General features: G+C 34.0%; 4 protein-coding genes and 1 long non-coding RNA gene across 13 annotated transcripts; 3 read left to right on the plus strand and 2 right to left on the minus strand.

Moving 5' to 3' along the window:
- Positions 1-987: 987 nt before the first annotated feature.
- Positions 988-27,545, plus strand: LOC123563930 (scavenger receptor class F member 2-like). Of its 6 annotated transcripts, none has more exons than XR_006688904.2 (6): positions 999-1,145; positions 10,415-10,600; positions 23,100-23,271; positions 25,362-25,567; positions 26,074-26,448; positions 26,891-27,545. XR_006688904.2 is itself a non-coding variant. In XM_045357101.2 (5 exons), exons 1-5 carry the CDS (start codon positions 1,058-1,060, stop codon positions 27,010-27,012), a joined length of 960 nt encoding a protein of 319 aa, XP_045213036.2. In that variant the 5' UTR covers positions 988-1,057; the 3' UTR covers positions 27,013-27,545. The 6 variants fall into 6 exon arrangements, 4 of the variants coding, with proteins under 4 accessions (XP_045213036.2, XP_045213034.2, XP_045213037.2 ...); XR_006688905.2 differs by having other exon boundaries at positions 23,103-23,271; XM_045357101.2 differs by lacking the exon at positions 10,415-10,600 and having other exon boundaries at positions 988-1,145; positions 23,103-23,271.
- Positions 27,546-29,903: 2,358 nt separating this feature from the next.
- Positions 29,904-38,367, minus strand: LOC123563929 (proprotein convertase subtilisin/kexin type 4-like). 2 transcript variants are annotated; one of them, XM_053536522.1, is made up of 8 exons: positions 38,279-38,367; positions 37,540-37,729; positions 36,603-36,794; positions 35,777-35,877; positions 35,277-35,383; positions 34,377-34,491; positions 33,160-33,467; positions 29,904-31,225 (listed from the first exon to the last, which is right to left on the minus strand). In XM_053536522.1, the coding sequence occupies exons 2-8, from the start codon at positions 37,663-37,665 to the stop codon at positions 31,038-31,040; spliced, it is 1,137 nt and encodes a 378-aa protein (XP_053392497.1). In that variant the 5' UTR covers positions 37,666-37,729; positions 38,279-38,367; the 3' UTR covers positions 29,904-31,037. The 2 variants fall into 2 exon arrangements, with proteins under 2 accessions (XP_053392497.1, XP_053392496.1); XM_053536521.1 differs by lacking the exon at positions 38,279-38,367 and having other exon boundaries at positions 37,540-37,848.
- On the minus strand, positions 38,040-65,614 carry LOC123563928 (extracellular subtilisin-like protease). Of its 3 annotated transcripts, XM_053536523.1 has the most exons (9): positions 65,203-65,614; positions 64,668-64,943; positions 63,287-63,464; positions 48,066-55,207; positions 42,794-42,889; positions 40,536-40,625; positions 39,726-39,863; positions 39,202-39,290; positions 38,040-38,367 (listed from the first exon to the last, which is right to left on the minus strand). In XM_053536523.1, the coding sequence occupies exons 4-9, from the start codon at positions 48,231-48,233 to the stop codon at positions 38,232-38,234; spliced, it is 717 nt and encodes a 238-aa protein (XP_053392498.1). In that variant the 5' UTR covers positions 48,234-55,207; positions 63,287-63,464; positions 64,668-64,943; positions 65,203-65,614; the 3' UTR covers positions 38,040-38,231. The 3 variants fall into 3 exon arrangements, with proteins under 3 accessions (XP_053392498.1, XP_045213031.2, XP_045213032.2); XM_045357096.2 differs by lacking the exons at positions 38,040-38,367; positions 39,202-39,290; positions 39,726-39,863; positions 40,536-40,625; positions 42,794-42,889 and having other exon boundaries at positions 53,831-55,207; positions 65,203-65,352; XM_045357097.2 differs by lacking the exons at positions 38,040-38,367; positions 39,202-39,290; positions 39,726-39,863; positions 40,536-40,625; positions 42,794-42,889 and having other exon boundaries at positions 53,831-55,207; positions 64,668-64,931; positions 65,203-65,327.
- A 43,547-nt stretch (positions 65,615-109,161) lies between these two features.
- LOC123562189 (mucin-2-like) lies at positions 109,162-120,260 on the plus strand. The gene is made up of 2 exons (XM_053525729.1): positions 109,162-111,019; positions 120,175-120,260. The coding sequence occupies exons 1-2, from the start codon at positions 109,162-109,164 to the stop codon at positions 120,258-120,260; spliced, it is 1,944 nt and encodes a 647-aa protein (XP_053381704.1).
- Positions 120,261-134,584: 14,324 nt separating this feature from the next.
- Positions 134,585-141,963, plus strand: LOC123562741 (uncharacterized). Its single transcript, XR_008369790.1, has 2 exons — positions 134,585-134,801; positions 136,114-141,963. It is a non-coding gene; the product is annotated as an uncharacterized LOC123562741 (long non-coding RNA).
- Positions 141,964-144,179: the final 2,216 nt, after the last annotated feature.

Raw genomic sequence — 144,179 nt, forward strand, 5'->3', positions numbered from 1 at the left:
CTTTTCCATCTGGTCTGAAAGTTATTGGATGATTCTACAAGAAATCTGTATTGAAAAAGGTGAAAAAAGTTTTACAATAAGAAACGTCTAAGCAAAAGATGGATATGAGTTTATCTTATAAACAACAACACCTCATCTCACAAGTGCGAGGTTATCAAGACTTTTTTGGCTTCTGAAAATGTTGAAGTTGTAAACAATCTGCCTTATTCACCTGAGGTCCTGTGACATTTTTATTTATTTCTAAGGCTTAAGAAAATGCTTTCTTGAAAGAAACACAAGTCAAGAAGTTCGTTTGGCTGTGCCATTTATCACTGTGTCTCCAACATATATCAAAAGAAGACTATTCATCTGCTTTTCGTGATTGGATAAAAAGGTTGTAAAAATGTGCTTCGGTGAAGGAGGAACACTTTGAAGGTGTGTAATAAAATGATTCTGATAAAACGTAGCACTTAAGATATCCGAACACAAAAACAAAACCTTTGCAGGGTCCTAGTATTTTTTTTTCTCACATACGTCAGAAAGTTATGCATGAATTATATTTCATTAAGACGTTACATTCGTCTTTTTATGATAAATCCAAAAGCTTTAAATCATTTAAATAACAACAATGCGTGTCAAATGTAACAGTTACAGATAATGAAAGAAGAATTCGGGCACGTTTCTATGATATTACTTTAACTGGAATCAAATTTCAGTCCAAATATATCCTTCTGAAAACAAGAACTGGCTTTTAAAACAAAACAGACACCTGATATTTTTTCATGTTTATATCATGCATCCTTTGTCATTTACTGAACTAATGTTTTTGTACTTCGAACAAAGAAAACATATGACGTACATTGGATGAAATTCTTTAACATTAGTTTTTCTGCGTCGTTAGAATTCTGATTGTGGAATCCCAATAACAGGAGTGTTTTGGGTTTATTTGATTGTGTAATCCCAATAACATGAGTGTTTGAGAAAAATCATTTAATTAATCATAATGTTGTTTTGGGATCATTGTTCCGTAACACTTCGGTCTCATATATATATCTTCCTTTCAAATCTTGAAAACAGTATGTTAACCTTACGGATCAATATGGACATTAACAAATACAAGTTCGGCGTTTTCTGCCTTACTTTGATGCTGCACTTTTATGTGTCTGGTAAATATTTATTTACATCTAATTTATTAATAAATTTACTTGTTTAATACTTAAAACTTAAAAATTTTGTGCAAGGGGACTCCGTCGGCGAGTGGTTAGGGTCGCTGACTTCAAATCACTTGCCCCCCTCATTGTTGTGGGTTCAAGCATCACTGGGGGCGTTAAATATTTCATTTGAAGAAGCCACCCAGCTGGCTTACAGAATATGGGCGGTTCTACCCAGGTTCCCGCTCGTGACGAAATAATGTACGGAGGGGCACCTGAGGTTTTCCTTTACCATCAAAGATGGAAAGTCGCCATCTGACCTTTGATTTTGTCGGTGCGACGTTAAATCCAACGAAATGAATGAATAAATAAATAAATAAATAATTGTGTGCAATTGACCACAATCCTCTTAAACCTGATTGTATTGCCTAAAAAGATTAAAGATCGCGCATAAATTCAAAAAGTTGTACATTTGTTACTTTAAATGTTTTATAATTGATCATTTCATACACTGCCCATAATTGAAATCTACTAATAGCCCGTTAAACGACGATGGACGATTAATATGTTGAATCATGGACAGTCACCTGTCAATATGTGAATTGTGAAAAAGGTTGTTTATTATTACAACGAAAACTCAGTTATTCTATTTTGATGACAGTGGGGAAATTATATGATCCTATCGGCTATTGATTGTAAACAAAACAAATAACCAAGTATTTTGTACCACAGTATGACAACTGAACAATAAATAAAGGTTAATATACAGTACGCCTTCGGTGTACCTATAGGCCATAATAGTACACGTAGTGATCGAGTTTATGTAAAGCCCTACTTATTGAGTCATTATAGCCACAAGGTACATCCGATCCGTTTACTGAGTTTTTATTATGAAGTTATATGACGCAGACATTTGAACGCCAAGACGTCTTACTAGGAACTAAAAGTGTGAAAGTAACACTTACTTAGCACAGTGTGCCAAAACTGTTCAATAAGTGAACGGCTAGTTGTGTATTTTAACGTAAATTTCTAATATTAATAGTTACGTATATTATTAAGTCGTTTAACTGAAATAATACACGGAGGGGTACCTTAATTCATCCTCTATCATCAAAAGTTAAAAGGGGGCCAAATGACCTATAAATAAGTCTATTATGCGATGTTAAACAAAACAAAAATATCTAAAAATATATTGCTCTTTAAATAGTGCACATGTCATACAAAATATGTCATGACTTCTATTTAAAAACTACATTTTGCTTTTTATGAAGTAAGCTATATTAAAGTTATTGATCAGAAGTCTTTTAATGGATTAAAACGTAGTAAATATAAATCAATACAAATACGTTTTGCAATGTAGCATGAAAACATTAGATAATAACTTCATGATATTTAATGCCACCAAGGCAAAATAATAAAGGCAATGAGAAATTACCTGATCGATTAATTTTAAATAATAAACTCTGTAACATTTATTTCGTCTTTCATTTTTAAATTGTGGTGTGAACTACAAAAGAGAAGAAATACATATTATCAAATCTAGTATGATTCTTGATACATTAATATGTAAACTTCGTCATGATTTGTAGTTATGCTTACTTTCAAAGAAGAAAAAGTAAATTCGACTTACCTTAATGTTGAGTTTGTCTGATAGAAAACATGCTACCATTGCGGGACAAAAGAAGAGTCGCAATGCGGATACTCTTCCCCAAACAAGTAAACGTAAAATCTGGTTAAGTTGCACAATTTGAGTCGGAAATGGACGTACTTTTATTCAATCTGCTAGGACAATGTGAATTCATCAACAATTCCTCATAAACCCAAATTCAATAATAAAATATACAAGAAACTAATTTCAAAATAAAAAGATTGTAAATTATAATTTTAATATTATATTAAAAAGATTGTAAATACAAAGACACAGTACTTGAAATCAGGCCCTAATTGTGTTTATCTGAGCAGCAAATATCCATTAGCATTGAAAATAAGTTTTATTATTTATTACACGTTTATTCATTGTCATACAGTATCCATGCGCTTGTAATAACTAGTTGTTAATTGTATCTTATTCAGGTTTGTTTTCTTTACAACGCTTATTGATATATATTTGTCCTTAGGCATTATATTATATATCGCTAGAATCAGAAATATGTTTATTATATACCTATATAAATTCTGTCAAAGTACGGCTATTTTACAAGTAAATACAAACAAAGCAGGTTGAGACTGGAGTACATTTCCGCTCGAAACTCCTTCGATAAATTACTACGTAAATCTGAACGCGCATATAGACGCTCACAAGCATTAGATATTGAACAAATGAATACCAGTAGTCCGACCGAGTTTTGGCTGAAAATTCAACGTCTTGGCCCGCGGAAGGATATGTCGATACCCATTGAAATTGTAGACAGTAGAGGTAGAATTGTGCGCGACGAAAAATCAGTTTTTGATCGCTGGAAAACAGACTTTATGAACTTATATAGCCAGGACGATAATAATGACTTTGATGATGTGCATTACAATAGGGCGAAAATACATAAACAACTTCTGGAACAAAATATGTCGGATATACTGTATAATACAAACGAACAGTTGAATTGTATTATAACTTTTGATGAAATCTGTAACATTGTCAATCGCGCTAAGACCGGATCAGTCTGCGGTGTGGATAAAATCCCATACGATGTACTGAAATACACCCTATCATTCTTTGCATACAAAAACTTTTTCAGTTAGTGTTTGACACAAGTATTATACCGCCAGTTTGGAGAAAGGCGATTATTTGCCCAATATTAAAGGACTCTAATTCGGATAAACGCATGCCTCTCAATTATCGGGGGATAAGCCTATTATCTTGCATAAGCAAACTGTATAGTTCCTTCTTAAATAAACGGTTAACAACTATTTGGAAGGTAACGGGTCGCTTGCTGAAGAACAAAATGGTTTCCGGGCAAATCGGTCTTGTGAAGATCATGTGTTCACGTTGAACAGTATCATTAGAAACAATAGAGCAGTGTTCACCTCATTTATCGATTTGAAGAAGTGTTTTGATTTCATAGACAGAGACATGCTATTATACAAACTTCTTCTTAATAATATTGACGGAAAATTGTACCACTCTATACGTAATATATACGCAAGCTCGACTTCCTGTGTTCGAATTAATAACACGATGACTTAGTGGTTTGACTGCTCGACAGGCTTGAAGCAGGGCTGCAATCTATACTGTATACATTACAGAAAATGTTCTTTGTTCCATGAAAAATTTTGACTGTGTGAGTTTTCTGCTGTAAACCATTATAAATATTGAAGTATGACATTTCTTTTTAGAATGAGTGCTAAAACATTGTCTTATTTTACACTGGCTGCACTAAAATGTTTCATATATTTTGCCACACGGTTTTTTCGAAACAATATTTTCATTGCCGTACTGACAGTATATAAGTACACATCGATGTTTGAAGCAGAACAATACAACTGTACAAGGTGCATATTGTTTCATAGCCGGTCTCTGCAACTTCTTTGGTAGAATCAACTTTTCTTTATTTTCTTTATGAGATCTAGTTTATTCTCAGAACATCTTAAATAGCATAGATTTCAGGACAGAATCAGTCTTTGTACAACAATACCTTGAACAAGCCACTGAAGATATATAAACCGAATCTAAATAGATATGGCACAAAATATGAATAACTGTCATCTCAGCAAACTCTCTATATAGTCAATCCCTTACACAGCCATCTAGAATAGAAAATAAGCAAATCAAGATGATATGCTTGGGTCTGTCTTTTTCATTTTTTGTCATTTATTGACCAAATGAAAATTAACAATATTTTTTTTACAAAACACAACCATACTATAAATAATAAAATCCAAAAGATACGAAAAACTACAACCTCTGTATTGTTTCTTCTAAACATATTTTCTTATTGAAGGTATATCAGAACTTTTGTAGGCAAAATGCAATCCATTTAAGGAAACAAATCAGAACTTTACCGTCTTTATTTTCAATATATACTATCTCAATTTGTCACTGATCTTGATCACACTTGTAAATAATCACTGTTTGCAAAGAGAAAATAATAAATATCGATATAGCTATTTAATGACCGAATTAAAATAAACTTTACATTCGCATTTTTTTTAAGAAAACAGAGGTAATATATCTTGAAAGGTTCGAATGAAATTGCTTGCCCAAAGTTTGAATCAAATTATTGCGCAATTTTCTTTTGAGAGAGTCAGACGATGAACTGATGTATTTGAAGATTTAGGTGACACCGTAATATTTTTTTAATAGAATAGTCGATAACGGTAAAATTGGTCAATCAGTTTCGCGCAATTATTCAAAAGCGTTTTTATACGTAAAAGCAATAGTTTCTTACACACAACATATACATGCAAGACCATGACAAATATATTTACAACAATCATAGTACATGTAAAAGTGCAAAACAAGTGCATTTTCGTTTTCTGTTTACGTAATAGTTACAATACAACCAACAACAGCACCAAAATGAATAATGTTTCTTTTTCCATTTCCTGTGATCAGTCAAACCGAGTCTGCTATTATTTCGCTTGGCTGAATTCTATGCTTCAAAAGGGACGATCTTCTTATAGACTTTTTAGTTCACTTATTCCTGAGTTAAAGATAAGTGGTCAGGCGGACAGATTGATGCTTTATTCGCCAAAATGTATAAAATACAAAATGGAGGATGCAAGTTCAAGGCCAAGGACTCCGACGAAGCAACATAATGTTTCAATAGGATTAAACAGAATAGAAAATAATAAAATAAGCATCTTTAATGCGCTAAATTCACTAAATTATGTGGAGATTTAAGACTTTACAGAGATACTTTTAAAAATGAGCTAATTCAACTTAAATTTATATGTAAATTTAATACGCGTTTTAAATCCACATTAGTTTTATAAAACTTTGTTTGAAAGAAAGGGTTATGATATAACATATCACTTTTAAATGTATTACCATCCTTTGTAATGATAATTGTCAGTAATAAGTACACAGTGTAACTTTCTCACTCAGTTATAACAACCGGGACTTTGCGTGATGTTAGAAAACTTACTGAAAGGAGTTGAATTGTCCAATGAGTAGGGGTTAAAATTTCTTGGGATGGAATTGTCTCTTTGGGTTGAAATTTGTTGGGGTAGAAACGTTCGATTGTATTGATTGATGTCACCTATCTATTTGTTTATTTTTACAGTTCTTACAGTTCCTCTTTGTACTGAATTGTAAATGACAAAGTTGGTGTATATTTAATGTATATTTTATATAGAAAATAAGTTACTGTCTTTCCGTACTTCTAAACAAATAATCTGAACATTCATAGCTTTATTTTTTTAAACCACGTTTAAGACCCGTTTATTACATAAAAACATCAATACATCATATATACATATTTATACAATATTATAATTTTAAATGCACTATAGCTAGAAAAAAGGAAAAAATAACAAGAAGAGTAGATGAAAAGAACAATGTAAAGAAAAACGGTAACGGCTTTGGTAGTAAACATCGTTTGTACATATATTACATATTCAACCCTGGTATGAAATATCTGTAGTCATTTTTGAAACTGTCATGAGAAGCCCTATACTTTTCCATTTTTTTGATCTGTTGGACAGTTTTTGTATACAGATAAGTATGTTTAGTTTTCTTCGTTTACAATAATAAATGTAATATTTGAAAAACAAGAGAATGAATGATATTATTTTATTTCTTGAATGAAAAAGGAATAAAAATTTATCTTGAGTAACATCTATACAAATTTCAATAAGCCATTAAATCAATTCGTTCCAAAAAGTTTGTGTCTTTGGCAACTCCAAAACATGTTCTTGACTTTCTATTTTCATATTACAAAAGTCACAGAGACTTGACTCATTTAACCTGCAGTTAAAAAGAAACTTGTTTGTTGCAATATTTCTGTGCAAAAAATATAATGCATATTTTGTAGAGTGTTATCTTGACAGATAGCAAACACATTTTTATATATTTCGTGCTAGTCAAAAGACCTGTCTGGGAAGTGTTTCTCCCATTTTACTTGGGGCTTTGGTTTTACATTTCGAATTATTCGCCATTTCTGTTTCTGTATTTGTGTTAATTTATTGTTTAACGGGTATGACTCAGTTTTTTCTAGAATTTGATATATATTTATTTTGTCAGGTATTATAGGGAGTATTTTGTTTTTACTTTTCGTTTCCATTCTTTTGGGATTGATAAGTCTATGATAGTTTAAGAAATTGTTATTAGGAATGTTGTATTCTATCTGTAACTGATTAAAAAATTTGAAATTATTTGTGCCTGTATTATAAATGTCTTTAATACGATCTATGTTTTTACTTTTCAATAGCGGGAACAAATGTGGAGAGTTATTATTCTTCACATATGAATTTTGCCAACAATTCGTTCTAATATCTCATTTATTTTTAAGCTTGATTTTTGATATGTCTTTTGTATTCATATTGCATTTGAATAAAGATATTCCTCCTAAATGTTGCATGTGTTTCTTTATCATTTCTTTCCACGGTCCATTATTTGAGTCACTTAATTTCTTTTAATCAAGCTTGATTCTAATGAGTTTAAAACAATTGGTATGTCAATCATATTTAGGCCCCCGTTTTCAAATTCTTGTATTATTACACCCCTTTTAACTTTATCCCTTTTTGAGTTCCATATGAATTCATAACAACCTTGAGTAATTCGTTTAATAATTTCTTCCGAAGGATTGGATAGAACAGAAAACAAAAAGGTCAACTTTGGAAGAATTAGTGATTTCAATACTGAAATATTACCTATAGTTGTAAGATGTCTAGCTTTCCATCTATTTATGTCCGATTGATTGAAATTGTGATAATCTATTATCATAATTAAGTCTAGGTATTTCATCATTCCTTGGATGAAAATTTACACCCAGGGGTTTTACACTTTCTGAAGTCAATGTAATGTTTTCATACTTTTTTCTGCAGTTTACTAGGTCATTTTTTGTTTCGGAGCGAGCCTGTTCTAAGACCTGTCGTTTATTATAGTTGGTTTAAGTCCTGAGATATACGAAAATTGTTCAAACGTATTTATCGTTTCTTTTAAACTGTTTTCAAAACGTGTAATAGCAGAGTTGCATCGTCTGCAAACCTTTAATATTATTATCTTCTCTAATGGCTATAGAGAGAAGTTTAATAGCTGAAATAAATATACAAATAAATAATGTATAAGGAGACAAAAGACAGCCTTGTCTAACTCCTCGTTGAATATCAAAGGAATCGGACAAAAAACAATGTACAACCTGTCGGTTTTTTATAAAGTACATTTACTTTTATTGGACCAAAATTAAAAATATTCATGTTTTAGCAATAAAGATGTGATTTAAACTATAAAAGAAAATTTTCAAAGTCAGCGAAAAAAATATCCGCTTATCATTTTTTCTGCATTCTCTATTATGTCATATGTCAGTCTTATGTTTTCACAAAATTGAATGTATCTTCCTTTGATATGACCTGTTTGACTGTTATCAATTTAATTACTTAACACTGATTTTAGTCTGTAAGCAATTACTTTAGTCAATATTTTGTAGTCAATATTTAACAAACTTACAGGTCTCCAGTTTGACAACAGTGATAAATCTTTATTTGGATTTGGAATTAATGTTATCTTTGTGCTTGAAACTGGGTTATTTTAGAAAGAGTAGTAGAAAGAATTAATGACATCTTTTTTTATTTCATTCCAAAATATTTAACTCAACGTTTTTACCATCTGATCCTGGACTTTTCCCATTTTTCATGTCTTTAATTTTCTCTGCGCATTCTTTTCCGTCATAATTCCTTCGCAAATCATTTGTTCATCTTGGCTCAACCTTGGTATTTTTGTTTTGTCATAAAATTATATTTTCAGTTACTTTGTTTTTCTTCTTCATAGAGATGTATTAATAATAAAGTATTTTTTTTAATTTGTTCCATTAAGATTTCTTTTGGTGTATATTTTATATAGAAAATAAGTTACTGTCTTTCCATATTTAAAACAAATAATCTGAACATTCATAGTGTTTAATATTTTCACTTGTGATAAATAGATGTTCAAATTGTCTAGATAGCCTTAGGGTATAATGCAAAGTGAATTTCCGTCCAAAGTATTCAGTTCTTACGCATAAGCATCATTAAAACACTTAAATATCGACTGAATACAAAAATAATGTACCAGTAAACATATTTTTTCCTAAATATCATTTTATTAACATGTCAGATAAAACTGAAAAGTTACTGTCTAAGAAACCATCCGAATAAGTCAAATTTACTTTTCATTCTTGGACGTTATCATTCAATTATTAATTTGCCTTTGAATTCATAACCCATGATTCAGTCCATATATAAATTAAACAATATATACATAACTAGCATCATTTATTTTGCGACCAATATTTTTCACATCTAACATTTTGTTACAAATTAAGGTAGCGGACCCGTAATGCCACTCGTCAACTTCCGTGTCATTACGTTTTCTCTGTATTTTACTTCAGCAAGTCTTCAATGATCACAAATATTTGCTATTCGGTAGCTGTCAGAAAATGCCGAAATCCTATACTGAGAAAACGTTATCGAATGGAAATTATTTAACAATTATCATTTACGAGGACTCACAGATTAAGTATCAATATTGATCAGAACTTTAGATTTGTTAGATTTCAGGATATAGATCTATAGTTCAGTTATCTATAATTAAAAGCAAACGCTAATAGCCCTGACACCTGTCAGATACAAATATTCCAAAGTAACTTCTCTCTTATTGTGTATTACTGTTTCTCTAATATTCTATAATGTCCAGAAACAACTTATGATTTCTCCGACAATTAATATGTAAATTTTGTTGCAAATTGTTCATTTGAAACGAATAACACGTTTTCATCTCTTATGCACATTAAAACTTATTTCCAAGCATACATTTTAAAGTAAATTCACTTCTGTCTACTATCTACACCCTATAAAATGGACTGGAACAGTGTAAACATACTTATCGAAAGACGGAGCTTAAGTTTGAAGAAAAACATAGGTTTCGGAAATTTCGTGTTAATCTTATGTTACTTTTTTAATTAACGTAATTTCCTTGAACTGAATAGCTAACTTTCCAAAAAGCTTTTTAAAGATGATTATATATTACACAATCACGAAGACGTCATATCATACACACGCTGTCATTAATTTACCGAACCTTCTTAAAGTTTAATATAAAGGCCCGTTATTCATTGTTTTAGATCTTTCGTCTTTGTCAATTTTCTTTTAAGTAACTGCAACCAGAAAAGCCAGACTGAGAGAAATAAGTACAGCGGCGACGGAATGACCTTGACTTGGAGCAGTTGGAACAGGTTGTTGCGAACAATGTATCTTTTACCATTGCTTTAACTGAAGTTATGTCCACTGCAATTCCAATCAACGTTAAGGAAACGTTTCCTTTTACTTCAGTTTTACCGGTAAATAGAATTTAAATTTGCTTTACATTATACCACGGTGTATACCCATATCGGATCCCTCTCTGTGGAAAATGAGAAAACGGATCCCTCTCTGTTCGCGCACAGGACACTCTCTGTGCTAAACAATGAACTCCAACGTCAGTCAGCTAGGAAAATCAAATGTTTTGTCCTAAACACATTTTTGTGCATAAAAACATATGGCCCACGGAATGACGTAGCTATATACCATAGCTTTTTTATCGTTACATTTGTTTTATCAGTTCACGCAAGTCCAAACGAAGATGTAATGTAGACGGAGGGCACTGGCTTGGATGAACATCGTGCGATGTCTATGAAACTTAAATACGATTTTCTTAAATACAGCAAATATCTGGTGCCTTAAATGTGAAGTCGTTGATCCCATCTTACTTGTAAACTCACTTTATGTGGATATTTTCATCATGTTTCCTTACAAACGCCCTACTTTTGATTTCGTTGATGCACGGGATCCCTCTCAGTCGGTGCAATTTTGCCTCACAGGATCCCTCTTGACTCTCTGTGCACCCGGCGAGGGAACCCTCTTCGACAAATTTTCTATCGGCATTGGCACCCTCAACTTCAGTGTTAGAATTTTGAGATGGTATTCTTATTGAAAACAACATCTATTTCTAAGGGTTTTTACTTCCATTAATATGCTTTTAAATTGAAAATAAATCAGCAATTTCACATAACATTCATATTTAAATTTTATTATCAAATTTACTGATACCGACGGAAGAGCATTAGTGTCAGGTGTATGCCATTAATAAACTCGAAATTTCGAGTTATTAAGTTGAAATTTCGAGTTACTTTGTTGAGATTTCGAGTTACTAAGTCGAAATTTAATATCTTGAAATTTCGAGTTACTTATCGTGAAATTCCGAGTTACTAACTACAATTGTTTACATTGATGTATAGGTCCTGGCCAAGATTAGGTACCTGATGTAGTCATTGGGTAGCCCTACCGGGTCATATTGCAGCGTTTGCTCATAGAAAATATCTCTATTTAAACAATGTTTCTTTACTAATTTATTGATTTTGTTGGGTGTAACGTCGCACCGACACAGGCGACTTCTCAGCTTTTATGTTGGAGGAAGACCTCAGGTGCCTAAACCATGCTTAAGTCTGGAAGGTTTCCGACCTAGTTTGAGCCCATATGTCAATGAAATATAGACATACCTAAATGAAAGTGTAATTATGAGTCTAACCAAGATTGGGTACCTTGGCAGAGCTTGATTTTGAGGAGAGGTCATAGAAGTTTACCGGGAAGTATTCAAACTTATTTCACTATTTTGACCATGTCTGGAAAGTTTTCGACCTAGTTCGAGCCCCTAACACATGAATATACTATACATGTAAATGAGGGTATATATCCTGTGTACAGTTTGAAATCTGGAGTAGCTTTAAATGCTATAGTAGGTCATACAATCAATTTGATGTATTGTAGTATATGTTCAAGTCCCTACATGTTTGGTACAATATATATATGTGTATATAGATAATTCCACTTTGAGCAGTCAAAAGTCGTCCATTACATTTTTGGCATTTGACTGACGGACGGACATTCACATTTTGCTGATAAAAGGGCAAGATAGTAACTCGAAATTCGAAATTTCGAGCTACTAACTCAAAATTTCGAGTTAATAAAAAAAAACACTTGGCACTAATGCTCTTCCGTAGATATCTTAGTGATACAAAAATAACTTTTAAACGCGAATTTGTATAATTTGATTTGATACAAAGAGGGGCCATTCATGCATAGCTAGTCTGAAAAGCTTCAGCGACACATCTGTACTTATCATAACAAACCCCCGTCCGCCCGGGCACACAAGTCTGTACCGAAAACATCGGTACATACACTGACGCCTGACTTTCATATCGGATGCGTGGCGTAATTGAATGTGTTTCGTTGCATTAACTTTTTTTTTAGTTCAGTTTTGTCAATCTTATTCAGACAATTGAAAAAAAAATATACTGCAGTTACATTACATTATATGTGTATGTAATAAAAAGGTTATCATCTTTGCATCGGTAAATATGCACTCGATCGTTCTTTAGCGGAAGAATATTGCGCTCCTAAAGTCGTACTATCTATTTCCACTGCAAAACTTAGGCATAGCTTATAACCTATAATTATTGTTTTGCTTTAAAATATGAACACCATTTCATAACTCTAACACTGAAGTTAAAATGAGAGGGCACCTGTGCCGATAGAAAAAAAATTGTGTCCGAGAGGGTTCCCGAGTCAAGAGGGATTCTGTGAGGCAAAATTGAGCCGACCGAGAGGGATCCCGTGCATTAACGAAATTGAAAGTAGAGTGTTTTTAAGGAAATATAATGAAAATATCCACATATTGTGTATTTACAAATAAGATAGGATCAACGGCTTCACACCTAAGGTACTAGATATTTGCTATATTCAAGGAAAGTCGTATATAAGTTTCATAAACATAAAGCGATGTTCATCCAAGCCAGTACCTCCGGCTATATTCCATTTTCGTTTGGACTTGTGTCAACTGATAAAACAAATGTAACAATAAAAAAGCAAAGTGCGCGAACAGAGAGGGATCCGTCTTCTCATTTTCTACAGACAGGGATCCGATATGGGTATACACCGTGTATACAGCACCAGTTTGTACTTTTGATTAATCTTATTGTACAATTCACATAAACCTGAAAGCATTTAATTAATTGAAGGGGTCCGTGCTAAAAGGTACCTTTTTTTGGTAAAAATGGAGTTAGGGCATTTGTGGCATAGAAAAGAACATTCCGCACCTGATTAACTCCCCCAACATTTTTGGATAATTTTCATAACAGTTCTACGACAGAATTGATGCTATCAAAAATGTCTTTCTTGAAATCACAATTGTCAACAGCAAAGAACATATGGCAACTATTCACAAAGTTTCTCGGAAAATAGGCAACCTAATCAGAGAACGGTTGCCGTATATTATTATTAGCTACCTGATACTAATGGACTGTGAGTAGTCTACTTAAATACATAACCCGTGTATTTTAGTTCTATATTTCTTGATGTTTAATGTATATACACCGGCTGCAACCTGTAAATGTTATTAGTTATTACCACGAATAATTGCAGTAGGTTTGTGGATGTATACGTACATGTAAGGGTCGAGCACATAAGATTCTGTGACGAGTTGGGAACGTGACTGTCCTTGAAATGTTGAAATTGGCATTCTTGCTTTCCGTGGAAGACCCAGAATCAACCAAGTTAGTTAACGTGCACTGAAATAGTTATGGACTCCCTAAAAAATCTTGATTATCAACAGAAACTGTTACTAGTCCTGTAAGAACCAACCTGAGGGATGAGTATCATTTCTCCCTAAATAATTTAGCTGCAGAGGAAAGCTTTTGTTTGTTAACATTTCCGTCCAAAAACTGAATTGATATGTATTCGTTTCATCGACACTAGCTTGGCATATTTTGTATTTATTGCCGAATTTAGACATATGTGAAATTTTGTAAGACTTTTTGATTGTCGTTTCATTTTTTCACCTACAGAGCATTGGCCTCTTTAAAGAACTAACATTTGCGATTGCCAGTCTTGACAGAAAACAGACAGGCTTTTTATATGTCCGAAGGGGGCATATTATGTTATGACGCCAGTGTCCGTCTGTCTGCGCGACCGTAAGCAATTTCGTGTCCGCTCTATGACTTTTGAGCCCCTTGAAGGATTTCAGAGAAACTTGACACAAATGTTCACCATATCGAGACAAAATGCAGAACGCATGTTTTGGATGACACGATTCAATGTCTATGTCACACTTAGGGTTCAAATGCCATATAAATCTCTTGAACTGATTTTAAAGACACTTGGCACAAAAGTTCACCACATCGAGCCGACATGCAGAGCGCATGTTTCGGATGCCTGGCTTTAAGGTCTAGGTCACACTTAAGGTCAAATGTCATACCTTCGGGCGTATATTGCATCGCATTGTAGTGTTCTTGTTTCCTAAAAGAATCGTTAGTACTATAGGGTGTTTGTTTATTTTCAGTAACATTCGACTTTATTGCTTTAGCAACAACAATTGGTTTTATATCTAATTTTAGCGCGATCCATCTTGTCCCTGTTTGAGCGGCTCTATCACAATCTCTTTACAAAGATGCAAAGTCAGTCTATGTTAGAGAAATCACGATCGTCATATTAAATGCGTTTTCGAATGGCAGCAAAGACAGTTGCATAAGCGCTAGGGCACATTTCACCACCGTACGTTTAACATATCATACCCGTTTATAGTTTCAATATCCTGTAAAGTTGTGCTTCTAGAAATTAGTACTGTTGTGATCAGACAGTTTGATACATATTTACAGGTATAAAACAATAATATTTATAATAATACAGAGAAGATATTAACGAACAGATGTTAAAAATATTGTCAAGAAAATGTTAGAAACAATTTTGTTTTGATGTTTTCATACAGCAGCCGAAACAATTCTGAAATGATTGTAAATGCTCCACAGACATCATGTCAGTTTTGACTAAATGTTGTGTATATTTTACGGATGAGCGATATTTCACGGTTAAAGGGTTTCGCGACGACACATTGAGTTGAATGGGTCAATAGCGAAGATATATGAATGTCATAACAACAGCAAAACAACACTCATTCAGAAAGGTACGTTAAAAAGTCCAAATGCAGAATTATATTACAGAATATAAGTATACAATATTTGAAGGGTTGTGAGTACAAGTCCCTGCGAGGTGATGGTGCTTTTGGTTATAGGTTTGTCTAATCTATTATTACTGTTTTCAATTATGTAAGAGTATTACTATTAGATAATTATCAACAGGTTTCTATTTTTTATTTACGTTTAATTACGATGCAGCATAGGAATTACTTCATCAAAGGTTTACTTTATTTCACGTCCATTTAAAGATGTACTATGCTCACCTTTTACATAAATATTTCATCACTGCATATTGATCTAAATCTAGAAAATCCTCATTAAACATCTTTACCTTGGCTAAATATATAAACTAACTGTGTAAACTACAATCACAATTAAATGTCTGTAAAGTAACAACTTTTTGTTTCAAACAAACTTCCAGAGTTTTAGTAGCGAAATATATTCATACCGTGTTTACTTACACATTAATTAGTATATAGTATTTAAACCTTACACACTACCTTTCATACTCGCAAAAATGTTTTTTTTTTTATAATTCCATTTTATAATTCCATAAATGATACGAGATAATTGTTCATATATTCAAATATGAAATTTGGACATAGTATATCTTTAATATTGTATAAATGACGTTACTTTTATTCAAAATAATATAATGCTAAATAATTATGTATGTGTACTATGTAAACGACAACAAACTTCACTTTCAGCACCAAAAGCAAACAGCTCCTTCAGTCGTTTGAAGACGATGATAGATTGAATTTTCATAAAATGGCCGCCATTTTGATGACATCATAACTCGGTCCAGTCGCAGAATTCAGGCTGGCGACATTGCTCAAAATAAACTTCAGACATTACGGAGCAATCTGGTATATGTCGCCATTAATCTTTTTTCCAATCGCACGGGACCCAAAATATGGCTCTGAGCGAATTGTTCAAGAAACTAAAGGTGTAGGTACTTCCTTGGGTTATATAACTCGTATCCTGGCAGTGGTCTTTACATTGTATACTCGGGATCTCCTTGGTCGGGTGGTTAAGTTCACTGACTTCGAATCACTTGCTCCTCACCGATATGGGTTCGAGCCTCACTTGGGGCATTAAATTCTTCATGTGAGGATTCATGGATAACGTCATCATTATATCATGTCCATTGAATATTTTTGCGTATCCGATAGGAGTTGAACACTGGGTTTTGTGTTCGTTAGTGAAGTGCATGCAGTATAAAATACAGAATCATCGTATGTATATAATGAAAAGACTAAAGAATAGTCTCGAGCTTCACTAGAAAACAAAAACAGGGTTGGGTACTCGGCGCTTGAAACCAGTGTCTCATATGTTGGATACAATATTAATGATGATCTATTTATTTATTTATTTATTCATTCATTTATGTTTCTCAAATCTTCATCAATTATCATGCATTTTATGTCGTATAGGGTAGCTTTTAAATCTTATGATATTGATGGATGAATGTACATGTATGCAAAATGAATTACACTGATTTATTCTCCTGGTAAAATCATTTCAAATCGAGTTTGTTTTTAAAGTGTGTTTGTCGTTAAAATTTTGCTACTGATACTCTTATTGTTGTAGATACTGTGTTTTAACATTTATGCAGAAGGCCATATTGGAAATAAGTTGTATGTATACTATGTACTCTTAATATGTCACCTTCTTGAAATAAAGTTATTATTATTATTATTATTATTATTATTATTATAAAGCATTCCTTTGACATACAGTGTGGAAAAGATATGAAAAAAGTCAACCGCTAAAACGTTGATTGTTTCTTGTGTTAAACCGGCAATTAGTTATATTAAAAATAAACAATAAGGATTTGTTATTGAATTATATCTGTGTATAAGACATCCATTAGAGAAATGACAATATTGAAAATTTAAGGTATGTTGTCAATGATTAACACACGATTAAGTTCCCTTTCTTTTATGAATAATGCATGTTTCGTGTCTCAATACAATTACGAGTCATTACCTTTATGGCTGTGACTATACTGCGTGATCAAATGCTATTTTAGGGAGCAGAAATTAATTTCATAATACTTGATGGAATTTCATGAAAAGCGTCCTTAAAGAATTACACCGATCCTTTTATTTGTCAAGAAGTGAAGTATGTACTATCTAAATTATTAACCTATAGACTAAAACGTAGTAAACCTATAAATAAATATAATCAAGTTAGGTGGTGTAATATTGTGCACGCATGTAGAGAACCATGTCTTCTATTTATTCAATAAAAACTTAATGCCAATGGCAATGCCACCAATTATCATTTTAGTGATAAATATTTTATAGATATGAACCAAATCAAACCAAACAACTTCTAAAGTACATTATTCTGTAAACAAACACATTTCACGCGACAATTTATTCTGTATTTAGAACAGATCTTGTTTCAACTCTTTTTAAATAGATTTGATATTTTTAGATCTTAGTGAACGACCCAAACCACTTCTAAAGTATATTTTTAAACGCACACATTTTACGACGATTTATTTTATATTTAGAATAGATCTTGTTTCAAACTCTTTTTTTTAAATTTAAAGTAAAGGCAAACAAATTTTTGTACAGGAGGTGAAAATATTGAGAAAATAATCTTATTCGAAAACTATGCCCTACACGGAACTATCAAATTATCCTTCGTTTGCAGACTTTTTGGGCACAGTGTCGTATTGAAAAAAAAACACCACAATATCCCTTTGTAATCATGCCTCGAGGAGGGGCCGACCATTTCATATTCTGGGAGGTGGAGGGGGGGGGGAGTGACTTATATTCCTGTGTGGGGAGAGGGCTGGTTTTGCCTGAAAACAGAGCAGCATTTCTAACACTGAACGTTTAGATATTGGACGCTGCTTATTGGTTTTGTATAGTGTAATTATGACTGCAATATGCTATACTGATAACTTTAGTATATGAACAGTAATCAATAGTATATGAAAAGGCCTAAAAGCAGGGAGATAGCGGAGGGGAGCACCATCTTTTGAACATTATATATATATTTCGTTCTTATTTAAGACCATACTGATATATATATATATATCCTAAAAGCTCACTAGAAATCAGCATTTGGCTGTTGAAATATTAAAAACCCATATGCAGTACTATTTCCTACAAGAATCGTGCTCCCTAGTACAGATTTCTACTTATAATACATATTTTTCCAAGTTTTGTTGACATTATACAACTTAAACCTAACGTAAAAGACTACCATCATTTTCAGTGATGAAATCCCCTTAGAATTCCGGATTATTTGGCATGCACATATTGCAAGATTTTACGGGGGAGGACCCCGCACCCCCTCATAATGAAATGATATACTTTCTCAAAAACAGATAACCATTTTATCAAGAATAGCTCTCAAACACATAGACCAAAAAATGTAAATAAAAATATTTATGATTTTATCTCTATGATAAAATTTTTATCAGAGAAAAACTATCTTGTGAAATTTCAGTTAATGATAGATTCTGAAATGAACTCAGCAGAATGCAGGATTTGGTATTTAAAATGCAAAAACACTGCAGAATGCGGTTCCCCCTCTAGCAGTCTCCCTCATCCTCCTACACCTTAGTAAACATACACACTTATATAGTACTGTGTATACAATATCCGAATAAGGGAGCGCCAAACCATTGTTCCTCAATCCTGCAAGCATACATTTTTTTAAATCTAGAATTCAGATCTCAGAACATTTAAAAGAACTTTAATGCAGCTTAAATCGTCAGAACATTCACTGCGCTCGCAAATCCTGTATCAATAGTATTGTATTTAAGCTGAAGTCCAGGAGAGACAGTCTTCTAGTTGTACAAGATATTTTGCTTAATAATATTCTCCCTTTCGCTATCCATCAGACTGCTTGTACCTTGTATATAGTCTAGACAGTCATCTCCTTTTAAAATTATTAAAGAAGCAATTATTATTCAAATAATATTTGTGAACTATATCAGACAATTTTGCTTGAATTTTCACCAGATAAGGCCAATGTATGCTCATGGTGTCGTTGTCAGGTATAGTTTTTATATAAACAATTCCAAACGTGGGGAAAGTATATTTCCAAATATACATCGAAATGCTCCAGAGCTGTTCTTCAATTCAATTTTCCCATAGGAGCATGCACCCTACTCCTCCCGATCAACATCCAGTTTTAGCCGGCTTTGCCCATTTGGAAACATTTATCTTTTAGGAATCAATCATATAATTAATGAATATTAACATTAAAAGCCATTAATTTACAATTTCTTATTAGAGAAGTTACTTAGGTAAATTGTTCATAACAGAATGTATGTCTATATCGCGCTAATTATGTTTTAAGAACGTAAGTATAATAAAAATATTTTGAGAAAAAAAATATCTTTGGTTTACTCTGAAAAAAGGTTCGGTTTTTTAAGTCCTGAAAAAAAATTCTGACTTCCATAGAAAGCAAAAAAAAAATTCTTAGCTCCAGGTAGCAGTCTACGAGCTTCTCAAACATTCGTCTTTTATGCGTTCAATCTGTAAAATAACAACAGGACATGTCAAAGTCTTACAGATAATGAAAATTTAATTCGGCACATATTTCTTGACCCCATAAATTGAATCAACATGCAGTCTAAACATTTACTTCTAAACAAGGATTGGCTGTAAAACTAAAACAAACATGAAATAGATGGAATTCCATAACATTAGTTTGTCTGCGTCAATAAATATATTAGAATTTTGAGGGTGGAATCCCACTAACAGGATAGGCTAATTATGATCTTACAAATAATATTCGTTTGAGATCATTGCTTTATGACACACGTCGGTGCCTTAATACTATTTATACTCTAAGGTTTTACAACTTTTAAGTCATACAACTATTTTGTTAGCTTAGCGTATCAATATGGACTTTACTGAATACAAATTTGTCGTTTTCTGCCTGATTTTGATGCTGCATTTTTATGTGTCTGGTAAATATTTATTAACATCTAATTTATTAACAAATTTACCTGTTTAATACACCCCGTATAAGAAACTCGCACAAATTCGAAAATAGACTAACAATTTCCTAAAAATAAATATTCTAAAATGTTCATATGTGATTAAAATATCAATATTCGTACATTTGTAAAATTAATTTTTATATTATGAATTATTTCATACACTGTCAATAATTGAAATCTACTCGTAGCCCGGTACATGACGATGGGCGATATGATGAACCATGGACAGTCCATTTGAAAAATTATTAATCGAAAAAGGCGGTATATTATTACAATGAAAACCCAATTATTCTATTTTGATGGCAATCTGAAAATTATATGAGCATATCGGCTATTGAGTGTAAACAAATCAAATTACAAAGTGTTTATGTACCGTAGTGTGTAAATTGAACAATAAATATAGGTCAATATACCGTATAGCGGGTTAATTCTGCGGGTTTTTATCTCCGCTTATTCTGCGGGTCGAGACTGTTACGCAGAAATAAATTCCGCACATTTAAACTATCAGCAGAATTTTCTGACGCAGAAATAAACTTTGATATTTCGCTTAACATAATCACCCATTATCTTTATCTCACGAGTGTTTTCGTCTGCTGTCAAGTCATTCATACTGTATCGATTGTTGTTGATTGCTTTTGTTATTGTATCAATCGTTCGCCAATGAATGGTTACCGTTTCGGGCGTGTAATCTTTACAAGGGTATATCACGAAACACGATACGTTTATGAAAGGTTTGACAAACGTTATATTTTGGGAAAATAAAATTTACTCACATGAACTCGTGAGTAATCAATTATTCACTTATCCCTTGTTACTATAACTACAAATACAACATAAAAAAGAATAGGATACGGGCAATTGTATTTGACACCATTTCTATATACAAAGCAAATGAATAGTTTATTTCAATGTATTCTGTATCTTTTTCTGGAGCCAGGGAATCTTTGATTTACCTAAAAAAATACTAAAATACTGTAAAGCAACAGCAAGAAAAAAGACACCAGAAGGTGCCAATGTTAACAGAAAAGGGAGTTAATTTTGTATACCATTGTACAATAACGGGCGGTTTGGTGGAATAAATTGTTGTAAGTATGAACTTTCTGGTGTCAAATTCTTGCCTCGAGTAACTAGAACACTTGAAATGCAAGTTTTAAATACTATACTAAACACTGACGCTTAATCACGAAAAAATCGTGCAAAGCAAGACTAATAATAAATGCATAAACAAAAATATGTTTAAGACTTTTGAGACAAGAGAGAAAGCATGGACTGAAATATAGTAACGACGGGAAACGTGAATAATTTCATTTACTCACTTGAACAAAGAAGGCTTTTAAATTAATACACACAAAATCGAAGAGAATGCGAATACATAGAAATTGATTTTGCTTAACCTATGTACACAAGTGATAACAGAGTCATATCTAAAACTTAACCGAGTTAAAGTAAAGAAGAAGAATAAAACATTACTCATAAACTGTACTGTATATAAACTCCATGGAATTCTGATTGGCAATCCCGTTGCTGAAGTTTTAAAACGAAGACGTCTCTGTGAAGGAGACTGAAATTTTGTTTATGACACCAGTGATTAAACAAATAAAATAATGACATAAGAAAAGAACAAATGTAATAAATATAGAGAAGTCATAAAAATGAGCTTTAACAGCGTCGAATCCAACATAACAAATTAGCTTTCCGAACTAAAATAACAAGTGAGCTTTCACAGCGGCACCAAACATAATAAGTGAGCTTTAGAGCTTCACATCAAACAAAAAAAGTGAGCTATCATATCTTCGCTCAAAACATATCAAATGAGCTTTCACGGCGACATATCAAAAATAACAAGTGAGCTTTCACATTATCACATCAAACATAACAAGTGAGCTATCACAGCTTCACACATAACATATCAAGTGAGCTTTCACAGCGTCACATCAAAAATAACATGTGAGCCTTCACAGCATCACATCAAACATATCAAGTGAGCTATCACAGCTTCACACAAGACATATCAAGTGAGCTTTTACAGCGTCACATCAAAAATAACATGTGAGCCTTCACAGCATCACATCAAACATAACAAGTGAACTTTCACAGCTTCGCACAAACCACATCACGTGAGCTTTCACAGCGTCTCATCAAAATAAAAAGTGAGCTTTCACAGCGTCACATCAACATAACAAGTGAGCTTTCACAGCGTCACATCAAAATAACAAGTGAGCTTTCACAGCGTCAAACCAACATAACAAGTGAGCTTCCACAGCGTCACATCAAAATAAAAAGTGAGCTTTCACAGCGTCACATAAACATAACAAGTGAGCTTTCACAGCGTCACATCAACATAACAAGTGAGCTTTCACAGCTTCACAAAAATGGCTAATTCGCAACATCGTGCAAATTGCCATCTCGTAACTAAATGAAGAAATGAACTTCGAAAATCGCTTACCTTATTAATGAATAACTCACTTACACTAATACAGTACAATACGTCTTCGGTGTATCTACAGACTATAATGGTACTAGTACACGTAATGAGTTTATGTAAAGCCCTCCCGCAATTGTGGAACTTGTTGAGTAATTATGGCCACAGGGCACATCGATCCGTCTTTTTTTTTATTGAGATTTTATTATAATCATTCAAAGTTATATGACGCCGACATTGGAACGCAAAGACGTCTTGCTAGGAACTAAAAGTGTGAAAATATCATTTATTTGGCACAGTGTGCCAATACAAATTTTTACAATAAACAAGTCAACGGCTAATTGTGTATTTTGACGTAAATTTCTAATATTAATAGTTATGTATTTAATTAACCCTTTAGCATATGTCTAGTAATACCTCCTCTCTTTAAGAAGCAAAGGCCGATGTAGAATGTAGTGGCAACTGTCTAGAAACGGACGACGAGAAGCTGGCATGTGACCTAGTTACACATACATGTTTGCATGGTTGTAAAGATGGCTTCGGTGGATCAGACTGCTCCCTAGAATGTTGCTTCAGTTGCAAGACGTGTACAGCAAATGAAAGGTGATTTAACATGTATTAAAGATGTAATTTTCTTTTCCTTAGGGCGACTAGATCTATGTCCATGAAATATGTAACAAGGTGCTGTAAAAGAATAAATGAGGTTATAGTTAAGTCAGATTTAGTCCATCATATTAGTACATGTCTAGTAAATAAGTTTGAATAGTTTGGTTGGACTTTACTGGGAATAACGTGATTCAGGATTTAGTACTAGTCGTATTCAAACCGGCGATCATGTTTAGTGTGAAACCAGAATCCAATAATTACAAGTGATATTGAATTAAAAACAAAACAAAATGAAGTTCCAGTTATAAAGTTTATCTAACATTTGCCATGTAGAACTAAATTAATTAGATTTTTTTTTAAAAGCATTAACAATCTTAATTGGTTAACTATCGCGTAAACATCTAGGCGTCAATATATGGTTCCTAAAATTTCTCTAGGGCATCAGTGAACAAGTAGTTCAGGTCACAGACTTCAGAACACCTACTACCCACGGCTTACGTATGGTCGGTGGTTCTACCAAGGTGCCCGCTCGTGATGAAATAATGCACGGAGGGTATCCTGGATTCTTTCTCAACCATCAAAAGCTGTAAAAGGATCATATGGCCTATAAATATGTCTGATATGCGATGTTAAACAACACAAAAAAATAGCTAAAAATATATTTCTCTATAAATAGTGCAGATATCATACAAAATGTGGCGTTACTTCTATTGTAGCATGAAAACATTAGATAATAACTTCATGGTATTCAATGCCACCAAGGCCAATTAATAAAGGCAATGAAGAATTAACTGATCGGTGAATTTTAAATTATAAATTTTGTAACATTTATTTCGTCTTTCATTTTTAAATTGTGATGTGAACTACAAACGAGCAGAAATACACATTATCATTTTAGTATGGTTCCTGATATATTTAATATGTAAACTTCACCATGATTTATAGTCATGATTACTTTCAAAGAAGAAAAAGTAATTTCGACTTACCTTAATGTTGAGTTTGACTGATAGAAAAATCGCTTCCAATTCAGGACAAAAGGAGAGTCGCGATTCGGATACTCTTCCCCAAACAAGTAAACGTTAATCCTGGTTTAGTTTTAAATGGCAGGGCGCAATTTGAGTCGGAAATGAACGTACGTTTATTCAGTCTGCTAGGACACTGTGACTTCATCAACAATTCCTCTTAAATCCAAATGCAATAAAAAAATCACAAGAAACTAATTTATATCAAAATAAATGTGAATACAAAGAAACAGTACTTGATATCAAACACTAATTGTGTTCATCTGAGCAACAAATATCCATTAGCATTGAAAATGAGTTTTATTGTTTATTACACGTTTATTTATTGTCATACTGTATCCATGTGCTTGTAACTATGATATTATTAAAACTAGTATTTAAACTGCTATACCTCTAAATGTATCTTAATAGTATTTTATTCAGGTTTGTTTTCTTTACTATGCTTATTGATATATAGTTACACTTAACTGTTTGTATATAAATATGTATTTGGGCATTGTATTATATATTGCTAAAGTCAGAAATAGGTTTATTATATTCCTGTATAAGTTCTGTCAAAATACGGCTAGTATTTTACAAGTAAATACTGAATTAATATGTGTATTGTACTTTTTATATTGCATGTTGCCGGACTATTTTCATTTATTAGGCATGAGTTCACAAAGGCCTATAAATAGCGCACAAAAAACTAAGTTCTATTTTAACATCGATAAACTGATAATGATTTCGATCGATAACCAAACAACAAACAACAAATTAGAAGAATATCATAAAAGGGTCATTATAACAGTAGCTAGTTTGGGATTTTGCATTCGGCTTTCGTTAATTTTGTCAGGTCGGGTCACACTCGGCGCTTCGAGCCATCCAACCCGGCATAATTATTATGAGCCGAATACAACATCCACTATCAAGCTACTGTTGTTATAATAACCCTTTTTATGTATTTCATGTTGTTTGCTTTTATACTTGATTATGGTTAACTTTGGTATCTTGCAGGCGGAAGTATAATGAATAATATTTAGAGAATATTTTGTAAAATATACAATTTACGTCTTGCTATTTCAGCATGTCAGTGGTTTGTATTGAATGCATAGGTGATTTCTTCCTTGATAGAGGCATGTGCATGCCATGTAGCAGATCATGTGCAAATGGTACATGTAGAGCTAGTGACGGATATTGTGAGCTTGGTTGTCAAGCTGGTTACTATGGAAACACATGTGCAGAAAAATGTAGCAACAATTGCAAAGACAGAATATGCAGAGCTGATAATGGTTATTGTTTTTAAAATACTTTGTTAAAAATATTGAAAAAAAAATCTAAATGTTAATAGTTGAGAAAAAAAGAAGAACGGGGCACATTTTGTACAATGTTGCATATATTTGAATGCAATCGTTCAAATAAAAATGTTCTACATATTCACTGAGATGATTAAGAAAACACAACGCAAAAGTCTTTAGTAGTGAACTAACAAAGCCCGAACATTTTCAAGAAATTGATTTCTATATATATAACTACTACTTTTTGAAATGACGAATGCACTCCTAAACTTACAACTTAATTAATATTACCTTAGAAAATATGCAATTTCGACTCTCACCTTACAGCACTTTATAATATGGTACATTTGTCGGTTCATCCTAAGACTTGACGATGTAATGAAATAAAGTTATGTTTAATTGTTGATTAGTGCTTTTTAATGCTTAAGGTTAATTAAACCGTCTTCTTGCTTCCATAGTATAATTCTATTTATTTACATAATTCAATTTATCTTCACTAGGTACATGTATCAGTGGATGTTCACTATCAGTTTTACATGGACCGCACTGTTCAAAGGCCTGTAATCAAGATTGTATAAACAGAGAATGTGACCAAAATGGTGTTTGTGTACGCGGTTGTTACAATCACGCATGGAAACCTGATTGCAGTATGAGATGTAGTGGCTACTGTATGGAGCCGCCTGACCACTATACACGTGTTTGTGATCTGACTTCTGGTCAGTGTTTATACGGATGCGTCAACGGCACATATTGGGGCGAAAATTGTACAAGTATTTGCAACACAGAATGCCAAGGTCAGAAATGTGACTTCAAGAGTGGAGAATGTACACATGGTTGCACTGAAGGATATAAAGGACGTAACTGTACAGAAAAAAGTAAGCGATTAAATAATAGATTTGATCATTTGATCGGAATTCAATTACATGTATATCAATTCATCCAAAAGGAGAAACTTCAAATTATTATCATACAAAACTGCTTGCCAGAATTGAAAATGTTCATTTTAAGGTTTTTGGCTGATCCTTTACCTTTGTTTCAAATCATTTTGTTCTGTGAAAATATAGCCACCAGGGCTTTGGGCTAGTTATTCCTTTATGGCTACGAACGTAAATCGGCTATGAAACAATATGCACCTTGTACAATTGTATTGTTCTGCTTCAGTCATTGGTGTGTATGTGTCTAATGTCAGTACAGTAATAACTGCAATGAACATAATCCAAAATATTGATTCAATACAACTGTGCGGCAAAATACATAATACATTTTCAAGAGATTAGTTCAATTCGATACATAATAAACAATGTAGTATTTATTTAGTTTCAGAAGATTCTGGTCTTGCCGCTTGGAAAATTGCTTTGATAGTCATTGGAATTGTCGTCGGATTAGCCATCCTGATTTGCCTCATTGTATGGTGCATGTGTGGTATGAGACAACAGTGATGTGTTTATTCTAGAAAAAATGCATATTTGATACGTTCTTGTCAGATATTGTCCTTTCTGCCCAAACGTTATTGTCCGTTTTGAACAGAAGAAATGAAACTTGAACATTGATCCTTTACGAGTGGCGCAAAGAACAATTCTGAAGCTCTCAAAGAGCAGCCAGTGTAGAATAAGACAATGTTTTAGCATTCATTCTAAAAAGTGTCATATTTCAATATTTTTAATTCTTTATAGCAGAAAACTCATACAGTCGAGCTTATTTCTTGGAATCAAAGAACATTTTCTGTATTGTATAAAGCATTTGTATAAGACTGGACAGCACGTCTCTGCAAATTTCTTGGTAGAATCAACTTTTCTGTTAGTGTTACTTCACGTACAAGCATTCACTCTACGAAGTACAATGAAGCATTCTTCATGTAATCTAGATTAACCTCAGAACATATTACATAGCACAGTTTTCTGAACAGAATCAGTCTTTGTACAACAATACCTTGAACAAGTTACTGAAGATATACAAACCGAATCTAAATAGATATTTTTATTATTATTTATTTTGGATTTAACGTCACACCGACACATGATAGGTCATATGGCGACTTTCCAGCTTTAATGGTGGATGAAGACCCCAGGTGCCCCTCCGTGCATTATTTTATCACGAGCGGGCACCTGGGTAGAACCACCGACCTTCCGTATGCCAGCTAGATGCCTTCCTCACATGAAGAATTCAACGCCCAAGGCGTTTTTTATCTAGAATATAACAGTCATATTCTTATCACGTTAAATACACGGAACACTTTAAACGACAAAATAGTGATGATACATTTTCAAAGCATTCCCTTTCCAACTGAATGCATTTTATATTTATGAAAAGGTATATACTCGTATACCGGGTCGAGATACACATAAACACCATTGTTCAGACATGATTTCGTGCTGGTCAGCATAGACAAAAGGGTTGTACTACGCATTGTGGATAAATATTTAAACGCACATTCTATAAGAAAGACTGTTTCATCAACATGTCCCCGTTTTGCTGCTTTTGGTGAAAATTAAAATTAATATAAGTATCCGTGCTAGTCAGTGTCATTCCATTTTGAGCACAAAATCTAATAAAGCACGTTGCTTCGTGCATTTTGACGTCAGTTTGTTTTAGATAAGATCTTGTTGTCATCTCTTATTACAGTTTTTCCGAATATATTTAATCACAACTAATGGCTCGAGAAAAATTAGACAGCAAAGAATGACTGTTTGAAGTCGTTTAAATAAAATAAGTCCTCAAATTCGCCTTCTTTGAAGATACCAGCTACTAGTATTGATATATCAAGGTTACTGTCACGTAACCTCATGAGTGTCTGCTGTAGTTATTCACTATTTTGGCATTATTGAACAATCTTAAGTATCACATCAGAGACAGGTTTACGTAATAGTCCGTAATAGTGTATGAACATTAAAATCTGTAAAACAAATTCAGTTGTTGACAGTCTTTAAAACACCACGTTCCGTTTCTGGAATAAGTTCTTATTACATATTACACACTTAACTCGATCGCATGATACCAGAAGATTTGTTATCTATTTATAGGCATCGTCGTCTAAACTAGTTTGAACGATTTTATAAGAATAACATTCATGACTATATTCAATTATGATAATAAAAAGAAATAACAAATATATGACGATAATATTCGCCAAACACGACGACTTTGTTAAACGAGTAACAAATGTTTTTAATAAAAACTCCAATTGGAACTTTTTCCAGTTTTTTAGGTTGAAAAAAATCCCAAATGGAAATTTTTCCAATCGGAAATTCTTCCGGGCGGATATTTTTGCATTAAAAATTGTTGGAAAAATCCCATTGGATTTTTCAAAGTTTATCAGGAGACTGCTACTTGATACAAATTACGTTCTTATAAACAAAATATACAATGACTAATTGTTTTTACACACATCGTTGAAAATTATTTTTTCCGCCCGGAAAAATATCCAGTACGCCAAAATATGGGGGGGAAAATCCGATTGGATTTTCATAAATTCAAATTGGACGCCATATATCCGATTGGAAATTGGAAAAAACCAATTGGACACATTTTTTTAATCATCTTTTTTGTACATATTAAGAAAACTTAAATTAATGCAAAACTAAATCATTTATTGCTCATTGGCCCCTAAACTACCATCCAAGCTAAAACAGAAGTTTCTAAGTCACTTAGAAATGGTAGCGAAGTTTGCCAAAATCCTGGTTTTGCAAAGATATCCTGGTGGCTGTTAAATGTGCAATTTTTTAAGAAAACAGAAAACAGAGGAAAAATATCTTGAAAGGTTTGAATGAAATTGCTCGCCCAAAGTTTAAATCAAAGTATTGCGTTATTAGAGTGATTGAGTAAAATTTTAAAAATGGAATGATCAATATCAGGTATTCTGACAAAACAAAATTCTTTGGTGAAAGCTCTACGATGAACTGATGGATTTGAAGATTTAGGTGACACCGTAATATTTTGTGAAAAGAATTGTCGATAACCGTAAAAATGGGTCAATCGGTTTCGCGCAATAATTCAAAAGCGTTTTAATACGTAAAGGCAATTGTGTGCAAACAACAGCACCAAAACATTTGGACTTGAATTCCTCTTAAGCCGGTATTTGAGGGTGCGAGTGGTGTTGCTTTTTTCATTTCCTCTGGTGAAAGGACTCAGCCAAACTCAGTCTGCTATTATTTCGCTTGGCTGAATTCTATGCTTCCAAACGGTCTTCTTATAGATTTGTTTTGTTTTGTATGTATGTATGTATTGCTGAGTAACATAAAGAGAGATAAGTGGTTGGGCGGGCAGATTGATACTTTATTCGCCAAAATGTATTAAATACAAAATTGAGAATGCAAGTTCTTGACAAGGCCAAAGACTCTGACGAAGCAACATAATACTCCAATAGAAATAAACAGAATAGAAATAATAAAATAAGCATCTTTAATGCGTTTTATTCACTAAATTATGTGGAGATATAAGGCTTTACAGGAATATCTTTCAAAACATCAGCAAGTTCAACTTTAATTTATACGTAAATTTAATACGGGTTTTAAATCCACATTTATAAAACTTCACTTGAAATAAAGGGTTATGATATAACATATCACTTTTAACTATATTAACATGCTTTATATTGATAATTGTCAACGGGACTTTGTTTGATGTTAGAAAACTTACTGTAAGGAGTCGAATAGTCCAAAGAGTAGGGGTCGAAATTTCTTGGGATGGAATTGTCTCTTTGGGTAGAAACGTCTCGACTGCATTGATCTTACGTAATGATTACATACCACAGTATTGATAAATGTCACCTATCTATTTGTTTATTTTTACAGTTCCTCTTTGTACTGAATTGTAAATGAGAAAGTTGGTGTATATTTCATATAGAAAATAAGTATTTGCCTTTCCGTATTTGAAAAGAAATAATTTGAATATTCATAGTTTTTAATATTTCGATTTGTAATAAATAGATAATCAAATTATCTTGATAACCTCTCTAAGAAACCATCCGAATAAGTCAAATTTACTTTCATTCTTGAACGTTATTATTCAATTATTGATTTGCCTTTAAATTCATGGACCATGATTCAATCCATCATGTTTCATTGAAATATAAATCAAACATTATATACATAACTAGCCATAATTCCGCTCGTCAATTTCGTGGCAGTATGTATTCTCTGTATTTTACTTAGGCAATCGTCATCGGTCACAAATATTTGCAATTCGGTATCTCTCGGGAAATGCCAAAATCCTATACTGAGAGAAGGTAATCAAATGGAAATTATTTAACAATTATCATTTACGGGGACTCACAGATTTAGGTAGTAATTCACGTATTGTCCTTGAATATGTTCTCAAAACTGAAAAGCGAACTTTCCAAAAAGCTTTTAAAAGAATGTTGAATATTACACAATCACGAAGAAATTATATCATACACACACTGCCATTGAATTACCGAACCTTCTTTAATTTCAAGGTTTAGAGTCCTCTCTTTGTCAATTTCCTTTTACATAACTGCGACCAGGAAAGCCAGAGTGAGAGAAATAAGAATAGTGACGCAGGAAAGACCTTGACTTGGAGCAGTGGAACAGGTTGTAGCGCAAAATGTGTCTTTTACCATTGCTTTATCTTGGGTTATCTCAACTGCTATTCCAATCAGCGTTAATGCAACGTTTCCTTTTACTTCAGTTTTACCTGTAAATAGAATTTAATTTTATTTTAAGTGTCGTGTGGCGACTGTAAAATGTTTCCCCGCACTTGGATTCAGTGTTGTTACATTTTCTGGTCTTTTGGGATCATGAAGTCAATATAGTTCCGCTTAAGCCGGTGCTACGGGGCATGAGGGGTGTTGCACTTTCCATTACCTGAACAGACTCAACCAAACCAAGTCTGCTATTATTTTGCTTTGTTGCACTCTATACTTCCAAAGGGTCTTCTTACAGATTTTATTACATAACTCAGTATCAGAATTTACTTTTAATTGATTCTATTGTACAATTTACACAAACCTGAAAGTATTTAATTACATAACATTTCAAGGATTATGTAAAAGAGTCATACAAACAACGATTAAACACAAATATACAATTCATATAGATTTAACTTTTGAAAGCATTTAATGGAAGATCCTTTGCTGAAGTTGGGAGAACACGTAGACTGATCATTTTGCCCAGGTGTACAAATGTGTGCAAATCTACATGTATATATTTGCAATGAAGTACACATTTTATGACATGATATACAATGTACCCCACTTAAGTAAGAAAGACATCATTTCAGAATAGCCCACAACTGTAAATCGTATGTACACATCACGCAAACCAGATATAGGCTGGTTGTTTTAACTTTTGGGGTTGAACTAATTCCAATATAAACTTGTTGGTATGGAATAAGTATGTAAGGAAATAAAACACAGGAAAAAAAAAACCTCAACTGTGTCATGTTACATTTTTGCGATATTTCATCTGGGATTCTGAAGTAACGTCTGGTACAGTCCGGGCATTGTGGCCCTTTCTGCCGACAATATGCTTTATTGTGCTACCACTGGTATACTACTATAGCATAAATGTTTGCATGAAATATCAGAATAAAGAAATAGTTTGAGATTTCTAGCAAGTACTGGTACGCTACGTTTAGTATTTTACCATCTTGTCAGAAAGCTCGACATGTCGAAATTCAGAGCATAAGTGTCAAAATTCAGAACATGGAATTTTTAAACAGAATTCTAAAACGAATTTGTTAGCATTGGGGTTAAAAGGGGTTGTCAGAAACAAGAAAAAGAAACAGCCATAGGGGATTCGTAAATCTTTAAACAAAAATATATTCACAATGTCACTGCAGATGGGTTGGGCACTTAATAATATAAATTTTGCTTAAAATACATAAACAGTTACGGCAATAATTTATAAAATGCTTATACTTCTTTAACTGCTTTATTATGTATTGCGTGCAATCCATGTGAATAAAGAAATGATAAAAATATTTCGTTAAGTTGATTTTATTTTAAATAAACCTGCAGTAACTTCTTCGTTATTAAAATCTAAAGGAAACTGCCCTTAAAGATCACTTAATTTTCAGAATTGGGCTTGGATTTCTATTAAACATTTATTCCTGTTTCGCATAAGTAACTAAAGGTTATATATCAGCAAAAAACTTTATGTTGGAACTAGTTTAATGTTTTGACATTTCTAGTAATATAACCTGCCTATTAAAAGTGTACCGTTTGTGTACAGCTGAACCGAAAGTACATGCATACGTCCTCACAACAATAGTTATGTTTCACATCCTTTCCTAAAGGTATTGGAACCGTAATGGCAATCGGCATATTCCGTTTGTTCACGTGATACACATTTCGGCATTCTCAGGTTGTTAAGAAAAGGCAATTTTCTATCATGGCCGAAGGATGCCGAAATAGAAAACAAGAGTACGTAACTGCACGGACATTGCCGAATGACATATCGGGTTCACAATTTCAAGTAAATATTATAAAAAAGGCATTATATCTTCTGATAAGATTCCGAACATCAAAGTGTCAGGTTTAATGTAATAAATTTACAAAATTCCTCATTTGCCAAAGCATCAGTGAGAAAAATTGAAACTTTTTACAAAGATTGCAGTTCGTTGCTTACCATCAGACTGGATACTAAATCGCCATATTCCACTCGGTGCTTCATCCCAAAAATGAACTGAGGTCAAAATTTGTTTTCTTTCCTTTGAAATTGTAGACATATATTTTGATTCCAGCTCTTGCAGAACTGAAACTGTTCCACTTGGAGAGATCAACGTCATCCGCATGTAATCAGCAGATGTTGTATATTTGACTTGAACTTTTGCCGTCTTTACCTTCTGTAAACATTCTTGTACAAGTAGAAAACTATCCTCATTTTGAGTACAGCTGTAGCAGAAACTGGCCGTGAAGCCTTCCCTTTCGTCAAAGCTGAAAAAAAATGAAGCGTTATCTATGGTAGCATTCGTATGGTTTTCGAGAAAATTTAAAAATCTTTCACGAAAAGAAACTCCTGTTCTAAGTGAAAAAAATTCACGATTGTGCCAAATCATGCTTGTTTTCGTGAAAAATGAATTATATTGAAAAGAATGTTGTTTTTTTTTCTGCATACGAAAATCTTCAAAATATCATGAAAATCAACTTTCAAGAAAAAAAACAATATCGTGAGTAATTTAAATTTTACCCGAACATTACTTGCTTAAGAGTATGCAGAAATATGGCAACAGAACGTTTGTTTTCAGGGAAATAAAAGGTTTTCGTGAAAACAAAAGTACTGGGCGCTATTTTGACATATAGTATCGATAATCAGATAATATTTTCACGAAAATGTTCTCCTAAATTCACGAAAGTATGTTCAATTTTTCGCGCAAAGTATTGTTTTTTTCTGGAAGGTTCATAAAATTTTCATGAAAATTTTATGATTATCGTATGCAGAAATATGACAGAGACGGAAGCAGTAGAACTCGTCATTTTTTTTTATATGAAGAAACAACTCCCCACTTCCGCCTCTCGAAACGCTTGTTTAGATAACAAACCATTCAAAACAAGTTTGTTTCAAGTTTGAGAACATCTGTTGCATTGAAACAATCGTGAAAATGTCAACCGTTGATAAGACAATATAGAGTACTATAATATTTTTGGCAGTCTTTATATTCAACTACTTTGAATAATTCATTTGTTCTTGCAGTAAATAGTTTATACTGACGTCTCTAAAACTAAGCCTACAATAATACAAAACATTCGTACCTGATAAGTAACTTTAAGAATATACACGAATATGTCTGTTTTCTATATTGAAAATATATCAAAGTATACTTTGGAAGATAAAGAATGCATTACCATGACGTTATCTGACGCAAAGTGTGAGGATGAAATTCAGCACCCTCTTCCTTTTTCTCTGCCTTATCTACAAGCTTTAATGCGTTTAAAAGTCCAAAACCGAATACTGAATGAACTACAAATAAGATATCAACAGTTCAAATGAGCACTGCTAACAAACGTAATGGTTTTGAGACCGGCAAGGATCCAAATCAGCCTGCACATCCACACTGTTCGTTTAGCAGTTTCAACACTTGTATCAAACTGATAAGCGAACAGTATGGATCCAGATCGGCCTGCACATACATACTAATTGTATATACCCACATTCATACTGTTCGATTATCAGTTTCAACACTAAGCGAACAATATGGATCACGATCATCCTGCACATCGATACTGTTTGTATATACACACATCCACACTGTTTGTTAGGCAGTTTAAATATTTGTATACAAAGGGTAAGTGAAAAGTATGGATCAAGATCAGACTGCACAGATGTGCACGTTTATCTGGATCCATGCTTGAAGCAAAGCCCTGACGTTGTTTTCCTTACAGCAGTGCTCAAATACATGTACAGTGTGAAATTATGACAAGCATGTCTTAGGTTTTATACAACAGTATGCCAAATGCGAAGAACTGCGGTTATTTTATTAAACTATTGGTTTTCAGTTCATTTCATATGCCACTAAACAAACATAAATCTTCACCATTATTTATATTTAATGTCATTTAAGCTTTTAAATTAATATGTGAAATACTACTTGTTTTAACAATTATACAAATGTACTAAGTAAATAAATATGTAGATAATAATGGCTTTAATTCCAAAGTCATATTAATTGGCTTTTCTATTACTTTTTATATTACTGAAACTGAAAGCATGTATTATCAAATTTGTAACTATGGCAGAAACTCAACACTTATGTCCTGCAGCATTTGTCATGTGTTTACTAGATTTCTTCAGGCAGTGAACTTCTGAAGAATAAACGATCAAGTCCTGCATATCGGATAACGTCAGTAGTGGGCTGAAATAATATGTGTGTACTTGATATCTCGGAATTGTTGTATATATTATTATTATTATCATCATCATCATCATTACCATTATTTAATTTATTTGTTTACAATTTGAAGAATATATTGGTATTAAATAATACAGAAATGGTTTCCTCTGAACTTACATATAGAATCTTATTATTTGTTGGGTTTGACGTCACACAAACATAGGTGGAGACGTTTCAGTTTTTAATGAGGAAGACAATAGGTGGCCTCCGAGCATTACTTCAAGTGAAAGTTCGGCACCAATAGCCAGGTGATGGGCGAGTTTGAATCTTATGAAAAGCTGTGCCAAAATCAAGCTAAAACGTAAGCTCTTTTTGTAAACTGAATGTGAATATTAGGTAAGAAAGCGTTCTAACTTTGCTTCCAGGGCTAAGGCTATCATTCCCGAAACCTGTGCAGTGGCAGCAGAAACTCCAGCAAAACTAGTAATACATTTGTTTCCTTGTGATGTAGTCACCTGAAATGATGATTATTAAAAATCAATTTTTATTTTAGACAATCTGATTGTTAACATTTTTACTATTTTTAGCCAGTCCATTTCCATTTATTTGATAAACAGTGTTCTGCTTAAGCCAATGTTAGTCATTGCTAGGTGTTGCAAATTCCATTACCTCTCATTCACAGGTTCATTTAAGCCGGATCTGCTATTATTCTGCTTACCTGCGCTCTATTCTTCCGAAGAATTATTATTAAGGTAACAAGAGGAAAGGACGTACGTTCAGAGACTAAACAACTACCTACATTCACAATAGAAGCATGGCTTTGCAATTCGTTTTAATCATTGCAAAACAATAACGAAACAATTTGTTTTAACAAATAAACATAGTTATGCAGCATGAGCAAATATCTTAAAATTGTACATATGGATAAAACAGACAAACAGCTTGTTTTATGTCTTAAGACCGCAATGACCGTTTGTTTAAAAACAGTAAATGGTTTATCAGGAAGGGGCCCCCGAAGGGTAAATGAATCCATTTTTTTAGGTTTGCTTTGTCGGACAGGGCATTAACTGCTATTTCCTTCAAAGAGTATGTTAGATGGTACACTGTTATACAATTTAACTGCTTTAAATTGCAAAAAACAACATATGCATGAAAACACATATTAAATACATAAAAAATTATATGATTATTAAGATATCTCAAAAAAGTTTTATATATAATAACAGAGAAAAGAAATCACCATGAAATCTGCAGTTAGGTTGTTTCCATTTCGAAGACCTGAAGTTATTACACTTGAACTTATGACTGAATCACTCGGAACTGTTCCATTTTGTCCAACTGCAACGACTGTGATTGTATACTCGTTGTTAGCCAACTCGTTTCCAGAGGCACCAACCGGAAAAATGTGCGCAGCACCTTGACCGCCTCGACCCTGACAATACTATACTTTTTATCACAAATTAATTTTGCATTCGTTAAAATAAGCACTTGTCTACTTGACTTGATATATTTTAAAAGTAATAAGAACAAAGACAATGTAAATGAATCTTTGTAAAACAATTTACTGTGCAATCTATTTCATAAATTATTTAAACATCAATTTTTCTGTTGAACAAATATATACATTACTTTTGTAAATTCTTTGTCCCTGAAAAAAGCCAGTAAAAATATTTCATATGACACAAGTCATATGTGATGACTCTGTGAACAAGTGAATCAATCACTTTTTTCTGTAGGTTCGAGCCCACAGTGTGTTTCCTTCTACATGAAATAATAATGGTATCTTTAAATCACTTGCCCCTCACTGGTGTGGGTTCGATTTCCACTTGGGGCGTAGAATTCTTTAAGAGAGGAAACCATAAGGCTGGCTTGCGGAAGGTCGCTAGTTCTAGTGCCTCCGTGAAGATATAATGCTCAGAGAGGTACCTGGCGTCTACTTCATTCGTCAAAGATGGGACGTAGCCATAGATCTATAATTGTGTCGGCGTGACGTTATATCGGCAAAGTGGTGTCTTCCGTCACAATTAAGATTGGATATAAATTATGCCCGTTTGACTGAATTTGTAAACAAATGTCTGATCTTCTGCAATTAACATACGGCAAAGTGTCAATGAAGTATTAGGTTTTGAATATATATACATCATTACAAAATATATATACATCATTACAAAACTTACTTTCTTTGCACTGGTCTTAATTGCTTCTCTCTGATCTAGATTCATTTTGTAAAATGGCTTATCTGCTCCCCATGAGTTGGAATAAATATCAATATTGTCATCGCCATAAACATGAGATCTGGCCATTGCTTCTGGCTTGAATCGGTACAAAATTCGCCGTATACATGATCAATTAGAAAAATCTTGAGAGCTTAAAGAGAATTAAAGTATACAGTTTTTCATGGAATTAAATATTACAAACAGAGGTCTCGTATATGGATGTTTTACAACTGGCACTCTGTATTTTGCACTAACTTCCCACTTAATTCACTAATTGTCTTTTGGAGTAGCCGCCCATCGGACTCACTGGTGGCGACCATATTTATACCATAATACAAATAAACAAGGGTATGAAGTCCTCAACATTTGTAATAAAAATTAAGATGCCAAAACTGAAAAGGTTGATTTAAAAAATAATTCTTCCATTTTTAGGTGGCAAACAAAGTAATATTTCACATGACAAGCAGATATAATTATTTTATGCTGAATATATCACAGTCTGACATTTGAAATTACAAAATAATCCTGTCAGTAAAGGAAAATACTATATAGATTAGCAGAATAATGGATTTACTTCCACTTTAATAGTAAAAACAAATTTCTCTTACATGTACGTACTATACAATCAAACCTTTTAAAACTTTATTTGAAATTCATTTTATAATCATTCTAGGTATGACAGGCAAAGAAAATACTTTACGTGCAATAGTGGCATTAAAAGCAATTCCAGCACTACACACGCCATTTCCTTTTACTGCAGCAATGAGGCTGGCACACCTGTTTCCGTGGCTAAAAGATTTTATTGAAAACGACTTGTTATATACTAAATATCCATCAACAAATCAGGACTTAAGTATCTCTTGCAGCCTAATACATACGTTAACACAACAGAATATGTCTTTAAACCATATAATTTTTATGTAATAATGCATACATTATATGAAATGTCATAATCGTTGCTCTGTTTAATCCATCGTCAGAAGAAACAAAATTGATATCACATATTAATGGAATAAACGCAAAATGATATGACAAATGAATTTTCCACCAGATAAACTAGAACAATGTAAAGTGCTGACTGCAATCATCCCACACATAGTTTTAACTTTACTACATTAGATTATTTATCTATTATTTATTATACTAAATTTATATAGCGCCCTTTTCATGATAAACACGTTTAAAGCTGCTTTACATATATAGCAAACGCACCCATACGGGGTGCGAAATTCATCCTCTACTAGTACACAGAGCGATCTAACCAGAGGGACAGAGTGAGATAAAGCACCCAAACAGATAGAGAGAATCCCTTTTTCAAATACAGGCCTATCCGACTACCTTAGCCTAGCTCTATGCGGATAGACAGTCTGGTTCTTTAACGTGCTCGGTGTATAGCACTGATACACGCGAAGCCGTCTTTACTGGGAAGATCCAGTACAGGCCTCTTAGTTAGCTTGGAGACACTCAAGAGCATCTCAGAAATTTCCAGTACCTGGACCTGGATTCGAACCCGGACCTCTGGATTGACAGTCAATGGTGTTACCACTAGACCACAGGCCCACCGGTTATTCTTAATAATTATAAGAAATCAAAAATGAAATACAAAAGCTAATTAAAAGTTACTCTGTCTCAGATCGATCTGCATAAAAAGGAAAACTTTCTGGTGTAACGTCTTTTGTATTCTTCATGAAATTGAAGCTTAATTCATCTTCCTATAAAAGAAACATACTGAATTAATACTTTACATCTCTTTTAATAATACCCCATAAGAGAACAAAATTAAAGATGCAACGATTATTACCGGTATTATCATTAAAGCAGTTTCTGTTGCACGGAAGGACAAAACAAGTAGATGTGTTCGTGAAGTGGACTGGTTTATTTTTATGTTTCGTCCCTTCAATATTCTTTAGTAAATCGAAGAAACAGTGCATCGGTATTACGTCAGTTTATGATCTCGATTTGTTCATACAGTTAAGGCAATTGGGAATTTCAGACATGGTGTTTCAAAAGTCAAATTTAAATTTGTATATTTATTACTAAGCTTTACATTTTGTACCTACGCAATCTAAGCGCATATATTTTCATGATTTCTGCTACTGTATGTATATAAGTATAAGATAATAATATCTAGATCATTATATACTCACTATATTTGGCTCGAGATCATCAAGATTTGTATTTATGCCTACATCAGTAACCGCAACAACTACGCCTTTGCCGGTAAAGCCACGTGACCATGCATTTTCGATGCCCATTCCATAGTATTTATCGCACACCTGATTTGGCTATTTAAGGGATAGTGAATACAATTCTAAGCACTCTTTTTATATTTATGATAAGCTAATATCAGAAAATCATTGATAAATTGAATGTATTCACATCATTACAGCATTGCCATTATACGCACTTGAAACTTGACAATAATATATTCAAGTCATACCAGCACTAGCTGACCAACATCCATCGTTATAACTCAATGTCAAGTTTATAGCATAGCAACAGGCGATTTACAATATTAAACACGCTTTAGAAAATTGACAATAATACATTCATGTCATGACAGCATGCGCACTAGCTGATAAGCACCAATCATTAACTCGATGTCAAGTTTATAGCAACAGGTGACTTTTAGAAACTTAAAGACACTTTAGAAAATTAACAATGGAATATTCAAGTCATGCAAGCACTAGCCGATATGCACCTATCGTAAAATCGAGCAACATGTGATTAAACTGTTAAAAAGCAATTTGCGTGCTTTTCACCTGACTGATAAAGCCGTATGTAAAAACTGCAGGTTAACAGCGTCGTTATAAATAAATAACATTTCCGAATATCATTAAGTTCTAGCTAAACAGTATACAAATAAGCATTTTAGATTTTGGGATGGTTATGCTTCAGCGTTTACACATTTAGTCATAAATTTAAAGAACAGCCTGATTTAAAGTTTACAGACTTACCTTGTTATAGCTTTTGTCTGGTTCTGTATAAGCAGACGTATGGGACATAAAAACATCATCGTAGTGTTTGACTGTCTCGATTTCAATAATCTAAAATATTTGATTAATGAATTATTTTTAGAATTCTGTATGAGAGATCTATATGATCTGTGTTGAATTCTTTGTTGGGAATGTCTGTACCAATTGAGCTTTCATAGATCTTCGTGATAAAATGTATCTTTGTCATCATCACTATGTTCGTTGGGCAAATTGTGTATGAATTGTTTCAGCATCAATGTCTGTGTTAAATGAAAATCAAAATTAGATGTTGTTTCTTCGATAAAAAAAATGTTAAAGTTCCAAATTATTGAGTTAATTCCATATGTTTAGTCAAATACGGCCAATCTAAAGTTGCAGAGAAGTCACAAGTGTCTGGGCCAAATGTTCATTTTCTATTCTTTTTATTTATGAATATGAACCACAATTTTATAATCTTATATAGGTAAACAAATTCGCATGTATCATTATCAGCAAAACAAATTTCAAGATGATTAACTATTCCGCAAGTTCACTACAAAAAGAAAAAAAGGCTGATTCATGAATTTAATGAGATTTTGCATGATAACATTTAGAAGCTTAATAAGCGTAAAGCAAAGGATTTGCTTAATTTTAACGTTACTCTGCATTTTGTTGCAGAAACAATAATTATTAATCTTTTTGAAAAACAGATTATCAACAGGAAAACGGATGAAAGCAAAACTTTCACGACACTTCTGATACCCGATTAGTTCATAAACGACGGAACATTAACGTTTCAGTTATTGAATATAACAAACCAGCTCATAACCTGTATAACTGGAATTTTTGTGTTTTATCATTCAGGCATTATACATCTTCTTGAGCATTTCATGACTGATGTTAATCAACTATTAACAAGACGTGAGGTCAAACAAATTATCATTTCAAAATTTCAGTCTGTACTGTAAGTAGCTAGGTTACTTTACAATAAAATCTATAACGTCACGATCACGTTTATTTATCATTGTGCGATTTCTTATCAGTGCGATTTATTCAGTACACACAAGAAAGACTTAAGTTTGTTGAAAACTGCCTTGAATTAGACCGGGTTCTGAAAACCCGAAAGTCGAAGGGTAAGACTGCATATCTATGTTACATCAATTGGTATATAAAGGGATTAAATTAAGGGACACTATTGTCAGAAAGAATTTGGTAAATCCTTGATAAATGTATGGAGAGTGTTAAGTTAGTCATCGACTAACCGACTGAATTCGGTGCATCCTTAATAATAACGGTTATGCTAGATTTGTCACCAATGTCCAACTGAATTATGTTAATCAATGATTAGTGTATAGATCGTGATAGGTTAGACACGATTGTCAGGTTAGACACCATTGTCCGACTGAATGTGGTAAACCAATGATAAATGTATCGATTGTGCTAAGTTTGACACCATTGTCCGACTGAATTTGGTAAATCAATAATAGATATATGAGACTTGTGTTTGGTAAGAAATCATTGTCCATCTGAATTCGGTACACCTACACCACTGTGCGACTGAATTTTGTAAAACCGCTGAACAAGGCAGAATCTAAGACAAGCAATTAAACCATTTTACCGCGATTCCTGGTGTTTGTTGGTTAAAGAAGGACTGCAAGACATAGTCATTTCTGGTGTAAGGTTTATAGTGAAAATGACTATTAAAGAAGACCTTATCAGCAAACTTGCTAGGACTGAAGAAATACTTATAGTCACTGTGATAATTAAAGTAAACTTACTAGGAGTGAATAGATACTTCATAGTGATTATACTGTAATCTTACTAGGAGTGAAAAAATACTTCATAGTGATGATACAGTAAACTTATTAGGACTGAATAAATGCTTCATAGTGATGATACAGTAAACTTATTAGGACATAGTGATGATATATTTATTTAATTTATTTAGTTCAATTAATTCAAACTACTTCTGTAAAATTGCGTAAAGGGATCATTATCTAAATTTTTCAATACAAGTAAAAAGAAAAAAGAATCCGCATAACAACAATTTAAATGGGTGGTGGATGTACACAAAAAGAAACGACTACGGACAATGTAATTCAAATATGTGCCTTCTAAAAGGAGAAAGGTTAATATATGTGTATTGTTAGGAAAGGTCATGTACTGTACTCAATGTCGGATATAACGTATTTTGTGTAACTTCTACTACAACTTTGAACAAGAATTTTAAGTGGCAATAGTATATAGGTAACTTTACTCACCGTATCTTTGAATATCTTTTTCATATGTATTATATCGTCATAAATACAAGTTGGACCACCTTTCTGATGTTGAAATATAAATGTTCTTGGTGTTATCTACAAATACATACAGTTTTATTATCTCTCTTTGTGTTTTCCGCCTTACTAAACAAGTTGATACAATAAAGTTAATATAACAGTAGCTTGATCTTGCTGGAGTTTATTTTGACAGGTTACATTAGTGGCAAAAGCGCCGAGTGTGATCCGGACTGGCAAAATCAAAGATGACCGAATACTAAATTCCAGATCAAGCTACTGTCATGATAACCCTTTTATTAAATTTCTCCACGTTATGCACATCGAACGAAATATTCAATGTATAGAACAGAGAATGTTTCGTTTCTTGACGTGTGCATTATATAGAAGGCAGATTAAGCCGGCGCTAGGGGGCGTGAAAGGTGTTGCACATTTCATAACGTTTATGAATAGGTAGATGGATCACAGAGAATTCGTTCTGCATCCAGCAATTGTAGACACAACGAGGATTCAACTAAAAATTTATCCCAGTACCTTGATGAGGAAGTTATTGCAACTACATTGTCAGGGCGGATAATTTATTAGAAAGATGTTTGAAGTTCATAGACTAAAGAAGAGTTGCAGAATTTCAACAAGGTTTCGAGCTATATGGCCAACGCATAGGAGTTTTACCTTGCTATAGACGATAGCAAAAAGGATTGAACATCGGCAAGCTGAGGCAGAGACATAGTGTTTGGTAATCTACTGAGATAGTAGGAGAGTTCCAGATTATAGACGAAGTTTAGCGTTATTGACGAAGTACAGCCAAGGCATCGGGGTTATACCTATATGGTAGTTGAATGCTATATGTGATAGCATATAGGCGCTGAGCATCCAGGAGTCAGGGCAAACATTTGAGCTGCAGCTTCAAAAAAGAGGACATAGGCTGAGCATCTATGCGATACGACTCGTATGTTGTTGATTCAAAGACTTTTTTGAAGTCTGACGGGAACTTCAACAAAAAGACCAGTCAAGTATAACATCACCAGCCTATAGGAGTTTAAGCTGATTATCATTAATTGAAGATTGTAACTATGAAACATTTAGTGATTTGCCTGATCCCTGAAATTATTTAACTCCAAATTGAAATAATTTACGAATCACTGGTACACGAAACATTTAGGCAAGGTAGCTAGAGAAAAAGTTAAATACGAGACATTTGGGCTCACTAGGTATACGTTTTAACAAAGGACATTCTACATCGTTTGTCAGCTAGCCTAAGACATAGTCACCTAAGCGATTGGACCCATTTCATTTTTCAAGATACTAAAGGCGTAGGTACTTTCCTGGGTCTCGTATTCTGATAAATTACATTCTATTTATTATATAGAACCGGGTCAGGTCATAAATATTGATTAATGAAATTAGCAATAACTCGTATCCTGATAAATTGCATTCTTTGCTTCAATCGGATCTTTTTACAGATTTTATTATATAGAACTTGGTCAGGTCATAAATATTGATTAATGAAAGTTGTCCGGCAACATGCATAATATAGGATTTATAGTACTCTATTGAATTTATTTTCTGCCTGTTCATATTTAATTGTGAAATACAAACCTATGTTAGCAGAATTTAGACAAGTATACAAAATGACAGTACATTCCCAATTACGCTACGCTTAGGATCTGAGACGTGCAATGCTTCCAAGATTGAATGAACTAGTTTGATGTTTTTATAGCGTGCACTTAACTGATTATATAATGACCATACATGTTACTGAGAAGTTGTTAGAAAAGTTATTGCTTTGAGGATTCACTTACTGATTTTTACAATCATAAGGTGGATATTAAGGACCCACATTTTGCCTTTAATCTTAAAAAATAGTATAAGAATCTGTTTTAGAGCACTCTTGTTATTTGAGCAATGACATGAAAGCCACAATACTGTTATATTAATTTATATCATCGCACTATTGTTTAAGTTTTTGATGTATGTAAATACTATATACTCCTATCAATTATCCACTACCGAAAGAAAAAAAAACACGCTGTTCATAAGAGTTTCGATGTTGATCTCGTTCCTGCAAATACGTCTGAGCTGGTGTTTCTGTCGATTACACATAAAAAACATCTTTTGTATTATGTGGCAATTATAGCCGTCTCAATCTCATTGTTACTGCAAATGGTTTGTGGACTTTGTCTGTTAGCAGGAAAGAGAATCGACAAGAACATTGGTAACCACGTCACTCAAGACTCGGTCGAAGAGTATCCTAATGATAACAAAAGACGCAAGACATTCGATATACTTAATCATGCTGCAACTGGTTTTCTGTGTTTCATAGTGTTGTTGAACGTTTTTGTAGCATCTATTGGGTTTACTTTGAATAACAATAGGATACATTAAATAACAATAGGATACTTTAAATAACAATAGGAACCATATAATTGACCAGTATGTGCAAAAATAGATCAGCTTTGCTCTTTTTTGCTGTGGATGCTTATAGATGAAGAACATACAAAGATCCTCTTTATTTTTTAATAATGTTTCCACGTCAATTTTAATATGTTTTGCTAGCAGTAACAACAAACATGAATACTGGTAAATATTTTACTGAAGACTCGAATGAAGCCATTTCTATGACATACCAGACGCATGGACACCTTAGCATATATAGGAAAAACAAGATCAGTTTGTAACAAGAAATTTTGAGTATTCTCTCTCTTGTTTATCAATTGTTTTGATTGGATGCTCACCTTTACACTAGTCCAAGCCGTGTCATTTACGACCATTTACAATTTTTACACATTGAAATAAGGTTCGCACATTATTCTGTAGAAAGCATCATAATCGCATGCATTTGAGTTTGTTGAAAATATTGTCTATTGGCCGTTTTCATGATAATTCATAAAGACATATTATTTCTGTTATATAAAACATTATGTAAGTTAGTTAGTAATTCATAATTTGTGTCTAAATTCTCTTTAATCATTCTTAATTATTTACCATTGTTACCGCATTGATTTGAAAATGTTTTACTTCGCGTCAGTAGATAGTCTGGAGTTCATTATAGTATTACTTTTTAAATTTAAAACTTGAATGTGACGTAATCCTTTGTTAGTTTTGTCTATTATATAGGATATTGTACCGATACCCCTCTATACACGCGATTATTTTATTATAATAATCCTTTATTAACCTGTAACTGTCCCAGTCTGACTAAAGTACATCTCCAATTATGCTACGCTTAGGATCGGAAGACGTGCTATTGATAGCATCGTTCTAACTTCCCTTCTGCTAGCCAATCAGAGCCTTGCTTGAACAATTTGTAAGTGAAAGTAGAAGTTTAAAAAATCCATATTTAGCCTGGGTTTTGCATATTTACAATTTTTATGACGACTACATGACGACTACGCCCTCGTGTTTTGAGAGAAATCATATGTCACGGTATGAACTTGGTCACGTAAGGCGTCAGAAAGCCGGTTAGCTCAGTCGGTAGAATACTCGCCCTGTAAGCGAGGAGTCCCGGGTTCGAGCCCGGGAACTACTGCACATTTTTCTCACCCTTTGACATTCGACGCTATTTTGATGGTTCAGCCAAATGCTTGTTGAAACGAGTCGTCTGATTGGTTCAAATAAATATAGCAATTTCGGTAATCCAAATATAGCCTACAGAAAGATGAATGTGAATAGGTCATCCTCAGATCTTCGTTTAGAAGATCAAGTACTTTAGTCAGAATGACAGGTATATAATGACATGTTTTATATCATCACCGCCTCGGTATTTTCTTAACCCGTATCACTCTACTTGGTGGATTTGGTGGACTTCTTTGTGTTCTGCCGTCTTTTTCCGTGATTTCCATAAAGACACCATATAATTATCCTGTTACTGGTATTGTTTATTGTAAAGAAAATGCTACGAAACTAGAATTATACCAGGCGCATTTGTATCTCGACGATTTGGATGTATTCCATTTCGCCGTACAAAAAAATAAATAGAAAACAACGCCCGAGACGTAGTACAAAACGCTCACATAGGCTACCAAAGTATGACCTCTTAAAATGCATTATACTTGAAGCATTTGGGAAAATGTCCTTAATTCGTCTTTTTGGAAAAACTATGTTATTGTATTCTGTTTCGGCTGAATATTTGAATAGATAAAATGAATCGTCTATAAGTGGTGTTCGCGAATCGCCTTACATCTAAGTCCAAGCAGACCTAGTTGATGGGCCCACAGATTAACACATTGATATAATACTACCAATTACTGAAACAATAATTGTAATTTTGAATAAATAAACCAAAGTGCATAATTTATGACTTCATTAAAGTGAAAATCAAGTTTTAAATTCAATTTAGTGTTTTAAATGACAACAATGACAATGATGAACTTGTACCGATGCGTATGAAATTATGTTAAGATTTTTCATTATATAATTAGTTTTAAGTTGTGCATATTTAAGTGTAACGAGGGAATCGATTCTTTGATAGCTCAAATCTGTTCGATATGCTCAAATCACTGTATATGCTGTGGTTTCCTACATGTATTCACACTTTTAAAAATTCACAAGTCATTTAATGTCTGCCAAATAAATTTATCTGTAAAATATTAATGGATAATACTTGTAAAATGAGCCGTGCCATGGGAAAACCAACATAGTGGGTTTGCGACCAGCATGGATCCAGACCAGCCTGCGCATCCGCGCAGTCTGGTCAGGATCCATGCTGTTCGCTAACAGTTTCTCTAATTCCAATAGGCTTTAAAAGCGAACAGCATGGAGCCTGACCAGACTGCGTGGATGCGCAGGCTGGTCTGGATCCATGCTGGTCGCAAACCCTCTATGTTGGTTTTCTCATGGCACGGCTCAAATGTCTTTATTGAACGTAAATAAATTACACCACTTTATCGATATTATCCTCATGTAAACACGCTTATTACTTAAAAGTTGCAAATTTGAACTTCATACGTTTAGCTTCCATCAACAGAGTTTATAGTGTTAAGTGTGTTAATATAAAACTGAGACACATTCATTATTTGTATAATCAAGAGACTGAGAATACAAAGCGATGCGTCCTTTTGATAAAAACGTAACTCGAAAAATTCAATAAGATAGATAATTAGGTGAAAAAAAACTATTTTAAGAACAGATGAGTATATAGAACATTAGCGAAGAAATATTTTATTTGAGAAAATTGACAAAGAAATCGGCACGCCTTGAAAACGCAGCTCACTAAACAGTTCAACTAATGCTTATTATTAAGTATTGTTAAATATACCTCATGGATCTTTTTCCAGTGATAGCTCTCAAGCTTCTTAAATACCGCATCGTCTAGTAAATCCGAAAACAAGAAAACGGCTTTCTCAGTAGATTCCCCAGCAGACGCATTTGAACATAAGATGACAATTACATATGTAATTACTTCTACGAAGGCGTAAAAGTTCATCGTGACTTTCAGTTAAGTTAAGTTATTTATTGATTATTATTATTTGAACGGTTCATTCAGTAATACATCCAACTAGCCACTTTGTTACTAAATGAACTTCCTAAATCAAATATCACTATGTCATGTACTATTTCCATAACTTGGTATGACGCATCTTTGAATATTATTAATAGTTTCGTTTGTTTATTTTTGTGATAAATGATAAATTAAATAGTATCATATCATATCATACATACATTTGATAGAAGATACAAAATTAGGTTTGTATAAAATTATCTGATTAAACTCGTGACAGTGCAAATATAATAAAAAGGGAAAATTTGACTGAACATTCATAACTCGTCATCGTTTGCGACATCAGTGCCCATAGATTGATAAAAGACAGACATAGATAAAAAATGAAGAAAGATGAAGTGCGTGTCCATGGGTGTGTGCGTGATTTCGTGCGTGCGTGCGTGTCTGTGTGCGGTGGTGGTGATAGGATACAGGAGCAAGAAACTGAATGATTTTATTTTGGGAGGGTGGGGTACGAATAGAGAATTGGGGCGAGCTGTAATGTTCCTTTTTGCAGTCTGAAAATTATCTTATTATCACCTGCCTGTACTACAAGTTTCAAGTCAATATTTTCAATATTTTTAAGTTATGCTCTTAACACGATATATGATTGGTAGAATTGACTTTCAGCTCTGACCTAACACCCTGGTCTATGCACTCTGCACATTGTCTCATCACCACGTACCTACATCCTAAGTTTGAAGTCATTGACAATATTTTAATGGTTATGAAGTTATGCTCCGAACACTAAATATGACGGACAGACTTAATTTTCGAGCTCAACACTTGACCTTAACCTTTGACCTGCAGACCAGGTTTATGTTTTCTGCACAACGTTTTATCACTACTTACATACATGCCAAGTTTTAAGTCAATACTTTGAATGATTGGTTAATAACTTATGCTGCAGCCACGAAATATAACAGATAAATTTGAAATTTAAGCCGAATTTGTGGTCTTAACCGTTGATCTACATACCAGGTTAATGTGCTCTGTAATTCTTTTATCGAAACCTACCTACATACCAAGTTTGAAGTCAGTACTTTTCATCATTATTTAGACCCCGGACACAAATTATGGTTGACAGTTTCGATTGTTTAGCTCAATTTGTAACCTTGACCTTTGACCTAAAGGGCCGATTTGCACGCTCCGCACATCGTCTCATCTCAATCTACCTATACGCCAGGTTTAAAGTCAATACCTTTAATGGTTATAAAGTTATTCTCCGGACACGAGGTATGACGGACAGACGCACGCACGTTGGTACGTCCGGACGGACCCACGTGTTTTTCAAAACGGGCGTATAACAATAAATCAAACTAAAACTTCCTGCCCCGGTTTATGGCTTGTACCTAAGTGGTTGCGCGGAAAATAATATCTTGAATGTTTTGAAATATATTTAAAATGTAATAATTTGATTTTATACCATTATGTACATTCCGATTAGACGAGATAAAGTAATTAACTACTAGCTGATATTATATATTGTATGAACAAAGTATTAATCAGATTGTGTTATCTGTCCTATATCAGTTCAGGCTGAACACCCACTTTTTATTTAAATCAAAATATAAAATGAATTATTTATGTGTTATAATCGACAAACAAAATATAAAAACGCGAATCTCTTTTGAAGTTGAAGAATAACACTATTGGCGTTTGCCATGTTTTTCTGTAAAGCTTACATCAAATGACTGTGTAGACATTACGCAAAAATGAAGTATAAAACATTAAAAAAAATGTTCGAAACTTAAACTTGTGTTAATCAACAGAATTGTAATCGACTTAAAGTATGTTTTTGAGTGATTGTAGTCACCATATTACCTTAATTGTGCTGGTGTGACTCTAAACTGAACGAATACAGAAGTATCAGTCTTTATGTATAGTTACTGCGTTAATTCTAGACTAAGTGATGAATATGACAGACGTCAGATACACAAATAAAGTAAAAATGCTTTTTATGGGCTTCAGTAAGTATACACGGTCTCGGTTAAATCTTTTAATTTTCAGAAGGTGAAGGGCAAGGATAAGTCTTCATTAGGGGTAAAGTAACTCGATATTACTTAGAATTTATGATGCGTTATGATAGAAAAGTAAGGACATTACAAGTATCTAGGACAGCTATCTGTTGTGAGCTGTATTAATTATTTACGAATTTGCCGCTTTAGGCTGATTACTAAAATCAAATGTATGCCTACGCTATCACAAGTAGTCCAAATATAAATAGTAATAATCTTTCTTCCTTTTCTCGTGCCCTTTCTCAAAAGTATCGCGTTTTCGATTACTCTATCGTGTTTTAGTATGTATGTGTAACATTCTATCAAACTCAGCCTAAAGTTTCCCTTCGAGAAGTGAAAGCCGACACACATAGACATTCATACCGTGTTAATGGAACAATTATCCTAAAACAAAAAATATGCAGTGTTGAACCGTTATTTTTACACATACGAATTCGTCTCATGTGAGAAAAATTCGTTCGAATTCCTCACACATTGTGTGACAAAAGCGTGCGAATATGTCACACATTTGTGAAAAATTAATTCTGTATCTATATACCCCTCAAAGCAGAAACGTGTACTTCACGAGTAAAAAATAGTAGAAAAAACATATGTAAAAAATATTGTTCATATGAAACTTTCACACATTCCAAACAACATTTTATCTCACTTATTATAATAAACAGATCAGGGGTGGGGGCATATTGTTTTTGATATGCTTGGAAGAGTCTCATTTTTCACAGGATGACCGAACATACTGAGGAGATGACCCTTGCAGATGAATAGATTTATAAGTGTTTTAAAGTACACTAGATCTAAGGTCAAGGGCACAAGGTAATGACGATCAAATCTAGGTCAAAGTTCAGCTAAGAATAGTTGATTAATATCTTTAAATTTTATGGCATGCTTTTAGTGGTTTATGTATTAAAAGGTCATATCACTACCTGCTATAAATAATTAAATACGCACTGTTTGTGTGCGGGGATTGGTGTGGGGTGGTTGAGGGCTTCACTTTCATAAACACATCTTGCATTACTCAAACCGCTATTTTGAAAAAGAGTGGCCACAGCAAGAGACGAGTGGAATTCGTTCGAATTCCTCACACATGTATAAATTTCGTTGGTGCTAAGAGGTAGTCGAAAAATAGGGCTACTTGTGACATATTTGTACGTATTTGCCACGCAATGTGTGAGGAATTCCTATGAAATTTTCACATGTGTGACGAATTCGTTTGTGTGATAATTACGGTTCAACAGTGCAGTACAGAAAGCCTAAGGCGTAGGCTAGTGCATATGGCATGGAATGCTAATCCGATATTATCTACAGACTAAATTCCGACGTTCCATGTATAACAAGTTACATGCAAATATTTCTTCCCTTTCGTATCAAACAATCGAAAATGCGTGTCTTTAGTGAATTCGTAACAAGATTATGGTATATATGCATTGTATACTTTAAAGTAAATTCAGTTGAAGGAATGTAGATAAGCTTATCATTTGTCATAATAACATAAGTAGAGTAGTTCCACTACCGTCCATGAACAGGCTCAATCAAACCGAGCCTGCAGCATTTTCGTTTTTGTCGTATTGAGCGACCTGTGAAGTTTCCACTTTTCACTATTTTAACTAAAGTCGAAGCTGTCGCAGTTTTTACAAAGATTTATTTCCCTTACACCGTATAATTCATCTATTAGTAAACATATTAATTTCATTACCCAATTACAAACGATTGATCAATGTCCGCTATATTTTGAACCATTTTTGTGTTGCAACGCAATGTCATTTTTTGTAGTTATATATTATAATATATAATTAATTTACAGAATTTACAGGTAATCAAGTGTCTTTGAAACATCATATGTATAACTGGAAGTTATGCATTGCGTCTGACATGTGTTTTGTTAAAACCTCATTATAACGTTTTGCAGCCCGACGACAAATGCATATCATTGTTCCAGCCTAAGATTGATATAATTATTTAATATCATGAGAACAACCGAATGGTGAATACTACAGGTCATATTATTGTTCCCGCCTGATATCAATACACTATGGGTACACGCGAACAGAGAGTACTACAAGCCATATTATTGCTCCCGCCTAAGATTAGATAATGAGAAAAGCTAAACAGTGAATATTAAAAGTTCAATTATTGTTCCCAAATCAGAACCGAAGAGTAAATACTACAAAGAGGAGACAGTGTGTGACATATAATCTAACACAAAGGAGTGATTGGGTGCCGTGCTTAAACATATTTTTTTCCATATTTCCAAAGAAAAGACATGTTATGTAACATAACAAAATGAAGGGGAAAGATTAAGCTATACCATGATACTTTTCATATAAGATTTTGTGCAATGCCATCACGATTATGTTTAGATAACAAAATATGTAACAATAGCGCCGCCATGCGGGGCAATATACGCCCGAATTCTTACATCATAGGATTGGAGCAAAATTTTAAGAACTTGACTGTTGTAGCCCCAAAGGACTGGAACAACGAAAGGAAAACTTCAAAAAACAAATCTAAGTCCACAAAAAAAAAATCAAAGTCTACAAAAAAATCCTTATCAGGTATAGGTATGTAAAAATACACCTTAAAATTGGAGGTACCATCCATGTTGTACCACAGAAAAGTGGTCTCGGTTTTTCCCTATGGCCAATAATAAAAAAGTTTCAAAAATAAGCTATTTATAGTAACATAAAAGGGAAGTAATTAAAAAAAAATTATTGTAAGTCAAAAAAAGAGATCTGCCAAATAAAAACAAGACCACTGCAATGCAGAGCAATATACACAAAGCAAAGTCATATATGACCTTTGACCCTTAAGTGTGACCTTGACCTTGAAGCGAGTCATCCGGAACATGCGCTCTGCCAACGTTACAATGTGGTGAACGTTTCTGCAAAGTTTCTTTGAAATCCTTCCAGCAGTTCAAGAGTTACAGAGCGGACACGAAACAAACTGATATGACTTTTGACCCCTAAGTGTGACCTTGACCTTGAAGCAAGTCATCCGGAACATGCGCTCTGCACGTCGTCTTGGTGTGGTGAACATTTGTGTCAAGTTTCTTTGAAATCCTTCAAGGGGTTCAAGAGTTACAGAGCGGACACGAAACTAACTGATATAACCTTTGACTCCTAAGTGTGGCCTTGACCTTGAAGTGAGACATCCAAAACATGCGGTCTGCACATCGTCTCGGTGTGGTGAACATTTGTGTAAAGTTTCCTTGAAATCCTTCAAGGGGTTCAAGAGTTACAGAGCGGACACGAAATTGCTAACGGACAGACGGACGGACGGACGGACAGACGGACAGACGAACACCAGCGTCATAACATAATACGTCCCTTCGGGCGTATAAAAACTCTATTGTTATCTTCAAACAGATTCAACTATCTTATCTGTACGTCAAATGAGCCAAACTTTGTGTGGGTGTCCAAACTACCAACGTGCATCACAAATTGTCCCTAAATTGTCAGAAAAAAGAGTTACACTGAACAAAATTATTTTTGGGTCTCTGATTCCTTCCAAAGTCAATTAAAAGTGATATGATTCAAGAATGGATTAGTTTATTACAAAACTGTGATACTCTTTTATAGACCACCCTTTAAAGAAATAGATTGTCAATCTTAATGCAATGTCCTTCATAAATTGAATCACTTCAAACACTTCATCAAGTTGTGAATTTCTGTTCTGAGAAAAAGACGGAAATGTGTTATATGAACTTTATCCTTGGGCTCCGCCTTCATCAAAAACTAAACTTCCTTTTTTCTACCAATGAATTAGACTGTTTGAACATTATTACAACACTTATTTCCTCTTGACCAAGACAGCCAGTCAAAATCCGTGACAAAAATCACCCATATAATATGTGTTACATCAAAGCAACATATCTTCAATTAACACTCCCTCTAGAGCATTAGATGACCATAAAATCAAATGCTAAGATGATGGTCGAAAAATACAGTGACTAAATTTATAGCCTTGTTCTTCTTTTCAGTAAGGTGTGTGATAAACATATGTCAAATGTTTACTGTTTATCATGCAGTTTCATCAAATAAATGTTTTATATTTGAACTTTTAAATTAATCTTTTTGGCATTTGATAGAGGAAAGTATAACTAGTTTAATATATAAAATAAAAAACAAAAGATGATCAAAAAAAATGCCAATTCATTCCTTAGTGTATCCTTAGATATAGATTTATGAAATATTGTACACCATATTAATCGCCAGAACATTTACTCACCAGAGGCATGCGAAAAATTTATACAGACACTAATTCTTAAAAACTGTTTTAAATGTTTACATAAATATAACATTTCAAGTATAAATTGTTGTCTAAATGTCATATATCAAGTTTACACTGTTTGAACTCAATTTGGTACTGAAAACGCCAGATTCTCCACTGCAATCAATACTTTCTTAACAGATTAGTAAAATGACAACATTTTTATATTTTTATTAACAGTAGATTTTAAGTTACGTTGACTAACGATTAGCATACACATATAAACTTCCTCGCTTTTAAACAGTATATGGTGGTGGCGAATCAACTGGTATCTCTAACCTTTCCCCACAGGTAACTTCAGCAGTTTCTCTTGTGGATCTGCTAACCCCTTCTGTCTCCTCATATGTTGGTGGAGGAGCACTTGCAGCATCATATGGTGGAGGCTCAGACGGGTTTCGGAAGGTATTGTAAGGGTTCCTTAGCAAGGAAATACCGAACCATTGCCTAATACTGAAGATAATCATCCCTCTATCTTCGTGTTCATGTTCGCTATTTGTTCTGTTAGTTGGACTCTGGTGAGGTGTCACAATTTCTTGTTGGGCCTGAGCCTCTCTGTTCTGGTGTATCTGAGAATTTACTTCCACTTCCGGCATTTGAGTGCTTTGCTTTGCAGAACGCGTGCGAATAATCAGTAACCTTAAATGTAAAATTAGGTTTATTCTTTTTAATGCAAAGGACATAGTTTAAAACGTTCGTAAAATACAAATTTTAGTAAAAACAATTACATTTTTATCATGTAATAATTTCTTTTCTTTAATGGCATATAGTTTGCAAATGTAGGTAGATATAGATATTAGGCCAATTTAGGCTAATAAAAAGTAACTGAGAAAGATGAAAAGAAAGAACAATAAAAACTATCTTAATGTTTAATATCAAAAGGAAGAAAGAAAAAAGAAAGAAAGAAAGAAAGAAAGAAAGAAAAGATGGATGGACAAATGGATCAACTGGCAGATCACACCAGTACAAGCAACAAGATGCCATAGATCAAAACCCGTAACACATGCCGCAATAAGTATCTTTATCATAACAATACAAATAAAGAAAGCAGAGGTCGTAAACAATTACCACATATAATATTTTTATAACTTTTCTAAAAATGAAAACAGCGTTAAGCAATCATTAAATATTTCGAGCAACACTAAAATAAAACACTTACAGCATGAAATTAATGTGTCCTCGTCACAATAATAGGAGCACTTGCAACACCACTTTCATCATCCAAATATCAAGTGTTATCGTCACTATATCTAGTGCAATGAAGACAGTCACTTACCTCATGCAAAAACAATGGTATTATAGTCAATGTAGTTAAAGCGATGTAAGACAGACACTAAAACAATTTCCTCATGCAAGTGGCAAGTATTGTCGCAGCCATATTAAAGCGATGAAGACAGACACTAAGACACCTACCTCGCGTGAAAGTAGCAAGTATAATTGACACTACATAGAAACGATGATGACACACAACACAGACACCAAAACAATTCCCTCGTGCAAATAACAAGTATTGTAGTCAATATGTTCGCAGCGGTGAAGACAGAAAGTTATCACTTACCTCTGCAAGTAACAAGTATTATTGTCATTATAGTTAAATAGTGATAAATGCAGAGAAGGCGTGAAACAAAAATTTGAAGTGATGAATACAGACAGTAAACACTTACCTCATATAAATATAAAATATTTTCGTCACTATAACAAAGCGATAAAGACAGACACTTAAACACTTTCTTCGTGCAAAAACAACAGGAGCTGTCACAGGAGACAGCGTGCTCGACGATTTCGATGCTGGATAGTGAAACTTGGCATATCTGAGGAAACTAGAGCTATCACTGGAGTGTTTAATGACTCCAATTGTGGATGAAGATATTGCACAATAGCCTGAGTCTATGTAAAAAATATCAACTGAAAGTAATAAGAGAGGTAAAGACAAAATGTATCAAAACACTATATAAGTATATCCTAAGCAAAAAGGGACATAATTCATTAAATATTGGTGCCAGAGTTATGCTGCTTGTGTCATATAGTGTGGGTGATGATGTTGAACAACTGTTTTAAGTTTGAATCAAATCCATTCAGTAATAACAAAGACAGAGTGAAAGTGCATCAAAACTTTAACCTAAAATTCTAAGTAAAAAGGGGGAATAATTAATAAAAGATTTGTGCAAGAGTTATGCACCTTGCATCATATGATAAGGGTAAAGATGTTGAACAATTGTTTAAGTTTGAATCAGATCCATTTAGTAATAACAGAGATAGAGTGAAAGTGCACCAAAACTTTAACCTTAAATTCTAAGTTAAAAGGGGAATAATTCATGAAAAATTGTGCCAGAGTTATGCATCTTGTGTCATATGATGTGGGTGATGATGCTGAACAACTATTTTAAGTTTGAATCAAATCCATTCAGTAATAACAGAGGTAGAGTGAAAGTGCACCAAAACTTTAACCTGAAATTCTAAGTAAAAAGGGGGAATAATTAATAAAAGATTTGTGCAAGAGTTATGCACCTTGCATCATATGATAAGGGTAAAGATGTTGAACAATTGTTTAAGTTTGAATCAGATCCATTTAGTAATAACAGAGATAGAGTGAAAGTGCACCAAAACTTTAACCTTAAATTCTAAGTTAAAAGGGGAATAATTCATGAAAAATTGTGCCAGAGTTATGCACCTTGTGTCATATGATGTGGGTGATGATGTTGAACAAATATTTTAAGTTTGAATCAAATCCATTCAGAAATAACAGAGATAGAGTGAAAGTGCATCAAAACTTTAAACTGAAAATCTAAGTGAAAAGGGGGGATAATTCATGAAATATTGGTGCCAGAGTTATGGCCTTTATGTCAGATGATGTGGATGATGATGAGGAATAAGTATTTCAAGTTTGAATCAAATCCATCAAGTAATTACAGAGATAAGTTGAAAAAAGAGAAAGTGCACCAAAACTTTAACCAAGGTGGGGACGCGGAAAGACGCCGACGCCGACGCCGGGGCGAGTAGGATAGCTCTCCTTATACTTCGTATAGTCGAGCTAAAAAGCATTATTCTCACTTTTTTAAAGCAATGAAGGTAAACACTTAACGATTGCCTCGTAGATATACAGTATCGTCTCTACATTTGAAGACTAAACACTTTCTAGTGCAAATATTATCATAACTACGTCTGAAAGCGATGAAGACAGACACTTAAAAACTTACCTCATGCAAACAGGAAGTATTATCGTCGCTACATTGAAGCGATAAAACACTTGCCTCATGCATAATTATAATATTTGTTACCTACCGGCTCCTTTGTGTTTTGTTTATAATACACCACAGGCATAAGAAGCTGGTGTATATCATAAAATGCAAGACCTTGTGTCCTCCGGTGAAGGACTAGGTGAATATATGACTATCGGCTCCTTCACAAAAGTATATCTAAATATAGATGTTCGATTAGTTTTACCAAAAGTTATCAAGCAATTGGTTCAAATCCTGACTGCGATAATATTTGAACATTAGGCCAGAGTTTTTTTATTTTTCGTTTTACGGGAGCGCCGGTCCTAAATATTGCAAAAGTGGAATAAAATTAAAATTCATTTTCCCGAGTTTTATTTTATTTTTTCCGCCGGTCGGTTGTTTACAGCCCCAAAGAAAATAAAATTAGTGTATTTTCACCTGGACGTAATTTCACAGGAAGGGAGTTTAACGCGTGCAAAATATCGTGTTTTGCCGTACATTTATCGGCATTAACAGGGTGTAAAATTCCACTCGCCTGCTCGCATTGGCGAGTTAAGTCTGAGTAGGACGAGTGGACCTCGCTGTGTACTCGACCGATCGGGCGATTGTTTTTTTTTACGTCCTTACTTTACCAAAATTCAGAAATTACATCTACAAAACGTCAACAAACATTGAGATGGTTCAGTCGCTACCTGGATTGACTGGAAACAGATAAAGATATCAAAACGTCATGCCGGTAATTTTCCATTTCACAAGCACGTGTGACCTATCGTAACATCTAATTTACATCGACATGTACACAAAATCCGTGCGTAGTGCATTCATTTTTTAATATTTTCGCTTCAAGTTTTCAACACCCCTTGAGAAATAATACTTTATGAATTCTATAATGATTTTAATAAGATATCGACAGAAATGTAGGCAAAATTCTATAAAAACGGTCGAATTTTCATATAATCATTTGTAAAAATTCAAACAGCGCGATCTTAGTTACTTATTTCTTTCTAAAAGTAAATAAATGATGAATACTTTGGGCTTAAAATTCAGACTTTTGACCAGAAAGTATAAAAAACAGAATAAAAAAATCTTAAATAATGAAAAAGCGGCTGCGATTACAATACATGGAGTAAGACGATTTTTGGCAAACAGATTTCTGTTAGTGTGGCAGAATAGGTTACGTGACCTCGTGAACGTAAGTAGAAATGCGATTTTAAAATAAAGCAATGTGATGTCACTGCGGTTTTTAATAAGTTTTAAATGAATCTTTGTACATGTATTTTTTGACCAACAATTTAAAAGTTTTTCTTGTCAAACAATAATGTAAATTCCTTGAGGGCAAATAGGTCACAGAGCTAGGATATCCACTATAGTAACTATCGTTTGAGACATTTACCTTTTATACGGGATATAGCACATTCGCTTTTGATAACAAATTAAAGAAGAAATTTTTTATTGATTTCTATTTCTCAGCAATTTTAAGAACCGATGCGGTACGATCAGACAGTGATGTGTCACATGGCGCGAAAACATGACGTAATGCCATGAGAATCTCAAGCAAAAATACCGCTTTGATCTCCGCTTCAGATGTCAAGATACTGACACACTTCTTTTAGCTCTTAGAGGGGGTGTAAATTGATCATGAAAACAAGGTCAACATTACTTAGTTTATCACTGAATAATTACTGATAATCTTTAACGTTTTTTTTCTCTCTTTCTACACGGGTGGATGGACGATGATTGTGTCCAAATTTTTTTAGACACTTTTCAAAATTTATATTTTTCGGGAAATAATACTATTGTACATAATACTCCTTTCATAAAAGTGACAGTATTAAAAGTATTAAATTGTCTAAAGATTGTCTTACTCACATTTTGTTTTCAATAGATTCAACTTACAAGTTTGCCATAGAAAGGTAATACAATATCAAAGGTGCTTTGACATTAAATTTTATTCAAAACATTAGTTGTTTGCAGAACAAATAAATGTTTGTAACAGCAGATTGTTTTTACATTTTTATTTCAACGGTGACCCCTCACACTTTACACAGGCTTGGGACTGTCTCGCATAAAGCAGCTGGTAGTGTTGGCAAAATCTCAGACAGATGGTCCATTTCTTTTGTAACTTCAATAGAATTCATAAGTGTATAAAGAATAATAAAGAATACTTTTTATTGGAGACAATATTTTGACAAAAAGTGATGCAACTTCAGTACTTGAACTTAGTGTAGTATAAAAAGGTGCAAATTACAGAAGCAACTTCAGTACTTGCACTAAATGTATTATAAAAAGGTGCAAATCACAGAGGTAAATTTTCAGATTACTTTTTGCTAGATTATCTTTCGTTTTTCATCACTGAAAAAAAAATCTTGCCCTCTGCACTGTGACTGTTATTCAAAATTATTAAATACTTTATTTTGCTGATAAAATCCAGTATATTATGAGCTGGCATAAACTGTAAAGTTAGCTCATTAAAGATGATACTGGTGAAAGATACAATAAGTAAATATTATGTATAAAAAACAGAGGTTACACAGCAGAAGATGCAAGGAAACCAAACCACCAAAACTACTACACTACTAATTAAGCCACTTTATACCAGACGTGTTTAGTCTCTACTTGCTGTCACTGAAATTTACTGTGGCTGTTGTAACAGATAAAATAATTTTTGTCTTCCACTTAAATTAAGTAAAACAAGCTTTCTGAATTTTAAAGACTTGCCAGTGTAAGTTACAGTGCCTGAAGCAGTTTATTCACATGCATGCATGAAAATTTTATTCAATGTTTATCCTGTATAAATGGCTTTTATAGTCTTAAAACATAACAATACATCACAATATTAAATATTGGACACAAACAAAAGTAAACAAAACTTGAAACGAAAGTTCATCAAAATAAAAAAAATCTTAAAAAATTCTATTTTATTTTTATTTTTTTCCGAGATGCTCACTTTCAAGCTTTTTATTTTCATTTTTATTCCCTCCTCCCCCTGCTCATTTTTCAAAAATCTCCCGTAAAACGAAAGATAAAAAACTCTGGCCTTAAAGTCAAACAGATCTTGGAATTTATTTGAAAGTTAAAATAAACTTACTCAGTATAATAAACGTGAGACATTTCCTGTGTCTAAGTATTGACTTGTCAGAAAAATTATTCATGAAAACATAACCATTGACAGAAATAATATTGAAATATTATTATAATAGCAAAGGTTACACAAAGCAAAAAAAAAATTCTTCTGAATTTATTTAAATCCAGTGTCCAGTCAGGATGAAAATCATGGCGATCTCCCGTGCAATTTAAATGTCAAACCTGTTAGCCCACTTTCATATTCAAAATAATTGAAACGTTTCTGGGATTGTTTGAAAAATGTTTAGCCTATTGTTTCAGTACGTTTTAAAGACATCTAACTCGCAAGTATTTGATGGGGATTCGCCAAAGTAGTTCCATCCATCAGGTCCGGGTGGGGACTTTCGCCGATTACTCACACAAAACAAGAAACCTTTATAGTTATTATAGCAAATCATCTGATATAAGGAACACACTTCCATGTTCCAATACTAAAATGCATTGAAATAATAAGGGTTACAGCGAACCCCAAAGCGTTATTTTTAGAATTCTTGGCGAGTATTTTACAGTAGTATTGGATATTGTACTTACAATTTTAAATCATATAACACATTTAAAAACATAGCATGAATGTTGATTTACAAATGTACCTCAATGACATTTAAAACCAAATTTTGATTTATAACTAATGTCTTCCGCAATATGACACCAGTGCATTTGAATTTAATTTGGTGTAGTTATATGATCTTAAGTACCAGTTCTACATGGGTATTTATTGGTACCACCTTGCGAATGAAATAGTTTATAATTTCTATACACTCAGATAGATATAATCATAAGATAAAACATTTCTACGGTATATCGGAATAACGTGATAATTATTCTGTATTCTGTCCAAAGCTTTCAGGCGTGAAACTTCCTCAACCAACATTTTATCGATTTTTGAGATTATGATTTTAACAATACTGATTTGCATATTCAAAATAGCGTTTTATTTCAGGATCAGTCTAATAGGAGGAAAACGAAATTCATTGCAAACATGTATCTTATACAAAAATACGAAGACAACTGATGAAATGCAATTCAAGTTCAATCACTTAATGATAAAAATCAGTTTGCTATTACAAGTTATAGTTATTTTGCAAGGAAAATGTATATATAAAAATACCAGTGTTTCACAATTTGATAATTAAGCATTTGATTCAAATTCTATATTCTGACACGTAAGTTTCGGCTTCAAATATATATAAACACTGTGGTAAAATGCCATTTGCATTAAAACCTGACAAACTTAAATTATGAAAGGATTTGTATATCAATTGAAAAGGCACAATTGTTGACTTAAGAAAGAGATCGCAGATCTACGGATCGCAGTGTCGTGAGTTCGATCCCCAGGGCGAGTCGTATGTTCTCTGTGGCATTTTGATAAAAGACATTGTGCCTGAAATCATTCGCCTTTCAAATGTGACTCATGTGTTGAAGCTGACAGTAAGTTGTGGGGTAGGTTTGTACTGGTACAGAATCCAGGATACTGTCCGCCGTTACATAACTGAAATACTGCTGAAATGTGACGTTAAACCCAAAACAAACAAGAAGCAAAATTAGGAGGAGATATTAATCATCACAATGTTTACCATATTATCGTCAATATAGTTAAAACGATAAAGACAGACACCAAATTAATTGCCTCTTGCAAATAAGAAGTATTATCGTAACAACAAACAAAACGATGAAGAGAGACATTAAATCACTTAACTAATGCAATTAGTATGTATTACCGTTAGTATAGTTAAAACGATAAAGACAGACACTAAAGCAACTGCCTTTTGCAAATAAGAAGTATTATCGTAACAACAAACAATGCGATGAAGACAGACATTAGATCACTTAAGTCATGCAATTGATATGTATTACTGTAAATATAGTTAACAGGATAGAGATAGACACCAAAGTAATTGCTTCTTTCAAATAAGAAGTATTATCGTGACTACATACAAAACGATGAAAACAGAAACTAAAACATTTACCTCATGCAAATGATAGGTATTATAGTCAATATACTTTAAGCGATAAAGGCAAACACCAAAATAAAAGCATATAAGAAATATAATAAAAAGTATTATCGTAGTGACAACAATTAAAGCGATGAAGCCAGAAACATTGCAAATGATAGGTATTATGTAAATATTGTTAAAGAGATAAATCAAACTCCAAAATAATTACCTTATGCAGGTAACAATTATTATCGTCACTACATTTACCGGCGATGAAGACAGACTGACACCAAAAACAGTTATATGTAACTCTAGCAAAAGGGAAAAGGTTTTTCATTAGCAAAGTCAGTAATTTGAAGACAATTACTAAAACACACTTACCTCATACAATGATACATTTTTATCACAACAATTCAGACAAAAATGCCAAAACAAACAATTACCTCACAACAACTAAAAGTATCACTGCCGCACAAGTAGCGATAACCCCGGTGATAGCCCTAACATTTATATCATCATGATCTGTGGCAGAAACAAAATTGTCTTCGTCTTTGAATGATGTAAAGGAAGGTACGTCGCTCGAGTCAGTAGCAAATATTTTCGTTGTTGTCGTAACTTCATCTGAAATATAAAGTAAATCAAATGTAAGTGCAACTAGACGGAAAACGAGTCTTAAACGTAGGCCAAAAGTTGATGAAGTAGAAATGCAATACAGTAACTCTAAATTTTAACAAGAGCTGTCCGTAAGACAGCGCGCTCGACTTTTCTCAGTGCTTGATTCTGAATTAGAGCTTTGCCTGTAAAAAAAAAAATCCAAGTTAAAAAGGGACATAATTCTGTCAAAATTAAAATCAGAATTATGGGAATTGTGTCTCCTGGTGTAGACTTTGATAGAAAATAACTCTTTTGAGTTTCAAGTCAAAATGTTTAATAGTAACAGAGATATTTGACTTTATCAAAAAAAATTAAAAAATTCTAAGTTAAAAAGGGGCATAATTCTGTCAAAATTCAAATCAGAGTTATGGGAATTGTGTCTCCTGGTGTAGACTTTGATAGTAAATAACTATTTTGAGTTTCAAGTCAAAACCTTTAATAGTAACAGAGGTATTTGACTTTATCAAAAACTTTTACAAAAAATTCTAAGTCTAAGTTAAAAAGGGGCATAATTCTGTCAAAATTCAAATCAGAGTTATGGGGATTGTTTCTCCTGGTGTAGACTTTGATGGTAAATAAGTATTTCAAGTTTCAAGTCAAACGCTTTAATAATAACAGAGATATTTGACTTTATCAAAAAATTTAACAAAACATTCTATTAGTGAAAAAGAGACATAATTCTGTCAACGTTCAATCAGAGTTATGGGGATTGTTTCTTCTGGTGTAGATTTTGATGGTAAATAAGTATCTTAAGTTTCAAGTCAATAGCTTTGACAGTAACAGAGATATTTGACTTTATCAAAATCTTTAACCAAAAATTCTAAGTTAAAAAGGGGCATAATTCTGTCAAAATTCAAACCAGAGTTGTGCGGATTGTTTCTCCTGGTGTAGACTTTGATAGTAAATATCTATTTTAAGTTTCAAATCAATAGCTTTGATAGTAACAGAGATATTTGACTTTATCAAAAACTTTTACCAACGGCGGCGCCGACGCCGACGCCGACGCCGACGCCGGGGCGAGTGCAATAGCTCTACATTTTCTTCGAAAAGTCGAGCTAAAAATCATATTTTCCTTTTTCATTATGTTCTAAATGTTCATTTAGAATTACATTGCTTATTCTAATCAAAAGAAAATATAATTAGATAAAGTGATTGCATTACATATATTACCTGCTTTAATGCACGGTTGTTCGCCAGATGTTGTCAACCAGTTTCCAGAAGTAGTGTGACAGTTAACGTATTTATCTGTTGAAGACCGTTTGTATGGTGGGAAACAAAAGTATTCACAGAGGCGCTGGCAGTTGTAGAACAGGACATAACCATGTTGTATTGTACCGCTGTAACAGCGCATCTTGACGTTGCGTGCGTAGTGTAAGTCGATGTCAGGTCGTGTTTGAAGAAGTCAGTGTGCCGTTACATGAAACCCTTTCTATTCTGAAGAGATTCCTATAAAACACTGTATGCTGACTATATAATTACGTAATGTTTAAAGTGATCTCAGGTCTTATAAAATATATCTGTATCCTTAATATACACCGTAAGTATCAACAAAATATACCACATTCTAGTGTTAAATCATACATTTGAAACAGCATTTAGTAAGTTATGTAACAAATACTCAAATCTGACATAGTGACTACTGAAACTAAGTTTCTTTGAAAACTGCGTAAAAAAAAAGAAAAAAAAATACGTGAAATAAACTTACCCTGAATATCAAACATAATTCACATATAACACTAAAATGATAATGCACATTTTCAAAATGGTCGTTCTAAATTTAATGCCATTATTACTTTACCGCTATTAGGAAGTATGAAATTCAATGCAAAACAGTATTTGATTACCTGCATTCGTGCAAGAAGGAATTTGTTTACTTATTAAATATAATAATAAATAAATTGCGGTTACGTGGTGTTTACATTTGGGTATGAAACAAGCTAGAGTGTGTTTAAACCGTGTTTTGTTTTCCTATTCTTTTACACTGTTTTTTAAATGATTCAGTGTTGTATATTTTTTTAAAGTAAAGGATGTCCCAAATGAGTCAATAGCCAACTAACGGCGGTTGTTAAATTAGCATACATTTTAACCCATATCCTGCTAAATTTCTATAATGTACTAGTCCATCTTTCAATTTGGACAGTACCATTTACTGTTAAAAGGGGTGCTTACCTAAAAATTTCTTACTGAATAGCGAACAGTGCAGATCATGATCAGACTGCACGGATGTCCAGCATGATAAGGGTTAACATCGCGTCACAATGTCGTAGACCAATCAGAATGAAGAAATATTCAATTTGAGGAAACACAGAGATAAATATTTACATCTTTTTTGTGCAAAAGAACAAAAAAAATCCATATATAAATACCATGCACACACAGCAATCGAAATGACATCTATACATTTTGGCGTGTAATAAAATTTAAATTTGAACTGAATTGAACTAGGCTTATTCAAGGGAAAGCAATACATTACTATCACAAGCTTTAATTTAAGAAACAGGGTTTTATCTCCCCTTGCTAACATAAACATAATCATGTACAAATAGACAAACAGGAAGCCAAGCAAACAAACAGACAAATAAATACTCCTCATGTATACAACCGGAATTAACGTTCATGAGACAGATGCAAGTGTACAAAACTCAATCATATAGCGCTGTACGTCGATTGTTACTAAGTTAAACATTAAGGTATAGGTCCATGTTTCAGAGAAAAAAGTTCGAACGTCATCAAATCATAGAAAGAAAGCATTGTTTTACATGAAAATTTAACAGCGTATAAAACATTTATACTATTCTACAAAACCATTGTCAATTTACTGTAATATGTATTGAATTCCAGAAAGGGACTGCATGAAGGGGCCACACTTCTGGACAGTTCAGCGGCTTTAAAATCTCACCATTTTTTAAAAACTGTTACACGTCTTCGTTTTGATGGATTTGCAACATCGTGCAAGTGTTTAAACTTTACATAACTAGGTAAAACATTGTTTTTGTCAATTGTTTACATTTCTTTTATTTTACAAATGGCATTCTTATTTAAAGGGGGACAACTCATTAAGAATATTTTAAGTATCCAACTCTGTGGGACAGAACAGAAAAACATGTATTGGATAGATAAGTTGTTTGTCAAGATGTTGTTCATTTACTAAAAACATCTGTTGTTTTGTGATATACTGCTAGACCTTAATGCATGAAAAGTCATGCATAAATCTGTTAGGCTTTATGTTACTAGCGTGTATTGTTGTCTCCCATTTCATGACTGGCAAGTTATCAATAAACAATGTACTGACAGAAGAGAAAGGCCAGGTAAGCACGTAACACTGAAACGAAAAGTGTGTTACAATTTTGGCAAAGATAAGTTTTCAATATTTGATTCATTATGTGCTTGCGATATCAAGGCAAACACAGATTTCCAAGGAATCATTTTTATACATATTAAGGGAGATCGTGCAGGTATCCTACATACCATGTATGGTGAAAATAAACATACTGGTTAGGGGCGTTGAAAACAATAAAGAAGCTATTTTAAAGAACAATAACGAGAAACCTTTAGCCTGCTGGTGGCAAGTGATTCAGCCTTTGCGTAAAGTGCGGACCAGGATCAGCTGATCATGGTCTGCACAGTTCGCTATTCAGTCAATAAATTTTCAGTGAACTTCTCTTTAAACAATAAGTGGTACAGCCCAACTTGAATGATGGACCAGCCTATTTTAGAAATTTAGCAGGGTAATGGAAGTTGTATAGAAAGCAAAAATACCCTAAGTTGCAAAATTAAATCTCCGTTGACGTATGAAGTCATGGTGATTTTACCCCAGTTGAATTTTGATGATCAGATCACATTTTAGATTGTACTAATTTCACAGAAAATATTAATGTTAAATAAAGAATTCAGTTTAAAAAAACAACAATATATTTATACTAGTGAATTAATACTCAATATTTCTTGATTAGGCAACAGGTGCTAAAAAACAGCCCATTTTTGATAAGCTTCTAATAATATAATAATGATAAAGTCACGGCCTTACCCTTTTTTTATTTCTTTTCATTAGTCAGAAGCGACAGACCACTTTTACTGCCATATGGTTTAGATCTATGTGTCTTCTCATCATGGTTAAAACAAGATGCCTTAAAGACCCGCCACGACCTAGTGACCTACTTTTTTCACTCACAAAAACTTCATGAAAATCATTCTTGAAATACAGGTAATATACAGTTATACTACAAGTTTTTAGGTGGACAATTTTGGACATTCCTGAATAAATGTGTTTTTTACAACTTCAACTGCAAACTTATTCAGTCAATCTCTTTTCAGCATAGTTTCAAAAACATAGTTACATGAATAACTATCTTACACTGTAAAAACAAAATGTGATTGAAATTCCGCCAAATACACTGATTTCTGTACATATTGCTACAGTTATTCAATAAAATCTTAAGACATTACACACATTGCCTTGGCCTAATATATGTCACTGTCAGTTTGTAACTATTTACATGTTATTTCTCATTTTCTTCATGCAAAACATGTATAATTACCATCATGGAAACACAAAAGAATATAGTTATTTTGTGGTGCCTCTTTAAAGAGTGAGGATGAATTTGTCGGTCCTAATAATGAAATGAATAGTCAGATGTTGATGTTATAATTTATTTTCTATGCATTTATGCATATTGCACAATGGTTCAAGCTAACGTACAGTGTTTTGTATTAAGACTAGTACATTGTACTTTTTAACAAATGGATGGCCAAACAACGGATATGTTTGGTTGGGCAGCTAAATCTTCTTTAAAATATTTTTTTTTATTATTATTGGTAACATTATCTTTCTGTCTGGTTTCACTACAGTGGTTATAATGTTTTATTTCCCTACGTAAATTGTGGTTAAATAGAAACCCACAAAAATGTTACCATTAAAAACTAAAAACAAAACACATACGATTTAGCTAGCGAATTAAAGAAAAATATCAATGTCGAGCACTTTTGTTTGCTATCACCGATACGATATTGTTAGATGCTTAAACCATCAGCCTTGTGGTATATTAGTCGATATTATCCGCTCTTATATAACAAAGGTTCAAAATCGTGAATATGCTATAACATAATGTTATCTGCGTAAAACAAAATATGAGAATGAATGTATGATAGCTTCTGTAACACACTTGTAAAGATTATAATGATCTTTCTATTTCTTTAATCATCAAAATTGACCATACATAGCTATGCATGACCGTGTCTGTATACACGAGGCTTTCGGAAATCAGGATTTAATTAGTTATAATAATTCTAAAACAATTTGATGTAAACATGCACACTTGTCATACTATAACTAAAAGAATTTTATGTTGTTCTAGTCCAAATCCGAAAACTGAATGATAAAATTGCCACTAATCAAGTGACTTCAAATTGGCTTATTTATTTGGCTCGGGCCGCCGTATTGACTCTTGGCCCGTGGCATTAGACTTATGCGGCACCCAATGGACAAATAACAAGGCCAATATGAAATCACTTAATAATACATTATATTTCATCTCACGATGTGTTATGGCTTCGCTACCGCCCCAAATATCAGTAAGAATGCAAAAGCTGAAGACACTTTTCCAGGCACGTGAGATTATTTTATCAAAACGCATGTACGAGGGTTGTTCAATAAATACGTAGACTGACTCTACAACTTTGTCCTTTGCATGTGCAATTTAGAATAATTGGTACCGTTTTAACCAGTAACATGTCCGCTTGCAACTGTAATTATTCAGAATGATATCACACAATACAAAACTACAGTTTACTTTATTACCATAACAACGCGCTAGCGGCCCGGCGCGACATTCTGTCGTCTTTAAAGTAAAAACACCAATAATTCCGAATAAAACCATATAACTTTTTTGTGAAAGAAAATTTCATCAACATCGTGAACAATATTTATATAATATTTAGGTGATGTCTCAGTAAAGTTTTAAGTAAATCGGCCATTCACGTTTAAAATGAATATTTTTGACTGTCACAGTGATAGTCATACGTTGACTCACATAATAATGACGTCACAAAAAATCTAGAAATCTAAATTTAAAATTCAGTAGTACAAGAACTAGGAACATACTGACAGAAATTTTTGAATTACTGTAGATATCAAGCATTTTTGTCGAACTATCTTAAAAGATAGCTCAACCATCAATAAGCATTAATTCTAACATGTTGATCAGCCATAATCACCTATAAATAGATTGTTTCCCGATTTCCAGTGACATTGGTTTAAAACTGTATTTATTTCCACAAATTGTATATACAAACACGAGTACTATATTTAAATTAACAAAGTTTGATAAAAAGACATACATCAGTCAAAATAGTACTGTAACAAACAAACAAAGAAATTTTTAATCGAATGGATTGGAAAACAAGCTACTTAAAACTTATATGAATTCCGCTCCTGGGACCAGTGACATTAATGAAAAAAAGAAAACTAATATCTACATGCTCCCGTTAAATGTATGGTTTACATTAACCAAGAGTGATACTTTTTTGAAAATGAATATTTTGACGTTATTAAGACGTCGCTGACTTGGGCCGCAAATAATATCCATTTCTCAAACAAAAGATCATAGCACAAACATACCACATTGGAACAATTACAATTTCAGTACATAGGTAACAGAGACACCATGTTTCAAAATGATAAAACTTTACCGGCTAGTTTTGAAGTCATGGCATTAGTCTACGTATTCGTATATTTAATTTTAAACAGTTTAAAGTGATTATGTAATGAAAGTGTCAAGAAACACAGGTCTGTGGCCTCAGTTTAATATTACAAGACAATAATGAAGACAATGTTTATAAATTTACTATTATTAATTTCATAATTTGCTTACATAACTAACGTAATTTTCATTTCAGATTTTTCGTGAATGTTGACTGATCCTGATGAAAGTTATACATTATTTTACATGTATCCTAAGGTGGTAGTAGGCAATTAACATACTTAAAATAAATGGGCAAATAATGTATTTTCACAAAAAAATCCTTGAAAAATTATAAAAGTTGATGTACGTTGATTCTTTAAATACCATCTTAATATATTCTAAATAGTTTTAAAAAATCTAGTCACAAATGGAGTCACATTTGATAATCATTAAAATTTAATGTATGATCCAAAACAGCTGAAATTACAACGATAGATTGCCCTATCGGAATCGTCGTTCGAATGTAGAGTAAGAAATTGATTTTGATAATTTAAGAACTTCTCGTTGTCGCCTTCTTTAAATTTTCTTGTATGGTGAACATGAACGATATTGTGTTATATTTTGAATGCAATCACGAATAATCCATGTCAAGGAAAAGGTTGAATGTTTAGCCTAAGATGTCGTTGATACTTAAAGATTTGCTTATAAAATATATACAATATCTCTGCATCAAACACATCTCTTAATAAGCATTTATTAGCATTAATTGGCGTTTATTGCATTTCTGATATTGTCAATTAAAATTAACAGTCATTCTCTGAAACCACTGAAAAAAGTTTGGCATTCATTGTCAAGCATCTTCTTCAGACTTATGATATGTAGCAGATTCGATTCCTAGGCTAGGTTAGAACAGCGTACAAATGCTAAAGAAAAGTTAATTTGATCTTTTTTTCACATCTACATGTACAATGTACATTTGCACCACCAAAGCTGAGATGGTCATATTCTGATCAGATGATTTGTTACGTGTCTTTGCTAAAAACGTCCTCCATATATTGTCATATACTTCTATTCATTAATTCGATACACATCTGCTATGAACATATTTCTAGAAAAGGTAGAGCTAATTATAAGCTGCATTTTAATAAATACTGATTGTAAAGTGTCAAATTTTCACGGCACTGTGCTGTCAGTTGTTCACCTTTGCCCTTTTGAAATGCAATCTTTTATGATGAGATAGACTGAAAAATAAAAACATTTGCATTGAAAACATTAGTTACTGATTGTTTTTTTTCACTGAAACCAATTTATTCCTAATGTAATAAGTCAGTATGATTTTAAACTCACTTTGTTGTAGCAACGATATAACCTTGCATTTTAATGCATTTTTCTATGCCTCCCACTGAATCCAATTGCTTTCACTATTTCTTTATTTAAATTTCTCAGATAGATATATAAATAAACAACACATGAAAGTGGTGTCTACTTCGAAGAATCACCTATGTTTCAAGCAGGATCCTTAAATGAAACCAATTTTGTAGTCAACGTACAGCCTTGCATTTTAATGTATATTCCTATGCATCCCACTGAATCCAATTGCTTCTGTTCTACTTTGCAAAATGTACGTATTAACTTACTAAGATGTGCATTTATATTTGTTTCTTACAGGCTGTATAACCTACGGTTCGGAATATATCGAATACTTAGACATGATCCTTTGGGTACAGAAAAGTCTGGAAGAATACAGCAGTGTTGATCTATCTCAGTGCAAGGAATACTGTTCTAGTTTCAACACATGCCGTGGTTTCAACTACGATACATGGAACAATAGGTGTGAACTAAAATCCCAAACCCCTTTAACACATAGTTTTGAACCGGATCCGGGAGTTAACTATTATACAAGAAATTGTGCCTAACTGCTGAATGGCAAAAGACTGTCTTGTAAACCTAACAAAAGATAAAGGAAAAATAAATCAAGCTGAAGGCTTTTAAAACGCACGGAGAGAATAATTGTAAAACGAACTATCTATGGCCAAAATTTAAACAGTATTTAAAGGAGGTCTTTATTTACATTTTAGGACATATTCAAAATAAAGCTTGTGGCCTATAGATCTTGACTGTAACATACTTTTCAATTGCATTTTTAATTTTTTTTTATCTATGGCGAAAATGTACAGTTAAAACTAACGTGCACATTGTACAGTTTTGGTTTTTTTATGTATTGAAATAAACAAATCCATTTATTAAAGGTATATTAGATCCAAATTTCATATTTAAAAACATGAACAATTACTTCATATGATTTAAATAAACATAAAATTATCAAGTTTATATGTATCAACAATACTATGAATTAGGTTTAAAATAGTACACACTGTATAAACACAGTACAAATGTGTATCACCATTAAACAAATGGCTGTATTTTAACATTCAACTGTTACTACATGCCATTTTATTATGAATGTAGCTCTATATGCAAACTAAATTTAAATATTTGGTAAAGTTAAATACATTTGATGAGGATTTTATACATTTGAAGTAAATATCTGAAGATAAAATATTAAAGTGACAGATGGACATTGGATATCTTTAAATTACTGAATTGGATATGGTATGAAATGGGGACCTAAGGTTCAAGTATTTGACACTAATGATACTGCCGGTGTAATGAAGTATTTCGACCCCCATAGAATAATGACCCCTCGGTCATTATTCTATAGAAAAAGTGACCCCCCGGTCATAGTATTATGACCTCCAGATCATAGTACTATGACTCCCCCACGTGAAGTAAACTGAACCTCACGAAGAATATTGACTCCCATAAAAAAACGACCCCCTGTCATTTGGTCAAATTTAGTGATAACTCATGTATCTAAGGCCTAACTGCTGCATTTTATGCACGCACTCGGGGGAGGGGGCATATAGATTTGCCCTTGTCCGTCCGTCCTTCCGTTTGACCATTAGCCGCAGATACCATCACTTGACACAGAAATCAGAGCATTCCGCAACGGGAAAATGGATTCTATTTCTAGACGCTGTATCTTGGTGTATACATTTTTTTCAGGAAAATAACAATTCACAATACGTTCACAAAACACACCAGTGTCAATAATCCCTGCAAACTTCGGTATGAAGTAATTCTTCCGAAGAAAACTGCACAAGAAACTGCTAGCATAGAACTTAGTATTAATAGAAGTTGCAATACTTAGCAGTGGCAGTAAAGTACGGTAGCGGCAACAATAGAAAGTAGTAGTTGTAGTAGTAGTAGTAGTAGTAATGGCAGTGGTAGTGGCAGTTGCAGTAGCAGCAGCAGCAGCAGCAGAGGAATAAGTGACAGCAACAACAGCAGCAGGAGAAGAAGAGGTAGATGTACAAGACGTATTAGTGGAAGCAGGTAAAGTAGTATCAGTAGTAGCAGTTGTAGTAGTAGCAGTAGAAGTAGTAGTAGTAGTAGTAGTAGTAAAGTCTGTTCCACCTATTACGTTTACCTCGTTTCTGAATTATCAGTATCGGTAAAATCGTCCAAAAAAACATATTTATATCCCATACATCAATATCTCTAGACCTTTTTTTCATTTTTTTAATAAAGTATATATTAAAGAAATAATCTTGGATTTTTCGTTTTTCCCCATAGACCGTAATGCTATATGACGTTACGTTGACTTTCCAATATGGCGGCGCCCGTAGCGCAATAAACTAGGGGTTAACTCAAAATTAAAATGCCAGAGTTAATATTTGAAAAGACTGTGTTTGTTATTGTATTATGTTAATTCTTGGGGGAATTCGTGACAGGCCACCTCAAAATGAAAAATAAATAAATAAATGAAATAAATAAATAAGAAAATAGAAAGAAACAAACACAAAATACAAGGTGATTTCTAAAAAAAGAAAAAAAAAATGTGCGTGCGAACGTCTCGTTATTTTGAGAACACATGGGCATTATTCTTATATTAATTTTTCTGTCACTGAAACTCGAATGAAAAATATTATAAAAACGACGTTTCAGAGTATGTCATGGACGTACAGGCACAATATAAAAATTCGAGCTCTAAAGCTGCATTTTCATTTTGTTGTAGTGCATTTGTTTACAATTACATGAAAGTTTCAACATAGTACTTAACGTTTCTGGTGACGCGAAATATAACGCCAACACGTATTTTCCATAAGCACACGGTCATTTCCGAAGGAGCATCATGGAAGGTAATGCAGTTTTCCCGCCAAAATACGAAGAAGAAACGTCTGCTTCCGGTTCTATGGAGAAATTCATTATGTTGTATACGATGGCCCGATATTTACGTATATCTAAGCTGGATTTTCATTATGTTACTATTCCCGTTTCCATCTTAACGTTGTGTTCAACATCTGCCGAACAATGTACGAAAATGTATGTATCGATCTAGCACAGGTTCTACAGAAATATGGTTTGGGAAGAATCGTGTTGAGTCATTAAAACTAGTATCATTCCCTGACGCCGACAAGGCTTGTAATTTCTTTGGACATGATTTATGGAAATTTGTTTTTGTGTGTTTGGCTTTGGGTTTAAACGTCGTTTTTCAAAGTATTTCAGTCATGTAACGGCGGGCAGTTAGCTTAACCAGTGTTCCTGGATTCTGTACCAGTACCTGTTCTCCGCAAGTAACTGCCAACTTCCCCACATTAATTATCAGAGGTGGAGGACGAGTGATTTCAGACACAATGTTTTCTATCAAATCGTCACGGAGAACATACGCCCCGTCCGAGGATCCGCGGATCCGTAGACCAACGCTCTTCCTACTGAGCTAAGCCGGCGGGTTAAGGAAATTTAGCCCGTTTTCAAAATAATTGCACGCAGTATATGTTTTACTAAATTTGTTTTAAAAGCACTGATCCCCAGAAAGTATGACAACAACAAAAAATAGATATCAGAAAATTATTGCTAAATTTCTCATGAAAGTTTTAATAGTTAATGACAGATTATGTTACAGAAACACATAAGAATTTTTTTTTTTTTTTTTTTTTTTTTGGCGATTTATTCAAAATAAAGGGATACTGGAAGTAAACTGCCTTAACCATAAGCTTTATATTTATTTAAATATTCCTCCGTGGTGTATTGGTCACGACCCCAGGGAAATTTTTATCGCGGCGGCGGCCCGGGTTCGATTCCCGACTCGAGCATGTTTTTATCTCTTAATTTGGCATTCTGAAACAGATTAGCAACACAACCTCGTGTTCGTGTTCATATATTCAAAATCTGACCAAACTTTAAGCAAAAATCTGGATGTAAGTGCCTTTAAATGGCTAAACGCTAAAGTAACAACTTGTGATTTTTTTGGCCACCTACTGTTTAACTATGAAAGAAATAGTAAAGACAAGTAATGTTTCGGAAAAGATATGAAATATTTCGCACGTCAATTTTTTTTTTACTTCAACGTTTTACTTCAACGTAAAATAAGTTTTAAAAAAGTTTTCTTTTTACGATGCTGGCTTTGAGAAAGAAGAAATTGATGTTCGCGATTTGCATAAGCGATTTAACCGAACAATTCGAAAGAAAAATAGACAAACTGTGTGTGCAACAGTTTAAATAGTTCAGACACATGTTAGGCCACGTATTAGTAAAGAAAACATTTCAAATATGATTGTGTGCGACATTAGTGACTTCCCATAATTAATTATAGACGTGAATGAATATTGATGTGGGTTTTCTTAGCCGAATCACAAATCCGAATCGGCTAGTGCTTCACAGATATATTGAAATACCTGTGTCAGGTATGTCCTTAATATAGATGATGACGATATGATATTTACGTCGGCAGTGGATAATGAAATCGGTACTATTTACTAACATACGATTTTGTGTGGAATTGCGCGTGGATTCTGTTTGCCTGTTTTAAGTATCTATGCGTGCATGGAAAAATCGACTAATTTTGGGAACAGCGATCTTCATGCTAAGATTTTTACTCAATTCACACATGTTTTCCTTTCGGCCTGCCTCGATTTCATTTTTTTTTTTATTTAACGTCGCATCGACACATGATAGGTCATATGGCGACTTTCCAGCTTTAATGGTGGAGGAAGACCCCAGGTGCCCCTCCGTGCATTATTTCATCACGAGCGGGCACATGGGTAGAACCACCGACCTTCCGTAAGCCAGCTGGATGGCTTCCTCACATGAAGAATTCAACGCCCCGAGTGAGGCTCGAACCCACATCGATGAGGGGCAAGTGATTTAAAGTCAGCGACCTTAACCACTCGGCCACGGAGGCCCCTCGATTTCATTTCTGAAACTATGTCCGTGGCATAACAAAAAAATATTTATACGCGTCACGTGCCAGACAGAATACACGAGTGTGAATGAAAGGCGGGAAAAGTGAGGTACCAATCAGTCTCCACGGATTTTACTGACTTCTGCACAAGTGCGAGACACAGTACATAATCGGCGACATGATTCTATTACGTCAGAAAATATTGACTGACATACTTTCAGCGATTAATTAAGGACGCTAAAAGCATGACCAAGACTTCAAATTCAAAGGGAACGAGACAGAAAAAAAAAAAGAAATGCTTAATGAACAGAAATCTATCAAAAAAGATAATATTTCTTAGATCGGTAATGTCAAAATTGCGTTCATTAAAGTAGCAACTTATAGTTAAAAAGAAAGGAAAACGTCCGTAATTAATTAAAAGAGGTGATCAAACACCCACCCACCCATATTTTATACATTTTTACAATTAACCCATCACCCATAAAGACGGTTTTTGTGAGGACCACCACCATAATTATGATTTTTGGATGGACCCCACCACCCATAATAATTATGATTTTCCGATGGAACCCACCACCCGTCATTAAAAGATTCGGTTGCCGTCCGACACCCCCCCCCCCCCCCCCCCCCCCCCCCCCCTAAACTTAATTCTGGAATCGCCATTATAAATAACTTCAAATTCCGAGTAGGCTCTATGACTGCTCTCTGGATCGTTCATACAAGTATAAATCTGGTTTAATAATAATGATAGATTTGATAAAATAAATAGAGAGAATGGGTTCGCGGTCCGATTTCGCTTTAAAAGAAATCTAAATTAGCGCATCAAGAGTAAGTCACGAGCTTAAAGAAAAAGGAGATGCTTCCATATAAACAGCAAAATTTAAAAAAGAAATGAAATAAAATAGATAGGTTGATAAAACGATAAACAATTAAGCATTGTTTAATATATATTTCAAGAAGTAGAGTATAATTCTAGCGTGACATAGATACGTCAAGATTTCTATCTTCTATCAGCTGATTGTGTATTTAAACCTAGAGGTAATATTTCCCTTGTGCGCCTCGTATAAATCTGCATATGGCCACAGCAAGATTACGTCATTTGTCTAATACGTCACAAGTTTCTTTCGGAGAAAAAGAATTCTCTTGCATACACAGCCGGTGAATATTGTTATTGAAGTTCAAAACTGACCATTGTGAAAGAAATTGGATATGTGGCGGACTGTAAATACTTCAGTAAGGATGCTAAAATACAGGTTATCTTTGAACCATGCGTTTGAAATGATGTTATTTTGAACAAGTCATCGTTTCAAGGGCATGGTGCGATTGATGCTGAATTTCACCGATGTTTAAAAGAGCTTGTTTGTTTACAATTTACTCATCGAGGATTGGATAGAGCTACTGAGACTTGGAAGAATTTGGAGTGTATATAACTTTGTTTAAAAGTGAGTCAATTTACATTTTTGTTAGATCTAATTAATGTGTTCATTGTTATAGCTTTTTTTCTAATACAACATTTCATTTCACTCATGCATTCATAAACGAAATGAGTCTTGAATCGCTCCCGATAAAATTCACGTGAATTTTCCCGTAATACTCCAAATTTAGAGAGCAAACTCCAATGGCGACAAGAAATTACAATGGGAGACTGCCGTTGAAAATATAAATTTGTCATTTATTTGGATATTTGGCAAAGCAGAAAAAAATCGTAAAATTTCTCGAGGGTGACTTTTTTTTAGTTTATCAAACCATGTTTACTTTGCCGGCAAGTGTCGTAGTTTTGTCATGTAACACCAAAGTTGGGGTAAACCTTTGGAATGAAACAGACTTTAGTAGTAGTAGTTATAGACATTTACGGATTAAGTCTACGTGGACTGTGGACACCTAAGGCGATAGATTTTTCAAGGGGATCGTCTCAACATAGTTTAATTATATTATGCGCGATATGAAAAAGAGTTTATAACGGCAATAGGGTTTGAGTTATTATATCATCACTATGCGGTAGGTGATATAAAATTTGGATGTGCCTGTTTTAGCTCGACTTTTCGAAGAAAAAGTAGAGCTATTGCATTCGCTCCGGCGTCGGCGTCGGCGTCTCCGTTGGTTAAAATTTTTGACAAAGTCAAATATCTCTGATAATATCAAAGCAATTGACTTGAAACTTAAAATACTTATTTACTATCAAAGTCTACACAAGGAAGAACAATCCCTATAACTTTGATTGAACGTTTACAGAATTATGCCCCTTTCTAATTTAGCATCTTTGGTTATAGTTTTTGATAAAGTCAAATATCTCTGTTACTATCAAAGCTATTGAATTGAAACTTATAATAGTTATTTACTATCGAAGTCTACACCAGGAAAAACAGTGAATGAAGTATTGCCATGCAATACAAAGTCCCCTACTGGAAGGCACCTAATTTTCTCTACTGCAGTATAACATAATGAACTGATATCTGTCAATGATGTATAAACAATATTGTACTTATTATACATATATGTTATAACAAAACACTTGGATTAAAATTTATATATATTAAAACCTACAGTTGTTTTCATATTGAATTTTTTTGGCTGATATAAAAATGTTATCATGTAAGTTTATTTATAGTAACAACAAAGGGAAATTAATCTTTAAAGAAAAAAAAATCTATATAATATAAGTCCACAAGAAACTCTTTACCAGGTAGAGATAGGTCAAAATACACCTAAAATTGGATGTAACATGCATGCTGTACCACAGAAAAGTGGTCTCGATTTTTCTCTACCGCCAGTAATAAAAAAGTTACAATAAAATCTATTTATAGTAAAACAAAGGGACGTATTCTAAAAACAAGGGTGCCTCATGGTGGTGAACATTTGGTCCAAGTTACATCAAAATCCCTCCATGCTGAAGAAGAAATATCCGTACAAAGTCATTCTTGAATTTGACCTTTGACCTCTAAATATGACCTTGACCTTAGACCTAGGGACCTGGTTCTTGCGCATGACATGTTGTCTCATCCAGGGGAATATTTGTGCCAACTGATATCTAAATCCTCCTTTGCATGACAAAGTTATAGACCGGACAGGAAAAAATCCTCTGTGACCTTGATCTCAAAGTGTGACCTTGACCTTTAAGCTAGGGTACTGGGTGTTTGCGCATGACACGTCGTCTCATCATGGGAAACATTTATGCCAAGTAATATTGTAATCCCTTGATGGATGACAGAGTTCTGGATCGGACAGGGAAAAAACTTTATTGACCTTTGACTCCAATTGTGACCTTGACCTTTGAGCTAAGGGTCCTGGGCTTTGCGATGACATGTTGTCTCATCATGGGGAACATTTGTGCCAAGTAATATTAAAATCCCTTCATGGATGGCAGAGTTATGGATGGGACAGGAAAAAAACTCTGTTGACCTTTGACCCCCAATTGCGACCTTGACCTTTGAGCTAGGGGTCTGGGATTTGTGCATGACACGTCGTCACATCATTGGGAACACTTGTGCTAAGTGATATTAAAATTCCTTAATGAATGTCAGAGTTATGGACCGGACACGAAACAGACCCTGTTCATGCTATGTTAACATTTGACTGCTAAGTGTGACCTTGACCTTTGAGCTAGGGGTTTGAAAGTTGTGCATGACACATCGTCTTATTATGAGGTACATTTGTGCCAAGTAATATTAAATCCCTTCATAGATGGGAGAGTTATGGACCGGACAGGAAAAAAAGCCTTGTTGACCTTTGACCTCCCAATTGTGACCTTGACCTTTAAGCTAGGGGTCCAAGTTTTGCGCATGACACGTTGTCTCCTCATGGGGAACATTTGTGCCAAGTAATATTAAAATCTCTTCATGGATGGGAGAGTTATGGACGCGACAGGAAAAAAGCCCTGTTGACCTTTGACCTCCAATTGTGACCTTGACCTTTGAGCTAGATGGTCCGGGATTTGCGCCACGACACATCATCTCATCATGGGGAACATTTGTGGCCAAGTAATACTAAAATCCCTTCAAGGATGGGAGAGTTGTGGACCGGACAGGAAAAAAGCCCTGTTGACCTTTGACCTCCAATTGTGCCCTTGACCTTTGAGCTGGGGGTCCGGTTTTGCGCAGACACGTCGTCTCATCATGGGGAAATTTGTGCCAAGTAATTTTAAAAAATCCCTTCAGGGATGACAGTTTGGACCGACACGAAACTGCGGACGGAGGAAAGGGACAGACGGGCGGCCCCAAGACGGACGGACAACGGAGGGACGGACGGACGGAATGCGGAAAAGGCTTCCTATAGCCCCCGAAACTGGTTTCAACAGTGGGCAATAATCCCCATAACCGTTAAATTTTTGATAAATTATGCCCCTTTTAACTTAAATTTTGGTTAAATGTTTGATAAGAAAATATCTCTGTTACTATCAAAGCATGCTTGAAACTTAAAATAATTTTAACTATCGAAGTCCAAAACCCGGGGGAAAAACAATCTGCTTACTTTTTTTAAAATTTTGATGAATTATCCCCCTTTTTTAAATTAGATATTTGGGTTAAAATTTTTGATAAATCAATTTTTCTTTTTATATCAAAGCTATGACTCAAAATTTAAAACACTTTTTATTTAAAAATTTAAAACTCTACACCGGGAAAATAATCCCTAAACTCGGTTTTGAATTTTGACAAAATTATGCCCCTTTTTAACAAAGTTTTTTTGGAAAAGTTCTTATTAAGTCAAACAATCTGTTACTTTAACTATTGCCCTAAAACTTAATTACATTTTCTATAAAGTCTACACCGGGAGAAACAACCCCTAAACTCAATTTGAATTTTTAAGCATAATGCCCCCCCTTTAAAATTTAAATTTGGGGGTTTAAAAGTTTTTGATAAAGTCAAATTCTCTTTACTTTAAAGCTATTGACTTTAAATTTAAAAATATTATTTACTATCGAAGTCTACCCAAAAAAACAACCCTCAAACTGTGTTTGATATTGACAATTTATGCCCCTTTTTAACTTAGAATTTTTGGTAAAGTTTTTGATTTTTTTTCCTTTTGTTTAAAAACGTCGCCCCGACACATGATGGGTATAGGGCGATTTTCCAGCTTTAAGGGGGGGAAAAGACCGCAGGGCTCCTCGTCATTATTTCTCACGAGCGGGCACCTGGTAGAACCACCGCCTTCCGAAGCCGGGTGGATGGTTTCTCCATGAAAAATTAAACCCCCCGGGTGAGGTCGAACCCACATCGATGGGGGGCAAGTGTTTTTAAAGTCAGCAACCTTAACCACTGGGGCCCCGGGGGCCCCCAAAAAGGGTTTTTGATAAATCAAATACAAAGGAGGGAGCAAAATTTTAAAGAAACTTTACGTTAATCCCTATAGAAAATTTAAGTGGAAATCCCGACGGGATTTGGGTAGGATTCCAGGGGAAATTTTTGGGGGAAAAATTTTCGGGATTCCATGCCTTCCCCGGTGGGATTCTCAAGGGGAAAAATATTGGTTTTCCCAGCGGGTCCCATTTGATTTCTTACCGGAATCCCGGTTTTAAAGGGGGTTTTCCCCCCGGGCAATTCATAGGGGAATTTCCCGGGGGGATATACCGGATCCCAAAAATTTTTTCCCACTGAGACCCGGGTAAGTTTCCCCCGAAACCCCGCGGGATCCCAATGATTTCATGGGACCCATTTTATAATAGACTGTGGAATAACCGGATCTAGAGCGTTTTTGGTTTTGTAACCCCGCCTAATTATAGGGGGATCCAAAAAAAAATAACGAACAAAAATTGGTGAAATCATTTTTTTAAATTAGAAAAAAAATGTTTTTGTACAGTTTTAAAGTAAAAAGGTTGAAAATTTAAACCCAAAAAATTTTTTAATTTTTTTTAAAAAAGTTAAAAATTAGTTTATTTAATTTTTTCCCCTTTTGCTCTGAGTTTTTCCCCCAGATCCCACATAGTGTACAATAAAATGATATCTACTTAACTGGAGAGAAAAAAAAATTTTAAACTCAGCTAAAGTGTATTAAAGACGACGTAAAAAAAATCCAAATATCTCCAAAAAACAAAATTCTACTAAAACAACACAATATCGACTGCAGAAACGAATCGTGTTAGTTAAGCATTACACAATACTTTTCCAATGATCTTGTTTATTTTTTGACAGGGAATCTGAGACGAAAAAATCACGATCTTTTTACGATTTTAATTTAATCTTTGCAGGTTTAAATAATAAAAAAAATTTTTCCCTAAAAAAATGTAATAATATTTTGACAAAAAATTGTGCTTAATATTTTACATTATTTTTTATAAAAAGTATCACGGAAACACTTGTAAGTCTGCAACCACAGAATTTGCTTACAGCACAAAAAAAATACGGAAAAAAACGTTTTTTCTTTTAAAGAGTTTGCTCCCTTTAAAAGGTTTTTTCGTAAAATCAAAATTATAAAAAAAATTTAAAATGATCAATTTTATTTGATTTGCCCCTTTAACAAATATGAAATGTTTTGAAAAGACGTTAAAGGTGTTAAGTGTATAGGGAAAAAGCCTTGTTTTAAAATACTTTTCTTTTCTGATCTTTAACATTGCATGAATAAATCAAAACCCGTGAAACATAGACTTGAAATGCGCCATTGTTTAAAGAAAACATTGTAATTTTTTAAAATACGTTAAACCCCACTAAGACCCCAGAGTAAAAAAATAAAGGGGTTCTTGTACAAAACTACCCATCCGGGCATAATTTTTTCCAGTATCTCGTGTATGTAATGTTAATCTTTGTAAACATCTTTACGTTTCATATTAAATTTTTCAAAGTAAATGAAAAACCTGCACATGCATAAAAAATAGCAAATTTTTAAAAGGGATGACCCTTTATTTGAGCAAGGTCAACCACTAATTAAAGAAATTTAAATAATACTTTTATCGAGGGCGGCCCTGGGTAAGGTTACCAACCCCCACCGTGGGGAAATTTTCCAGTTCTTTTGTTCCGGGCCGAACTCCCTTTAAAACACATCTATTTAAAATAAAATATTGCGAATGTTTCAATTTTCATTTTTCACTTTTTTCTGTTATTTTTTTTGTTTTGATAAATTTTCGCTTTGTGTTTCCCACGACAAAGCTTAACTAAAGAGCTTCAGCTGTTTTCTTCTCAAAATAATAATAAATATTTTTACAAAGAGTAAAGATCCAATTTTAAAAAAAATACAATAGCTTTTAAGAAAGTATATTAAAAAAAAAAAAACACCCGGATCCAGATTTAGGGAAAAAATGACCTTCGGAAAGTTTGTAATTAATGAGTTTAGAAAAGATCTTTTGTTTTAAAATATTTTAAAAATGCTTTAAACAAAAATAAATATGTCCGACTGAGAAATTGAAAGGGGGTTTCCTCCCAGAAAAAGCTTTCCCACTATTTTGACAATATACAGGTATGTAACAGCCCCTTTTACAAAGCTTTTTAAATTAGACAATTTACATTTTATACCCGTTACAATGCTTTCAATTTAAAATGAAAAAAAGTTTAAAGTAAATAAATTTTGTTTCCCTAACATATAAAAGGTCATACTTAAGTTTTAAAAACTTCGTAAGAAATATGGCAAAATTTCCCGAAACTTTTATCTTTGTCGAACATCCCTTCAACAAATAAAAATTTTTGATTTAAAAAGGGAAATTTTAAATAAATTAAAAAGGGTTTTTTATCGATAAACATAGGGCTGAATCAGGGGCGCATCGCTTTCCCGGGCAGATTTCCCCTATTTTCCCCAAAATGATTACTAAAACCGTAAAAAAAAGTGTGTATAAGCCAATGAAAGTATATCTCTCTTTAAGTTATTCCCGTAAAAAATGCAATAATTTTCTTTATTTTTTAAATTCCCGTTTTTTTCATTGCTACTTCGACAAAATTAAAAATAAAAAAAAAAAATATAAAAAAAATAGTTATAAAAACATGAAGGTTTAAAAATCATTGTATGCTAATTAAACCCATAGAAAACTGGGAAAAATTTATTTTTTAATACAATGATCACATCTTGTTGTAGTTATACGTTTTAGAAAAAGAACACTTCCAAATTTCCATTGTTCCTTTCACAAATGTTAAATTATTCTTTCTTTGCCCCTTTTTCAATATTTTACCTGCAAAAAAAAGATAAAAGTTTTTCTTGAAAACAAAACAAAACAGTCTTTTTTACTCTTTAAGTAAAAATCAGCAATAAATAACTTTTTGTATGTTCTATCTATCCAGTTCTCCACATCTGGTTCATGAATTAAAATTGTCAATAACTAGATGATGATAAATTAGTGTACAGAAGAAAACAATGCCTGGGACAGATAAATAGACAACGTTAAATCTGTAAAAGAAAAATATAGACAAACTGAACTGGTATATTATTAGCAAAGCAAAAGTATCTTCAAATCGTAATATTCATGTAACACGACCATTTTCTATGGAAGCCCTGGAGGGACAATTGATTTCCGTACTTCCCACTTCTGACTTCTAACTTTTGCACTTCTCACTTCCAACTTCTTTACTTCCTACTTCCTACTACTTCTAACTTCCGCACTTCTGACTTCTAACTTCCACGCTTCTGACTTCCAACTTCCTGACTTTCGACTTCTGATTTCCAACTTCCACACTTCTTACTTCCGACTTCTTGACTTCTTACTTCCTTCTTCTAACTTCCGCACTTCTGACTTCTAACTTCCGCACATCTAACTTCCAACTTCCAGACTTTCGACTTCTGATTTCCAACTTCCACACTTCTTACTTCCGACTTCTTGACTTCTTACTTCCCTCTTCTAACTTCCGCACGTCTGACTTCTAACTTCCTGACTTTCGACTTCTGATTTCCAACTTCCACACTTCTTACTTCCGACTTCTTGACTTCTTACTTCCCTCTTCTAACTTCCGCACTTCTGACTTCTAACTTCCACACTTCTCACTTCCAACTTCTTGACTTCCTACATCCTACTTCTAACTTCCGCACTTCTGACTTCTAACTTCCACACTTCTGACTTCCAACTTCCTGACTTTCGACTTCTGATTTCCAACTGCCATACTTCTTACTTCCGACTTCTTGACTTCTTACTTCTAACTTCCGCACTTCTGACTTCTAACTTCCGCACTTCTAACTTCCAACTTCTTGACTTTCGACTTCTGATTTCCAACTTCCACACTTCTTACTTCCGACTTTTTGACTTCTTACTTCCCTCTTCTCACTTCCGCACTTCTGACTTCTAACTTCCTGACTTCCGACTTCTGATTTCCAATTTCAACATTTCTTACTTCTGACTTCTTGACTTCTTACTTCTCTCTTCTAACTTCCGCACTTCTGACTTCTAACTTCCTGACTTCCAACTTCCGCACTTCTGACTTCCAACTTGCCCTCTTTGGAAGTCGGAAGTAAGAAGTGTGGAAGTTGGAAGTCGGAAGTAAGAAGTCAGGAAGTTGGAAGTCAGAAGTGCGGAAGTTAGAAGTCAGAAGTGCAGAAGTAAGAAGAAGGAAGTAAGAAGTCAAGAAGTCGGAAGTAAGAAGTGTGGAAGTTGGAAATCAGAAGTCGAAAGTCAGGAAGTTGGAAGTCAGAAGTGTGGAAGTTAGAAGTCGGAAGTGCGGAAGTTAGAAGTAGGAAGTAGGAAGTCAAGAAGTTGGAAGTGAGAAGTGCAAAAGTTAGAAGTCAGAAGTGGGAAGTACGGAAATCAATTGTCCCTCCAGGGCTTCCATAATTTTCAAACTATTCACCTGGAGATGATTTTGTCTACCATGTTTTTTCACATAAAAGTATTAAAGTTTTATAAATGGTCTGGACTAAGTTTAGTCTGTGTTCAGACCCTGTGTTTTGTTCACATGACATAATTCCTGAGGCTATTCAATTTTTCTATAGTCATGTCCCTTGTCTACTCGAAATTCTAGATAATCAGAGCAAAGACTGATGAAGTCAGAATATATAACAAAATAAGTTTTTCTAGTCGGTAGCCAAACGAGACTAAGTTGTAAAGTAAATAAATAATTTGCAAAGTTTCCGAGAGTAACTAATTGATACTGGTATTCGTATGATCATCTCCTAAATAATGTATTATTTATTTTAAATAAACAGAACAATCTTTTTTTTTTATTTACTTATCACATTTTATATATGTTTTATTCATATATTAAACAAAGCATAAGGTAAACAAATCCAATAAAAGATCCTTAATTCAGCACTAGGCAAAATAAATGCCATATGTTGAAAATTCGTACAAAAATACATATGCATTTTGATCATATTCAATTTTATCTAAACAATTAGATATTACTTTCAACCGGCTGGTTGTTGTCAAAAACAAGTTTGTTCTGCTTTTTTTCTAAAGATGAAATTTAGAATAGTTTTTTTAACCCCTTCGAAATTCACCATGACTTTCGATGAAAAATACAGTTGTATACGCACCTGGATGTTATGCATGTCTATTCGTTCTTCTCTTGGTCATGTGTATCTTATGCATATGTAATTGTTCGTCTCTGATAGTTGTTTTCTTCGATTAGCGCCTTTGTCACCTACAATATATTTTACAATCATTACTTTACAAACTATTGATCTAATAATAAACTATTCGAACATTATAAAAAACGTTTAGAATGCACTATATCCTACAGTATGTACTACAATTAATCATTACATACTACTCATCAACAAAGTATATTTTGCTTAAAGTAATGCTGAAAAAGTAGCGAAACACCACCCCAAACAACAAAATCATAGCAGCTTTTATTTAAGATTTTGTAGAATGTAACATGCAATTGAATAGATTTTAAATTGTTGTTCTTTATCAATTTACAATTAATTTTTCGCAAGACTTCCGGCAATTTAATTTACGATCTTAAATACTTTTTGATATAACGTCGTAAGGTCGAAATAATATTTTAAAAATATTAAGTATCATATCGTTAAAACGAAATATCATATGTTTTCCGTGACGATTTAATAAAAGGACATTGTGTCTGAAATCATTCGTCCAAGCGGGGAAGTTTGCAGTTTTGTTTAAAGGAGTAAAAACTGGTTTAAACGAGTATCTTTTTAATTTGAAAAACGCTTTTTTTACAAGGCACGAAAATTAGAATTTCTTTTCACGGAATAATAGTTATATTTATCTTAGATATTTATTTTTACAATTGGTAAAATCTTTTTATTACTTCGTAAAAGCGAAATCATCACGAGAGACTATTCAGAATTATTGTCGAAGTAACAGTTATTTATACGCAGTAAAAAAAGAATACATTATTTAGAATAGAAATGTCGAGGCTCTATATTTCAGTGCAAGCAGTAAACGAAACGTTCAACATTTTAATTTGAATTTGTGACGGTTCTGTACAATTATTAAAAGAATTGGCCTATTACAGATAAGATATTCAAAATTGATAGCAATAAAAAAAAGAACCATTCCAATATCAAATAATTTGACAATGATAACTGCAACACACGCACCATTTACCATTATAAAACTTCTACATTATTCGAAAGTAAAAATAAGCAATCTAATGTTAAGTTTCAGATACTATTAAATGAACTGATTATGATTACAAAGTTCTACTCAAAGAAAAGTCTTAAGGTCTACCATTAAAAATAAAAATATCATCAATGACGCGGTTGAACTTATCTACATTTTACATGTATAACTAGTAATTATTTTTTTAATCTTTTCCAAACGCAGTTTGAAGAAAATCTAGGGATAGTGAAATAATTTCGACATAGCCTTTCTATGCTAGTAAAAGTAAAATTTCGGGTTGACAATTACAGTTTTGTTAAGATTTTTTTTTTGAAGGTTAATGCAATTTGAAATTGAATTGTTGACTGAGATGTAAGATTTCAATAAATTGCAGTTCTATACTTATGTTTGTTTGTTTCTTTTGGGTTTAACGCCTTTTTTCAATAGCATTTCAGTCATGTAACGGCGGTCAGTTAAACTAACCAGTGTTCCTGGATTCTGTACCAGTACAAACCTGTTCTCCGCAAGTAACTGCAAACTTCCCCACTTGAATCAGAGGTGAAGAACTGATGATTTCCGATACAATGTCGGTTATCAGATAGTCACGGAGAACATACGCCACGCAAGAGGATCGAACTCACGCACGACCGCGAGATCCGTAGACCAACGCTCTATACATACTGAGCTTATTAAGGTCACCTTCAGATTATCCACAATTACGGTATTCTCACATAATATTCAAATAAATACAAATATATCGTAAAAGACATGAAATGATAATAAATATTCACTTACTGTCATCATGCAGCTTTTCCAGTATTGGTCTTTTGATCTTTTAATCAATCCCATTCAAGTTTAGACATCGCATATAATTGTTTTCCCGTCGATCACAACATCATTGTTTAGTAACTTCTCAACAAAATAAAGAGTATCACGAATATATTATCCGACTTTATTATCAAAAACGTTCACTTCACACTGACACAGTGTTCTTAATATTATATATTTCTTACACATTCATAGAAATAGTTTACAACGAGTGTTAGTGTTCCCAGAGCTACATGTATACCGTAATGCAATGCCTAGATAGCGGACCAGGGAGACGGTATATTATAGGAAATGAAGTCAAATACACAGAAATTTACGCTTTCAGGTTACTTCATATCATTACACTGCATATAATTCTATGATGTACCTGCTAAGTGAACGTTCAAGGTATTTCAATTGCAACTAAACTGAGTCAAAAATGTAGCACGTTTTTAGCAACCATACCCTAAACTTCTTGCACAACGTTTAATGTAAATGTTTGTTTTTTAAATCTTTTTCTTGTTAAATTTCTACTTTTTCGCTTTTACTTGTACTCAACATCTCCTCTCTTAACTCTTATTATCTAAGGCGTGCATACTTATGCAACATTTGTATAATTATCTCCTGTGCAGAAAACATCGGGTCTGAATACTAGACGACCCCATTCTTATTTCTGCTGCTTATAATGAAAGCATATTTTATAAATGTCACTTTAAAGAGAGCACAAAATTGATTAAAACAGTTTTGAAATAACATAAAAGTTGCAGTTTTATACTTGTATGTGTAGGAAATCAAGTAGATTAGTGACAAGACTGATAATAGTGTTGTTGTTTTTTTTTATTTCGGTTTTATTTCAATGTTATTTCAAAAGCCAGCGTGTTATAAAGATTTTCTCAGACTGTAAGATTATCATATTGAAAATAAGATAAAGACCTGTTCTGTTCGCCGTATTTGAAAAATAGAATAAAATACAACTGAAAAATAATTATATCTATGTCTATGAGCCAGTCTAGAAATCTAGAAGCGTCTGCTCGTGGATTTCTAGTAATTAGCAAGTGCATTCAATAATGAACCAAAAGTGTCTATTTTAATTAGAAAATATTATTTAGATTTAATTATAATTATGACTATAATTTTCAATTTAAAGGTTTTGATACATAAGTTTATAATCATTTAATAGATTAATACAGCGGATTGCATGCCATTTAGGTTTAATACATACGGACAATGACGTTAAGGGATAACTCGTTAACTATCGGCCTGAAATATGTAACGTTTATAGTATGAAAAACATGTTAGTTAAATAAATAGTTGGAAAAAAATGTGGACAGACTATTTTTTTTTCGATGACACTACCTGTTGTAAGCTGTCAGTATTGTAAAGATACGCTAACATATAACGAATGCATTAGACTTCTTTCTTTTTGTTGATTTTTTTTACTGTAGTGAAAACAAGTATTTCAAAACTTATAGTTCTATGACTTTGATAACTAAATGCATGTATATAATTGTACTTTTCTTCCTAAATCAGCGATACCAGATTGGGAGTAAAATTTTCCTTTCAGTGCAGGGTAGTTCTACCAAAGTCGTTCTAATGTTCATATAAATGTATCTACGGATGGCCGGTGCGCAGTGCTAATTGCCAAGTGCTAGAAACCAAAATAAAATGTCAAATACCTTTATGCAAAATGATCTTCAAACGAATGACAAATTATTACAGTGGAAGACTGTGGACCATGCTAATTGCCAAATGCTAAATAGCAAATTGCTTATACTAAACGCCAGTCATATCATGCTAACATACAAAGTACTTGGGATTTGGCATTTAAAAAAAAAATTATTAGCATTTGGCAATTGGCATGAAGCACAGGCCTTCCATAAAAAAGGATAATTTCTGGGATGGGGAGGGTGTATGAGCAGGAGTGGCTGGGTGTTGGTGCACAACTTGTAGATTATAAATGTTCAATCCTTACGATTGTGTGTGCACTACCACATTATGGTGATCTAATATCATTGTAAGTTTCATAGTTCTAGGTCAAATACATCATAAGTTATGAAGCAGAAACTGCTATATTTATAGTACCCTATATAACTAACACTAGAAGCTATTAAGGACCATAACTCAAATGCTGCTTCGGAAATCTGACTGAAATTTGATGAGCGGCATTTGTACTCTGTAGGGGTGAATATTTGTAAGAAGTTTTAAATATCATGCTGAATTCATTTACCTGAGGAGTAATGTATCAGAAGTCATGCGGCAACTTGACATCATATTTGACGTCATACTGATCTCTTACCGGTCCGCGCGTCGACCACTGTTTATCACAGAATATACAGAGCTTGATTTTCTTCATTGTTTAAACTTGAAATCAAATCGTGCCATGTTAGAATATTCTATTGACGCAACGTCAATCAAACGTCACTTTTTACTGACGGATAGATTAATAAATCATTTAGTAAAAAAATAACTGGATGGTAAACGTACTTATTCTTTTAATTTTATATCAATCGTTAGTTAAAAAACTACGATTTCCGTTAATTAAACAAACGAGTGTGCAATTTTTAGAATGAAACTGAAAATGTCGTTTCTCTTTTATTTTTCCATCATTTTAAAAATAAAAGCGACAAATACTGTCTAGCGCCGTAGACCTTTATATAATTCATATCGTATTGCTGTAAATTAAAATTAAACACATGAGAGAAAATAAACCGATTTTTATCTCTTTTTAACGTGGCGCCAAAAACAGACGTGCATGGCAATGTTTGCGACGTCGCAGCTAGAATGCTTCACTTAAAACCAAGAAAACAGTTTACATTCATGCCGGGGGTAACTTCTACTGTAATATGATAACAAAATCATACGCAGGTTGCTAAAAGATACAAAGTGCTATTCCCCCTTATTAGCTCCAAATTGAATCTATCGGAAATAATCTAAGAGGATTATGATAAATTGTTAAACAGCAAAAATACTTCTATTCTTGTACACAATACATTATATTTTATCTTATAGTGGTATGGCGATTGCGCGATGGCACGATGATGAAACAACGATGATACGATGGTGAAAACGCTATGGCACAATGATGAAATACTGATGTTTCTATGGTACGATGCAGAAATGCTGATGTAATATCGCGTTTTCATGATCGTACCATCACGTTTTCACCATCACATCATCGTACATGTACCATTGCGTTTTAATCATCGCACCATCGCAATTTCACCATCTTGCCATCGTGTTTCCATCATCGTACCATCGCATTATCACCATCGTGTTTTCACCATCGTACCATTGCGTTTTCACCATCGTACCATCGCCTTCCGGTTAGAAACGCGTAGTTCTGAACACTTGATTTTTTGTCAGCAATAGATGAATGTATCTCAATGTATTTTGTGAGAGGAAATTTACCATTAATTACCATTTAGATTCTGCTGTTTTGCAAAATGTTTTACAAAATGTTCAGTGCTCAGCTCATTAAAACTTCAAGGCCTCGTCCTTTGTATTTCCTGTATGTATGAAAGTAAATAAAAAGCTGGATGAAATAGTCACATGATATTATTCAATCTCAGGATGTAGAAGGTACATACATAGTGCAATATGAAAATAAGATTTATAAAGGCTGTATTACTGACACATGTACTGCACTACTGCGCATGACCTCCAGAAGACGATAGTAGGATAGTGAAAACGCAATGACACGATGGTAAAAACGCGATGGTACGATGGTGAAAACACGATGGTGATAATGCGATGGTACGATGATGGAAACACGATGGCAAGATGGTGAAATTGCGATGGTGCGATGATTAAAACGCAATGGTACATGTACGATGATGCGATGGTGAAAACGTGATGGTACGATCATGAAAACGCGATATTACATGTAAGATGATACGATGATGAAAACGTGATGGTACGATGATGAAAACGCGGTATTACATTGACATTTTACCATGTAGCATAGCATCATAGCGATTTCATCATCGTGTCATTGCGTTTTTCAACATCGTACCATCGTTGCTTCATCATCGTGCCGTCGCACCATCACGTTTTCGTCATCGTACCATCGTATATCGCGGTGTAGGATACAATAAACAAACGAAACACCGTAATAAGTTTTGAGCTTGATATTTATATGAATTGATCAGCTGATCAGCTCATGTCTAGAAAATAAAAGATAAATTCTGTTCTGTTCCAAATATTTTATAACTGCGATAATAGTACACATAGTTGTTTGAGTGATGTCTAAATGAAAATATTGAGAAAGGGTTAAGTACAATTTATCCCTTAAAAATCGAACGTTTAAAGAGAGAAGATTTATCAAAGAGGAATGTATTTTTAGATAAAAGAGGAAGATAATATTTAAAAATCAAAAAAAAAAAAAAAAAAAAAACCCAAAAAATAAACAAGTAAAACATTTTCAAATAGGAGTGTATTTTCAGAAAAAAGTACTTAAAGAGGAATATTTTTATACCAATAAACACTTTTCATAGAAAAGTGTATTGTTTTTATTTTTTGAATAATCAAATAGGAATACATTCTATTCTGAAACAAGTAGAAACGGTCAGATAGGGGTGTCGTCTGATTAGGTGCCATCCGTTTTCGCAACTCATTCAATATCTATGAAATTTAGGGAGTGGGATGGGGGCTGGATGTTGGTAATTGGGTAGTACTAGAGGTTTCCGATCGAGATCGATAATTTAATTACTTAGAAACTGTTAAACAGGCTGAATATTTTATATTCTTAGGAGCTTGGGTCAGCATATTTATTCACGTTCAATTCATGTTCCAGTCTTAGTTCTGTAAACGGTATGTCATGATATACAAATAAAAGTATACATGTATGCATACATGAAAGAACTGGGTTGCAAGTCACCTCGTAAAGAAGTATTCAAATAAACTACCTTGAAGGCTCTGTGTACAAAATTCAAACTGTGTTTTACGCTAAATTTGAAATTAGAATTAAGGGCAACTTATTTAAATGGCCCACAGAAATTAACGTATGTCAAAAAGAAGTAGAATACTGGCTGCAGTCGTTTAATTTTTAAATATAAATATTCCCGGCTGAAACGACCATATTGATAATTTACATGAAACGAAAACTAAAAATAAAGGTATAACAAGTCAACGAATTTCAGATGTTTTTTAAAACTGATTTTAAACTTTACACATAAATAAAACGATGTTTAGCAACGCAGACTATTTTTACCACGTTGACTTACAATCTAAACACTGAGAAACACTAATATACAATTATTTCGTTTTAAGAAGCAAACAGAAAGTTAGTCCAGGACTACCTATAATGGCGTATTCCCAGTGTGGATGACTAAGTCTGGGTGCTCCAGTCCCTAATACCCCCAACTCCCCCCAATACCCCATTACACAATTTGTACAACTTGAGGTCTCAGTGCTAGATTCTCTCGCCCACTCTGGCACTTATAAATGTGCACACTTAACAATCACTTTGCTTCGAAAAAGAATACCGCAAATGGTACAAGATATGGATCCCGAGAGATTAATTAAACCTCTAGCTTCCTTAGCTCTGTAACTATGTCTGATAAGTAGTTCATACTGGATTGTTTTTACATTCATTAAAATTATTTTATTTATTTGCAAACACAAATAATATGACGTTTAGCGACGCAGTAGCCATACTTATTTACTTCTCATCATTTACTTAAGAAATGGCATGTGGAAAACCATTGATAATTCTATAAAAAAAAAAGCAAATCTGAATTCACACTGATATATTATTTTGTGACATACAGGCACCGAGAAAGATTTCAACTACATTTGATCTACCTTTTTAAAGAAGGCTTAGAACTCTTCGCACTACAAAGTTATTCTGCGGGACGTGTAAATTTCCCGTATTTTAGCACTGTCAAAATACAGTTACGAGTTGACGTGACGTAGACCTTCTATATTTTGGCAAAACAGGCGCCATGATATACTGCTTCCATATATCATCTAATCGAAATAATATACAGCAGAACCAGGTTTTAACATATATCAAAAAATTAAATACGAATCGGTTTTACGTGCGCCTCGTGATTTTCTGACGCAACGATATTATTTCGATATGTTTCAACACGGTATTTTTTTAAAAAATGTCATATTAACTTGTGCATGCGAATCTTCGTCTATTATAGTAAGCTAATTTTGCAATCTACGAATAATTTTATATGATATGTATTATATCAGCTGAATAGATTGATATCAAATATACATTTCATAGATAGGAGAGATAAATATTTCTAGTATATTCTTTTCTCTTTTGCTGTTACGCCACAATGTTTCTGCTACTCTGAGAAAACTAAGAAACGAAGATGTAAGCAACTATTCACAGCCGAATCAAATTTTCACGCAGTCCAGTAAACATTTTACAACTCTTGTCTTTCTTGTAGACTTTGAAGTATTTGTCCGAATTTCAAAGAATTTACCAGCGTTTCCAGGCGGTAACGACCTTTTAATACAAAGCAAGGTAATGAGTTATCTCACTAGTGACCTGGTCAATCGTAACTGACGTTTAGATGGGTCTGTTGCAGAATACATGAAGAAGAAAACAAAGGTGGTGAAACCAGATCGATTTTTATCAAACATTTTTAAACATTGTAAATAAAGGTGCAGAAAACAAAATAGCCTGGCTCCCTGACTGCAAGGTTATTTTTTTAATAAATACCGGACACATTTTATAGAAAATTTTAAGCCTGTAAAATAGCACAATTTTATCTGATGGCTGAACCAAACCTATGTTTGGAGCCGGGGGCAATAAAATGTCAATGTAGAAACAACCCTCTGAAGTTACTTCCCTCTTAATGAAGAAAACTGATATATGTACATAAGAATAAACATAGTGACGGGAGCTAGTCTAAAAACGAAATATGAAGTATAATTTTGTTGTTCGACATATTTTGAAAATTCAAACAAAAGAGTTTTCCGTGGGTCAATACACATAGTAACAACATGAAATTATATTAGTGCCCTGTTTCATTCATACCGCAGATTGCAACCGAATATGTATAAAAACAACATGCATGAAGTATCGGCGTGTCACGTTAACAATATCACAATAGAAACAGCAACCAAATTATTTGTATTACTATGCCTTTATTTTATTCAATTAATATATTTAATAGTATAAGTATCAATAATGATATATCTTCAATTTCCAGGTAAAAATAGCATAATTCTTCTGAGATTTTTTTTCTTTTCTCATCGAAAGTTAAATAGAGATAATAAAATATAATAATACAACTGTTAGGGAAAGAATAGATAAAAAAAAAAAAAAACAAAAAACAAAAAAAAAAAAAAAACAAAGCGATGGTTGCATTAAAATTGCACGCAGTTGATAACATTATTTTTTAACAACTCTGATCATGGGTATTCTCAATTTTAAGGTTAGTGAGTAAGCATATAAAAACCGAAAATACAGGTAGCTTTTTGCAATCAACAATTCAGTCTTAAAGGTCCAGTGGTAGAGCGTCCGCTTCGAGTGCGGGAGTCCTGGGTTCGTTCCCCGGCCGCGTCATACCAAAGGCGTAAAAATGGTACCAGTAGCTCCCTTGCTTGACGCTCAACATTTAAAAGGGAAACTGGCCTCTTCTCTCATACTCTCGTGGCGATAGATTCCATCAGGAATGAGACTTCGAGAATAAGTGATATAAGTTGTAGAACTGGGCAGTGTTCGGCGAGGCGACTTGTCGTGGCGACGTTAGACGGAGTGCAATAACGTCGTTTGTTGTGTAAGTGCGACAGAACGAAATTACAAAATGTCACAAAATCAGACACCATTAAAACAGATACTTTTACCATTATGTATTATTAAAAAGCTACCAGCAGTAATATTACAACTAATATATTTTCATACTTATCATCGAAATTAAAAAATGAAATATTTCACCCGATATTTATTACAAAAGTCATCATCGTTCTCATCATCATCATCATCATCATTATCATCATCACGATTTCCTGTTCATAAAGACATTGATCAAGATCTGGTCACAGATTGCCTTTTTATCCTTTTTATTGATGTTCATGCTACTTGCGTTATAAAACATGGGTTTGCTGTAATATTATTTCTTAATTAAGAACAGTATGTCAATCATATTAAAGACGGACGATTGACCTAAAGTGATTCTGGATTCTTTATCAACTCTAACCTGAAATGCACAAGTAACATGGACCAAAGGTACAGAACAAATTACCCTTCAGAAATACTGTCTTTAACAAATCGCAAGTGAGAACTTTTTCCTTGTTTGAGTATCGAACTCACTACTTTGCACGTTAACAGTATTGTGCTCTGCCTGTAAGCTGACTTTATATATAGTATACCTTTTATTACAAATTTACAAAATTTGCGCTATTTTAGATATGCCGGCAATATGTTAAAGAGCTATGTATTCCTGAAAAGTAACGGTTCGCTCGATTTCAAGTATATTTACTACGTTTGTCATCTGTGTTAGTCAGAAAGTAAAATAATGCCATGTCTCATTATTATGGAAATACGATCAAAGAACCGTCCATTTATCATTGATATTACTGATATTTTCTGGGCATTCGCCCATGCAGTTCTTCTTATCGAAAAGGGTATCATTTGATATAAACCAGCGGATTATGCGTAAGATATCAACAATATACAGTTCCACAACATGTACAGAAAAAGTAAAACAGAAATAATATGACACTACACACACTATCTATCAGAAATAATATGACACTACACACACTATCTATAAAATGAGCATTCTATTATTACAAGAACTAAAATATTTTGTACATTTAGATGGCAGTGCGACACCTTTTCTCACTCTTACACACTTATATTTCTGACAATGTTTTTTTCGAATTCTTTATTTTCCCTACTTAGTATTTAAAAATAAATACATTTTTCGTGTAGGTATACCTGTAGAAGCACGAAAACATTTCGCCATTTACGATAATTTTCCTAATGTCAGCAAATCTAAATAGTTTTTATAAGTCAAGAAGAATGTTCTCGCATGTTGATCATTTCTGACCAGTTTTCGCGTGTTGTAAAAACGGTCCTTGCCGCTTTCATCGGACTTCCTACCCGCAACCTCTATGCCTTACCGAATCTACACAAAGATACGTTTGACAATTTATGCATTTTCTGAGTTATAATCTTTGTGCTCAGTTTGTGTATTTAATGAAATTGTGATTTTTACAATTAAATGCTCATATGATTTTATAATTTGACATGCGTACCTGCACGTTTGATTTGTGGATTTGATATGCATATAACATAAATTATGCAATCGTGTATCGAAAAAATCTTACTTTATACATGTTTCTTGCGTAATATTTTAGAGAGTATGTTGCAACAACATGACTGTAAGTATTGATATTAACAAATAAAATTAATATCAATGCATCACTAATAAACGTCAAATGTGAATAACAGAAAACAAGTTTAGTACGATGCGGATTAAGAATACTGAGACTCCTATAGCAGTATATAGATATATGTTGAACATTGATAGCGGTTGCAGCTAAATTTAAGAATTATAGAAAAAAAACTCAAAGGCCTACAGGTGTTGTTTTCTTACAAACTTATTAAAAATGTTGTACAACATTTCTTCTAGTATTTTATGCCGTTTTTTTTCTGCATAAAGAAATATCATGCTTCTGTTCATACATTCTAAAAGATAATTACAGCGCATGTTGCAGCTCCAAGAAATTATACACATGTTTTGATGGCAGAATTTGGTTTTAAAGACCAGTGATGATTTTTGAAATTTTAGAAAGCAGTCGCTAAATTATATCATAACTTTTGTGTGATATAAAAGATGTGAGCGTATCTAATCCTTATGAACTTATAAATGTTTAAAAATTGTAACGTTCTGAGTTTTGACACTTCAGACGCTAATGAAAATAAAAAATAAATTTCCTACACATATACACGTACTCGTACATTTCCTAATGTCTCGTAAATACGAAGACATGAATTGCATGTTTGAGCTGGCGATAGAGAACGGATTGTATTATTAAATGTTATATGATATTGGACACAGGATATAGACTGGCTACATTCACACTTTCAAGAATAAAACTAAAAAACAAACGTATCAGTGTTTAGGAGCTAGTCCAGTCGTGACGCTAACGGTTTCTTGTGCAAAACACAGAATCAAGGAAAACTGGAAAGGTCAGTCTGGCTACCGACAAGATGATCTTTTTATTTTTTTTCAATAGTTGTTCATATTCTGCGCAGTCTTTCTTGGCTCAGATTATCTCTTATACATTTTTGTTAACTTTGTATGAAACAGATAAAATAATATATAATTATGAGCCAGATTTTGCTCAGTCAATGATTATGGTTATTAAGCAGATTCATTAATTTTTTTCACCAAAGTGTTCAATGTAGTCGAGATAACGAAACTACGATGTTGAAAAAGTCGAAATCACGATGATTAAAACACTAAAATATAGTGGTGAAAAATCGAAATCACGACGATTAAAACAGTAAACTACGGTGGTGGAAAGTCGAAATCACGATGATTAAAACACTAAACTGCGGTGGTGGAAAGTCGAAATCACGAAACTACATGCGGCTGTAGCTCATACGGGACACCGTAAAAGCAAACGAAAAACAATTCTTTCTTTTTACGTTTTACGAAACATTTAACATTTTAAGCATCTAGCATATACTGTACTCATATTTGTAATGTTTGACAGCTTTTTGATGTTAGCAAAAACACTCTCTATGGCATAAATCTTTATTTTGTGTCTTTGCATGCAAGTGTGACATCTCTTGAGAGCTAGAACCTTTTTATAAAGGATGTTGTTTTAAACTAGAAAAAATGTTAAATGAATTAACCTGTTCACAGCAACAACATCTGTACAGCAAATAAATGCAGTTTGCCCGTGGTGCTTTTCAGATTATGAGCTATATTCGAAATGATGTAAAAAAGTTGGATAAATTAGATATTTTTATACATGGTAATGATGGTTATATGGTTACACAAGGAGTTATTCTTCGGCGGTTACAATTCCGCGTCATTTGCTAATACTAAAATAAATATTCTTCATTTTAACATGTTTTACCTTCATCAATTCCGAGGACGGTATACCTCGTTAAGGTTTTCTAAAGCCTGATCGGTTAGAACTCGAATATTACCTAAGAAACTTAAGAAAAATGTGCTAACCTAAATGCTATCAAATGCATAAAATACTGAGTTTTTTCTTAACGCATAGTTAATAGTGAGTTTTGATGGAATTTTATACAGGTACATGTACTTTTTAAATAAAAAATAATTTGTAAATGTTTACTATGTCATGAACATAGATAGTGATTCTTCATGTATTATGATTAACTTGCGAGATAAATAATTTCAGTCTTGATCAACGTGATTTTAACGTTGAATAATATCATTACACAGTAACACGGGACTATTCCATTAAATTCTACGTAAAACGGAGTAAAAATGAGCTTGTCATATGAGCCGCGCCATGAGAAAACCAACATAGTGCGTTTGTGACCAGCATGGATCCAGACAAGTCTGCGCATTTGTACAGTCTGACCAGGATCCATGCTGTTCGCTAACGGTTTCTCTAATTGCAACAGGCTTTGAAAGCGAACAGCATGGATCCTGACCAGACTGCGCGGATGCGCAGGCCTGTCTGGATCCATGCTGGTCGCAAAGTCATAATGTTGGTTTCCTCATGGCGAGGCTCATATTAATTACAAAAAAGAGGAGATACAGATTAAAATACTGAATTGTTCTGTCGTTTAATTTGGGGGTAGATGTAGCGTAATGTAATTTTACAAGAAAATAAATTCGATGACACAATAATTTTATTCGTTTAATTAACAGAAAAAAAAATCATCAAATTAGTTTTCTGTCAATAGCTTACGTCTGGGTTTTTCATGAAACAAGACAAAGGAGGAAACTTTGTATTTAGAACTCAATATCATATTTGTCTCTCCAGAGTCACATTAAAGCTACCCGCCAGGACAGCTTTGGTGAAATTTGTCAAGATATACATTTCCACAACTTTTGGCATAAACTGTAATATATGACACATGAAAATGATATGGCGAGATAAAAGTTAGATATTGGTAAAAATACAAGAAGAATGTATATTTTCTGCATTTCAAAAATGTTGCAACAGTCTACTACCTTCTGCACAATATTTTGGGTTATTTATGGGCATTTCCTGCAAAACTTTTACGTCAACAAATTTGTACCAATAATTTTAAACGTTTCAGTGCTCTAAATCTTTTATATATATTCTTCGCCTAAAATTTGTACTTAAGTCCCTTCAGCATGTTCAGCGTTAATTAAATATTGGCTTTTATTTAAAATGATCTCCGTAAGTTTGATACAACTTCCAAAAGATTGTTAGATCTATGTGAAAATATGATATCATTACTTGTTAACTAAAAAAAAAAACAATTTATAAAAACAGTATGACGGATGTGAAATCACGATTCATGAAATCAGTTATAGAAGTATCATCGGTATAAAATACGCAATAAATGAGGAAAATGCTGAACATTATACTAAAATAAAATGTCGAAACGGAACATAACTTCAACTTGTGCGCATTCCGTCTTAAGGCGCATTGTATCCGTTCCCAGTTGTTAATGTCTGCGCTAACATGCTGGTTTAATGTTTAATATAATAATAATAATAATAATAAATCTTTTACAAACTAAAACAGATGATGTCCACATTAAAGAAGCCTTCAGGTTGTCAAGATAAGAATGAAAATTCAATGTTTCCCTGAGAGACAGATTCTTATGTTACTTCTGCAACTTATTTCATTTGTAACTTAAAATGATAACAAACAAATAAGTGTAACATACATTGGCTTCTGTTTGTAAAATTTACACGCAAAAGTGTTACTTTCCACTTAGTTTCATCTCTTGTAAACTTTTATCAATGATAGCTCAAATGTACATAATACTAGTAATATGGTTTTTCATTCTGGTCATATTTTCTGAAATACTATTTTTGATAATTTATTTCATAGATCACAAAATACTTATAGCAAAACTAAAACACGTATAAAAAAATCTTAATGCAGTTTATTGCATGTTTTTTTTGTGAAATCCTAGTTATTTATATACACATTGGTTTATTTACATAAATTATGCTTCTAAGTTCTTGTCTATAACACTAAGCATGTAAATCGACCAATATTCTGAGGGCACACATCTCTCCTAATGTTCTGAGGCCGGAAAGAATGGGAGATAATCAATTACTTTTTATTTATATTTAAAATAGTAGCGGCACATTTACTTCCCTTTATTATAGAAAATGTGTTGCTATAATACATGTACCGATTTATCGTAATCGTTTTATCAACAAAAAATTGATAGAAAAGAATTGTTGTAAACAAAGGAAAAGCATGACGCGTTTTAAAGGACTTTTTTCTTATTATTTCATAAAAAATATGTACTTTTTGTAGAATATACGAACTACTACTCTCCCAGGCGTCCACGTCTGCCTCCGTACTTTGAATAATGTTTTAGTGCATTTTCACTTAATGTCCTTTTTTACTCGATTGATTTGTCAGTCATCATCAACAAAATCTTATGACACATTGAGTATACGTCTCTCACAGATGTTTCATGGATTGTCCTCCCTTTTACTTAGAGTTTCAGAATAACGTTTTGATGAATTGTCTCTGCAAGACGGGTTTTATATGAACTTAAAATACGTGTCATACATCATCTTTCACATTGCTTAAGATACATAATACTAAAAGGTGATGAATTTTGTTCCATTTTTACTTTGAATATCGGGATAAAGGTTTGATGCACGCCAAAAGTAAAAGGATTTGACCTAAACCTAAACTGTTTTGCAAGTTTGTTGTATTAATCACATTTCAAATATTGCTCTAGTTTCCTCAAATATGTCTAATTTTACAAATATTACAAATATAAATAGATATAGTCGGGCAAACCGTCTTCTTTGACATCTCTTGTTGGTATTTCGAATATTCAAAAGTTTCAATTTACTGTTAATTGAATAAAGTAAAATACAGCTATTACGGCAATTGCATGATTAATTGATTTTCATTATTATTTCACAATTTATATCGAACCCTATGAATACCTGTATTTACTTTTCTAAGACCGGTATCAGTTTTTGACTTTACAACAACACTAGGAAATCGATATTTCAGATTTTATTCGTATTTAGAAGGTATAGCGTCACATTTATTTCTTTTATAGATGTGTCGGAATTTCATATTTCCGATATCCCGGTCTCAGCATAAAAATCCCAGCCTGGTATTTATTTTCTGATTATCCCGGAACTGTACCGGGAATTCCGCTATGTAAAACGGGAATCCCACTAATATCCCGGTTCTTTGCAAAATAATTCCGGTGAATGAATGAATTCCCGGCGGGATTTCGACATCCCGGTGGAATCCCAGGGGATTCCACTGGGATCCCGCATGAATTTTCTATAGGGTTAAGCCCTAAGGAAAATGACAACAAAGGGAAGAAATTCCCCGAGAAACTCTTAGTCCACTAAAATTATTAACAGGTACAGATGTGTCAAAATACACCTTAACTTTGCAGGTACCATCCAGGTTGTACCAAAGAAAAGTGGTCTCGGTTTTTGCCTACGGCTAATAATAAAAAGGTTACAAAATAACCTATTTCTAGTAACATAAAAGGGAAATAATTCAATAAAATATATTGTAAGTGAACAAAAAAAAAGAATCTGCCAAATAAAAACAAGAGCACCGCAATGCAAAGCAACATAAACACAAAACAAAGTCATGTGACCTTTAACCTCTAAGTGTGACCTTTACCTTGAAGCGAGCTATGTGCTCTGCACGTCGTCTCAATGTGGTTAAACGTTTGAGCAAAGTTTTTTTTAAATCCTTCAAGCAGTTTAAGAGTTATACATCGCACTCGAAACAAAGTTATATGACCTTTGACCCCTAAGACGGACACACAGACAGACAGACGGTCAGACGAACACCAAAATACGTTCCTTCGGGCGTATAATAACAACAAAGGAATGGAGACTCAAGATATTACGTTTTCTACAGTTTTCACAATGTTTTACCTGCTGACCTACATTTTGATCCCAGCTAACCCAGTTAAGATTTATTTTCATTTCGGACGACGACGACGATGGAATACGGATACATTGCGAACAGATAAGCTCATCTTTTCAACTTTGTCGCAGATGCGCAACTTGTAATATTGAAGAACCTTTCGGGAAGACGCTAGATCAAATACTTTTTGCGATATGCATAACAAAACACCTCTCTGGCAAACAGACAGACGGACAGACAAATCCAAATCTTATCCTGTGCGGTAACATAATAAGCCAGACCTTACCATCATTATTGGAATGTTTTCCTACCACACATAAATTAAAATTATCATGTTGAGTCGGTCCCCTTGAAAAATCGATCGTCTTAGGTGTTCACAGTCCACGTAGACTTAATTCGTAAATGTCTAGTAGTAGTAGTAGAAGAAGTACATGTAATAATAGCAATAGAAGTAGCGGCACCAGTAGTAGTAGTACAATCAAAATGTTAACTATAGGCAATGGAGGGTATTAGAGTTGTAGATCTAATAAAATTGTCCGTTAGGTTTAGTGGGGATCACTTTTTAATAGATATTATCGTCGAAAGTCTTTTTAGGAGCCGGTGTTTTACACGGAAAGAGTAACTTTTTTAAATAGAATAATGTCCGGGAATCGATATTGTATGAGAGTTCGAATGTAGTAATTTCGGCAGTGGGTATTTTACATGGAAGGAGTCACTTTTTCTATAGAATAATAACCGGGGTCGTTATTCTATGAGATTCGAAGGGAGTCATCTTTAGGGAGTCAGAATTTTACTTGCAGGGGTCAGTTTTTCTATAGAATAATGACCGGGGGGTCGTTATTCTATAGAGTTTTCAAAGGGAGTCAGTTTTTTATAAGGGGAGTCAATATTTTACAGGAAAGGAGTCACATTTTCTATAGAATAATGACCGGGGGTCGTTATTCTATGGGGGTCGAAATACTTCATTACACCGGCCTCTCACTGATGTGGATTCGATCCTCGGTATGGGCATAGAATTTTTCGTGTGAGGAAGCCATCCAGCTGGCTTACGGAAGATCGACGATTCTACCCAAGTGCTCGGCCGTGACGAAATAATGCCTAAAAGGACACATGGGACAATCCTCCACTATGAAACGCTTGTAGAATTTCGATGTAAACTACATCCACTTCCTAGGTGGATAAATTCACAGCCAGGAAATCTAAGTTTGAAAAAAACATAATTTCTACAAAAAAAAAAGAAAGAATTTTGATAAGGCATTGAGGCAGGCCAAAACGATTTCTTTTTTATTTCCTTAAAGGAATATAATATCTAACCACACGCTGTTAGCAGTATTAGTCAAGCCATAAAAGTATGGCAGAAGATGTAGCTCTGTAATGTATAATATCTAAACTGTTGAAACAACAACCATGTTTTATTGTATAACAATTGTTATTTATCAAATTTAAAAAGAATTTTTGATTTCACAATTTGTCTACCTTCATGATCTTATTTCGAAGTTTAGTGTTTCATACAGTCATTCAAAGAAGTGTGAATTGATATAAACTGATTTCGTTTGTTAAGTATTATTCTTCGGACAGGGTTTCAAATATGCGGACGTCCTAGAAAATTCAAAAGATTGAGACTGGAAATTTATCTAACGGCCCCGTAAAACATTTTATTACGAAACAGTATTTTACCTCACAGATTGTGTGTATATGAAATCCTTATGCCGCTGAAATGATGTCTTATACTGTTACACTGTGTCTGTAAAACCTATGTCTGTGAAGTATTTTAGATATTTTAGGTAAACAAACAATAATCAATTTATACCATTGTAGAATGCTTTGATATGCTTAAGAAGTTTTAGAGTTTAAAGTTTTAAGGTCAAATAATTCTAAAGTTTTGGAAGAGAAATTGTTTTTTAAGGTACTTATGCATGGTCGGGTCAAATAAAATTCGCAGAATTTCATTAAAGCCAGATGTTTCAAAACTTCAGAATATACTCAGAAATTCGGCAAATAATAATAAAAGTGAAATAAAATGTAAACTAGATCTGTCTGCTTGTTTTTGAGATATTTGCCGATGAGTAAAGAGATATTTGCATTTCAGCCTGATTGTAAGACATGATTTGAAATTACTTAACTTGTCAAACATTTTAATATCATATTATAGCTCGAAGAAGAAAGTAACGATGCCGTTTTAATAGATTTACTCACGCACTGCCATAAATTCATGAAGATTTTCATTCGTGGATACCGAGTCCGGGCTTTATTCTACGTTATCCGGATATATAACGTTTCGCCAGTGCTTCCGAATTATCAAACATGCTGAACTACTTCTCTCAAGGACAATCCCCAATGACCTCTGACATATTGGCCCTGAGGTTGAATGGTATCATCTACTGACCAATGACGCCTGAAGGTTCTAGGCCAATGGTTCTCAAGCTATTGATCGGAAATCATTCCAATGTTCAAAGTTGATCCCTTTATCTTCTCGTTATAACGATATCAAATCTCGTATTTACGAGATCTCTCCTCATTATTGCGAGATCTTCTCAGTTTTTACGAGATAATTTCCCATATTTACGAGATCATTACTCGTAATAGCGAGATCTTTTCTTTGATATGTTTTGTTGTTTTACTTACAATAGTAGAGTTTGGGCCATAAAGCGCTCCGTAATACGACGCAGTTTTAGCGAGTGTGTATTCTTATATATGTGAAGTTACATTTACTTACATTACCAGATACCCCTATAGCCAGATATATAAAGATCAGTGCATTTTAAAGTGCAGTTGTGGCCCATTACATAGTGACAAACTAGATGTATATCATTTTTAGTCCTCCGATATAGAACACATTAAGCTATTGGCCACCAGTTTCAACCACCTCTCTTTACTGGAACATTTCAACACTATAATTTTGTGAAAGTCCTGTTTCTGTGGAGCACCTTTCTATTTTCTGGATGCTGGTGCGTTTGTCCGGAACGACTGATTTTTTACGTTACCATATACATCATAATTGCTTTAAGTAGAAGTTCGTTTATATGATTGAAATGTTTTGAAAAAGATGCCAAACCCGAACACACACATACTCTTCAACTTAATATATTAATAAACATACCAACGATTTGGCATATTTTTACTAAAATGAAGACTTGAGTTATTAACCATGTCATTTGGGGTAATTTTATTATCCGAAAAAAAAGTATGGAGAATTTGAGAACATATGGCCAACAAACAGGCATACATGAAAAAAACATTTACAAAATTTTTATGTTAAAAGGGGCATACATTTTACAAAATAATAGCTATGGTTATGTGACATGCATTGAGAGGGCTTTTCATGATTTCAAAGATAAATTTGTAGCGTGAAAGCATTTGGAGAGAAACCTGTTTACACTTTATTGGTAAAAATGATGTATTGCACGGGATGGATTTTGGCCAGTTTGTTCTTTGTCTTAACATGTGCTATATATCTATGTATACTGCAGTTGACGCTTGCAGTGAGCTCGGCTATCTCCAAAAACTCTGGAATATTCCAACCGCTTAATTAAACTAATAGTAATAAACGCAAGTGTTTTGTATAAATCGGAATCACAAAATGCCGTCTAAAATATGTGCTAGTAGATCTGAAAAAGTGCCGGAAAAGCAGTATTAACTTAGAATTGTACTCTTTAGTGAAGCGTCATGTGTATTGCATTTCTTATGCAAACAACGCGCACGAGAGAGACTGGCAGTTATTGCAGGCTGCACATATAGAGATGTTTCTTTTTATTTTTTTTTAGACGTTACACAAATAATTTTGCAGTCATTAATGGGAATATTTGATTCAGCTGAGGAAATGCATTTTTATCAATGCTCACATGTCTTCGCTTCAAGACATCTTTACAATGATTATTGTCGCCACTTTTATCTAAATCGGTTAATCAATGTACAAAAGGAGCAAGAACGAAAAGTTCTCCCATTGACAAGTCTATCCTAGTCCCATTAAATGGCATATAACCGAGAATTCTTTCCTATAAATCTTCATATCTTTTCCGTTCAAACCGCTACTGTTTTCCTGAAGTAGATTCAAAATAACCTTTGTAAAGAATGTACTCAGCTTAAACAATTGGAATAAATGTTGACAAAATAACTAGAAAATGCACTTTAAACAATACTACTATTTGGATAAACTTGATTCTTAATAGATTTCACTGTATCAGTGCCATATTAATTGCAGTGAAAGCAAGCGATATAAATGGTTTATTTCAAAAGATTGATGTACCACAAATACAAAGAGGCGTGGTTAGCGTCTAGCGTTAGACCAAAAGTCGTTTTACTGCCATGGCTAAGAAACCTGCGAATGAATTAAAGAAGCTCTTATTTTGATTGACGTTATTGCTATAAGAGAAGAGGGTAAATCTGGAGGTTTTCTCGCCGCCCAAAGACGGCTCTGCATATTAGCTCATTTAGCCATTTTACACGGTGGCTTGGGACCTCTGTGTAATAGTGTGGATTTGTGTCAGATTAACGTAATATTATGTAATATCTTCAATTTAAAAAAATGTTATTTTTGAACCAATCTGTGCTGCTGTTTAGTATTATTGGACCAAGCGTAGCTTTTATAGAAAGACAATTATTCAAAAAGGAAGCTACAATTGTAAATATAGTGTGTCCGTTGGCAAGTTTGGACTTGGGTTTATTTGCGAAAGTGACCGGATGCGCTGCCAAGTGCAACACAGTCCCAACGTGCAGAAGTTTCTTTTATAACAAGCAGAAGCAATTCTGCAAAGGAGCAGAGGTATTTCTTTCCTCAACGGATGGATGTGAAGTTATGCATGGTACAGCTTATTACCAAACAACAGGTAAGCCGTGATATTTTAAGTTATGCCATATATCGGCAAACTTTTTAAAATACGTTTAATAACAACCGTATTGTTACGATTTCTGTAGATATTTGTTCATTTGATTATATGTATTTTTATGGCCTTGTACAGTCCAAATATGAAAGAGATATGCACAATTTTAAGTTATTAAACGTAACAGTTTAACACTTCCCCATCCATTTGCTTTATGAAACGCTCAAAAATAATGTAACAAGATATTTATTGAACAGACTAAACAGCTTTGAATGAGCAGAAAATGGAAATTTAAGTTTGGCTAAAGTGATTCTCAAGTAAAACACCTGTCCAGCACATTAAAGGGTTTTAATATAATAATTGCTGATAATAATGTTATGAAACTTACACGTTCAGGAACACATGTTGATAGTAAAATATTATAAATTTGATGAAATCGTGTAACGTTATGATAAAATATTATTCATTTTAGAACCTTAGTGAGTGACAAAAACACATAAATGTCTAGTATTTATAACCGAGAAAATTATGTTACACCGTGCCGTTCCGCAGTGAATATGCTTAAAAACCTCGAGTAGCATACTAAGTAGCATAAACCCGAGCGATAATACTACAAAAAATGTTTCAATTCTTTTCAGATGTAACTACTACGCCTTCTACGACAATGTCAACCACTACAACGTCTACGACAACGACAACGCCTACGACCACTACGACGCCCGCAATAACTACAACAATGCCTACGACCAATACAATGTCCACAACGACAACAACGCCTACGACCACTACAACACCTACAACAACTATAACAACGCCTACGACCACTTCAATGCCCACAACGACAACAACGCCAACGACCACTACAACACCCACAATCACTACAACAACGCCTACGCCCACTACAACACCCACAACAACAACAACAACGCCTACGACCACTGCAACACCCACAACAACTACAACAACGCCTACGACCACTACAATGCCCACAACGACAACAACGCCTACGACCACTACAACACCCACAACAACAATACCTACGACCACTACTACACCTACAACAACTATAACAACGCCTACAGCCACTTCACTGACCACAATGACAACAACGCCTACGACCACTACAACACACTCAACCACTACAACAACGCCTACGACCACTACAAACCCTACAACGGCAACAACGCCTACGTCCGCTACAGCACCCACAACAACAACGCCTACGACCACTACAACAACAACAACAACGCCTACGACCACTACAATACCCACAACGACAACAACGCCTACGACCACTACAGCACCCACAACAACGCCAACGACCACTACAATGCCCACAACGATAACAACACCTACGCCCACTACAGCACCTACAACAACAACGCCTACGGCCACTACAACACCCACAACAACTACAACAACGCCTACAACCACTACAATGCTCACAACGACAACAACGCCTACGACCACAACAACATCCACAACAACAACACCTACGACCACTACTACACATACAACAACGCCTACGACCACTACAACACCCACAACTTCTACAACAAAGCCTACGACCACTACAATGCCCACAACGACAACAACGCCTACGACAACTACAACACCCGCAACAACTTCAACAACCCCTACGACCACTACAATGCCCACAACGACAACAACGCCTACGACCACTACAACACACACAATCACTACAACAACGCCTATGACCACTACAATGCCCACAACGACAACAACGCGTACGACAACTACAACACCCACAACGACTACAACAACGCCTACGACCACTATAAACCCTACAACGGCAACAACGCCTACGCCCACTACAGCACCCACAACAACGACAACAACGCCTACGACCACTACAATACCCACAACAACTACAACAACGCCTACGACCACTACAACGCCCACAACGACAACAACGCCTACGACCACTACAACACCCGCAACAACAACAACAACACCTACGACCACTACTACACCTACAAAAACTATAACAACGCCTACGACCACTTCATTGCCCACAACGGTAACAACGCCTACGACCACTACAACACCCACAACCACTACAGCAACGCCTACGACTACTACAAACCCTACAACGGCAACAACGCATACGCCCACTACAGCACCCACAACAACCACAACAACGCCTACGACCACTACAACCCCCACAACAAATACAACAACGCCTACGACCAATACAATGCCCATAATGACAACAACACCCACAACAACTACAACAATACCTACGACCATTACAACACCCACAACACCTACAACAACGCCTACGACCACTAAAACGACCACAACGTCAATAACTACTATAACGCCTACAACAACAACATCGTCTACGACCGCTACGACTACTACAGTCCTACAGGGCCAGTACGGCAGCTCATGCACGACGAGTACTGATTGTTCAATGTCTGCCGGCACGTGTCTTTATGACACGTGTTCGTGTCAAGCCGGCTACAGACACGACCCTTCATCCGGTTCATGTGTAACAGGTAAGGACATGTTTTATAAGTTTTGCTGGTTTAGATTTATTTCAAACAGTATTTTAACTGTGTAATTAATTATCGGACCCATGCCGTTATTTTCCATCCATATTCTCTGCAACAACGACTTCCCCGAAAATTATTCCCCAACGAAGTGTTAATAATTTTACAGCGACTGGTCATAATCTATGGGCCATATTCATAGTCGTCACTCAAACTCACACTTGACTCAAACTTGGGTAAGTATCACTCAAGAGAACCTCGAGTAGACCTTGCGGGAGTGTGAGTGGAGTTCGATAGTAATATTCATAAATCCCACTCAATCTTAACTTTCGGACGGACAGCTCGAGTAATGGTTTCATTGTACACAATAGATTTAGCGGATTATAACGGTTTGTATGACAATAGCATCAAAGGTATGCAAAAGTGCTGATCATCATTTTTGTAGTCGGAAGTTGTCATCTTATTGCTTGTCTGTATGTTTGTCCGTCTGCCCGTCTATTAGTTTTATAATACGTCTTTCAGTCCGTTCGCTCGTCCGTCAGTCAGTCTACTCATCCGTATTAGTAGAATGAAATTTAAACTTAAAGATACACGAGTTTAATAAATTATTTTAACAACTGAATTTTAACTCTGCCGTCAATTGTTGGTGTTTTCCGAATGCCAGGCTGCATTTCCCTTAATTTCATTTATTAAAAACATATTTTAATAAGATAAATGTTTCCATTGTCATTTTAACAATGAGATGTAATAAATACAGGTTTTCTTCATGACATTTAATTTAAGGGAATGTATGTATAAACCAATATCTAGGCTTGTGAAATATGAATATTTGTTACTACGATGTGTTTTCCGGGAGTGACTGATGAGTCCCGTTAGATTTCGTTTCGTAAAAGTATATTTGATTTCCTATATCTATTTCAACTGTTTGCATAAATTAACTTTCTTTTAATTTGTTGGGTCTTTTGCTTTTTTTTGTCGTCCTCAGCAACAAAATTATATAAAAAAAGAACATATATTTTTCTAAAATACCTTGTACAAATATGAACTTTCGCTTTAAATACTTATATAACACTGTAATCTTACCTTCTAATTAATTAAATACTGTAAATTTAGCATCTTAAGTTACATTATGAGACCTTGAGGAACACTCAAGTGTCCCCAGGACCTCCCTCAACATTCACTCACTCTTGGGAGTTGACTCGACTCTCACTCAACTTTATATATACAAATTGAACCTTTTCTGAGTAAACCCGTGACCGTTAGGCAATTTATTTGAGTGTACTCAATTAGAGGAGTTGGAGTATTGTCTATGAATATAGCCCTATGTCATCTTACAAATGTGATATGCGTAATAAAGCACAGCGTCATATTACCATATAATTTCACTTAATGGCAATACATGTAGACCGTTAAAAAATAATCTTGTTATCCTCTTATTTCAAGAGCAGTGCGACATGATTTTCTTTCAAATAATGCTTGCATTTTATATAACAAATATAAAAGTCCTTAGTATACAATAAAAAGAATATTATCTTATATCTATTTTTCTCTTCCTAACCGCGATTTGTATTTGCACTACGCAAATGATGCATTGGATGATGCAACAATGTTGTTTCGAATCGCCTCATTAACTAATCGTTAACATGGTTAAAAGCTGTTGTGCATTGTTCCTTTCGTATGCGTTCGTTCGGGTCACAGAATCGTGCCTGTCTGTTAGTGTTTCATTCCTAATGATAGAATGAAACGATTACGTATCAATGTTCTGATCAATACGCGATATATTTGGCCTAAAGCACATCCAAAAACATATAACATATTGGATCACTCATTTAGCTAGTTCATGGTGTCTTCCTAGAATGGGTACTGGTCCATATATTATAAGATACACTGCTTGTTGGTGACAGGACACGGCCGGGGTATACGTTATCGAGGAAATCCGTATCAGACGAGAGTATAGCTCGAGACTGATTTGGAATATCGAGACTGCGTATATCCCGTATCCTGTCACCAACAAATTGTGTAACGACTTTATCTTGCCGACTTTCCATTACTTCCATGCCTTGAATCCTCGACTTTCATCCCGTTTCCTGTTAAATCCTTTAACTTGCACGTACATGTAGATTAAATGATCCTACAACAAACTATTGATTAATTCCTTTGCTTTACGATGATTTAACTTAAGGCGGAACCTCCCATACACATTTATTGTTCTTTTACTTCCACTTCTTACGGCTAACTTCACGAGCCTAATTAACTAAGAACTAAAGGAAGGAAAAACTAAATTTACTGACGCTGAAACAATATCTATAGCTAGAGCTATATAATCTGACTTGATTCACTTACGCCAGCGATATGGCAGCCATCTTATTTTAATCAAAATTCATATCGGAAAATAATTTGCAAGATATGGAATATATATGATGTATATCCTGTGACGTCTATTGACCAACAGAAATGCAAGAAACTTACAGAAAGCGAGATAAATGGCCGTATTGTACAAAAACAATAATAAATGTACATTTTGTAACCTATAATATTATAGCTTACAGACCTAAGTTTTAATTTAAAAATTAAATACATGAGGGTATACGTGTAGAAGGATACATTTATATTTTCCAAGAAAACCTAGGTATACGGATATTTCCTTAAAGCGTTGATATTTGTTTTCTCACCGTGGTATGTTTAGGATATGCATTTATTTTTATAATATTAAATTATCTCGTGCGCACGACATTTTATATTGAGCTCACGGCATCTTATCTCGAGCGCACGACATCTTATCTAGTGCGCACGACATCTTATATCGTGCGCATAACACCTTATCCATAAAAATTAGGGCCCTTTTTGTGTATTTAAGTCATCAGTAAAAACATACGAACGAGTAGATTATTAGGGTCCCGCCTATTTATTCCCACAAGTACAGGTTTATCACATCATTTCGGGGAGCACGGCACATAATTGTTCATCCTGTCTTCCAAATTAAACGAACATGATTAATGATATTAACTTTATGTTAGAATAAGCAGCAAATCGCAGTTCTACTATCAATTCGCACATTGTCAGAAAAGTTATAAAATAGCATGCCTGTCTGTATTAAAAGGTAACTGGGAAATTCCTTGATATATGGGCGAAGCCTACATATTATTTTGCCAATGACTTGAATTTATTTCTTTCTGTCATCATTGTTATGCTGCATTTATTTATCAGTTTTTGCACTTAACTTACTACCCTGCAAATCCATGGCTGTATAAGTGAAACGTAATAAAAGCAAAAACGATGAAAGTCGTATGTTTTTACTGATGATTTGTATACACATAGGATCTTAATAATTATATAGATATAGATAAGATGTCAGCATACGAGATAAATTGTCGTGAACTCGAGATAAGATGTCGTGCACTCGTGATAAGATGACATGCACTCTAGATAAGATGCCGTGCGTACGAGATAAGATGTCGAGCGCACGAGATAATTTATTCTTTAAAAGATAAATGCATGTCCTAAACATATCACTGTGTTTTTCACTTTCATTGCTAAGATTTAAGACTATGTTCTATTTTGCAAAATGCATGCATTATCTTACTACGATGTGCATTGATATTTGTTTCTCCTTTCAGGCTGTGTAAACTACGGTGTGGAATATATTGAATACTTAAACATGTGCTTTACGGTAAAAAAAAGTCTGGCAGAATACGACAGTGTTGGTCTTCCGCAGTGCAAGGAATATTGTTCTAGTGTTAGCAATTGCCTCGGTTTCAACTATGATACCTTGAATATTAGGTGTGAACTAAAATCCCAATCCCCTTTAACACATTCAAGTAGTTTTCAATCGGATCCGGGATTTAACTATTACACAAGAAACTGTGCCTAACTGCTGAATTGCAAAGAGCTGTCTTGTAAACCTAACAAAACAAAATGGAAAATAAATCAGACTGAAGGCTTTTAAAACATACGGTGAGAAGAAATTCTATGGCCAATGTTTAGAATGTATTTACAGGAAATTTTTATTCACATGCTAAAACATATTTAAAATAAAGCTTGTGGTCTTTAGATCTTTACTGTAACATTCTTTTCAGTTCAAGTTTTTAACTTTTTTATCTATAACGAAAATGTAAGTTTGTAATCTTTTAAAACAAAGTGGCACAATGCACAGTCCTGACTTTTTATGTATTAAAGCAAACATAACCGTTTATTTAGGGTATATTAGATTCAAATTTAATATTTAAAAACAGGATAAATACTTCATATAAGGCCGAAATAAAAAATATGTGTGGTTCAGGTAACCCGACCGACCCTTATATTTACTGTCGACTTTAAGTGCCCAGTGTAAAGCATTGATACACGGGGATAGATTTTTAAAAGCCCTACCCAAGAATTTATAACAAAGTGCTAATAATACCTTTAGGTGGTATTTTCGCTATACATTAATATGTATGGAATGGAACAGAAATTGAAATATATATATAATGAAATTTTAAGCATTTAGAAAGCTCTTTAAAAAGTCATAAAATAAAATAAAACAACTCTGTTTTTGACAAATGGCCTTACTGTATATAAATTTTGTAATACAAAGGTCAAAAATAAAGAGCATTGATTCAACTTTTACTACATGTCTTTTAATTCTGAATGTAACTCTATATGCAAAGTTAAATCATATATTCGGTAAAGTTAAATACATTTGATGAGGACTTTATATATTAGAAGTTAATATCTAAAGATAACATATTTTACTGAAAAATGGCCATTGGATATATTTAAATTACTGAATTGGATATGGTATGGAATGGTGTCCTAAGGTTCAAGTATATGACACTTATGATACCTCATGCCGGGGCTGCTGTGACTCAGAGTTTTAAGTTGCTGACTTCAAATCACTTGCCTCTAACTGATATAATTCGTGCCTCGCTTTGGGCGTAGAATTTTTCGTGTGAGGAAGCCATCCAGCTGGCTTACGGAAGATCAACGATTCTACCCAGGTGCTCGGCCGTGTCAAAATTATGCCCAAATGGGCATCTGGTGCATTCATCCACTATGAAGTGCTTGTAATATTTCGATATAAGCTACATCACCTTCCTAGATGTGATAGACTTCACAGTGAGGAATACTAACTGTCGTTAAAAAGATAATGTCTACAAAAAAGGAAGATTTTTGATAAGGCATTGAGGTGGGCCAAAACAATTTGATTTTCATTTCCTTAAAGGAATAGAATATCTATCATCACTATTATTAGTAAAGCTATAACAGTATGGCAGAAGATGTAGTTCTATAATCTATAATGTCTAAACTGTTGAAACAATAACGATGTTTTATTGTATAATTATTGTTATTTATAAAAAAAAAAAGAAAAAAAAAGGAATTGTTGACTTCTGTCTACCAAAGCAATGTGTGAATTGATATAAACTGATTTCGTTTATATATGCGGACGTCAAAACTGATGACTGGAAATTCATCTAACGGCTCCGTAAAACATTTTTTTACGAAACAGGACTTTTTATCTCCCTCTCAGACTGTGTGTATATGAAATCATTATGGCGCTGAAATGATGTCTCATACTGTTACAATTTGTCTGTAAAACCCATGTCTGTATACCAGTTTAGGTATTTTCGGTAAACAAACAATAATCAATTTATACCATTGCAGAATGCTTTGACATGCTTAAGAAGTTTTAAAGTTTAAAGTAGCTTCCTATTTTCTGGATGTTGGTGCGTTTATCCGTAGCAATCAATTTTCTACGTTTAATACCGTAAGATATACATTATAGCTGCTTCAAGTAGAAGTTCAGTAGAAGTTCAGTTGTAGTTAAAAAGGTTATTTAGTTTTAATTTATTTTGTAAAGGTCTTTAAACAAAAAGACTTCTGCAGATGTTTGCTAATTAATGAGGAAGTCATTTCTCCACAACAGAAATTTTAAAAAGTTTTATACCGTTTTATAATAGTTATGAATTGATTACTATGTAAATTCTATTGCACGCAAAAGCCGACTTATACATTTTGGTGCAGGAATTTGCTAGAAGCATAGTTTACATTAATCTTGTTACGTTACAATTTCACTAATGTTTTACATTTAATTGTTGTCCCAACTTGGTATTCATATAACGATAATATATGCGTAAGAAGCAATTGGAAATCTTCTTATTTTAGTTCTAATTTAATGAAACAAAACTCTGAAAAAGTAAAATGTATTAATATATTAATTTTGAAGGACTCTAATCAGTATTAAATATGCTTTTGTTCAAATTATGAAATAAAATAATACTTACTATTAAAGTAGATACTTTTCTGAGAAATGAAAAACTGCTGTTTTTAAATGTACATAAAATTCTAAAAAACCTACATAGAGTTATTACAAATTCAAATAATACAATTTATAAACTTTTAATTAGTGCAATTATGTCTAATCAGTGAAACAAAATGACTTGCGTAATCCCTATACTGTCCTCTGTCTACATACAATATTTCAAAACATCATCTGCTAAAGAATCCAGTAATGCACATATTCATAAAGTGCCACAAACAATCATGCATAAACAAAAGAACCGTCTTATGACAACGCTCTGAATAATTAGAAACCCTTCAACGCCACACTAACAACCTCGATAGCCTGGAGCCAACTTCGACTACTTGCTTGCCGCGTCATACCAAAGACGTGAAAAATGGCGCTAGTAGCCTCAGCATTAAGAGAGTAGTATCGGGGCTGGTCATCTCTCTGTCAGTATAACGTAATTGGGTTGGATATCTATGGTGGCATATTTCTGCATACGATAACCAGATAAGTTTCGCGAAAATTTATCGAGATTTCACGAAAAAGAGAAAAAAATTCATGAAAACATAAAAGCTTTTCACAAAAAGAACTGCAAATATTAAATGGAAAAAGATTGCGTTAGTGCCCACTACTGCATAGGGAAACCAGGTAAGTTTCGCGAAAATGGACTAAACTTTCATGAAAAACAGTAAAGTTTTCGTGAAAATAAAATGTTTCGCGAAAATAATATTTTATTTTCGCGAAAACTTTACCGTTTTTCATGAAATTTTGGTCCATTTTCGCGAAACTTATCTGGTTTTCTTATGCAGAAGTGAGCACTAGCACAAATTTATCCACTTAATATTTGCAGTTCCTTTCGAGAAAAGCTTTTATGTTTTCGCGGAAAGCTTATATGTTTTCGCGAATTTTTTTATGTTTTTCTTGAAAACTTGATACATTTTCGCGAAACTTATCTGGTTATCGTATGCAGAAATATGCCACCATAGATATCATGCCACATATTTTCGGCTGATATTCTTATGAGGTAGTACTTAAAAGTTGGACATGCGCTCATTGCAACAAGTAGACATATTCGTTTATATGATTGAAATGTGTTAAAAAAGACTCCAAACTCAAACAAACACATACACTTCAACTTAATATATTAATTATCATACAAACGATATGGCATAACTTTACCAAAATGAAGACAAAAGTTATTAACCATGTGATATGGGGTAATCTAACGATGCCAAACAAGTATGGAGAATTTGAAAACATAATGTCAACAAACAGGCTTACGATGAAAATCTTTTACAAACTTTGTATGTTAAAAGGGCATACATTTTACGAACTAAACGCTACGATTATGTGATATGCCTTACGGCTTCTTATGATGTCACAGATATGTGTGTATTGTGAAAAAAATTGGAGAGAACCCTGCTTACATGCAAAACTTTAAGCAAAATTACTTAATTAAAAAGGGACATAATTTGGCAAAATAACGTATCTTACTTGCCCTGTGAGGGTAAATCTAGGCAGTTGGCCAAATAGTTTTAGAGAAACCTGCTGACTATCAAAACGTCTGTGATCCGTACATGTGACGCCGACACCGACGTAAGGGTAACAACAAATGCTCTACTATTTGAAAAAAAATCAGATAGCCATCTAAATAATTGGTTTTATCACTTTATCGGTAGAAAGGATGTATTACACGGGGTGGATTTTTGCCAGTTTGTTTTTAGTCTTTTTTGCGGCTACTGTAGGTTGTTATGTCAAAATTAAAACTTTTCATTATAATTCCGATAAATTTTCGTATGGATAAATGTAGAACTTTTTACAGAACATTTCTAGTACGTGTAATGTTGATTATAACTTTGTCACTTTTACATGGAATTTTACTAATTATAAGTAATTCTCGAGAACGACCGTCTACCGTCTGCCGGGAAGTTATTACGGGGTGGTGCAGCACAAAATGTTTTGCGGACATATCAAGTAGCATTGAACATAATTATTTAAATGTTAAGACGAATTTACAAGTCCAGCCCCGACAACCCATTTAATTCTCACTGTTTCGCATTGTTTCGAGAAGGGGTTGTTGCCTAGGAGCATTTCAACTTATATCTCAGGGTCGAACTATTACAACAAACTATTTGGATTTTACGACATCTCCAATGTTTTTGTTATCAAGAAAATAATCGAGGGATGCCATAGGAAGCGTATTTCTCGGGACAAACTGGCACCTTTGACACGGAATGTACTTTGCGCTACTATTTCCCGAGTCATTACAAATCATTACGAAGACATTCTATTTTTGTAGTTGTTTTTATTTGCTTACTATGGCATTTTCTGAGTGAGCGAATGAGTCATTTCCAAGTCCGGTTTTGGTGGCCAAATGCAGTTTGATGACGTGTTAATCTCTGGAATAGACGATCATACCTTAGTAACGTTAACTCATTACAAAAATAACCAGCGGGAAAACCTAGAGTGGATAATCAGCTTTGTCCTGTTACAGCTTTAAAAAATTACATATCTATAAGGCCAAACGTCCGTGGTGTCCTATTTTGTCACGAGAACGGTATCAGTTTGCGGGGGTTCTGAATATATGCATTTTAAATACGAAGTTTCATTACTGATACTACAGATCACATAGTTTTAGGATAGGTAGGGCCACGGACTTTGCAGCTTCCAGCCTATCCACAGATAAGATTTGGCAGATGGGACGCTGGTCTTCCGATTCATACAATTCTATATCCAACATAATTACTTTTTGGGCATTTGCTTCCAATGAAAACTAAGGGAGGTAACTACAACAAATGTTTGGTTAAGTGGATTTTCGAGTTACTTCCCCTTAATCACATTAATATGATAATCCGGTAGTTAAAGCATCATTAATATTTTTTACTCTTTTGTTCTTTAGGCATCTGGGTCCTTGGGGACTCTATTCCGTATTGGACTGGTGTGAGGGAAAAAGAGACTGGGAAACACAGGACGGCATTTATTTGAATGAAGTTGGCCCAGAGTTTTATTTAGATTGTTTCAGATATATTCCCCTCAAAAACTTCATTCATTTTATCATGGGTTAAACAGAATGTTTGGGGGATAAATTTATTTAAATTTATTGTTGCGGGAAAATTCTGTCAGCTGAGAGTAGATCGTCAAACATTCGTAATTATCAGTCGGTTATATTATTTCTTCGAGATTGATGTTGAAGTTTAAGATCCATTCTCGTCGGTTAAGGGGCATTTATGACCGTTTGTCTTAACAAATAATTCCAGTTTTTAGTAGTATACCTCGTATTTTTTATGTGTTACTATTGCGCTTGCCAAATTTTCCATGTTGCGTTTCCAGGTTTTGCCAATGAGGTTCTAGCTTGCCTATTACTGTTACGCTTGCCTAGTTGCTTAATTGTAACTTAACTTGTTAAGATTAAAGTCAAAATAGCCTTTCTCGTAACAGTGTTGCCGTTTGTTTTAATTATTCGCAACAATGTCTCCTATTCGCTTAATTTTATAGCTTTGGACTGTTTGTACTTTGATCACTTAAAGTTTATAGCTTTGATCTTCTTTCGGCAGATAGGGTTTTAATGATTAGTTTGTTTCAAGACAGTTCTTCGGCGTACACTGTCAAAGTTTTAACATTAAGTGGCCTAAAATACCCACACTTAAATGTTCCATTCCTTTCATGATTTACAAACATAAACATTGCTATTATGTTTGTAAAGATAGGATAATTACTTATAAAATAAAAAGGTTTGGTATGTTTTGTGTTGTGTTTCTCGAATGATAAAATAATATATCTCGTTGCGGGGCTGTTTTGAAAATCTAATATGAACATTTTACGTCATATCGAATATCATAAAATATTTTAGATATATTTTGGAACTTTATGGACATTTCCTTATAAAACGATGTCAATCTATTTTTTTTAAATCTAAATTCGTAAGATCTTGTTCAAATCAAGGACTTTAATCACATACGGAAGGAAAATACCTAATATATATCTCTATTTTTTATCTTTAATGTTTACATGCTGGATCATTTTCATATCGAAAATATATTAATTCCATTATGGAAAGGATTGGATACCCATTTTGGTATAATTGGATACAAAATCAAAGGCCGACTTTGTCCGTGTTTGTTACATTTAGCATGGGGACTTTATATCATAACATGCGGAAGCTCAATACTGACGAAACTGAGGTCATTTTGTTTCACACAAATCACACAAAAATACCCGAAGATATCTGCGTGAAAGTAGGACCTTCTCAGATTAAACCATCAATTTGTGTGAAGAATCTCGGTGCTAGAATGGATTCAAACATGATCATGACACAGCATGTTAACACTCTCTGTAGAGCTAGTTACGCACAACTTCGGCAAATTGGCCACATCAGGCAGTACATCACAGTTGATGCTACCAAGTCTCTTGTGAACTCTCTGGTTACATCGAAAGCAGACTACTGTAACTCGCTGCTGTATGGAATTTCCAAAGACTCACTGCAAAAACTTCAATGTGTACAAAACACAGCGGCCCGCATCATAACCAGGACTCCAAGATAAGAACACATCACGCCGGTCTTGAAGGAGTTGCATTGGCTTCCGGTTCAGCACCACATTGAGTTCAACATCTTGACACTTACATACAAAGCCATGCACAATGAATCTCCTAAGTACATTGTCCATCTGCTGGACATGTACAAGCCTCGTTGAGATTTAAGATCGGCAAATGGCCCGCTGTCTTTGGTTGTAGCGAGGAGTCGAACAGTAAAGTATGGTGACAGAAGTTTCAAGCATGCAGCTCCAAAGCTTTGGAATGCCCTCCCAGCAAGCATCAGAGGTTCAAGCTCACTGTCCGCATTTAAAAAGTCTTTGAAAACGCATCTCTTTCACATATGTTATAAATAAATAACAACATCTAAAATACTGTTGAAAATGGCGTTAAACCAAATCACATTCACATATTATCTCGTGCCCACGACATCTTAGCTCGAGCGCATGACATCTTATCTCGAAAGCACGCCATCTTATCCTCGTGTGCACGACATCTTATCTCGAAATATGATGTAATACGCACGAGATAAGATGTCGTGCGCTCGAATTAAGATGTCGTGCGTTCAAGGTAACACGTTGTACGCTCGAAATAAAATTCCGTGCGCTCGAGATAAGATGTCGTGCGCACGAGATAAGATGTCGTGAGCACAAGGTAGTTTAATCTTTAAAAAAAAGCATGTCCTAAACATACCACCGTCATGCATTGCAAAAATGTAAGACTTTATGCTACTTCGCAAATTGTATGCAGTAAATTACTAAGGTGTGCATGAATATATTTTTCTTACAGACTGTACAAACTATGGTGTGGACTATATCGAATACTTAAACAGACGCCTTGATGTATCTGACAGTGTGGCAAAATACAACAGTGTTGATCTATCGCAGTGCAAGGGATACTGTTCTAGTTTCAGTACGTGCCGTGGTTTCAACTTCAGACCCTCGAACAATAGGTGTAAACTAAAATCCAAAACCCCTTTATCACATCCCAGTAGGTTTCTAGTGTCTTCGGGAATTCACTATTACTCAAGAAATTGTGCCTAACTGCTGAATGGCAAAGAAATGTTTTGCAAACCTAACAGAACATAAAGAAAAACAAATCAAACTGAAAGCTTTAAAAACGCTCAGAGAAAGACTGTAAAACGAACTTTCTATGGCCAAAATTTAGATGTATTTACAGGAGGTCTTTATTCACATGCTAGAACACATGGAAAATAAAACTTGTGGCCTTTATATTTTTAGCTTTTAACTGTTTATTATTGTTTCAGATGCATTTTTATCTTTTTTTTTATGACGAACGTGAAATTTTGTATGTAAATAAATAAAGAAATACGTTCACATTGTACAGTCTTGACCTTTTATGCATTAAAACGAACAAGAGCCGTTTAATTTATTATTGAATCGGATATGGTATGGAATGGTGTCCTAAGGTTCAAGTATTTGACACTTATATGATACTAGAGGTCGGGGCTGCCGTGACCCAATGGTTGAGGTCGCTGACTTCAAATCACTTGTCCCTCACCGATGTAGATTGGAGCCTCGCTTTTGACGTCGATATTTTTTTAAGGGGGGAAGCCATCCAGCTGGCTTATGGAAGGTATAATTTTTCACAGAAAACGTCTAGTACATAGTGATTTTACCTTTTACTTTCCCATGAAATTTTACAATAATAAATTTTAGAAAACGGTCGTCTACGTTATATGAAATACAAAAAAAGCATATCTTGTACTGTTTTAACGTTAACTGAAATATAAAACAGAAAAGGTAAGAAACCAGTAGTCGCCCAATACGACTTAAAGCTACTCGCCCACAGTTTTCGTCATTTTATTATGTTCATAACCACCAATTATGGCACAGAATGTATATAAATAATGATAGTGTGTGAAAATAAAAGTTAGATATTCAATTTGGTAAAAATGCAAGATGAATCTTATTTCAAAAGTGTTGCAACGGTTTACTACCTTCTGCACAATATTTTTGGTTATATATAAGAATATCTTGCAAAAATATAACGTCTTAAGTTTGTACCACTAGTCACTTTCAACGCACTCAGTTTTTATGGAATTTTGAGAGAAATTAATTTTTGCCTAAATGTATGGGTTAGTTTCTTTAAAATGAAATGTTCCAGGTTCGGATTTACGGTAGTGAAAATGCAAGCTTCTACCCAAATCATCTAGCACTAGGTTGAGCAGAACTAAACATTACAGTTCATTACAAGTAAGAGACATCTGCGGCGATGTACATGGAACCTTCAATAATACAGAGTGCATTTCATGAAAAGAGGCTTACGGTCCTCATTTAAAATAATGGGTCATCCCTAAACGAGAAAACAAAGGTTACTTATATCTCATTAAATATATATGCGTTAATCTTTTTATGAGTTAGGTGATTTGACATAAACAACACTGAATACATTATTAATTATACTGAATAGTTGGAAGATAAGTCGCATTTCATTGATCTGTCATTTGAAATTGATCAATTCTGCTAATAACTACATTTGTTTTGACCATTTTGAAGGGGCTGGGGTAAATATTTTTTGGGGATAAAATGGGTTTTTATAAGGTTTATGTTCAAAATAAAGAATATTGAACTTTTGTACGATCAAATACTATGGGCAGCAGTTACCACCAAAATCTGTTAATATACATAGTATTACAATAAATTCATTAAAACGTCTGTCATTGCAATTCAACGCCATCTGGACATATTTTCATTTAAATTAAAGGCGGGTATTAAAGCTTTGTTACACCTCAAGATGGTAGCAACACATTTTGGTAGTCATTCGGCCGAGTTTTTGGTAACGACAAATTGTGTTGCAAGGGTACATATGATGTGTTAAGGATCATGGAATGGAACGTTTTTTGGTAGTTTGTTCTTCATCAGGGGCAGTGCTCATTTTTACATTACGCACACAAGAGAGACATAAAAGGTAGGAATATCTCCTATAAAAATGGTGGGGAAGGGGGTTCGGAGTTCCCCTCTGGAGATATAGTTTTCGTATAAAAACAACCAAAATGTAAATTCCTGAGCGTGTAAAGGGTGCCTCAAACGACGCTTCCTATGCAATAATATTGTATTGTTTTGTTGTCTTAATGTTCTAGTGTTGTCTGAGGAATAGTCCACCGAGATATTTTAAAACACGAACATGTTGAATTCTGTAAAACAAAGTATAAATGTGAGGATGGCACGACGCCCGCCATCCACATAAACATAAATTGTGAATTCTGTGCGTGTTTTAGGGGTCTTAGATAAATATTTCCGATAAAAAAATCCCTTAAAAAGTGGGAGTAGAGTCCACCACAGATATCTTTGAAACACAACGTGAAAGAATGGTAAAACGTGGGCGTGGGCTTACTCTAATAACTTTCCAAAAACTAAATTCTCCGTCGTTAGATTTTAATTTTGGTGTATACATGCGAGTGGTATTTTGGGGTCGTCACCGGACAACAACGTGTGGAAATGGAGGTTTATGTTTGTTTAGATGGATAAGAAATATACCATTTTCCCAGAAATGCAGCTTTCTCCGCAATAAGGTAACTATACAATTTAATGTATCGTATTATCTATCTACATATGTAAATGCGAATGATTTTCTCCAAATATTTATCGCAGACTTTGGCTTTTTTTGTGCATTTGTATACGACATATTATGAGAACACCTGCAAAGGTGTAAGAAAATGTTTTTGTTTTTTTCAGCATCAAGTGAAAATACGAGAAAGTTATGTCCGGTATACAAATATACGAGTGCCTGATATTTACTCGATAAACCTCGGTAACTCTCCGTGAATAAATTAATTGGTAACCCTCGGGATCATATTCACTACCGGGTTGGATTATTTAATTGTATTTTACAATATTAAACAACACTGAAATATCCTAAAGATTTTAAGTGGATAAAGGTTGCTTGTCTACCTTGCATGGGCGTTATGTGCGTTTATGAAACCTGTCCTAGAGTCACGCATAAAATAATTGTGGTGAACAGTTGTTCCTTCAATATCTCTCGATGTATGTCAGAATTAGAGTTGCATTGACCTCTCTCGCGTATGTTCCAATGTTTTTTCTTGACTGAATCTAGGACCGTTATATTTTCAAGGTCAAAAGGTCAGTGTCGGATTAGAGACTCTTTAACCCTTAGCCTGCTGCAGGCGAATTTAACAGCCTTTGCAAACAGCTTGGAACCAGATCAGACGCCGATTAAATCGGCGTCTGATCAGGTTCCAAGCTGTTTGCTACTCTGACAATATTTCTTCCAATTTTGGAGCAAATTGAATGAACTTTACAATTTAAGCAGAGGACATTTCCAGCAGACGACAATTTATCTAGCATGCTAAAGGTTAAAGATAATATTGTCCATTCGTCTCAATTTTTGTAAGCTAAATGAAAGATGTTAACGTTATCACAAGGACTGAAACTAGTATTATTTAGTACACATTTTGTTCAGTGTTCGATAGCTTGTTAGCAAGTTATAGGTAGCAAGATAACAGAACATTTTATCACTTCAACCTGTCAGTCAGGTATGGAAAATAATTCCTGACATTGTCTTCGTTTTAATCACAGATTAAATCGTATTGAAATGAATTACTGTCTGACATTTTTACTACTTATAGCTCTGGTACTATCTCCAACTTCTCCTTGATAATGTTGTTTTTTATTGAAGTTGATTGTTGCTATTTTTCTCGCTTTCCTGCGCGTTACTTTTTTTCTATTTCAGAGTTTCCCGCTCCGTGGTTGCTTCCCTGTCGAGCCATATGAATAAGAATTGTCGAAAATGTTATGTTTATACTATCTGCATTACATTGAAAAAAAAAACATAACTAAACAAAACTATGAATTTGTAAAAAAACTTGGACACACACATAGATAAAATAACCAAATGTTAGAAAATGTATTAAATTGCACGGAAACTATATGTATATATACAGTTTATACGTCAGTTAAAATGCGTATGTTCTTGGATATTCAACAGGAGGTTTATTACATTAACTTATGATAGTATGAGACTTAAAATTATGTTGAAGCAGTTCTTTCTCCAATATTTTTTCTTCCCAAATTAGACCCTATAAGAATATTGGTAGATTATAATAGTTCATAATACAATTACGATTGCATACAGATAAGTATATATAATAGTCCAAACTCTGATTTCTAACTTTGCAGAAAAAATTTAGAACTGCATGTCACACCTACAAGACGGGTATCAGTGACCTATAAACTACAGATCACTAGTTCTAATATTTTATTCTTGTACTGTACCTACGTTGGGCTAAAGACCTTTTATTTGTGTCAGTCTTTTGCTGAAAATCAATGTTCGGGCAATGCTGAGACATGTCTGAATGAAATTTGTATATTTGGTTAATTTTGGCCCAACAGCTGCATCAATAGCACCTTTGACGGTTTCAGGTATTTGCCTAATGACTTCATGTGTACAGGGTTTATGAGTGTGTGCGTGCGTAGGCATCCCAAATGAAATATGTAATTATAATTAATCTATTTTCAAAGCCCGCGTTTTGGATTACACACTCAATTATTTAGAAAAGTAGAAAAAAATAGTGTTACACGTTCAGTAATTTTGTATATAAATATTAGGTATTCTTAACAGTGTACACAATGATGGAATGTAAATCGATTTTAATAATACAAGATTTGTGCTGTATGACGGATTTTGATGCTGCACCTAAATGTTCACGGTAATGTTTGCTAATATTTACTTATTGATAAATTAACTTGTATAACATTTACAAATTCTTTTTAAAAACTTTTCACTTAAACTAGATTCTATTGCCCAAACAAGTCACACACTTACACCACACTCCGGATAAGGTATTCGCAAGAGAAGTAAAAAAGGCTTGCAATTTCCTAAACTTGAAGATTTGTATATAAATATTTCAACTGAGTATTAATTAGAATTATGTATTACACACACTCCTTTTCCGAATGTTATATCAGTCCAAACTTACATAATTGTGGATACAAAATTACTGTAAACCCGTTTGAAACGGTGAACATTTTGCCTCATGGATAACGTCATCGTTATATCATGTCCGTTGAATGTTTTTTCCGTATCCGATGGGAGTTGAAAACAGGGTTTTGTATTCGTTAGTGAATCACATGCTGTATAAAAGACAGAAATATCGTATTATACTCGTATATATGAAAAGCTCGAGTTTGATTATAAAACAAAGAGTAGGTAGGGCTGATTACTCGGCGCTTGTAACAAGTGTCTTATATGCTGGATACAATATTAATGATAATTTAATCAAAACGTTCATTTGACATAAAATGTGCAAACATATTTTTTTTAAAAAGCCAGCCACTAAAACGCGGATTTTTTCTTGTGTTAAACGGGCAACTAGTTATTACTTAAGATTCAAATTAAAGACAAACATTAAGGATTTAGTATTGAATTATATCTATGTATAAGATGTCCATTGGAGAAATCACATTAACAATATTGAACGTTTAAGGTAAGTTGTCAGTCAATGATTAACACACAATTTTTACTTCTTTTAAAATAATGCATGTCTCGTACAAGGCATTACCGTTATCGCCGTGGCCATATTGCGTGACTAAATGCTATGTTAGGAAGAAGAATTTTCAGTCAAGATAATATTTTTACAGATTATTTCTTAATACTTGATGGAATTTCATAAAAAGCAAAGACGTAGGACGCGTACTTAAAAAGATTTACACCAATATATGTTTCGTGACTCAGTTTTAACGCCTTTTATTTGTCATGAAGTGAAGTATGTTATATCTTTATTATAAACCTCAAATCAGTTTAGATAGATTAAAACGTAGTAAATCTATAAATAAATACAACTAAGCTATGCGGTGTAGTATTGTAAAGCATGACTTCTTTTTATTCAATGAAAACTTAATGTCAGCAATGCCACTAACAATATGGAATATTTTTAATAATGAACGAACAAACAAAACACTTCTAAAGTACATTTTGTGAACGCATACATTTTAAGCGACGATTTATTTATATTTAGAACAGATCTTGTTTCAATTATTTTTAATTTATAGTAAGGACAAACAATTCCTTGCACAAGAGGTGAAAATTTTGAAAAAAAAAAGTCCTATTCGAAAACTATTATCCTTGGTGCGAAGAGTTTTTGGGCGCAGTGTCGTCATATATTGAAAGAAAGTGGACCGATGTATAGAAAAAAGCTCAACGTCTCTTTATACTCAGGCCTTGGGTTGCGGCCGATCGTTTGATATTCTGAGGGGTTTGGTCTCTTTATGGCAAACATTTCTTCAGGGAAACACTTATCTTGTGAAACTTCAGTGAATGACAGAAATGAACTCAGCAGATTGCAGGACTTGGTGTTTAAAATACAAAAATATTGCAGAATGGGGTCTCCCCTCCAGAGCTGTTCTGCAATTCCTATTTTTTCCGTAGAGCATGCACCCTGAACCCCCACCACACACACACACACACACACACACACACACACACCCACGCACACACATAATATGTCCCGATCAACTGGCTTTGCCCTTTTGGGCTCACTTCTCATTTAGGTATCAATTATATGATTAATGTATATGAACGTCTTTTAGGTATCAATTATATAATTAATGTATATAAACATTAAAAGCCATTATTTTACCAATTTTGCTTAGAGAAGTTTAGTACTGTCCTCGAAGTTAACGAGACTTGCATTTAGCTATTTCAAGTGTACTTAGGCACATTGCTCAATACAGAATGTAATGACTTTATCGCGCTTGTAAGTTTTGAATAACATATTAGTATAACAAAAAAAATATTTTGAGAAAAAAAGTATTCTTGTTTTTAAGTTCTGAAAATTTTTGACTCCCATAGAAGGCAAAAAACATGTCTTACTTCCAAGTTACCCCCGCCCCACCCCCAAAAGTTCAAATGGTCATCCCCTTAAATGATAATGACAGAAATCAACTTATTCGAATATGTGTAGCGGGAAGCTTAAGAAATGACAAAACAAGAATGTGTGGATGTCACCATTCAATTATTTCTCGGCATGCGGCTCGGTACAAGCAGAATTGGACTCTACGTGATCGTATTCGACCTGGCAAGGTATGTTTCAAAAACACCGTGACAGTACGTACATTAATGGATCTCGCTTTTGCGTTGTATACCCTGTAATAGCTGGCCCTCACATTATAAACTTGTCAATTATCCAAGATGTAGTTCCCGATGATTTAAAGTCTGCTCATGTGATTCCTCTGTATAAGAAAAATGATAAGATTGATGTTGGTAACTATCGTCCCGTTTCCGTTCTATGTATTATTTCTAAAATCTTTGAAAGGGTAATTTATGATCAGTTAGAGGAATATCTGACACGGAATGAATTATCAGATAATTTTCAGGCTAGGTCCAGACAAGTATTTTCAACAGATACTTGCCTTATTCATCTCGCAGATTATATTCGTTTTCGAATGGACAAAGGTCACCTTGTTGGCATGATACTATTGGACCTCAAAAGGGCTTTTGACACGGTCAATCATTCTATCCTTTTAATGAAACTTAGAATTTTAGGACTTTCGGAATATTCAGTTATGTGGTTTTTATCTTATCTCTCGGACAGAAACAGAGTCAATTGAAATCTCAGGAAATTTATCTTCCTTGGCTAATATTTCATGTGGTGTTCCTCAAGGGTCAATTCTGGGGCCTCTACTGTTTTTAGTATATGTCAATGATATGTCTGGTGTTGTTATAAACAGGTTACTTTTTATGCAGATGATTCAGCTAATATATATATATACTAGTTGCGGGCAAAAACAAACTACATATTGAAAAACAATTAAGTCAAGAGTTAGACACTGTCAATAAATGGCTGGTCAGAAACAAATTATCACTTCATCTTGGAAAGACTGAATCAGTTCTCTTTGGGTCAAAAGAAAGGATAAAATCTAATTAGAGTATGAATTAGAGTATTCCTTGCAATGGCAACAGTATTGATTCTAAATCATCTGTCAAATATTTGGGTGCTACTTTTGATCACACTTTGTCATTTGAATCCATGGCTAGGTCATTATTTAAGAAGTCCAATGATAGGTTAAAATTTCTATACCGCAAGAGTGCATTTCTCATAGCTCATACTAAAAGGTTGTTGGTTTCATCACTTATTCAGTGCCATTTTGATTATGCTTCATCAGCCTGGTTTTACGTTTTGACTAAGGAATTGAAAAATTAGCTTCAGATCACCCAGAACAATTAGTTAGATTTTTATTTGGTTTACATCCTAGGTCACACATCAAGAAGGAACATTGTGTTGATCTGAAATGGCTACCGGTTGAGGACAGGGTCAACAAATTAATACATTCCCAAGTTTTTAAAATTAAATGTCAAAAGGCCCAATCATATATGTGTGAGCATTCCACCCCTGTCAATTCTGTCCATAAGTACTCCACAAGATTTAGTAAAAAGATAAAGGAGCTGATGTGAATGATACTGGAAGACATTCTATTCTAGGTTAAAGGTTTTGGCCAAAAGTCCTTTGCCTTTAATGGCTCTTGTCTTTGGAATGACATACCTCAGTCAGCCAGAAATTCCACACCCATGTCTGTTTTTAAATATATAGTTAAACAACATTTTACAGATTCCCTTCAATAAAATTTTATACTCAAAATACTTCATTTATATCATAATTTTTATAAAATGTTAGTTTTGCCCAGATTGATTTTTTCAACACAAGTTTTCAGTTACCTTAATTAAACTGGCAAATTATTTTAGTTATTTTGAATCTTAATCTAGTTGCACCTGAATTGCAATTTGGTATAATTTTACTCATTTTTACCTTAGGTTTTATTTTCATAATTTATAGCGTTAGTCCATTAAGCTATGCTATTGTAATTTTCAATTTCTTTCATTCAAAAGTGATATTATTTTTAAGATTATTTTTTGCATCAACTATATCTGTGGTAGTAATTTATTGAAGTTATATTTAAATTTATTCTTCTAAAAAAGTCTTTCAAAGTGTGCTACTTGAAGTTCAATATTTAAGTAATCTTCCTATGTCATACAATACTATGTATTAAGGAGCATAATGGAAATAAAAGTATTGAGCTTATCTTTACTCTTTTTTTCTGTTATCCTTGGCATATAATGATTTGTGACCTGGCACATTTCAGTTTATATTCATACTGATTTGTTTATTGTTTGTTGTATGTATATGATAATTTGCCATGTTATATAAATACATTGTATGTTGAAATAAATCAATCAATAAATCAGTCAATACCCTAAAATATATATAAAAAACAACATGTTCTATTTGCTGAGTTTAATGGAAAACGATGTTGTTACTTCAATTTTTGATACGTAACCTTCCTTTCAAGTTTAATGCGCAGAATATAGCCCAGTACAGTTTGCAGCCGTCTACGAGCTTCTCACTTGAAAGAATGTAACAAAAGGCACATGGACTCGCCGCCCAGCATCGACGAGACAGGCTTAGATGGACGCGAGCATATATTCGATTCACAAGACGTGGTGTCTTGTTACAAGATGATAATGACACAGAAATACTTCAAAGTGCAGGGATGTAACTCAGATTAAAATAGAATATAGTTTTCCAAAGTCTATCCGTTTCTTCATTGGTGGGATTCCATGTAATTCTATATAGCCCACCCACTTAGCTCAGTAGGGAGAGCGTCGATCTACAGATCTCGGGGTCGTGAGTTCGATCCCTGGGCGAGGCGTATGTTCTCCGTGACGATTTGATAAAAGATATTGTGTCTGAATTTATTCGTTCTCCACCTCTGATTCATGTTGGTCAGTTGGCAGTTACTTTCGGAGAACAGGTTTGTACTGGTACAGAATCCAGGAACATTATTTAGGTTAACTGCCCGCCGTTACATAACTGGAATACATAAAAACGGCGTTAAACCCAAAACAAACAAAGCAAAATGTAATTCTACAATACCATTTACGATAGATAACGCCAAGAAAGTCAGTAAAGCAGAAATGTTATGAATTTTACAATGCTTGTTGTTAATCTGTTCTTTCAAATAAGTGTCAAGTGTCAAGACTGCTTTGTCATCGAATATTCAAAGCTTTTGTATCGTATTTCATAAATTAAGATATATATACAGGTTATCTAATAATGTAGTATGTCATTGTTTATTACATGCGTAGTCGATCTATTTTTAGATATATGTTATTACCACATAATTTTAAAGCATATTACATTACAAGTTATGGGGTAAGTTTAAATTTACAATTAATCCGATTAATCAGCACTAAAATACTACTGAAATCGCGATGCAAAAGCACGGTCTATGACCAATCTTTGGTTAATTTAAACAGGTGCCATAGTTTTTTTCCGTTTTTGTCGTGTTGAGCGACCTGTGAAGTTTCCACTTTTTTCCATTGATATAGATTCAAAGCAGATATTTGATGAATTGTATGGTATATATGGACGTCGAGCCTTTTCAGTGCGCACAGTTTTTAAGGTTTTAGGTCTTTCGAATATAATGTCCGTTCTGGTAGGCCTAAAACCTCTGTAAACAAGGCACACATCGCTGCTGTAAAAGCTGTGCCTGAACAGGATGCGCGATTGTCTGTGAAAGAGACAGGCAGTTGTACTTGCATATTGGAAAGCAGTGTGCAAACAATTCCGAAAAAGCGTGTGGACCTGTGAAAGGTTTGCGCTAGGTGAGTACCTCATTTGCTCACTGAGGAGCAAAAGAAACAACGCCTTAAATGCGCCCGGGAACTTTTAAAAACATACAAAGGCTTTACTAGTGTTAGTTCTAACTTGTTAACAGGTGATGAAACCTGAGTACACATGTTTGAGCCACAGAGAATGGCTGATAATAAGTAATAGAATCGAAGAGATCAGAAAACGCCCCTGTATTGCCAAGAGAACCATAATTTCAAAATAGATGTTGTATGCATTTTTCTTCTAGTGGGCCAGTCGTTCAAGTACAATGCCCATCTGGTCATACAGTCACAAGACGATTCTACAAGAAATCTGTACTGAAGAAGGTGAAAGAGGATGATCAGGAATTCATCTTATATACGAGAACGCCTACTCTCACAAGTGCGAGGATGTTAAATCTTTTTAGCTTCTGAAAAGGTGGAAGTTGTTAACCATCCGGCGACGCCTTATTCACCTGACCTGAGCCCCTGTGACTTTTTTTTAATTTCCAAGGCTTAAGAAGATACTTTCTGGAAAGTAAAGTAAGTACAGAAGTTCTCTTGGCAGCGCCATTTACCAGTGCCTCGAACAGATACTAAAGGAAGACTATTCATCTGCTTTTCGCGATTGGGTAAAAAGGTTACAAAAATGTGTTTCGGTAAAGGGGGGGGGGGGAATACTTTAAAGGGTTGTAATAAGAAAAATGTTGATAAACGTAGCACTTAAAAAATCAAAACTCAATAACAAAACCTTTTCCAGGATCCTAGTAATTTTTGTTCACATACGTCAGAAAACTTGTTCTGTGTACGAGTTATATTTCATTATAACGTTACATTTGTCTTTTTATGAAAAATCAAAAGCGTTAAATCTTTAGAATAACAAAAAGGCGTGTTAAACGTAACAGTTACAAATAATGAAAATAGAATTCGGGACACATATTTCTATGATAAACAGAGTAAAATTGCAGCCTAAATATATCCTTGTAAAAACAAGAGTTGGCTGTAAAAACAAAACAGACACCTGACATTTTTTATGTTTATAACATGCATTCCTTGTCATTTACTGAACTAATGTTTTGTACTTCGAAAAAAAAAAACACGACGTAAATTGGATGGAATTCCATAACATTAGTTTTTCTGCGTCGTTAGAAGTCTGATAGTGGAATCCCAATAACGGGAGTTTTTGAAAAACGATTAGTTATTATCTTATATGTCTCAATGTTTCGTAACACACTTCATGTCTATATATATAAAATATCTTCCTTTCAAATCATAAAAGCAGTATGTTAGCGTTACGGATCAAAATGGACTTAAATAAATACGGGATTTGCGTTTTCTGCCTGATTTTGATGCTGCACTTTTATGTGTCTGGTAAATGTTTATTTTCATCTAACTTATTAATAAATTCACTTGCTGAATACTTAAAACTTAATTTTGTGCAAGGGGCCTCCGAGTGCTTACGATCGCTGACTTCAAATCACTTGCCCCTCATTGATGTGGGTTCGAGCATAACTCGGGGCGTTGAATTCTTTATGGGAGGAAGCCATCCAACTGGCTTACGGATGGTCGGTGGTTCTACCCAGGTGCCCGCTCGTGATGAAATAATGTACGGAGGGGCATCTGGGGTCTTCCTCCGCCATCAAAGATGGAAAGTCGCCATATGACCTATGATTATGTCGGTACGAAGGTAAAACCAACAAAATAAATAAATAAATAATTTTGATCAATTAATCACAATCCTCTTAAACCTGATTGTGTTACATAAATTCGAAAAGAGACTAACATTTTCCTAAAAATAAATATTCTAAAATTTTCTTATGTGATAAAAAGTCAATATTTGTACATTTGTAACATTAATTGTTATATAATTAATTATTTCATACACTGTTAATAATTGAAATCTACTCATAGCCCGTTACATGACGATGGACGATATATATGGTGATTCATGGACAGTCACCTGTCAGTATGTTAATACAATTGAACAATAAATAAGGTTAATATACAATACGTCACTGGTGTACATATAGGCCATGATAGTATAGTAGACGCAACTTGACCGCTATGGTTGACCTTAGGCTGATTATTCATATCGTTTATTTCATTATAGTAATCAAGGGTGCGCAAGGGTGCGTAATCAAGGGTCATTAGGGTAGCCATGTATATTGATATTGAATAAGTGTGTATACATTGCAGTATCAAAGTTTATATACTTACATTTGATCAGTTAAAACTTTCAAATACACTAATTTATATTTACATAAATTTATATTTCCTTCTTTTCGTGCAGCTCGTGTTTTACGTACACTCCTTTTCAATAATAGGTTGCGCCTCATTATGTATTATAATGCAAAGGTCAACCATCGGGGTCAAGTCGCGTCCACTATACACGTAGTGATCGAGTTTATGTAAAGCCCTACTTGTTGAGTCATTATGGCCACGAGGTACATCCGATCCGTTTATTGAATTTTTATTATGATCATACAAATTTATATGGCACAGACATTGGAACGCCAATACGTCTTGCTAGAACTAAAGTGTGAAAATAACACTTACTTGGTATAATGTGCCAATATCGCTTATTATAATAAACAAGTGAACGGCTAATTGTGTATTTCACCGTAAATGTCTAATGTTAGTAGTTATGTTTTTAATTAACTCTTTAGTAATACCTCTTTTTAAGAAGCAACAGCCGATGTAGAATGTAATGTCAACTGTCTAGAAACGAATGACGAGAAGCTTGCATGTGACCTCGTTACAAATATATGTTTACATGGTTGTAAAGATGGCTTCGGTGGATCAGACTGCTTCCTAGAATGTTGCTCCAATTGCAGGACGTGTACAGCAAATGAAAGGTGATTTAACATGCATTAAAGATATAATTTTCTTTTCCTTAGGGCGACATTTCTCTAATGCGTCAGTGGCCAACTTAAAACAAAAACGTAATGATAAATATATATATAGGCTGATTATAAGCGTGTAAGCTCGCGTAAGCAGGGATATAAATAGGCTGTGGTCCTTGGCCCCTAGATATTTGGCTGGGCCTCTAAATTGTTGGATAAAATGCCCATATACCCAGTGTTTAACATTTAGTTTGGACAGTATGGGCCCCTAAATGAAAATAGCTAGTTTATATCCCTGGTTTGGCAGATAAAATGCCTGCAGCCACGTCTTCATAATCTGTGCAGCTATGTACTTTTGTTGTGGGGGGCACAAGTACATATTTTATATTGGTTTAAGGGGTAAAATAAAATAAATAAAAGTGAAACCCTGTTAGAGGCAGCCTTGACTATAAAAAATGTCGGCTGAAGTGTCGTCTCTGTCGGCTTCCCATAACTGACCTGCGCTTATATACTTCAAGGTAAAATGTGCTTCTCATCGGCCGTCCCCAAGCGTCGAGAGTTGAAAAAAAAAGTAAAATAAAAACAAATGTCTTTGCTAAACCTCTAACAACCAGGGTCCCACCAAATAGGACCCCCTTGAAGCGTTTCCGTCTGTTTGGTCAGTGCAGGTCTGTTTGTGGGAATAACTGTATGCGCAGTACAAGTGTACTGTATCCTTTTGTCCTTTGAGCAAGTAGGTTTTAGTTAAAACAGCAAAATTCGTACAAGTAAATTTTGTCTATAGCTAATTTGAGTTCCGTATATAAGGGCATGGCAGTTTTGATTCCTGTTTAGTTGGTATTTTTTGCATGATTCGGGCATAATATGTTGTCTTGATCTGTCCAGTTGTTTCATTAATTTTCGTGCTTATTTAGGGAAAATACCTCCAGGTCAACATTAAAAATTAAGTTTGTAAAAAGAATAGTCGTTGTTATAAGGTATCAGAAATGATATGGGCGGCTACACTTCCACGATACGCATGTCTGACAGCCAGCTTGCATTTTCTAGCCACGGTACAAGTCCTTTTCTCTTCGTGAGTTTTGTTTTCCAAGGAGTATCACATATAAGACTAATACTATAATCTTACATCCGTTGTGCTGCTGTTTCATTCATATTTTTCAGCGGCATTGGCTAAATTATTGTCATCACAGATTCCATCGATTGGCACAACGGTTCACAAATGTCTTACTGTCGCCATGTTTCCATGTCTATATGGGTTGTATACCTGTTGTGATGGACATCAGATCAAAATCTTGATGAGGATTCAATTAACAGGATGATTTGTATCTGCAGACATCTATTTTAGTGAAACGTCTCTTATTTTAGAAAAGGCAAGTATCTTATTTACATGTTTATGTACATATATAACAAATCGTAATAACTGTCTAGGACGGATCGGCCCCGATACATACATTTTATTTATTTAGCTGATTAATGAACAATTATTATGACCAATTTTCTAAACATATTAAGGGACTTACCTCCACGAGGACACCAAAATGTTTTAATTTTGCAAACTTGGAAAGTATTTCTATGAGAAACATAAGCGTATGTTTAATATCTACTTTGACATATGCTTATACAATATTGAAGAAATGAAATTCTACCCTTATTTTTCTTACATCACTTTTAAATTGCTCTACTGTCGTTTATGTTTATATGTTTATTTCTCAGTATGCTTAACATGCTTAAAAAATGTTCCACAGATGCGGCGCATTCACATTATCAAATAATGACAGTACATTCTCGTGTTAAAAAAAAATCTTGAGGGGTATCACTTTATAACAGACGTTTACATTTATATACTGGTGGAAGTCGACCATTTTGGTGAAATGTGTTAGGTCCATGTTTTGGAGAAGAAATTTTAAACATCATCAAATCATAGAAAGTAATGATTGTTTTACACGAAAATTTGATGTAGCATATAAAACATTTGCATTTGAAACAATGTACGAATGCTTGATATTTACATATCTAGGTTTAACGTCGTTTTTGACTATTGTTTAATTTTATCTATGTACAAATGACACTAATTTTGTAGGGGGACAAATCTTTTAGAATATTTAAGTATCCAATTTTACAGGACAGAATGGTAAAAAGTGTGTTTGAAAGATGGGTTGTTTATAAAGATGTTGATCATTCACTAAAATTTCTATGGTTTTCGGATATATTGCTAAACCTTACACAAATTTCTACATTGATATGATAAAAGTAACGCTTGGTTTTAACCTTCGGACAATTATTTTATTAAGCAGTTTCATTTATTCATAATGTATATATACGTATGCAAAAATACTAATTTTAGTGGCCCATCAACACACATAAGTGCATTTCAGGTATGGCACTAGGCAAGGTGATTAATAATAAAAGACGGAAAATAAGGATTCAAATCGTATTGGTTCTTTGATAATGTTTATTGCTAACAGTTCTCCCCTTTTGCAGCCATCTCTGGGGATGATTGTTCTTTCGATTGATACAAATTTTATCTTTTTTATTTAATGTATTCTGTTTGTACCTTTGCAGTGCCGCTGGGGCAAATGAAATTAGGTTATTTTCAATATACTTCTTTAAATTAGCTGTTTGTATAGTATGTGCATTTTAAACATTATGTCACCTTGCCAGTTGCCATGAGAAATCTTTAAAATAAAGTCGCGGCCTTTTCCCACTAAACTGTGTTGTAGTTTTCATTTATACTGATATTTATGTTGTATTGGGTTTGACAGACGTATATGGTCGGACGCTAACTCATCTGCCAACGAAATGTGATAATATCAGTATCAGTAAATTCATTCTTGTTTTTTTTTTAAATGGCTGATGATTTTGTGTCTTGCTAAGGACTGCTGTCATTCCCGGTTATATACGGTCCAGTGATAAAATAATGGGTTTTATGTTGCCCCTTTTTGCATAATAAACCTGTTTATTTTTCATGGACCTCTGTTCCAGTAAGGAGGTCGCGACGAGAACTGTATTTTAGTAATTAGTTGTGCGCTAGTTGTTTCCCTTTATATTTTGGACGCAATTTGTAATGAAAAAGCGTGAATTTCGTTTTTGGATTTGCCACGTTTGCATGGCCATTTCAATCCTCGTCAGCAATGGAACAACATAGACTTTCACTGAATTTATCCCACCCGCCCATGCCCATATTTGTTGATATTGTTTACAACTTTATTGTGAATCAGAAATCTTTGCTGCTTCTGTTCATCTGTTTTTCAGGTTCCTGCATAATAGATCTGTTTCAGATCATAGAATACGTCATCAGGGAAAAGTACAATAGCAGAAAGCGGTATTCCCACAAACAATACACACAGCTATGAAGTGACTGATGAATAATTTGGTCATGTAATAAAGTTTACGATCATTCTTTGAGAGGATGTATCAATAAAGTTTACGATCATTCTTTGAGAGGATGTATCAAAATAATGACATGGATTTTGTGAGATTACTGCTATGAGAACTACTTTAGAAATGAAATGGAATACCCATACGATCAGACACTTTAGTGTTAGTGTTGTTAGTAATGTTGTTCGTAAATGTTCTGTTGAACACCAGAAACTAAAACTGATAGATATATAAATATATATGTTAACGTTATTATTTGTCGCGGCTTTATAACGTTTTCATAGAATATTGATTCTAATTTGAAAATGCATTGTGGGAGTAGAAGAGTATCAAAGTCATATGCATTAATTTTAAAGTAATAGTATTACTCAGAAGTACTGTAATAGTTTAATTCAGAATGGTATCAAGTAACTTGAATAGTCATGTTTTTGTTAGTGTTCTGTGTAGTGAAGGAAATAGCTTATTAGCCCTGGTTAATGGTACGCCACTTTGAAAAGCTGTCGACCACCGACCATGGTTTATATTTGTTCTTGGAAAATGTCATTAGTCTAACCAGTGTTAGCAGAAGCCTTGTCATAATTTGTCGGCGTATAAGTCTCAATTGTGGGTCTGCACTTGCGTTTTAATGAATGCGTAGTACAATCTCTCGGCTGAAAATGGCTAGAAGCCACTAAATAATTCGGTCGAGGACTGAGGGCCAAGGCATTTGTAGAATACTGTTTAACTATAAGTTCATTATAACTAATTAAATCAAAATGGCATTCCAGCATAGTCGGGTCTACTGTCTAAATCACTGTGGCATTACCTGACGTCGAAGGTGGACCTCAGTTTGTGTTATTAGATGACGTCATAGGTTGAAGGCAGTCGGATTCGGTAGTCTGGAGACTCGACGTAATCAGTTTTCAGTTATTTTGCTCAATGGCTGGTCTGCTATAGACATCTGAGCCGCATGGTTTGCTCGCCCCTACGATACGTGAATTTTTCATCAGACTGTACATGCCTCGTTTCACAGTGCAGACCTATCTTCGGGACCATAGGTGCATAAATGGTCAGTGACATGAGTAAAGTTTTTCTTCATACGGTACATTTAATTATGATGAATACCGCTATTTCAAATTAATTCATAACACTTTTTTATAAAGCGTATATATAATGCGCTACCATGTACTTTCGTGTTCTTCTGCCCCACAGGTTTGCGAAGTTAGGCATGGCAATTATACGAAATTGTTACAGAAAAATGATAGTCGTAGATTGTTGATATACATATTAGCATGCTTGAATTCGTTCCGTTTTTCAGTATTTCGAGGAATAGTCTGAGCATTTCAATGTGTTATACATTGGCTACGGAAACACGTTTCCTCCTGTCCTAGTTAAAAATCGGGGAGAGTTTTTTTCGTGGGCGGCTCGTATTCCGTTTGAGAAATATACAATCGAATTTGTTCAACGTGATAAAATGTAGCGGCTTTAACTGTATTATTTAATATACAGATTCGATTGTGGCATGCATATCAATTGATATGACGGCATCTCGTATAGCATTTGTACATATCTGAATAACATTTACATTTTGATGCCGTATGTTTGCTTTTCTATTATCGGAATGTAAAATTGTTGATTACTGTTTTCTGTTAGAAGAAAGATATTTTTGTACACTAATAACTTATATGTACAGTTAGTATTTCCCCCTTTTGCAGCCATCGCTGGGGATGATTGTTCTTTTGATTGATTCAAATTTTATCTTATTTATTTAATTTATTCTGTTTGTACCTTTGCAGTGTCGCTGGGGCAAATGAAATTAGGTTATTTTCAATATACTTCTTTAAATTAGCTGTTTGTATAGTATGTGCATTTTAAACATTATGTCACCTTGCCAGTTGCCATGAGAAATCTTTAAAATAAAGTCGCGGCCTTTTCCCGCTAAACTGTGTTGTAGTTTTTATTTATACTGAAATTTTAGTTGTAGTGGGTGTGGCAGACGTATATGGTCGGACGCTAACTCATCTGCCAACGAAATGTGATAATATCAGTATTAATAAATTCATTCTTGTTTTCTTTTAAAATGGCTGATGATTTTGCGTCTTGCTAAGGACTGCTGTCATTCCCGGTTATATACGGTCCAATGATAAAATAAATTACATTACTTGTGATTAATTATTTAGCCTAATGATCTGTTTGTAATTTACCTGTTTATTTCGCCGTATTTACTCGTTCATATCATATCGGCCGATATTTTGTTTAGTTATCAACAAATGATCAGAGTGTCGTTAGCCTATCGTCATCGGCATGTTTATAGCTTCCTAAAATAAAGTTTTTAATAATTTTTTGTAGTTTGTTACATGTTGAAAACCATTTTTGATAGATGATGTCAATTATCGGCGATCCTTTAGAATTAGGTCTTTTGATATGTAAGTATCTTTCACAGTATAATTGCCTTAGAATAAAGAGCTCATTATATTGTTTAAACAAACAATAAGAACCAATCAAGATAATTGACCTATGTTCATGTATGATATGTAGATATAGAGCCGGCTACCTAGACCTTTAGACTAAAGGTTCCGGTAGAACCAGCTACCTAGCCACTACAAAATTGAAAATCTTACATGATATTAATAGAGGTCTGAAAGTTCATTATTATTATAGTAACTGTTATGCCTAAGTTGTTGCAAAAATATTACTAACTAATGTCTTGTGTTTTATAACTTGTTTTTCTTCTATTATATGATAAATTGTCCTCTTTTTGAAATCACTGAGATAAAACACGGATTACCACTGTTTGTGTAATGTTGGTTCGCAAATGCGACTTTAGATACATATGTTTTATAGTTCTATTCAGTCTACAATTCATGAAGGTCGAAATATCTACCTAAACAATTGCATATTAATGCATGTAAAAAATTATCCTTCATATTCAAAGGAACCCGATTATGTTCAACATGGTAAACCTGTTTGCATGGGTATGAGGAAGGCGGTATACGATGTTGAAAAGTTGAGACTGATGATAAAAAGCCGAACCTACAATGGTGAAAAGTCCAAAATACAATGATGAAAAGTCGAAAGTATGATGGTGAACACTCGAAACTACAACAATAGAAAGTCGAAACTGTGCAATCACGATGGTGCAAATACGAGATGATTTCAGCTTTGAGCATAATGGTTTCGTGGTTTCGACTTTTAAACATCGTAGTTTCGTTCTTACGTTGTTTCGAGCTCACGTACGTTATGCGGCGATGGCCCTACCGGAACACCGTGCGTGGACATCATGCGCGGATCCAGCCGTTTTTCTCAAGTGGTGTACTGGCCGAACCCAGACTATGACAAACGTATGTATATACTTAATAATTTGAGGTTATTTATGTGGATGTTAGCCGTATGTATACAAGTAAAGAGTTGTCAATGAGTATTTGTTGAACAGACTGAAAGAGAAAATAGCGGGGCATGTTTCCCCTGAATATTTTGAAATTCAGCGCTACATTTCCTGCATTCTGGGACATTTAAGGAACATTTAATAACGTCTTTTCCACTGCCGTTGTATATACAATATAAGCCTTATTTTCACATTTTTATGAGCTCACCTGTTAAATTAAAATGAAAATGAAAAATTATTTTTGTCTTTGAGATAATTAATGTCACCCTTCAAGTAAAATGATACGGGCTAACGTTTGTTCTTTCCTGGGGTTTCTGTGGACTGACAGACACACGCAGACACACGCAGACAGCATGTAACTTTTTACCAAGAGACAAAGATTTCAAGTCTTCTCTTCAAAATCTATTCTGGCTGTGCGCATGACGGAAATTAGCGGTGATATCAATACATTCAAATTGAGGCCCGTCACCGTCGTGGTTAAACTACGTGTTAGTTATGATATCTGAAAATGATATTTATGTGGATGAATAATGAATGTGAAAGGGATATATAGGAATGAAATATAGGAAAATTGAGAAAAACCTTGATAGTAATTCATATATGAATTAGCACTCTACGTGGAGCAGCATCATACACTTTGAATGCGGTCCCTAATGTTGCCTTTTCGAAAAACCATTTTCTTTCCTTCTCTTCTTTTCTTTTCTAGGATTTTCAAAGGGGGTCCAGACTCTCGGCCCCCTCCCTCTGGATCCGCGCATGGACGTACCATCAATAAATGAGCCGTGCCATTAGAAAACCAGCATAGTGGCTTTGCGACCAGCATGAATCCAGACCAGCCTGCGCATCCGCGCAGTCTGGTCAGGATCCACGCAGTTCGCGTTCAAAGCCTAAACTGCAGTTAGAGAAATCGTAAGCGAACAGCATGGATCCAGACCCGACTGCGCGGGTGCGCAGGCTGGTCTGGATCCATGCTGTTCGCAAGCCCTAAATGTTGGTTTTCTCGTGGCACGAATCAAATTGTTTTCAAAGGCTAATTACATAGTCTCGTGCGACTTTCAACAAATCAAAATTATCCCAGTTGGACATATAGAAATGATCATATTGTCCTGACAAAACAGTGACCATTGTGATATAACAACAAGGTGAACTTATTTTAAGCTTATA

The sequence above is a fragment of the Mercenaria mercenaria genome, chromosome 2 (genome assembly GCF_021730395.1).
Source record: "Mercenaria mercenaria strain notata chromosome 2, MADL_Memer_1, whole genome shotgun sequence".
NCBI lineage: Eukaryota > Metazoa > Mollusca > Bivalvia > Venerida > Veneridae > Mercenaria > Mercenaria mercenaria.

Excerpts from the sequence above, each read along its gene's own strand:
- LOC123563930 (XM_045357099.2), top strand. The coding sequence starts at position 1,058 with ATGTTAACCTTACGGATCAATATGGACATTAACAAATACAAGTTCGGC. Across the intron at positions 1,146-23,099 it reads GCTGCACTTTTATGTGTCTG|AAGCAAAGGCCGATGTAGAA; the intron begins GTAAATATTTAT and ends CCTCTCTTTAAG. Across the intron at positions 26,449-26,890 it reads ACGTAACTGTACAGAAAAAA|TTTCAGAAGATTCTGGTCTT; the intron begins GTAAGCGATTAA and ends GTATTTATTTAG.
- LOC123563929 (XM_053536522.1), bottom strand. The coding sequence starts at position 37,665 with ATGGCCAGATCTCATGTTTATGGCGATGACAATATTGATATTTATTCC. Across the intron at positions 35,878-36,602 it reads ACCTAACTGCAGATTTCATG|GTGACTACATCACAAGGAAA; the intron begins GTGATTTCTTTT and ends TCATCATTTCAG. Across the intron at positions 35,384-35,776 it reads GCCTTAGCCCTGGAAGCAAA|CCCACTACTGACGTTATCCG; the intron begins GTTAGAACGCTT and ends ATATTATTTCAG.
- LOC123563928 (XM_045357096.2), bottom strand. The coding sequence starts at position 64,848 with ATGCGCTGTTACAGCGGTACAATACAACATGGTTATGTCCTGTTCTAC. Across the intron at positions 63,465-64,667 it reads ACAACCGTGCATTAAAGCAG|ATGAAGTTACGACAACAACG; the intron begins GTAATATATGTA and ends TTTATATTTCAG. Across the intron at positions 55,208-63,286 it reads ATACTTTTAGTTGTTGTGAG|GTTACTGATTATTCGCACGC; the intron begins GTAATTGTTTGT and ends TTTACATTTAAG.
- LOC123562189 (XM_053525729.1), top strand. The coding sequence starts at position 109,162 with ATGTCAACCACTACAACGTCTACGACAACGACAACGCCTACGACCACT. Across the intron at positions 111,020-120,174 it reads ATCCGGTTCATGTGTAACAG|GCATCTGGGTCCTTGGGGAC; the intron begins GTAAGGACATGT and ends TTTGTTCTTTAG.